This window comes from Cupressus sempervirens, chromosome 6, assembly GCF_028749045.1.
Source record: "Cupressus sempervirens isolate cs-2001-9-10 chromosome 6, ASM2874904v1, whole genome shotgun sequence".
NCBI classification, from domain to species: domain Eukaryota; kingdom Viridiplantae; phylum Streptophyta; class Pinopsida; order Cupressales; family Cupressaceae; genus Cupressus; species Cupressus sempervirens.
In genome coordinates this window covers 127,913,198-128,057,376 of record NC_143123.1, presented here as the reverse complement: position 1 = coordinate 128,057,376, position 144,179 = coordinate 127,913,198, and the positions used below count along the sequence as shown (strand labels likewise).

The 144,179-nt window shown below is 34.4% G+C and overlaps 1 protein-coding gene across 5 annotated transcripts; it reads left to right on the top strand.

Annotated features, from left to right (window-relative positions):
* Window positions 1-30,526: 30,526 nt before the first annotated feature.
* On the top strand, window positions 30,527-114,227 carry LOC149551559 (uncharacterized). Of its 5 annotated transcripts, none has more exons than XM_089787052.1 (5): window positions 30,527-30,728; window positions 81,292-81,502; window positions 81,608-81,695; window positions 109,513-110,624; window positions 111,116-114,227. In XM_089787052.1, the coding sequence occupies exons 4-5, from the start codon at window positions 109,554-109,556 to the stop codon at window positions 113,456-113,458; spliced, it is 3,414 nt and encodes a 1,137-aa protein (XP_089643178.1). In that variant the 5' UTR covers window positions 30,527-30,728; window positions 81,292-81,502; window positions 81,608-81,695; window positions 109,513-109,553; the 3' UTR covers window positions 113,459-114,227. The 5 variants fall into 5 exon arrangements, with proteins under 5 accessions (XP_089643178.1, XP_089643180.1, XP_089643181.1 ...); XM_089787054.1 differs by having other exon boundaries at window positions 30,563-30,728; window positions 81,298-81,502; XM_089787055.1 differs by lacking the exons at window positions 81,292-81,502; window positions 81,608-81,695 and having other exon boundaries at window positions 30,563-30,728.
* Window positions 114,228-144,179: the final 29,952 nt, after the last annotated feature.

Genomic DNA, 144,179 nt, shown 5'->3' with positions numbered 1-144,179 from the left:
ACCCATATACTTTTCAGGAAAATGAATCCAAATGAATTCATAGATTGGATAGATGCTTTGGATAATCATTTTGACTATGAAGAAGTACCCAAGCATCAGAAGGTGAAAATTGAAAAGTCCAAGATAAAGGGGTTTGCATTAACCTAGTGGAATTATGTGTAAGAGGAAAATTTTTAAGATGGGATAAATGTAATCTCATCATGGGAAATAATGGTCTCTATAATTAGGAAAGTTTTTGTACCAGAAGATTATGAGGTATAACTACACAAGAAGATATATCAATTAAGTAAAGAAGACACACATGTTAGTAGTTACACTAAAGAATTTCATAAACTTAGTTTGAGGTTTAGAGTTCATGAAGGAGAAAGGGAAAAGGTGGCAAGATATCTTAACGGGTTGAAATATAGTATACAAGATGAGTTCATCTTGATATCACTTGATATAGTCCATAAACTCTTCCAATTAGCAATCAGAGTGGAGGATAAATTGATGAGAAAGCATGATCAAGGAAATAAAGGAAGAGGTGGAGTAATTGGCCATTCAAAGGGATGAAAGCCATGTAGAAGAGTAAGATTCAAAGGGAAAACTAATGGTTCTTTAAGATGCTACAACTACAAAAAGGAATGCATCTAGCCTATAGATGCCTTGAGAAGACCAACTCTAATAATCAAGGCAAGAGAATGACACAATTGAGTTTAGCTCATCCATGGCAATATCATCTAGATGCCCAACATGGTGGGAAAAAAATGCCTATACTATAGTCAAGGATGGAATAAGAAACTCCATGAGACCCTTACCCAACAATAAGATAGAAAATTAGGGTGAAGCCACGATAATGTATGTAGGGGAAAGGAATTATTGCAGGTCATCAAGGAGAAAGAAACACCATGTTATACCTTAGTTCTCATCCCTAAGCAACCAAAGAAGAAGATCAAAGATAAAGTCAAAGAGGAGAAGAGTGAAGTAGGACCTAAAGAAGTTAGCAACCTAAAAGGAAATTTTTCCAAGGATATTCATACCACTTTACTTCCTATCAGAGAAATAAGTCATGAAATGGATTTTATTCATGGCCCCATCTTATACAAATAAGTTGCATATAAGCTAACACCAATTTAAAATGAGGAATTATCCAAACAAGTCCAAAATTTTCTTGACAAGGGGTTGAATAGAAATATCCTTATCCCTTGTGTTTTCCCTATAGTCCTAAACCCTTAGAAAGAAGGCACATGAAGGCCACATGTACAGACTCAAGAGCCATCAATAAATTGCTATGTAATATAGGTATCCTATGCCTAAAATTGAATACATTTAAACTTTTTGGGTGGACCAAGGTATAATTCCAAGATAGACCTTAAAAGTGGCTATCATAAAATAAGAATTATGATAGGAGATAAATGGAATCCAACTTTTAAGACAATGATGAATTATATGAATGGATGGTTATGCCCTTTGGACTCTCTAATTCCCCTAATACCTTCATGAGACTTATGAATGAATTATAAAAACCATACATTCACATATTTCTAGTTGTTTATTTGGATGACATGCTAGTGTTTAACATAACTAGAGAATAATATTTGATGCTTTTAGAGTCTAGAACAGGTCTTGAAAAGGCTACATGAAGAGTAGTTGATGATTAATTTGGAGAAGAATAACTAGTGTATCTTGGGTTTGTGATCTCAAAAGGAAATTTAAGGATGGATCTAGACAAGGTAAGAGCTATCCTAAGTTTTCCAACACATCAAAATGTGGGAGATGTCAGAAGCTTTCATGGACTAGCAACATTTTTTGGAAGTTTATCAAAAACTTTAGCCATAAATGTACCCCCATCTTAGATACAATCAAAGGAGGAAAAGATTGTAGATTTAGATTAACTCCTACAACAAATGAGTCATTTTATTTATAGGATAAAAAGGTACTAGAACAACCTATACTTGTGTTCCTTGATTTTAATAAAATTTTCACTTTTGAATGTGATGCATCTAATTTGGCTATAGGAGCCATAATTAGTCAAGAAGGAAGACCTATATAATTCTTTAATGAAACATTGAATTATTCCAAGAGGAACTAATCCTCTTATGATTTGAAATTATATACATTAGTCTAAACACTAAATAAATGGAGACACTACTTATTGCCAAAAGAATTTGTGGTCTTCATCTGAAAATCAGGGTTTGAGATATTTAAATAGTCAACATAAAATAAGTCATAGGCACATGAAATGGGTAGAATCCATCCAAGAATACACATTTAACATAAAACACAAGAAATGACAAGCTAATAAAGTAGTAGATTCCCTGAGTACAAGGGTAATGATTGTAGAAGAAGTTCAACTATAAAGTAAGGGAATTAATGTCCTCAAGGATATCTATCCTACTAATGAATAATTTGAAGAGGCCTAAAATTTTTTTTATAAATTATCTAATTCTTATCATATTGAATTCTATGAATATATATTTGATATAGGATGGATTGTTATTCAAAGAAGGACAACTCTATATTCATAAGTGCTCTATAAGGGGTAACATTTTAAAGGAGAAGCATTGTGGAAATCTTAGAGGATATTTTGGTCAGACAAGACCTTAGAATAGGTGAGAAGATTTTACTATTGGACCAAAATTCAAATTGATGTTAGAATATTTGTGGAATCATGCACCATTTGTCAAAAAGTAAAAGGAGTCACAAAAAATGTAGGCCTATACTCATCACTACTTCTTCCAATAATTCCTTGGGACAATGTTTCTATGGATTTTGTAATGGGTTTACCTAGACACAAAAAATATTTAATAGTATTTTTGTGGTGTTGGATAGGTTTAGAAAAATGACACATTTCTTGCCTTGTAAAACTGCTAGTACAGGTCAAGAAGGCATTACTACAGTCCACTAGCAAGTATAGGGAATAATATGGTAATTTAAGGAGAGAGGTACAATTCCAACTAGGTGACATGGTATTGAAAAATATTAAGAAGGAAAGACTACTTAAGGTTATAGACACTAAGCTACCCATGAGGAAGATAGGTCCATGCAAAATCCTACAAAAATTTGGAGTGAATGCCTAAAGATTGAATTAACCAAAGACAATGGGATCTCTCACATATTTAATGTTGAAGATTTGACCCTATGTAAAGGAGATAATACTAGTGAAGAAGAGATGCAAAAAGAAGAAAAAGTGGAACTAACTAAAAAAATTCCCTTACATACTCCTACAAATATTGAGAACACTTTAGATACTAAGGTTGTGAGGAAGATAATGAGGAAAATATATAAGAAATACTTGGTTAAATTCCATAGATTAGCTAATGAAGGATCAATTTGGATGGATGAGGCTGAGATCAAAAGGCATGGTAGCAATATTGATGAACTGATCTCAAGTGGACTTGAGACAAATTATACTAGGGAGTATGATGCATGGGAAACCCAAAAAGACACAAAATATAAACCAAAGAGACCTTAAGAAGTGACTTTTGTTGTTTCAAAACAAGCTTGTTTGCACAATTGCAAAATAGTGAAGCTTTCACCATTTTGTAACCTTCCTTTTTTCCTATCTATGAAAAAACAAAAATTCTTCAAAGATAATGTTACAGAGACATAGGAATATTAATGTTACAGAGACATAGGAATATTAATGTTACAGAGACATAGGAATATTTAGGAACACTTATGGTATGTTATGGAGTATAAAAGGTGTACAGTGTAGTCTCAACTTTGATTTGTGGATCTCTGATCCAAAATTTTGAAGTGTCATAGGATAGTCAAGGTGTGTATGTCCAAGTGGCAACTTGTTGTGGTTTCACAACACACACCCAATTCCAACTAGAAATGGGGACCCCCTACTTTCTTTTTTGGCTTTTTGGATCCCTATTCTAGGGTTCGAGTCTTTTTTAGGTTTTTTATCTTTTGGTTTTTGGTCAAGACTAGGTCCTGCCTAAGAAACCTAGTAGTCAAAAATCAAAGTTTTAGAGAGAGAAGTCATTTTGCAAAGAAAATGGCACACCAACACACCTCCCCAGGAGCACTAGTGCACCAAGGTGCTTAATACAAGGCATTTCCACTTTTGGTGATGCGCAGATGTGCAGCAGTGCAACTGCACACTTGCACAACACATAAGGTGTGTGCCCCTATATAATTTCCCCAGCCCCCTTCATTTCTCCACTTGTTTTTATCTTCTTCTTTAAGCTTGGACACTGTACTCATCATACAACTCCACACTTGAACTAGTGCACTCCCCTCCCTTCATTTCCCATTTCCTTTAACTTGTTTTCACTCTGACTTCCACGACCAAGCTTTGTACCTAAATTGGTGTGCTCTCCCCTGTTCATCTCCCCTAGCTACACATTAAAGCATAACACAAAAAAAATGTAAAAAATACCTAATTAAGGTGTGTAATAGTGCACCTAACTAGGTGTGCTACTATGCACCTTAGTCTACTCAACACAAAACATAAAAAACCTTAGAACAATAAACAAACAAACATCTAATTAAGGTGTGCAACAACACACCTAACTAGGTGCACTAATACACACATTAGACACTTCAAACCCTTTGAACCCAAGTCTAAACATGAGTTGTGCATCAACGCACCCCATGAGGTGTGTTGATGCACAACATAATAAAATTTTCTTATAAAAAAGGTACATCAGCCACATCTGTCAGGTGCGCCTGACGCTCCAATTTTTTTGATTTTTAATTTTAAGGTTTAAATTAGGTTTTTTGTGTTTTTAGATAGTCAGGTTTCCAATTTTTTTAGTGTTTTTGAATAATCTGGTTTTTAAGGTTTTGATCATGTCACCTTTTAGGGATTAAATTTATCATTTTTTCTTCAACTCCCCACTAATGGGCATCATTTTTTGTGCAGATTCGATGGCATCTTCATCAAGCTCCCTTGTCAATAAGATGGTTCCAAAGCCAGTGGTATTTAAGTTTCAAGGTGTGCAAATGAAATCATGATTTTAGGATGAGTACTCATAAATCTGGGACACCGAGTTAGGTCAAATAGATTTGGGTGCATTCTTGACACTGTGCAAAAAACCAAAAGAAAGGTCTCCCATGGTATCCACTCCGATTCACTCTAGCAAATATAGCATCACATATAGTTTCAATACAGTGCTCAAAATTAATTATGGCACTAGCAAAAAGATATGTTCCTAAAGAAAGGGTTGTCAAGAGCATAACTAGAGAGATTGTCCTAGATCTCTGACCCAACAATATAGAGAAGGTGTTCCACCTACCAAAGGCGGATCAATTTATTAGATTGAATTATCATCAAGTTGAGAGATGGTATAGGGGACATGTGGAGGAAGCTTCTAAAATTATATAGTCATCATACCTCAATAAGAAGACTCCTCTAGGGTAGAATGTAGGAAAGGTGGATATGGAACGGGGCTATATGAAGGAGGATATTGGATATTCAATCATTCTTTTGAGAAGAGTCATGGGTTTGCCCACTTGGGGACATTTAAACATATGGATGGTCAATTTCATTGAGACTATCAAGATGATGAAGATGCAAATTGGCTGGGCCTCCATTCTCAGTGAGAACTTGGGAGAGCAACTAGTGGCAGTCAAGAATAATAGGAAATTTTATATGACTTCATATTTAGTATACTTGTTAGCCATGAGGGTGAGGGATTACCCTAAGCTCTATAAGAAGGGTAGCATGCATGATACAAATGCATGGCCTTACATTGTATACCCTTAGCTGGTTAAAAAAGAAGCTTTTAGAGCAAAACAAGGAATATAGGATTGTAAATGATGTTTTCATATTCACAATAATCCAATTTATAGAAGGGGATTATGTGAAGAGGATGTCAGTAGAGGTAGTTGCAAAGATATCAGAAGTCAGAGCTTACTATATCTAGTTTTGAATATTTACATAATTGAGGGTAGCGAGATCAACTCTTAACCCTAAGAAGCTCCCGAGGTATCCCAGTGATAAACTTATTCTCCTGGAGATCTCTTGAAAAATCTTGTTTGGGTATGATAGAGTTAGAAAGCAACAAAAAATATGTTGGACATGGCCTATGGCTATAGGACCTTTTCGGGTGGATTAGAGGCAAGATATTCCATCTTTTGAGTATGAATGGGATCAATATCCCTTGGATGAGTATAACTCCCCTTGACCCTATTTTGATAACATTGGGAGAGTGCAATACTTAGCGGGTAAAACATTTTAGCATGAAGATGCCATTGAATATACTGGATGAATGCAACAAATGACTATGATGTCCACATAAGAGACTATTGTAGGATGAATTTGTATCTAGTAGAGAGTGCTTTAAAGATCAAGATTCCATTGGAGGTTGTACAAAAAGATACAAAGGATCTTCTTGACCCGTTGTTCAATAGGGATAAGATTGGTGATATGCCTATAATGAATGTTGAGATTGAAAAAGAAGAGAACTCAGACATTAATCATAGGGTGAGGCACATCATTAAATTGATAAACGATTGGATCAAGAGACCTTTCAAACTTGATCCAATCCCTGAAACAGTGATCTTCCATGCTCAAGCCTGCTCAGCTAAAGGTCAAGGGGTAAAGGTCACAGTACCTACATTTATAGCCTAGTCACCAGTAAGACTAGAAATGGTGTACCAAATTGATAGGCCAGTTGGGTATTATTGGGCTCAAAATGGTAAAGGTAAGGGCAAATACCTAGGCATAGCTTTGATATGAAGGGGAACAAAACCCAAAAGCCAAAATTTCAATTTTGACACTTAGGTACAATTTTGCATTTTTTGGAGCCTGCTTGTAAGGTGCACTACTATGCTAGGTACGTTGGTGCGCTTGGTCATTAGTATTTTGGAAGATTTTGAAGAATTAAGAGGTGCGTTGACAATTAATTGCTAGTTCTAAATTTAGAGCTTTCCATGCATTGGAAACACATTCTGACGGTAGTTCAACTCCTACGAATGCCTAGTAAAGATGGAGCCTCTATTTTTGCCACATCCAATCACTTCTACATCATCTAAAGGCTTTCTCTTTCTTATTTCTTCATGCTTTCTTTGTTTTATGACATGCAAAGGCTCATGCATCCAATTAATGATATAAAATGGATGGAGTCCTACTTAGCACTAGTTAGATAGTTAGTTTGTACATAAATATATTTGGTTTATTAGTTTAGAAGCATATGATTGCAAAAAGATATCTCTCACTCTCAACACAAATTGAGAAGATTTCTTATAAATACGGGAATGCAATATTTAATTAGGACCACTGTTATTTGGCAATAGTATATGCTTTTGGTGCTCACATTTGGAGTGTAGTGATTCTTGCCTAAATGTGTTATATTTTTTGGATGTATGTTCATGGAATGTAATTGAGCCAAAAATTTATTGTGTTATTTCTGGTTGTGCAATCTTTTAATTCTAGTATTTTCTATGGGTTTACAAATTTTTCTAACGTACTTAGTTTGAGAAGAGATCATCATATTGTTCCTGCATAGCTTTTTGTCTTGCATGAGCGCACTTTCTGTGGCCTTGCAATTTCATGAAAAGTGAAACATCTTACAATTATTGAATTCTCATTAATGATTGCATTAGTGGAATTAAGGAAGTGTTGCTCCTATTTTCATTGGTTACCCACTGATCTTTTCGAAAGCTTAACTCACAAATGTGTTGTTTCCATAGCTTATGTTTGTTAGGATTTACTTTCATGTTATTTGCTTAAAATTTCCTATCACCTTATCTTTGTTATCTTCTTTACTAACCCCTTGGTTAAATTAGGAATTCATATAGTTGCATTGTTAGATTGCATTCATCTCAAAAACTAAAAAATACAAAAATATATTCCTTTTTTGTGTGGTTATTATTTTTGAGACAACAAGCAGATCATATATCTTATCTAAATCATTTTAGAACCAGCAAAGACATCCTCATGAATATTCACATTTATCTTTAACTAATTGAATTCTAGTAGGTCACAAGATCACTCAAAACGTTGGAGTTGATCCTCAGATTGACTTTTCAAGAGAGGAGTTCGAAAGGATTCTTGTCATTAAGCAACGTGAAAAATGATAGATCAATAGAAGTGGCACTAGAAGGAGGACCCCTTAACATTCAGAATAGAAGAAAAAATTGCAAACTCCAAAATTCTGCATTTTTTCACAAGTTCAAATTTTTTTCTAAGTTTTCAAGTTTCAAGTTGTGCAAGTGAGCAGGTGTGCTAGGTGCGCAGCTGCACCAAATTCCAAGGTGCACCTTATTTGTGAGAAAGTGTACTTCTACTGAGGTGTGCTTTTTTCTAGAGTTGATGCAAACTAGATGATTTTGATCCAAAATCCCCATTTCAACAAGCTTTAAGATCTTCACCAAGTGCACATGAGTTCCTTGAGCTTAACCATTTTTGTAAGCTTCACAGTGACAAGGGAATCCCCTAAGTTCTACCACTTCCATTCAACATTTTGTCATCTTCTTCCATTCCACCTCCAAAAAAACCACCCAATATTCCACCTAACCTCCAATGGCCTTTTTTGTAAATGTTGTAGACTCGCTAATTAACTTGACAGGTGTACTAAATGATCTTCCTAAGAATCCTAAGAATTTTTGCCCAAGGTTTGTCTACAAAGAGATGTGAACTATTGAAGATCACATTAAGGTATTCAAGTAAATTTGCAACTAAAAGAAGATTGCTAATGAGAATGTGGTTCTTTGCTTATTCCCCTACTCTTTGAGGGAAGTTGCCTTTAATTGGTATGTTAATTTGCCACCTAGATGTATTGGAGACTGAGCAACTTTCAAAAAATTGTTCTTGGAACAATTTAAAACTTTCATCAATCTCGTCGTGATACATCAACAATTCATATCAATAAAAAAGGACCTAGTTGAGATGGTTTCACACTTCAACCATCACTTTCAAATGGCATACTGCAAGTTGGAAATGGCATATACTATACCAGTTGAAGCTGCTATTCAGATTTATCTGAATGCTATGGAGCATCTTATTGCTATTTTTCTAAGAAGACTTCCTACAAAAAATATCAACACATTGGAAAAAGTCTTTGTAGAAGCAATTACCTTCACTAAACAAGCCAATCCTAATGGAGGAGGATTGATGCTTCTAGCTGAAGCTATTACTACAATACAAACATACCATGTTGGAGTACCTATGATGTCTAGCCAATTCATACCTATCAATCCAGTTCCATTATAGTAGGCACCCACTTTGCAAAATCCCAATTTAACATATCTAGGGTATGAGCCTCCAAAAGTTGCTTTCTTTGAGCAACAGGTAGTAGCTTCCATTGAGGCAGACAATAGTTTTACCTCTAAATTTGGTCAAATGAAGAAGACCATGTCAGAAATGAACAATGAGCTAACTTGCTTAAGGTTTTCACAAGGATAGAATAACAACTTCCAAAGAAATAATGCTAGTCCTTACAACAATAATTACAATCAGAACTACAATAGATATTTTGTTGGAAACAACAATGCTGAGAATAACAATGGAGGAAACAATTCCAATCCTCTTGATTGTAACAATGGCTTCCAGAGATAAAATAGACAATGGAACACTTGTCCAAACAATGGGAGTATTCTTACAGACGACAATAATAATAATGTTTAGTAAATAGACATTAATCAGTATGATGATGGTCAAAACACATCTAACAATGATGGTTCATACTACAATGGAAATCAAGATATAACTTAGAATTTACAAGTTAATGACAACATGCCTCTTGTACAATTTAACGTTATGCTACTAGAATCTTATGATTCTGCACATAACACATAGGTGGAGTAGTTGGCCAATGAAGAATTCTCTTTTCCATTCAATTAGGAACTAGACATTCAATTAGAAGAGATGTTTGCCTTTCGCAATGACAATTGAAATACATATAATCTGTGAAGTCGAAAAGGACCTATGAAAGATGGAATTCTATCAACATTACAACCAACTCCTCCCTATCCAAGAGCGAGTAATAATTTGGTACTAACCATACCACCTTATGGAGGACAACAAAATTAGAATCAAGGAACTGTGCCAACAATCTTGAAAAATCCAGCTTGGTCCACTGAAAAGTATAATGTGGTTGAAGATTTGAAATAAACAAAAGTCAACATATCCATGTTTGACATGCTACAGAACTATCCTCATCAATTAGAAGCATTGATGAAGACTCTTGATCATACAAAGGCACCCCATAACACAAATACTATCTCTCAAAAGATAGTATCTCAACAAGTCAATATTTCAGAGGCAATGCCAATTGTGCTTAAAGACAAGGTTGAGGTACCCCTATTTTTACTTAGCATAAGGATATATGGGAAGAATCTTCACAATTTCCTAATTGATTCAGGAGCCTTTTGTAATGTTATGCGACTATTGATAACACAAAGGTTAGGAGTCAATCCTCAACCCTCCAACAGAATAGTGATCCAATTGGATAAAATAGAGGTGAAAGTCATCAATGTTTTGAAAGATGTTTAGATACAGTTGATGGTAGATCCCTGAATTCAAGACATCATCAATATACATGTGGTGGATATCCTAGAAACATATGGATTACTACTAAGCAAAGAATGGACCAAATGCCTAAGGGGATCATTTTATACAAATTTCACTCAGTTGTGGTTATCATGGAAAGGGTTGAAAAATCAAATCAAGATCAATGCAAAGCCAAAGTTAAAAATAATGATTACCAAATAAAATTCTCCAAATGAGGTTGCATTCCTGCAAACAGATTTGGGCTCGTACAAAGTGATGGCTTTTGATACAACTTCGATCAAAATATCAAATAATCAAGATGTAGAATCTAGGATTTCAATCCTAAAGGATGAGATCGTAACACAATTCATAGACAAAATGATAGCTAACTTATAATGTCTAGGAGAAGAATCTGACCCCAGTATCCTCCTTCTTCCAGGATTTTGTCAATTGCATAAAGTTAGTCATTCAAAGTTCGAATGTTCATCTTTTCGAGAAGCAGTCGCTAAGGTATTGACACAGATGATGAGACTAGAGAATAGTAATGGTCCAAAAGTTGAGCCCACAAAGAATCAAAATCCTATAAACATATATGAATCTGTGGAAAAGGTTGAAGATGAAATTTAAGATCTAAATGCATCATATAGTGATACCTCTTTAGATGGTGGGGACTTGTCTTCTCCTCTACTTGGAATGATCAAAGTTTAAAGAAGAAGATGGTATGTGAAAGGTCAAGGATGGACTTCGGTAGTTATCCATCCTGAACCCAAAAAGGATGAAATTGTAGAACTGATAGGGGAAATTCAAGATAAATAAGAAAAACATACACTTCTTGTGTCAAGGAACCATAGTGGAGAATCATCAAGTCCACCCCATGAAAGACTATAGTGGGTCCCAAAGAAAAACTCCTTCTAGGTCCAAGTGAAAGAAAAAATAAGGATGAATAAGCATAAGGTTAGGAAACCCAATAGGGATCTAATATGGATATTTCACTTTGATAGTTCCAAATGCAAATTAGGAGCCAGCGTAGGTATTGAGTTGGTCAACCCAAAATCATATTGATTACAATTTAGATGTACTAATAATGTTGTAGAGTATGAAGCATTGGTCCAAGGATTCCTTTTTGCTTTGGAGAAAGGAATCACAACTGTCATAGTCAAGGGAGATTCTCAATTGTTTATAAGACAAGTGAAGTCGGTATATTCTTGCAATGATAAGAGGTTGCTTGCATACAAGAAGAGAGTATGGGATTGGATGATTTTGAGGCTTTGAACATAAAGTCCATTCTAAGAAGGAAAAACATGGTAGCATATGCTCTCACTATTTCAGCAAGTGCATTACAACCAGTCGAGAGAACTAAATTGAAAAGTTTTTCAATCAAATTAGTTGTTGCTCCATCTATCCTTGATAACATTACAAACTTCCAAGTTTTTCAGGATGATCAACATATACTTGAATTTATCATGTGCAATGGCCACTTTAAAGGGTAAGAAATTGATGACACTCCTGACAACAAACCTAAAGATGATGAACTCGAAGATGAAGATGGGTTCCTGAACTTGAAAACCAATACCATTCCTAAAGGAATGATTGAATTGGAATGCATTTTTGATCATGATGAATCCACACTTAATAGAAGAACAGTTCAAGAAAAAGGGACCAAAGAATGCGATTTGTACAATTTGGGTATTGATGAAGATCCTAGAATGGTAAGGATTAGAAAGGCGTGCAATGCACAAGAAAGGGAGAATATGCTCAAATTACTTACAGAGTATAAAGATGTCATTACTTGGAGCTATGAGGAGCTGAAAACATATGATCCCAAGATTATTATGCATGATATTCCATTAATACTTGATGAAAAGCCTTTTCCACAAAGATAAAGGCCTATTAACCCTATCATTGAACCACTGATAATGAAAGAAGAAGTTTCTTGATGCCAAGATCATCTTCCCCATTTTCCATTCTATGTGGGTGGCTAATTTGGTTCCAATACGAAAAAAGACTGGGGAGATTAGTCTCTATGTGTATTTTTATAATTTGAACTTCACATCTAAAAAGGACAATTACCCTTTGCCTTCACTAGATGAAGTTCAACAAATTGTTAATGGTTCAAAGATGATGTCTTTCTTGGATGGATATTTAGGATATAATCAAATTATGGTCAATGAAGAAGATAGGTTGAAGACTTCCTTCACGAGTAAATGGGGGACTTTCACTTATAGAAGAATGCCTTTTGGACTAATTAATGCAGGGGCTACATTTCAATGAGCCATGGACGAAGATTTTAAAGGATTGATAAATAAGTCTATAATCATCTACATGGATGACTTAACTATATTTTCAAAGGACCAAAGCACTCATATTGCTGATCTAAGATAGGTGTTCAATAGATGTCATAAATACGACATATCTCTCAATCCCAAGAAATGTTCATTTGGGATTACCAAAGGGAAGCTCCTAGGTCACATCATCTTTGAAGCCAAAATCTCCATTGATCCTGATAGAGTTGAAGCCATTATGTAGTTATTGCCTCCCCACAATAGAAAAGAATTGAAATCTTTCTTTGGGAAGATAAATTTTGTGCGAAAATTCATAAGCGGATTTACAAAGATAGTTCATCCCCTTGATGATTTACTCAAAAAGGGAGCTGAAATAGAATGAGTACTAGAGATTAAGAAATCATTTGAAGATATTAAAGTGGCCATTTTTATGGCCCCAGTACTGGTAAGTCTGGACTATGGATTACCTTTCAAAATATACTCTTTTGCTTCAAAACATTCATGTGGTAGGATTCTTACATAGAAGAAGGAAAAAGAAGATGAAAGGCCCATTGCCTTTATGAGTTGCCCTCTAAAAAATATTGAGTTAAACTATTCCAACCTTGAAAAATAGTCGTTTGCTTTAATTAAAGTGGTGAAGAAGTTCCCTCATTATATATTAAGGAGTAAGGTATATGTAATTGTACTTGATCTAGCAGTTAAGACATTGTTGATGTAAAATGAACTTGGTGAAAGATGAGGGAAATGGATGGCAATCCTTCAAGAATTTGATTTGGAGATCCAACCCATGAAGTTAGTAAGAGACCAAGGATTATAAAAAATGATACCAAATAACCAAATAATAGATGAAAATAAATTCCTATTTGAAAGTGAGATAGATGTAGATGATCAGAAGAAGATTGTGGTATCTCAAGTTGATATTGATCAAGGTATAATGGCAGATGTCTAGTACCAGGATATTGTTTATTATCTTTTACAAAATTAGTATCCCAATTGGATGAATAGTTCATAGCATAGGGGACTCAAAATGAAGTGTGAATCCTACATGCTACATGATATAAAATTATACAAAAGGAACTATGAAGGGATTTAACTGAAATGCTTGGGGCACGAGGAAGTAAAATAAGTTTTGGAAAAATTTCATGATAAGTATGGTGTAGAGCATGGTTCAGTTGGAAGAACGACTCATATGATTTTGTGATCGAGTTATTTTTGGCCCACGATATTCAAAGATACTTTGAGCATGTGCGTACTTGTCATATTTGTCAGACTAGTGCTAATAGAGAAAGACATTCTACAATGCCATCACAACCAGTGTTTGAGATATGCCCCTTCGCAAAGTGGGGGCTGGATTTTATTGGTCTAGTGAATCCACCATCATCAATAGGGAACACTTTTATTCTCATAGCTACTGATTACTATACATGTTGGACAAAAGTAGAGACATTCAAAAACTATACGACCAAGGTGGTTACCGACTTCTTGGAGGAACACATTGTTACTAGATTTGGGATGTCATTCTCTCTAGTGTGTGATAATGGATTGGATTTTGGAACAATATTCTTGACTCAATGAGCACTGGAAAATTAGGTTATCATCAAGTTCTCTTCAAACAATTATCCACAAGTTAATGGTGTAGCTGAATCTATGAATAAGAACTTGATCATGGTAATAAGACATTTGTTGAAGGAGAATCCTAAAGATTGGCATACACAACTCAAATATGTGTTATGGACAGATCGAGTCAGGGTCAAGAATGATTTGGGGACATCTCCATATTAGCCTGTCTATAGAAAAGAGCCATTATTTCCACTTAACCTCAAAATTCTTGTTTTTAAATTCATAAGTGGGTATGCTGAAGATGTTGATAGAGTACAAATCAAATTAATGAGTCTTTTGGAAATGGATGAAAAATAGACAGCTACTTTGGAGCATATGGCAAAACATCAAGTTGTCATCAAGAGGTGGTTTGATAAGAGGACCATGATGAAATCTTTCAACAAATCTGACCTTGTTTTACTCTGGGACAAGGCCAAAGGAAAACCAGGCAAACACACAAAGTTTCAACGCTTGTGGATTGATATTATCAAATCGCATAAATTTTGGGAGAAAACACTTTTAGGCTAAGTTCCCTACAGGGGGAATTGGTTTCATTGCTAGTCAATAGGAAATTTCTAAAACAATACTTTGAAGCCTAGAAGATAGATTAAAAAAAAAATTCCATTTCTGCAAGTGTGTTTATTTCTACAAGTGTGTTTTTTTTAAATTACTATTTGCTTTTAGTTGTGTGTTTATTTTCAAGGTTGTGTCAATCCAAGGGGTATTTGCACTCAAGATTTTATCTTGACGTATCTTATTAACCATTCTTTTGGTTTTGATTTTTGGAAAGAGGTATTTCTTTGTCAAAATATTTTGATGATTTTGTTTCTTATACTGACTGAGAAATGGATGTTACTTGCAATAATAGGGGAGTTTTAGTCTTGAATTCAAAATTGAAGATCAACAAGTTCTCAACACTTTGCAAATTTTAAGATCAATTATCTCAAGTGTTTTCGAACTAAAGTTGAAGACAACAAGGGATAATCCAAACCCCACTGGTTCAAATAGAAGGGTCTTCTCAAAGGAATAGCTAATATCATTTTTTGGTGTGAGAGTTTCTAAGAATTCTTGAAAGAGGAATGCGAGGGATGTTCACAAAAGATCGAATTCAAGAAATGACACCAATGTCTTGGCCACACAGTCTAAGTGTGGTTAGGATATAGAAAGAAAATAAAAAAGAAGAAAGGTGTTAAGAATGAAGGATTCTACAAAGTATGAGAAAGGTAATCCTATTTTATGGATATGCTCTCTAAATGAGCTATCTAGTACCAAAACATTGCTTCATCAAAGAATCTAATAGCGACACTATGAGATAGAAGGAGAAAATATTTAAAAGATTACCAAGGAATTCAAAAGAAAAATGACAACCCTCCAAGAGCCCTCAGAACTGATTCTCTCATCTAGTCAGACAAAGAATTGATAAACATATTTCATGATGATTCTTGATGAATGGACTAGAAAGGGGTGGAAGATTGTTTCCAAATTGTTAGAAATTTTTGATAGACTACATCCTAAGATGTCAAAGGAAATAAATACACTGAGTACACACTAAACTTGAAGATTCAAGATTCTAAAGTCTTGACTACAAAGTGACTCAAAATATGCTTGGAATGTTCAGGATTCAGTTGGTATTGGATACATATGAGAGGAGTGTTTGCTGATGAAGAAATTCCTTTGTCATTTCTTCCTTTTGTTAGGGCTATTTGTTGCAATTTCATAATGCACACCCCATTTCAACTAGAAATGGGAACCCCCTACTTTCTTTTTTGGCTTTCCAGATCCCGAGTCTAAGGTCTGAGTCTTTTTTAAGTTTTTATCTTTTGGTTTCTGGTCAAGACTAGGTCCTATCTCGAAAACCCAGTTGTCATAAATCAAAGTTTTAGAGAGAGAAACCATTTTACAAAGAAAATGGTGCACCAATGCACCTCCCCAAGTGCGCTAGTATGCCAAAGTTCTTAATACAAGGCATTTCCACTTTTGGTGATGCACAGATGCGCAACAACATATTTACACACCTACACAACACCAAAGGTGCATGACCTTATATAATTTTCCCACCCCCTTCACTTCTCCACTTGTTTTTATCTTCTTCTCTAAGATTTTACATTGCACTCATCACATAGCTCCGCACCCAAACTAGTGTGCTCCCCTCCCTTCATTTCCCATTTCCTTTACCTTGTTTTCATTCTAGCTTCCACGGTGCAACTGCACATTTGAACTGGTGTGCTCTCGCCCATTAATCTCCCCCATCTACACATTAAAGCATAACACACAAAAATTTAAAAAACCACCTAATTAGGTGCGCTACTACGCACCTTAGTCCGCTCAACACAAAACATAAAAAACCTTAAAATAATAAACAAACACCAATTTAAGGTGTGCATCAACACAGCTAACCAGGTGCACTAATGTGACCTTAGACACTTTAAACCCTTCACATCTAAGTCTAAACATGAGTTACATATCAGCACACCCCATAAGGTGTGTTGATGCGCAACACATAATAAAATTTTCTTATAAAAAAAGGCGCATCAGTTGCACCTGGTGCGCCAATTTTTATATATTTTATTTTAGGGTTTAAATTAGGTTTTTCATGTTTTCAGATAGTTGGGTTTCCAAAATTTTTTAGTGTTTTTGTTGAATAATCTGGTTTTTAGGATTTTGATCATGTCACCTTTTAGGGATTGAATTTATCATTTTTTCTTCAACTCCCAACTAATGGGCATCATTTTTTGTGCAGATTCGATGGCATATTCATCAAGCTCCCATGCCGACAAGATGGTTCCAAAGTTAGTGGTATTTAAGTTTTAGGGTGTGCCAACAAAATCATGATTTTAGGATGAGTACTCAGAGATTTGAGACACCAAGTTAGGTCACATAGATTTGGGTGCATTCCTGAAACTATGCAACAAACCAACAGAAATGTCTCCCATGGTATCCACTCTGATTCGCTCTAGAATAGTAAGTGCAACATCACATCTAGTTTCAGTATAGCCCTCGAAATTAATTATGACACTAGCAAAAAGATATGTTTCTGAAGAAAGGATCATCAAGAGCATAACTAGAGAGATCATCCTAGATCTCTAACCTAATAATATAGAGAAGGTGTTCCATCTACCAAGAGTGAATCAATTTGTCAGTTTGACTTATCATCAAGCTAAGAGATGGTATAGCGAACATGTGGAGGAAGCCTCTAAAATTATACAATCATCATACCTCATTGAGAAGACTCCTCTAGAGCAGAAGGCAAGAAAGGTGTATATGACATGGGGCTATATGAAGGAGGATATTGGATATTCAATCATTCTTTTGAGAAGAGTCATGGGTTTGTCTACATCAGGACATTTGAACATATGGATGGTCAATTTCATTGAGATTATCAAGACAGTGAAGATGCCAATTAACTGGGCCTCCATTCTTAGTGAGAACTTGGGAGAGTAGCTGGTGGTAGTCAAGAATTATAGGAAATTTTATATGACTTCATATTTGGTATACCTGTTAGCCAAGAGGGTGATGGATTACCCTGGGCTCTATAAGAAGGGTAGCATGCAAGATGTAAATGCATGGCCTTACATTGTATACCCTCAACTGGTAAAAAAGAAGCTTTTAGAGCAAAGCAAGGAATATAAGATTGTAAATGATACTTTAATATTCATGATAATCCAATTTATAGAAGGGGATTATGCAAAGAGGATGTCAGTAGAGGCAGTTGCAAAGGTATCAGAAGTTGGAGCTTACTATATCCAATTTTGAACATTTACATATTTGAGGGTAGCGGGATCAACTCTCAACCCTATGAAGCTCTTGAGGTATCCCGGTGACAAAATTATTCTCCTGGAGATCTCTCAACAACTCTTATCTGTGTATGATAGAGTTAGAAAGTAACACAAAATATGTTGGAAATAGCCTATGGCTATAGGGCCTTTCAAGGTAGATCGGAGGCAAGATATTTCATCTTTTGAGTATGAATGGGATCAATATCCCCTAGATGAGTATAACTCCCCTTGACCCTATTTTGATAACATCGGGAGAGTGCAATACTTAGCAAGTAAAAAATTTCTGTATGAAGATGCCATTGAACATCACTGGATGAATGCAACAAATGACTATGATGTCCGTATAAAAGACTATTGTAGGATCACTTTGTATCTAGCCGAGAGTGCTTTGAAGATCAAGATTCCATTGAAGGTTGTGCAACAAGACACAAAGGATCTTCTTGACTCATTGTTCAATAGGGATAAGATCAATGATAGGCCCATAATGAATGTCAAGATTGATAAAGAAGAGAACTTAGACATTAATCATAGGGTAAGGCACGTCATTAAATTGACCAACGATTAGATCAAGAGACCTTTCAAACTTGATCCAATCCTTGAAATAGTGATCTTCCATGCTCAAGCCTGCCTAGCTAAAGGTCAAGGGGCAAAGGTCATAGTACTTACATTCACAGCCCAGTCACCAGTACGACCAAAAACAATGCACCAACTTGATAGGCCAATTGGGTATTATTAGGCTCAAAAAGGTAAAGGTAAGGGCAAATACCCAAACATAGCTCTAGTATGAAGGGGAATAAAACCCATAAGCCAGAATTTCAATTTTGACACTTAGTGTGAAATTTTGCATTTTTTGCAGCCTAATTTTGAGGTGCGCTATTGTGCTAGGTGCACAGGTGCGCTTGATCATTAGTGTTCTAGAAGATTTTGAAGAATTAAGAGGTGCAATGACAGTTAACTGCTAGTTCTAAATTTAATGCTTTCCATGCATCGGAAACACATTCTGACAACAGTTTAACTCCTAAAGATGCCTAGTAAAGATGGAGCTTCTATTTTTGCCACTTCCAATCACTTCTACATCATCTAAAGGCTTTCTCTTTCTTATTCCTTCATGTTTTCTTTTTTTTTTATGACATGTAAATGCTCATGCATCCAATCAATGATATAAAATGGATGGAGTCCTACTTCGCACCAGTTAGATATTTAGTTTGTATTTAAATAGATTTGTTTTATTAGTTTAGAAGCATATCATTGCAAAAATATATTGCTCACTCTCAACACAAATTGAGGAGAATATTTCTTATAAATATGGGAATGTAATATTTAATCAAGGTCGTCGTTATTTTGCAATAATATATGCTTTTGGTGCTCGCATTTGGAGTGTAGTGATTCTTGCCTAAATGTGTTATATTTTTTGGATGTATGTTTATGGAATGTAATTGAGCCAAAACTTTATTGCATTATTTCTGGTTGTGTAATCTTTTAATTCTGGTGTTTGCTATGGGTTTACAAATTCCACTAATGTACTTAGTTCGAGAAGAGATCATCATATTTTTCCTACATAGCTTTTTGTCTTGCATGAGTGCACTTTCTGTGGCCTTGCAATTTGATGAAAAGTAAAACATCTTATGATTATTGAATTCTCATCAATAATTGCATTAGTGGAATTAAGCAAGTGTTGCTCCTATTTTCATTGGTTACTCACCAATCTTTTTGAAAGCTTAACTCGTAGACATGTTGTTTCCATACCTTATGTCTGTTAGGATTTACTTTCATGTTATTTGCTTAAAATTTCTTGTCACCTTATCTTTGTTATTTTCTTTACTAACCCGTTGGTTAAATTAGGAATTCATATAGTTGCATTTTTAGATTAAATTCATCTTAAAAACCAAAAGTACAAAAATATATTCCTTTTTTGTGTGGTTATTCTTTTTTAGACAAGAAACAGATCATCTATCTTATCTGAATCATTTCAAAACTAGAAAAGGCCTCCTCATGAACATTCACATTTATCTTCAATTGAGTGGATTCTAGTAGGTCACAAGATCACCCAAAACCTTGGAGTTAATCCTCAAATTAGCTTTTCAAGAGAGGAGTTCGAAAGGATTCCTACTTTTAAGCATCCTGCAAAATAACAGCTCAACACAACTCAATGCTAATTTGGAGATAGAATATTTAGAACCTTAGATGTCATATATAGGTGAATTTAAAATTTTTAGTTGAGTTTTCTTTGAGTACAAGGAAATTAATCAAAAGATTCACAAAAAAAAAGAGAGGAATCAACACAAAGACAAAAACGTGTAATGCTGTCAAAAAAATTGCATTTTGACAACAATGTAAATGCTTAAGAATTTCTAACCTAAAAAATATAGAATAAAAAGATTCAATAGAAGAATGAATATGAACTACCTTAACTCATTCTATTATAGATTTGATTAGTTGTATGAGCAAGTGAAAAGGAAGAAAAGTAATACAGAGTTTTTGAGTTTTTCTGCAACTTTTCACTGTTTCAATTGGATTTTGAAGTGTTGATGAACTATTGAATTGGAAATTTTTGTGTTGTCTTTTAGATTAAAATTTTATCTTACATTTGAAACAAAAAATTGGTGAATTTGGATAATTCCTAGTTTTTTTTGTGTCCATTTTCCTAAGTCTAGCTCTAAAACCCTAGTGTAGTGAGGGTTTTGCAAAAAATGGTCTACTACTTGAAGATTCTCTAATATATTTTAATGACCTTTTGGGGACTTCAATAAGTAGATATTCCCTCTCAAACCAATTTTGTTTCATGTTCAAATTTGCAGGGAGTTGAGAGGAAACTAAAGCCCTAGTAGGGCATTTTAATGTGATCGACAAAGTGAAGTTACAGGTTTAGTGCTACAATAGATGCAAATGGGTGGTAGGATGGTTGGAGAATTGTGAAATAAACTTTTTTCAATAGAATAAACCTAGATTCTAGTTGGATTTTAATCTTTTTGTTTGACTGTTACTAGTTGTTTTACAATTGAGACCTAATTATGCTTATTGTCCTGATAGGTGGTTGTCTAGTCAAATGTTGGAGTTGGGTTTTGAAAGTATAAAATTTTTTAGTCATCCAAACAAGGTATCTAAATCTATGTTAATTTTTTTGGGTCCATTGATGTTTTTCCAAAATTTAATCCCTAAAAACTAGTTTAGGAGACTTAATTATCAACTAGGGTTGTCCCAGTCGTATTTGGTGCACAATTTTATTATGAAGGTCCATGTGATAATTGGTGAGACCTTAATAACCAGGAACAATCCATAAGTTTCCTTATTTGAGTATTAGTGATGATAATATAATTCTTGAGAGTGGGTTTACTATCTTCCAAAGCATCTTTGCATCAAGGTGGTTGAGATCAACTTGAAATTACAAGAAATATGTGCCAAGGGACATGAAAATGAATAGATAAAGAAAGAAGAGTAAAACCACGAAGAGGAAACTAAGGATCAAACCCCTGCTAAACTCTAGGCTATTTATGATATGATGGGGATAAATAGGAAAGAGGAAGGACAATATGACATTTTTAATGATATAGAAGTAGAAGAAGGGAAGCTCAAACTTATTAGAAATATAATTAACAATGATGAAGGGCCAAAAGAGGTAGAATAAGAATGATGCAATGGTTATATAGTCTAATGAAGTGAAGATGAGAATTCTAAAAAAATGGGTTTAACACTTACTTGTCGAGAGAAGGAGACTCTAGATTATGAAAAAATAACAAAAAGGGGGACAAAAAGTACTTAAACACGAGCTAAGAGAGAAATATGGTGAAGCCAAGGATTAGGTTAAAATAAATCCAATATTTTGTGCAACAAAGGGGAAGTACCTTCTCGAGGATAAATGAAGGTAACCCAATGGGATGTTAGGGGCTTAAATGCCCCTATTAAGAAACATTTATTCAAGTGTTGTTTATCTTCCTTTAATTACAAAATAATCATAATCCAAGAAACAAAAAAAAGTACAGATGAAATGGAGAAAGTGAATAGAAGGACCAGAGATAACTTTAAGAAACCCCTCCCGAGAAAAATTTGTAAAATGCAGGCAACTTCAACATTAAATATCCAGGAAAAATTTATAATCAAGGGCAATTTTTTCATTCGAGACAAGAGAGAAAATTATTTTCTATTGGCAAAATTTTCCTTTCTGTATCAAAATTTAATAATAACTGTACTGAATTAATTTTATTTTTTTGGTATGCAAATAAATGTAGGCAATTTTTTTTGTTGGTCATAAACCTTTTCGTAATGTAAGAGGCAAATTAATTATTTCATATAACACAAAATATTAATATAGTTGGCTAATATATGTCAGTATCCAAAGAGAGATTTTTTTTTTTTTTTTGGGTGAATTTATAGTCACAAGTGGTCCATGCCCCACATGCCAAGTGTACACTGTACAATGTACTTGTAGTATGCCAATCCATTAAGATTTAGTTAATAATGTGTCCTTTTTTATTGCCAACTTGGTCATCGTCACTTTTATGGTGAAAGGAATTAATTTGGATAATTGATGTAATATAGATCAATGGCTTCATCTTTGTTTCAGGCCTAATTTTAAAAGACATACCATAAAGTCTAAATCTTTCTAAAATTAGGACACGTGTCCCAAAGACCAAAACATAAAATAGTTGGCTAAACGGGAATAGCTGGAGACACATGTTAGTAAAATGGTAGGCGATGCTCAACTTGAGGGAAAATATTATTTTATTTTAAAGGTGAAATAACATTGTCCAATAAGAAAACATTAGGGAAAGGCTGGCAAAAATTGTAAAATAATTAAGTTCTAAATGTAGAATACATTGGAGATTGGACCTGGATTTGGGACCAATTATGTGTAAACTAATGAGCGATTAACCTAGGATTTGGACCCAAATTATTTAATATCTTGGCGACATGGTTGACCTCATATGTAGGTTTTATTCGCCAAATTGCAATTTCCCAAGAGACAGAATAGCTAATTGGTGAAGATTCGCTACTAAAATAATCACTGAAAAGGATTGGCTTGTGGAAACATGAAAGAGTTAAACTTGAAGGAATTGTGGGTGGGATGAAAATCTTTTGGGATTCCAAAATGCTAAATTTTGAAGTGGTGATAAAAAAGAATGTTGGATAGGGGTTGGGTTAGAAAAATTAGCAAATCAATTAAAAAAATTACTAACATATATTGTCCTATAAATATAAACAATAAAAAATTAGTTTGGACTAAAATAGTCTTCTATAAATCATAATAAAAATGGATCTTATATCATTTGAGGGGATTTTAATGCAATTAAGGATATAATTGAAATGAGTGGTGGTATCTAATGAAAGTCACAAACACTTGGGATTTTAGGGAATGGATCACAAACACCAACCTAATTGTTATCGAAACTACTAATTTGAATTTCACTTGGAACAAGAAATGCAAAGCATCAAAGTTCCTACAATGTGGATAGTTTAGGCAGATATAAGTTGAAACATAGATAATGGGAGGAGGGAAGGAGAGTAATAGAGAAGGGAGATGATATGTGATTAATAATTTGAGATAAAGATATAAGGGGAGATGGAAAAAGAAATATGGAAAAGTTGAAGAGAAGATATAGGGTGAGGGGGGAGAAAGAAATTTATAGAATGTTAGAGGTAGATGAAAAAAAAGAGATAAAAAGATATTAAGAGAAGTAGAGCTCAAAAAATAGAGAGGGGTAAATAAAAAGGGAGAAATAGGTAAAGATTTTAATTTCATAACCATGGCATATTTGAGGCATACATTATACACTTATCATTTAGTTAGTCTTCAATATCAATTAGAAACATTAATGGAATAATATTGCAATGCTATAAACCATCATTGATATCAATGAATTGAATATTCCATTATATTGATTACAATTTCTAAAATATGTTCTTATGTTGTTTGAGGAAAGCATGGTGTGATTTAAGTGCATTCCATTTATATGTATTTTAATTTGAATAGAGATGAGATTAAAACTATTATGACATAAAAATAAATATTATTGATTCTAACTCAACTATGGAAATGTCCTTTTTCTATACTGAATGTAAATTTTGATGATACTTTTTTACTTTCATAATAGTTTTTTTTGGTAAATTATTTGTCAGCTTACCAAAAAAAGCAAGCATACAGAAGAAAAAAAGGCTGACTATTCTTTAACTCCTCTAATTAACCCAATCACAATGAATCAAAACATTTATTGTCCATTTATTCTATATTATTTTATTGTATGCAATATTGTTTAATTAGTATAGTAAAATATATTTTAAAATTTAAATACAAATTCTTATATTATATTATTAATTTATATAATAATATTTTCAATTAAGTTACTAAGCTTTCCATTTACAAAATATAAATTGAAAGACTTAATTTTTGCAATATAAGAATGCAAAAATATAATAGATAATCTGGAAAACAATTAAAAGTTTGAACTATTTCATGATATATTAATTTTTAAACACAAGACTATTGATACAAACTAAACAACATAAATTTTAATTACATAAATAAACTTAGCTTTTGGTGCAAAGTGAAAATAAAAATAATGTAAAATTTTAATGAAAAAATATTAAAGAAAAATAATTGTTTTTGGGGGAGGTTTTTGTTGTTGTTGTGATGTCTCCTATCAAAAAGAGAATTACAACTTAAAAAATATTTTCTTATTATGTAGATACAATTAAAAATTCTAGGTGTTTTTCTAATATGAAGCCCTTTGAAATGTCTAAAATGACATTTTTTTTGTTTTTTTAATAGGTAATCAACCGAAACCTAAATTATCTATCATTCATTATTATTATTGTTAGATTAATTATTATTATGTGTTAATCTCGAGTAGATTTGAACCCAAGACCTCCCCGATGAGAGGCTCATAATTTACCAATACGTTGTAGGCTCTTGCTTGTAAAATGACAATTTGATTGAAGGTTATTTGATCATTCTTCATTCAACATGCATAATAACAAAAGCAACAATTTCTTTAATACTTAATGTCAAGTTTCATCAACTAAAGTAATTAATGAGTTCAATGAATAATACTTTAGTTATGATCCTTAGTTTGGTTAAAATAACTAAACAAGATTAGGGAGAGAAAGTATAACAAACAAAACAATATTTCCTTAGTGTGAAAGAGTCAACAAATTTATATTCTTTATTTGGTTCTTGTTGTGAGAAATTAGTTTCTCTAAATATAAAGATTTAATCCATCCAATGTTATTTAGTGTGTTTGGGAATTGAGGAAATGTATAGCTATATTGATTTTGATACAAACTAGTAATAATATATTAACATTATATATTTAAACCTTGCAAAAAAGTAACACACTTTACTTGCAATTCATGCATTCCAAATGTTACTTAAGCTAGTCGATTAAGTCAATCAATCCTTTTGATGTTACTATTATCCAATTTTACAATAATTTTTACTATTTGTGAAATTGATGAATTGAAATTGTATCGTCTTAAATTGGAAGCACTCCAATTTAATGAAGGTTTAGCACCCACTTAATCTGATTCTATCATTTATTTCCATTTATCTTCTATTTTTTCTCCATTTAAATAATTAATTTAATCTCATTGGACCTTTTGTTAATTTAGAATTAATATAAATGGATTGTACTTTTATTTTTTCTTCAATATTGTGTCCTCATTTATTAATTAATTTAAATTAATATTTAAATTTTTCCCTATCTTAAATTATATTTTATCCCCCCATAAATTAATATTATCTTTCTCTTCTTGTTTTATAATTTGGAGTAGACCTTTATTAATTAAAATTAATAATCCTTAATTTACTACCCTAGGAAATGTCATTTATTGTTCCACTTTAAGATGGATCTAACCTCATTTTGAAGTTTTAGGCATTGACCGCTTTGAGATCTCTATAAAATAGAGCCTTCTTATTTCATTTTCACATCATAACATATTACATATTCCCAAGATCAAGCACTCATACTCAAGCATTCAAGGATTCAAGCATCATTCAAGAGAATCCTCCATTAAAGATCAATGATTCGAGCATTCAAGCAATTATGGGAGCCATCTTCAAGATCTCCTACAATCCAATCAAGATCCTTTGTTGCATCTTCTACATTCATTCATCTTCATCTTCTTGATCCAAATTAGTTGGTGAAGTGAGCACACTACATTCAATTTGAGAGATCCAACTATTTTAAGGTGAATGTGTACATTTACCTTACATGCTATTTCAATTATTTCAATTCAAGGTTAATTCCTAAACTAGAGTTTGATTGAGGAAAACCCCCCATCAACAAAAAAAACCCCTTTTTTTAGTTTACAAATCTCAGATTGAAGAACAAGTTGCAGCTCTTAGTACTCTTTTTAGCTTTCGTCAGAAATGTGAAATCAGAATCAACATCAAACATTGTCATGAGGGAAAAAATTCACCCCTTATGAACAATTTTTCCCTTGAAGTTTTGCCCCTAAAGTTTCACCCCTGAATATTTCATCAGGGTCAAATTTTTCCCTTGGTTGAGGTCTCCCTTGATTTCTCACTAAACAAATTTTGGGCTTTGTCTGCAACATAGTTTTCAATCTATCTCATGAGAATAGACCCTTTTGAAAGTAATTTGACAACTCATTTTTCAGATTGTTCACAAGGTATGTCATTTCCCCTCTTTCATTTCAATACACTTTATCATTGCTTTATATATCATAGTTCTACATTGACATCTACTTAGCTTCTCTTCATAGCTCTTGTTACATTAGGGTTTCAAGGACTTTAGTATCCTTTCTCTAATCCTATAAACATTAGATCTTTGTTTGCAAATTAGTTCTCCTTTATCACTTGGTTGGCACTGCTCTTCCTAGATCTAGTCATCTTAGAGTTGGGATGGAAATGATCAATCTCCTTGACTCCCTCTTTGAGTTGTGTAAGCAAGATTTGTGATGAACTTAGGGTTTCATGTCCTTGATTCACATTTCCTCCTTAACATCTTTGGGGAACCTGAGGCACGACATATTGGCTTTTGATTTTGGTGATTGAATTTCCTCCTTGTTACAAATTCTTCATGCATCTAGACCTACTCTTGTTTGTATTTAGATCTTATTAGCTAGCTCTTTTTTTCATGGGCATTGCAACATTAGGTATGTATCTTTCATGCTTTATTATTCAATTTGGATCTTGCATACCTTCATATGAAAAAATGATTACTTGGGTCTGCTCTATAAGTGTTTCTCTTTCATTTATGTTGAACAAGTCACTTAAATCATGGTCCAAACATCACCCTCTTATCACCTTAGCCTTATCTTATGATCTTTGTGATAATGAGTGACGAAATAATTTAGGTCTTGATTATGGGGATACATTTGAGGATTTCCCTTCATCTCCTTTCCATCCTTCTTACTTTATGGAACTTCATCCCAGTCATGACTATTCCTCTTCTATGATCTCCTTTATTGATATAGATGTTTCTTCCATTGATAATGCTACTTTTTGGGATGAACATCTTGATGATAATTTTGACCATTGTCTCCCTCATGAGAAAGGAATCACGATGATTGCTACCTCTTATTTTACACACAGTGAGCTTAATGTTTCTTCTTCTCCCTACATATATCCTAGTGGTATTTTAGAGCAAGAAGAAAATATTATAAATACTTTCATCATTATGACCTTGCTTTCATTTGATGCTGTTAGTAAAGAGGAACCCTTGATGTAAATCTATAATCGTTCTTCTACAAATTCCTTAGAAAAATAGGATAATGGTTATCTCCTTATTGCCTTCCCTTCTAGTGAAGCATCTATAGAGAAGCAAGATCTTAATCAAGTTAATGTTTGTCAACCTGTCCTTAGTGTTAAAGGTTATACTCTTCTCACTTTTAAAGGTTGTCCTCCTCTAACTATTAAGGGAAATTCTAGTGATCCTTTAGATTATTATGCAGCATCTTGCGCCTATCATACAAGAAATAATCCTCAACCTACTACATCTCTTCCACCTTCTCAATCTATTCTTGCTCCTCCACCTCATCGTCCTCAAAATCTCGGGTTTATGTCAAACGAAGTGACTATTACTCTTTGAAAGTGTTTTTTTCATACAAATCACTTTTTGAAGGAGAAGGAAAAATGGGCAAATCAATTCCATTGTTTTTTCAAAAATATATATTTATAAACTAGAGATAAAATGCTAAAAGTCACTAGTTTATATCATCTTGAAATTCTTAATGGTTTTGTAGTAATACGTGTCCAAAAGTAATTTCTTTAAAATATTATTTTTCTTCAGAATGTTCATTTCAGCATCAAAATTGGCCAAACAGTGAAACACACTATTGTGGGTCACTGGGATATACTCTCATATGCGTACATATGCATTATCCTTTTGAGATCATCTCATCTTTAACACATTGTTTATTTAGTATTTTCAGTTGGTGATTCACATGATGACTCTCTCAAAGATGTTACTTTCATTATTCACATTACTATTACCTTAATTTTTTATTTCATAACATAGTATGTAATTAGCTATTGTTTTTTTTAATAACCAAGGGGGTGTCTCTGCTACTTTCCCAACAACCCATTTGGGGCAAGCGGGGAAAAACTAGTCCTCATTGGAGCACACATGCACACGTGCACACGTGCGTGTGCACACACTCACACACACCCGTAACACACATGCACTAGGAAAACCTGGGGTAGTCTCAAACCTAAGACCATGGGGGTAACCCACAATCTCAAGCTCAACCACTACACCAGACGGGCTAGGCTATTCGCCCTAAAATCTTTCCCCCATGTTGGAGGCAAAGTCCAATCCTATTACCCTGGGCCAAAAGAGAAGTACTTGGCACATAATTCCCATAAGGAAAACTGACCCACAACCCTTCTCCATTACGAATGTGAGTCAAACCTATAACCCTAAGGGAGAGAACCTTAAGGCACAACCAACTCACCTACAAGTGGCAACTTATAATTAGCTATTCTTACGATGTTAATTCTCATTATAGAAGTGTAAATGATTTGGCAAAGCTTCCCAACAATTTTCTTAATCTTACATTTTTAAGGGAGTAAAATTTAAAAAAGCTTTAAATTTGTTCTCATTTGATCTAACTAAACTATAAATGCCCATTTGCAAGAAAATAATGGAGAGGTGTTGGGTTCCATTTTTTTTTGGTTCCCGACTTGAAGAGACTATACACTAACAAAATTTACAAAAACCTATTAGTATAGTATCCTAGAACTAAACAATTTTGTCCTCAACCTTAAGGGCCATTATAGGAACACCATGAGTAAAATTAGAGATGAGGAATATATGAGACATTTTCTCCATTAGGGGAACTATATAAATATACTACCTTAGAGATATCATATGCAGATTTCCTTTTCACACTTCATGTTAGATATGCTTATATGTTGTATATTAGCATCATCATACTGCTATGTGGGCCCATCTCAATTTGGACATTCACAACCTACATTATCAATTATCCTTAGGATGCCCCAACCACCACTCTAGATCTATTTTCTAGTGTAAGATTAAGGTAGTTTACTTTTTCAACCATTGATCTAAGCCTTGAACTTTTAAATTTCAAAATTAAAATTTAGTCTTGTTGATTTTTTCTCACTAGCCATTGTAAGCTAATATATGCTATGTTTTACATTCCTTACACATTTAAAATTATAGACGAATGAAGGTTATGTGATCTTATCTATTTGCATGCCAATGTAGTATTTGTTCAAGATTTAAGTTACACCATTAGATTGTATAATCATCATCCCATACTATTTTCTACTTGTATATTTCCTTTGATCTCAATTTACAGTAGCTGAACTGGTTTGCCTAGGGGCTTGACTAAAGGAGCACAATTTCATGTATAACAAGTTCTATGATGTCTTTAGACATTGACTATTTTAGACATATGCATAATAAGTTGAGGTGTAACTACTATAATCATCAATTCTTCGCTAGTGCACTTTCATGCAAATATATTTAATTCTGCACGTGATATATTTTTATAGGTACAAAGATTAATTTTGGAAACATATATTCAAACTATACCAAAATATAATCAATTTGCATATTCTAATGTGTTTATTTAGACAAATTGTATTTCATTGAAATGATAGACCAATCCCTAACATCTTTAATAATCTATTACTCCACAAAAAAATCAAATAAATATTACATTTAACTTATTAAAATTCTATAAATCTAATTCGACATTTATTATTCCAATCCCAATTCTAAAAGAGCAGCAATCTTTGATCGATGAAACCAATATATTATTGAGTTACATTTTATATCCATGCAAAAATATACATAAAGAGCTAAGACAATTTGGAAAAAATACACATCAATCAATCTAATTCTAACAAACTAAGGAAAATGCCGTCTTATTGGACTAAACCCACAACTGCTGCAAATAAATAAGAATTAAAATTACTCCTCCAAATAGATTGGACAGAAATATTATTTCTCCACTTTGAATTTTATGTATTTAGTCATTCATTCTCCTTCCTTTGTATTTTTTTTCGAGATATCAGCTTTGCCTTACACTTTTGTTTCTATGAACATCCATTAAAGGAGGCCTCATAGATCCTGTGCAGAGCAAGCCAAACAAATACAATCATTCTCACATAATACACGTGAGCAGCATGGATAGGTCGTGAGCTTTAAGGAATACCAGGTTAGACCACGGCCCTTTTAATCTACATTTTTTTCACACATTGTTTGTTTTCATGTTTGTTCAGATCAATATTTGGTGCTCTGTATTCTTCTCATGTCTTTATCTACAATCCACGTGTGTTTTGTTATTATGTTTATGGATTAGTTATTTTAGTTTCGTGAAATGAAACCTGATAAATGAATTCAACTTTCAGATCTTTGACACATCATGTCTCTGTAATTTTATCCAATCTGTGATTGTAATATTGGGCTAAGATGCCAGACTTGGGGTAAAAGTATGCTGAATTTTTAGAAGCAAAATGGGGAAATCAAATTGTAGGTTGCTGCTACATTATATTAAATTGGTAAATAAATTACGAATCAGTTGCCAATCTATAGAATATGAGATGATATTCGTTTATTTGTTTTCTATTTTGCATTATGTACTCTCTGTGCTGGAATTGGCATTGATGTTGCAGTGATGCGTTTAATGATTATTTATCTGCTTATTATATTTGGTGTTTTCCCAAAGATACTTCATTCTACCCAACTTTGTGCACATTTCATATTTTGTTTAAGTACAAGTTGATCATGTCAAGTCTATATTTGTGGGCTTTTGCATTGCCAATATACTCGGCTATTGAGAGCTAGGTTCGGCTTATGCACGGGGTTTCATTCAGCCATAAATTTTGAGAAAATGTATTGTTTCTGATAGACTCCTTACAGAATTGGGGCATTAGTCTTTTTGGGTTTCTTTGATTATTTGGTTTATTTGCCGGACCGTTCTGTACCACAACTTTCATTGTCAAAACTCTTATAGTGAGTGATATTCAATGACTGCCAACTAGCTGACTCTTTTACGTGGGGCATTCTTTCAGTTGCACATATTGCTTTTGGCCAGGTTACTTAGCAGAAGGTTTCTCTTTCATTTAGTGTTTTGTAGTCTTGATTAGACTACCATTATGAATAATATTTGTATAGGATCGATTGCTATTGAGTCAATAGGTTTCAGAATGTCATCTTGTATTTGGCCTTTGCTCGGGGATCTTCTTGATAATAAATTAAAATGTTGTTTAGGAAAGGATAACTACTAATGTTATCTCTTCTTTTTTCCTGTTCATGGATATAGCTATCTGAAATACATTTGTCTATGTATTAGAAACAGTTGTTGCTTGACAAACCAGATTAGAAGACTGCTTTTATAGAAAAAATGATCACTGAAGCTTCTTATCTCAATTTCTTAATATCTAATTGTGTTCTGTTCTTAATTACCATCAAGGTGTTGCATTTTACTTTTCGGTCAACATTAATTTAAATAAATTTATGTCTCAGTCTTTTGAATCAAGAAAATAGGGAGGCTGTCATTCTCTGAAACAAGACTCTGCAACTTGGATTAATTTAAATTACAGAGCAGGCTTCAGAGCTAATACGTCCGCTCTTATCCTCATTGATTCTATAAAAGAAACACACACACATGATTTCTTGGTATCAAGTGTTGTATGAGTTATTATTTTAAGCTTTACATGTAAATAAACTTGATTCAATGGTACAACCTATTAACTGTGGGGAGTTTCATTAGCAAATAGTTAAATTGTGGAGGAAGTTGAAAGATCTACCCTTGAATTGATGGCAAATGTAAAGGCAAAGGTTTCTTTTCAGGTCAACACCAAATGAGAGATTAGTTTGATGTATGAGACCTGCCTCATTGAAGCCATATATATTGTTCAATGACATGTATACAATCTGAGTGAGGATAATAGTCAATGACTGTGTATTCCTTAGAGGAGACAGATTTGAATCTGACAGTAGATAGTTTATGTAGGTAAGGAAATAGATCTCTGAAACTGGGGAAAAGGAAATACTAACCTAAAATTTGATGGTTTCCAATTCCATGATTTTTTTTTGGATGTGAAAAATGAGGATGCTATAAAAATGAAGTGGTCAGACGTTGAATAAATGGACAAACAATTGATCATAGAATACTTCTTGGTATACAATGATGCCTTGGAAACAGGACATTACAGCTGTCAATTTTTGTCCAGTCAGAGCCTAGTGATATGCAGGCAAACAATAGGTAGCGTGGAATGAGGGAGTGTTGCATAAAGAACCAAGGGAAACAGTTTTTGTATGATGCAAATAGAAAGTAGAAATATGGGCCAAGACAGGTTTGTGAAGATACATATTGAAAGCAGACCTTTTTTGAGAGATCATAAAGGTTACTAAAATGTTAGGAAGTAGCTGGCCGACACTGGAAAACCATATGAATAAGGTCCCTGGTCATGAACTGGTTTTTGAGATTACTGCTAGGGTGTGCAAAATTGAATGAAACACAGGGACACCAAAGCAGTAGATTCTTTTAGGTGATCCATTGTTCATAAGAAAGAATGCGGCTCTTCCTTTAAACATGGAGACAAATGCTTGATCTTGCAAAGGAGTGGTCCAAAAGGATCCCTATTTGGCTCTTGTTTCCTGGCCAATTGTTGGAATACTGGAAAAACGAGATGGTTTTCAGTATGGCTAATTCCCTTGGGCAGCTCATTGCTGTCAATCCTGTGAATATTTCTAGGAATTGTTTGTTCTTTGCCACATTAATGTGAACATTGATGTCAACAAGAAGTTATCGTTTTCAATTACCTTGTCTTTGAAGTACAATGTTCAAGAGTAGAGAATAGCCTCAAATGCTTGCTAAATGTACCCTCTGGTTGTGCATTTGACTGCTTCTTGCATTAGCAATAGCCCGATGTAGAAGGATCAGAAGAGGAAAGAAGAAGATGAGCTTGGTGCTCATTAGGGTATTGATGAGCTGCCTTCCACATAATTGATGAAAGATTCACCACTTTGTTAGCATTTGTTTTATGAGTAAGTGTTTCTATGAATACTAATAAAAGAAAATTACACATTTTGGTTAAAAAAATGCTTCAGTGGAAGAAATTATTCCCCAAAGTCCAAACAGGGATAAAACCTAGAACAGAATTTGATAACAGGCTACCATGGGGCAGGAGCTAAGGTACTAGCAGGACAGTTCCAATCATCTGGTTTAGTGTAGAGATTAGTGGGGTCCGGAGTATCCACAGGATGCTCCCAATCGGCATTCCCATCCTCATCTTTTTTGTCTTCTTTAGGATGTTAAGTTTCACAAACAAGTGGCATGGCAAGATCAAGGCCAGTGAATTTGCTAAAATATGGCCACCTGCTGAACCCACAACTAGGAGCTTGGGGAGAGGCAGAGTGGTGGCAGGTGAGCTGAAACCATCCTCTGTGAGACTGGCTCCTGGCTTTTTTTGCAGGAGGATAAGAGGCACAAGAATGCGCATCCTATTCACCATGATCAGGGTGGCTATACCCACAATGACATCTACAAGGTGGAGAATGGACTCAGCTAGAGGAAAGAGTCAAAGGGACATTGGCAACAATGCATGGGGCATTACCCCTATGACATGCATAACCACATTAGAACATATCATTGTCTTAGTGTAAAGTGAGAAGCAAGAATCAACTAAACATTAGGACAATAAAGCAAAATTTCAACATTCCATATGTTGAAAATAATTTTCACATTAAAAGCATGCCAAGTTTGGGTATATGTGGAGGGGATTCTAGCAAAATCCTACCCAAAAAACAACGTGCCATGAGAAACAACTCAGGCCAAAATGTTTTGGAAGAATCATGAATCCAAGTCCATACAGCCTAAGCTTTGGGACAAAACCAAAAGAGGTGTATTTGATGTTATCTTTGTCTTCCAAAGGAGTGAGAGAAGAGTCATTAGAAAAACGTCTATTCACTAATTGAAATAAGGAGTTGGATAGAAATGTCGTTGACCAAATTTTATGAAACAAAATTGGCTAGAGATATCCAAAGTGCTTAGTAGTCAGCACATACATAAAGAGTAGGGGTTAAGGACATACTTGATGGGTGGACTTAAAAATCCCAAAGGCACTAGATTCATGACCATTGATAGGCAAACAAATGAAGACATCTAAAAAAGACATGCAAAAAGATTGCATAAAGTGAGGGCCAAATCCTATAACTTGAAGCATGGTGCATCATTGGCTTCAGCAAATTCAATTGTGATGAACATAATTTGCTATCAAGATCTTAACACCCATTCCATGCCTTCTTAGATTGCAATAATATTGTCCAAATTGTGTTTGGATTTCACAAAGCCAATTTGTTTAGGACACACAATCTATGACAGATATCCATTAGAGCTGTAGACTTAAGTATGAACCTTAACGTTTCCTTTATTTATAATTTTTCCTAAGGAACTAGAGTAAAAGATTTCAAGGTATACTTTATGCAGATCCTCACCAACCAACTCCGAGAGAGTCTTGTAAACTGACAAGGAAACAGATCTAGGAGCTTTGTCACTGGCCATGGAAAATACAGAGATTAGTAAGAGGGAGCAACTGATCACAAAAGACTCATTGACAATGATAAAGTTAGCAAGGGACAACCTTGAGACATTGTTGCAGAGCATGATCTTGTTTAGGAGAATTGTCTTGAGCTCTAAACACCTGTTCATAATGATAAACAAAAGCTAAATGACTTTAGGAAGTTTGATTAGGAGTTGATGATTATCTTTTAATTTTTTAATAGCCTAGGAAGTGTGGAATGCACAAAGAGTTTGGAATTTTTTTAGAGGTTTCATCCCCCACTTTGAGCTAATGCAAATGAGCTTTTATCTGAGTGCCTTTAGCTGTCTGACTATTAAGGATTCACTTCTATTAATGAAGCTCGACACTCGCAACTACAGAACAAGAGTAAAAGATGGGCTTCTAGCATGGTAGTGGCTTGATGGAGCTCTGAGGTGTTGACCCTGTATGAACAACAAGGGAATTGTGCTGATTGGCAGCCATGATTTCAAAGGAAGTAGAATTTGCATTTGGACATTCCACTAGTTAATCCATCCTGTTTATTAAGTAGGCCGAGGATCAAGGTTCTAGGTATGCTGGATGTGGGCCAACATGAGCTAAGAGTCAACAAGAATGTGTTGAGAAAAATCTAAGTCTTCTTAACGTTGGGTTTAGGAGGACAATATTCAACAAAGGCTCCATTGAAAAGAAAAACTATTGATGCTGTTTCTTATTATGCTTTCTATTTGTGCAATGATGGTACCGTCTCTGATCTGTAATGATAAGCTTGCAATGAGAATGCCAAAGGCAGATGCTCTATCTAGTGGATCCCAATATGGATAAGTAAAAAAGTTTCCAACAATGCCTTGAGTGACCACTGAGAATGTTTTCTTATAGTGTCTCTAACAAATAAAGAGATGAAATGAATGAGATGTGTCTTGTCTCTTCCTCCATGTCCCTTTGTTAATCACACCTTTCCATTATCAGACTAATTCAGTGAATAACTAACACAGATCCGTTTGTGCATGATATTATTTCATTATGTTATGATCATTGATTAACTCCCAGGTTGATTCAACATTGTATCTTGTTATGAAGGTAATCCTTCCATAATTGATAATGCAACCAATAGTTAACATCCACTGTGTTTGTAATAGTTTGGTTTAACTATCATTAGTATTTTATTCAACTGATATTAATTCTTGCCTTAGCCAATATATTATGATTATAACCGATCCTTCTACTTTGACATAAATTGATATCTTTTCCTAATAATTGTCCATTTATTAGTCGACTGCAGCTAACGGAGTTCAATGTTCAAATCTACTTTTCTTCCTATTAATACGTAGGTGTAACAAATGAATTTTCACAACCAATTTAAAACACCTAATAATCTGATTTAATAAGAATCTGATTCCATTTCACATGATAATGATTTCCATTAACTAAATATAACAATGATAAAGTAACTGTTTTCTATTCTAACTATATTTCATGTTCAGCTGATATAATGAGGTAGATGAATAAATACATTGCTAACATTTTAACCATTTCTAACTAATAACATATTCAGTTGAAAATAAAGAAATGACTAACTTCTATATCAACTAATATATTCATTCAAATTATGCTATTAGAGAACTAAACTATCTAATTATTCTTCTAAGGATTAAAGGTAAAAGTGCAAAAGAAACATACAAAAATAATAGAGGAATCCCTTTATCTTGTTGTTCAAGCCTCGACTTTGGTGAGAGAAGAAGCATTCACATAGGCTTAACTTCCCAACCTTGAACCATACTTATCCCCACACATCCTAACTTAATAGAACGACCCTCCCTACTTCGGGATCGGGCTTGGGATGTTCTTTAGTCCAGCCATCTGAGCTACCTGGTGGTTTGAGTGCCCCATCAGTTATACCTATATAATTGACGTCTATGGACAAACAAATGATCTCAAGATTGGCACATATGCCTATAACTATCTTGGCCAAGGATTTCAGTTGGGTTTGTGAACCCAATCACCACCACTCGACTTGTCAACAAATTCCATTACCGGGACATGCATGAGCTATTATTCATTATTCGAATCTAATTGCATTATTGCTTGTTTGGCAGGTTAAATTGCACCTCTTCACCATTCTATGGCCTCTATGCCAGGTGAATCCTAGGTGTCTGAAGATTATAATCATTTTGGTATTATTGATACACCTCTTCACCATTTCATGGCTTCTTGCTGGTGAATTCCTCGGTGATTATGAGATTTAGCATTCTGATAATATTGATACACCTCTTCACCATTTGATGGCTTCTTGCCGGTGAATTCCTCAGTGTTCTGAATCCATGAGGATTCTGATCATTATGACAGCAGGTTTATGAGAAACTGTTTTCAACACTCTTTACAGTTACAATTCGATTTCAAAAGATACTACGAATATATAGAGATAGAATTAATGATCTTAATAAATTCATGGATTTGCAGAAGACCATCGGCAACATAGATTATATGTTGGTGCATTTGGTTTATTACTTTTGAAAACAAATTATATCAAGGTTCTCTTCAAAGTCCTAATGATATATGAACGGTTTCACTCCAGTAAAGAAGACAAATTATATCAAGGTTCTCTTCAAAGTCCTAATGATATATGAACGGTTTCACTCCAGTAATGATATATCGATTACTTTCACACATAACATTGCATATGCCGACTATAGTTGGTCCAATATTCAGGGATAATGGCATACTAACATGGAATGCAACATTTAAACATGACTTGTGATTTTGCCGGATATCTGTTGGAATGTGGCTTCTTCCATCCTTGGCCGGAACTCCTGTCGGCTAATTGTCTCTCTTGCTCGTTTGAGACTTGATTCGCGGATTGCAAAATGCTGGCGGAATAGAACAGTATACTTTTGGTTGTGCAGAGGGATGAATGGTTTGGCTGGAAATGAATACATGGCTTGAAGGAAAACATATCAGTCAAGGAGAGAGTGATGCCGTCTTGGTTGGCTCATGGCTTGTATTAAAGACCAGCTGAGACTCTTCGGCTTCTATCGATTTCCAAGATAATCCATCGAATTCAAAACTTAATTCGATTTGAAAAGAGGAGGAATAAGGAGGGAAAAGAAATAAGGTGAAGTTGAAGGGTTATAAACTTTATTTTATTTTTATATTATGCTCTTATATACGTTCACGTATGTATATTGATGAGGTGACATCATTAGATTATATTATTATAATTTATTGGTGCCATTTCATTTTTATATTTATGTGTTCGTATTTAAGTGTTTATTATAATGATAAAATAAGAAAATTCGATAATAAATTTCTAAAGGTATGAATTATATTTTAATTTAGATTATTTTATGTTTTTATTATATTGTTTTCCTAATAGCTCATGCGGTCCCATAATGTAACCTGTGGTCAAGTCTTCGTATCCTTTCCAAGGGAGTCGTAAGTCATACCTATTGATCCTGATGACTGAATCAAATGACCATCCCATTCTGATGATCCTGTTTAGCAATGCTTCCCCTCTCTTTAGTCTTCTCTTGCAATCACCTAAGCAAAACATTCTTGCCAACACATTAATTCAAAAATATATTGATCATTAATTCAAATCAAACAACCACTGATCATCTAATAACAGTTCTAGGTTACTGGTTATTTCATCAATGTCTATATTAACTAACTCATTTTACATGATCATGAAAATAAATAATTCGTTATCAGTTGGTACAATGTATATAAATAACTAACTCATTTTCACATGATCAAGAAGAGAAATAATCTGTTAACAGTTGATACAACATATATAAATAACTAACTCATTTCACATGATCAGGAAAAGAAATGATTCGTTAAACCAACAATTATGATCAAATTAAAAAAATTAGGGCAAAATTTGGGATGTAACATTAGGGATATTTTGTACTTATCTACCGCTGATTCCTCATTCATCAATAGCTTGTGATATAATCAATGATACTTTTGTCAATTTTTGCAAGATGTGATTTGTCTCAGCCAATCGATAATCTTTCAATCCTTTTGTCGATATCCTTCTTGATGGTGTATATTGATATAGATAGTAGAGTTCGATCTAGTTGCTGTTATTGTCATGATAATATAGGAAATGGTAGTGCATATTTTCTAACAGGTTTTCTTGTTTGGATATGCTTTATCAAATATGCGACTGTCTAAACTTTTGTAATTAATAATTATTACAATATATGAATGTCTATCCTTCTTGGAACATCTTTTGAGCTGCATAGCGACCTATCCCTTATTTATATCATGTCGATCTTGACTTTGTAGTATTTGGTTCATTAATCATCCTCTCATGATATTGATGTGTAATGACTAGTGATCGTTGTATTCACTTTTTCTTTCCTCATTGTGATGGATAAAATAGATTATAATTGATCTTGTTTGATGGTAGTTCTATCTCCCTCTCTTGATATGTTTACCTTTCTTTATATGTGGTGTTGATTGATCATTACTAGTTTTCATGCTTGAAAATCCATTATCATTTGATCTTGTTATGGCTATTGCTTTTCTTGATGGTGAACTTGTGGATGTTATGCTGGCTGCTCTTTTCAGTGGTTGATCAATAAAACATGGAATGCTTGATGATAATGAATATATATATATATATATATATATATATATATATATATATATATATATATATATATATATATATATATATATATATATATATATATTATAACATAATGTTCATCATTCTTCATGATTGTGATCATAAACTTGAACTAACTATTATTTATCTAAGAAACATTCTTAATACTTCATGGTTTCCCAATATCTTATTGTCCTAATAACATATTAGCTCAGCTATTTCTTACTGTTTTTCATAACTTCAATTAGTTATTAGTGCTCAAGTACTGTCACTCCTTGATCACGTAAGTAGTTAGCTTCTTTATTTTGACTGGTTCAAGAATGGGGACAGTACAATCTCCCCTTGTTGAAAATGCTTGCCCACAAGCATTCTTATATTGTCATGATGATTCCTGTTTTCCGAACTTGGTAGTGCCCTCTATGCATAACATAGTTTTGTTGAGTAGTCTTCAAGGTATACATCCTTTGGAAGGTTGCCCTCTAAGAACCTCAAGCCTTACAAGAGCACCTTCACTATCCTCTTCAGAGGCCACCTTGATTCCTAGTTTGCAAATTAATTTTGGGAAAAATCCACCACTCTAATGTTGTGCTACTATGATTTAGTAATTGGATTCACTTGCCCAACTTCGAGTTGCCTCTTTGAACATTCTTGGTAGTGTCCATTATCCTTCTTCCACCTGAAATGGAAGTGATGAATGGTCTTATTCTTGATTAATGAATAGATTTAGTTCAATCATAGAGTCAAACTCTTAACACTTTTGCTCAAGAACTCAAGAGAAAAATTGCCATTGTTCCAACTTCTTGTAATTATGAATGACTTTAACTGTTGGCAGGTTTTATTGTAACTTGTGATGGAGTAGAAATCTGAATCATTAACCTCTTTGAACTTAGAGATGTTACAATTTCAAATTGTCCTTCCATTTTTGTCACCTTAATCAAAACATAATGGTAGTCATAACTGTATCTCATAAGATATATGTGGTAATGGTAGTCATAATTGTATGCCATAAGATATATGTGGGTAGTGTAACTTCTCTTTGCTATCAAACTCAAACATTCACTTGTCGATTTTTTCTCTAAGAAAGAATCCTTTTTTGAACTGTAGTTTGAATGGAGGGTATTTAGCAATAACATTGTTAGGGTTTGTCATATCTTTCCGAACTAGTCTCGGTACTTCCTTGATTGACGATGCATTGGGATCCCAAAAATTGTTTTCATCTTTGCCTCTGTGTCTTCAAAATAACTTCTTCATTATTTCAAAGAGTGGGTTGTCATAAGTTTTGTCTACTTCAACTTCAAACAAGGGGTTATGAATAAGTTGAAGTTTGTCTTTGCTTCTAAACTCAAACTTATCTTCTTCCAAAATTCCTTAATCTAGTTCCTTCGAACAACCTTCCAAGACATCATCATCCCTCTCGTTGTCATTAGGTTCCGTGAACTTGAAGTGTTTTGATACCACACCTTGTCTTCTTGATGGTGAGGTCTCTTTCATAATTCTTGATTTGTAGTGTTTTCGGATTCCATTACCTTTAGATGTTCTTCTATCCTTGTCTATTATTCTTTGCATTTCATCTCCCCATACCTTAAATGTTACATTTCCTTGTCCATCCATCTCAAAGGGATTGAGTTGGATACAAGAAGTAACTTTTGATTTCTTTCCATTAGATGCATTATTCGTCTTTTTCATGTTCATGGCTGCTATGTTTCCTTTGGGACGCAAAAGAGAATTCTAGTTGATTCTAATATCTGCAATCAACTTCTTAAAACTTGAACTATGGTTCCAAGATTCAACATCTATTGGTCATCCCTTGTGTACAATTCTTGCAATGATGTGAGGTCAACCTCACCAGTCTTATGGATCCATATAATTGACTCATTTGTGATACAAATGGAGTCAATAGCCTCTTTTCATTTCCTTATATTTATGGCCCCTTTAAATATTTGGTGACTACAATATGAGTTCCTTGTGTTGCTCGATGGTCATCTCTTGCTTTGTCTTTTCCTAGGGTTTCATGTCTTGCAATTGCACTTTCTTCTATAGTTGTTATCATCTCCAATGTCTTCAACAACACTTGTGAAGAGTATATGGGTGAATCTTTTGATGCAACTTTTGGATCATGATCATCCATTCTTTGTCATTTGAAGTGTTTATGCTTTCCATTTATGAAGAGTATATGGGTGAATCTCTTGATGCAACTTTTGGATCATGATCATCCATCCTTTGTCCATTGAATTGTTTATGCTTTCCATTTACCCTTCTTAGGTCCAAGTGACAACTTCTTCGTCAACTAGGGGAGTACTTAATCCTTAACTCTATGTAGTCTTCTAGGGTCATATCATGATGTAATCCACCTTTACCTAATCTTGTCAAATCTTCTCATGCAGATAGTTTTGTGACCTTTTCACACATTGCCCCATTGCAAATGAGGAGTCCCTCTTTTTGGTAAATAAGCCAAGTCTTTTTGCAGTTAGTGTCCTCTCCCACCCATTGAAATACATTGGTGATTTGTGCTTAGTCTTGAATCCAATGTCATTTTCCTTTGGTGTTTTTGTCTCGCAAACTCTAAGTGGGGAATTTTTTTTAATAAGGGGATAGTGAAATTTGAGTACATGTGGGAAAAGAAACAAATCTTTCAAAATGGATTACTAGTGAACTTTCAAGTGTTTGGATGAACTTGCCTTTTAGTAATTTCTACTTTTATTAAATTTTACTATGTTTCCATTTGGCCTAATTTTGATTCTAGGCAAACTTACTATTTATAGTAAATCTTTCTTTTTGGCAATAGGTGAGCATTGATTGTGAAGGAAACAAAGAATATCCAAATTCAAGTTACTTAAAGTGAAAGATTAAAACGATTTTTTTTGGCCAAGGCAAGGAAAAATCCTCCACCCTTAAAGTACACTAAAGCATTGAAGTGGCATGAAAAATGAAAAATAAAAATAGCCAAGGAGTGGAAAAATACTCCTTCACCTCCAAAGTGTGGCCAAGCATTCAAATGGAATGAAAATTAAACATTTGGCTAAGGCAAGGAAAAATCCTCCTTTACCTCCAAAGTGCGCCCAAGAATTCAAATTGCATGCAAAATAAAAAAATTGGCGAAGGCAAGGAAAAATCCTTGTTCACCTCTAAAGTGTGCCAAGAAATTCTAGAAGGGGAGGAAAAATCACAATCTGTCTTAGGCAAGGAAAAACCCCCTTGCACCTCCAAAGTGTGCCCAAGTATTCAAATGACATGAAAAATAATTAAAATGGCCAAGGATGGAGAAATTCTGACCTTTCCTTCGATATGTTTTCAACATGGATCCCGTTGAAATTTGACTAAGGCAGTGAAGCGGAAATTTCCTCTCCAGATCTCAAACAAATAGAGACATAAAACTGATGTTCCTAAGGAGATACTTAGATAAATCATGGAACATGGTATTCTTGACAAGTCAGAAAATGATAAAACATTAATATTCAACTATCCAATCCAAAGACAACTCCAGGACATCTAGAAACATGGAGATCTAGGGTGAAAGTCATCCAAGTTCCAAATAATCTAGTTAGAGGCTTTCAAGGTTCAAGACTTCAAAGATCAAAGTTCAAGTTCAAATGTAGAAGGAAGAATGTAAAATCTTGAATTTCCTCTAGAAATCCAAGACCATAGCTAGGTAGTTCTGTGTGAGAAATTCTAGAATGACAAAATTGTCAACAAGGGAGTCCAATCTATTTCAGGAAGAGGAATTCCCAAGCAAGTACATGAAAGGAAGAAAATGATCAAGGAGAGATAGTCACAAGATAGTTCATCAAAGCTAGAACCTTGGTCATACAATGATGCAGTTAGGAAATGTTGCCCGTGATGAGTATTTAGTTTACATGGCACTCAATACGTTGACATGACAATGTTGTGTTATAAAACACACACTTCATTGGGAATGGGGAACCCCTCTTTTGTGTGATAGTAGTAGTAGTTGCCTCAAGTAGCTTTAGTTTAGTGGCAATGTTAGAATCTACATGCCAGTGAGATGATTTTGAGCAACTTTGGGTTGGAGAGTAGTGGAATCATTAGCAAGACATTAATGCTTGGCCTATATTTGAAGGCATATAATCTGATATGACAACAGCAAGATGATTTCAAGTCCCTGTCATTGGAATGAAATGAAAGCAAGGGGGAGACAACCACTTGGAGAAGAAACATGAAATCAAGCGAAGGGCAAAGTAAAAATGATTGAGCAAATCCAATGTGAAAAACATGAAATTTTAAGATCTTTTTGATCAGATTGAGCATGAATGAAGTGAAACTCGTGAAGAAACTTGAATTTGGGAAATAGAATCCACAAAATTGCAAGGAAAACAATTTTCTTAGGTGTGAAGGAACAAGACAACATGGGCGTGGAGTGGTCGGAGTCTGACCACCTCATGTCCAAGCTTGGACATGAGCAGGTCCACTTCTGACCACCTCATGTCCAAATTTGTTGACTACAACTCCCTAATTTTCATCCATAAAACTTGGATAAATTTCAACTCCTTGGATATTATGGCATTGAAGGATAAAGGTTTCAAGGTGAAAACTAGGATTATCTCCCTAGATAAAGACTGATTTAAGTATGAAAAAATGGAGATCGTATCTGTGATGGAAGAATATCCGGGATCAAGACTTGAAAGTTAAACTAAAACCATTGCAATTTGATAAAAAAGAAGAGTTTCATATGAAACTGAAGCTGAAAACTAAGAAGGGAAATTTAATGTGGAAGTCATTGTTGGAGACAAAGAAGTGCAAGTCCATGGAAAGGGCAAAAGGAGGTTGGACATGGAGTGGTTGGATTCCGACCACCCTATGTCTAAGGCTGGACATGGAGGGGTCAGAATCAGACCTCCTCATGTCCATGTGGATGAAGGACCCCAGATTTCCTCCAGCCTATTGTAGCCAAACAATTCCACTTTGTTAATTGAGCTGCCCAAATTTGATCAAAACATGACTTAGCTAGGTCAGCCTAGGAAAAAGAGTGTCATCTCTTCACCATGGATGCCTATATAAAGAGCTAAGATTCATTTCATTTCATAAAAAATGCAAGCAATTCAAACTTTAAGAAGAGCATATCAACTCAAAATATTCAGAAAATTTCATATCAGCAGTTTGCATTTGGGAAAGTCTTAAGAATTGCTGAATATCAGACCTTAACAATAAATTCAATCAAACCAAGGGTGTGAAGCTTGTAATCGTCAAGAAAATCAGATTAGGGGTTCAAGGAGCAGCTCTTGGCAAAACATGATGAAACCCAAGTATGTGAAGTCTGGTTTGAACTAAGCAAGGTGACTAGATGTGGTGATGAAGTAGTGGAAATGAACAAGTCTGAAATTGGAGCTAAGTATCAAACTTAAATCCACAAGAAGGAAGGAGATTTTTTTTTTTTGAGAAATGTTATAGACGAGACTTTATTGTGCCTTGGACAGCTTATGTCCAAGACACTTCAAATCTTCACCACCCTTCAAACCTCCAGCTTAACCTTGAAATCATTTTATCCCTTTCCAAATTCAACTGATATATCTGATTAAGTTGGTTGATAAAGGAAAAGTTGATTTATTTTAAATACAATTTTATTTGAGCTTTCAAATTACCTTAATATCATTTATACTTAACATTTTATGAGCTTAATGGAGGCTTTTCTTTTGTGGAAGTGGTTTGAGATGGCTTCACTTCAAAGATTTGAGACAAGCCTAGGTAGCTGAATTCAAGATTAAGAACAAGAGGGAGATCAAAGAACTAGGAGGGTAAACAAATTTACAAGTGAAGGAAAATCATCAACTTGAATTTCCTTTGGAAATCCAAGTTCAATTGGAAAATCCAACATCATGGAACAGTTATATCACTTCTAAAGATCAAGACCAAGGAATCAAAATTTCAAATACAAGTATATTCAAAGCTATGCCAATGAGAAGGTTCAAGATGAAAAGGATAGAGAAAGTCCATGAAGATGAAACAATTTTGAAATATGAGGCATCACCATCACCAAGGCTTGATAATGTTGATTATCAAGAGACATTTATTCATCTCCAAGAATTAGTCAAATTTATAAGTATGTTAACGTGACACCCACTCATCTTCAATCACTCAAAAGGCTCTAGTTGTACATGTCCAAGATTATACAATCAAATCATGCCAAGAATACATGTGGAGTCCACTTGATGCTTCGATCTCACCAATTTTCTAATTGGTCAATTAAAGAAATGTAATATTCTCATTGGCCCACAAGGTTATGTAATTGATCAAGCATTTGATGCTTGTAGTTGCTTGTTAAACTAGGGCTGTGTTGGCATGATCTGGTCCTCGATCTTGAGTCGTTCATGGCTCTTCATTGTTTTTGAACATCTATAAAAGGCACGGGACGCATCATTTGTAAAGAGAGGGATTTGTAGAGATTGTTGCTATAATGCTACCAAAATTATTCCTTCTTCATTATGTAACGTTATCATGGTGAATGTGAAATTTTGGCATATTGCATGGTTTTTACATTTCTTCACTTAGATTAGGATTTTCATTCATGTTGAGTAGAAGTAGAAGTAAATGAATCATAGATATTGTTGTTGGTGAATCATGGTGAAACTAGTGTCCATACCTTATGATGCTTGTTACTGCAAGTACTAGTGTAAGGTTATTCCCGGCCTTATCGGAAGCATCTAACTTCAAGTGGAATTGTTTATTTGGATTGTGCTAGTATTGAGCATTTGAATGAGTATTAACAATGTAAAAATCATTCTTGCATCTTTAGAATTCCTAAACCCTTTATCGTATTTGTACTTTGTTTGGTTAGAAGTAGTTGAAGAGCTCTAATCGCCATTTCATTCACATTAGTAAAGTTGACTAATCATTAAACAAATAATGTAAATCAATGATTACCAACTAATCACGTTACAAAACTGAGTGAAGTTCGCAATAAGAAGGAACCTTGAGGTTATCTTATTTGATCACACAACGATATACATTGTTTAGCATCTAAGCTTCCTTATTTCAAACAAGATTTGATATTTGGTATTTCATCCTTGAATACTAAGTGTTTCATCCTACATGTTGAAGTGGTCACAAAACTCGCATCAATAGGAGCCTAGTCATCTTCACTAGCTAATCAAAGGTCTTCAAGCCAATGTGTCTAGATTCACAACAATTAGAGATAGGAATGACGAATAGGCTATTTCAAGCAATGAGTTATTAAATGCGTAGTGGGCATGCTGTTTCCTCATTGGTCTACATGACTCACTTTCTTGCTAGTGGGTGTATTGTTTTATCATCGGTTCACTTGGTGCACCTTTTTTGTGCCATAGAAGCTATTGTTGGTAAAATCTCTAATTAGGGTTCCATCTTGTAATCTTGGTCCTTAATTTCAAATCAATCTTGGCCTTACATTTGTGGAACTCTATAAAAAGCCATGCCTTCTCATTTTAAATTCATGGTTAGTTCATTAGAAGTGAAGAGCTCTTGCTCCTTAGAGTAGAGTAGGATAAGAGAAGGAGTAGACGTTGTAAGACTTGGAGAAATTTTATTTTATTTTATTGAAGATATGGTGGATTCATGTTTATTTCACCTTCTTGTGTGGTGTTCTTTTGATTTCTCAATTGTTAGATGAAATGCTTTGATTTCCATTGAGAATGTAACTATGTTTGATGAACTTTCTTGGCTCATACTTTTTGCATCTTGTTGATTATGAGTTGCAAAGTAAAGTTAGCTCGAGCCGTTTCTAATTGATGCTTAACTTTGATCATCGAATGCATTGTTCGTTATGATGGTGTTCATAATGATATGAAAATTCTTTGCATAACCCTTGGAAGACTGCACTAGTTCTTGTGGAGGAGTTGTTGAGCTTGACAATGTAGAACTTGGTTAATTTGAAATTCGTCCATTAGAGCATTATTGATTGATGTTATTGCCCTTAGGGGTAGATTTAGATCCTTCCAAACCCCTACCCTTTAATTTTAGTTCATTTTAGTTAAGTTCGTTCAAAGAGAGAAGCATCACAAGATCGCTACGTCCAATCATGAAGCTTCATCTGCAATGTTAAAGAAGTGTAGAATGATATTAAACATAAGTTGCCCTTGGATTACCATCATACATCAAGCCAAATGAGATCATATTCAACATAAAGTCATAAGTTCGTAGTAGAAACCTTGGAGTCACCTCTGTGATCTTGATTCTTCATAATGGGGTCTTTGCTCAATATAGAGTGCCCTTTGGCGCATTATTCTATGATAGTGTGGACATAAACACCCTTCAAAAGATAGATTGTGGGTTCATTTCTTCCTTAGATGGACATGTGAGTGTCATTAATCTGGAACTCGTTCTCGCCATACCTTCATTTGGAGTTTGAATGAATTGATTTCTATTACCTCCTTTTTGCCATTATTATATATTGGTGTTAGTTTGCTCAACAATTGATTCAATATTTATTGAATGTCACTATTTTGTGCTTATGAGTTCTTTATATCATTAAGTGTGTATTAATCCTTGAATGATTTTCATTTTTAGGTTCGTTAGCTATACAATTTGTAATATCCCCTTTTTGGCTAACTTGGCAAATAAAAACAATTACTCCACTTGTCACACTTAATTTGTTAGATACTTGCAATCAAACTAAGTAATGGAGGCTATGTGAGATATCAACTACTATTTTAGATTCAATCACAATATATGTGTGAAAGATGATATTGATATCAATATGTTTGATAGCACTGTTTGATATAATGATATATTATATGCTATGAATATGATGTTCCCTATCACTTATAGTGATAATATAATGGCGATATGTTTGATATAAACAATATAGAAACATAGTTGATAAGTATTGCTTGCCGTGATGTTCCCAAATTTTATTGTAATAATTAAATTAAATTAATTAATTAATTGGTCCCAGAATTTAAATCATATAATAGAAAAAAGAGGACCTTTAATTAATTACTAAACTAATAAATGTGGGGCCCAAATAAATAAAATAAAAGTTTAATTTGGGGTTCTAATTGATTTATGTATATCTTCGGCCCATCTTTATTTTGGTCATAGGTGTTTGTTGCCATGTCAACACTTGTGTACCTGAGGAGTTTTCCTCTGATGGGCATTTAAGACCAGCGGGTACGATATTTGTGGCATGCAATTTGGATAATTTCTTTGTACTACGAATTCCTGTTGGAGTTCTGTATTGTTTGTCATTCTGGAAGTGAAAGATCTTCCCTAGTTGGCTATTTGCGGTTTCGGTGGAATTCAACCCTCACCCTATTCCGTTCATTGCATTACTTTGCTTTGGATTTGGCACATCGGCATTCCCATCTTTGTCTGCTATTACATTTCATGATTGGAATTGCATCTATATTTGTTGCTCAGTGATTACGGCTTAATCAAATCAATATTATTTGGCATTAGTTCTATTTGTGTTATCTTGCCTCTGTAAGGCCTCCGACATAAACTAATTGTATAGACTAATCAGGCACAACACAATCTCTCACCGTATTGCACTCCTCATAGTACAACCTTTCAAGATCACCATAAACCCTCTATTCACCACACAACATCTAGAACCACTATACAACAATCTCACCACACATCCTCTTCACCGTATGACAACTATTGTCCCACCATACGGAAACCTCTATCTCCCATTGTACGGTCACTACCATACTCCAACCAGCCTACTGTACAGTCATACCTACTCTGTACACCAACTCACACTTCCCTCCGGTTGACTTCCTCTTCCAATCCGTAGATCCAACACCATACAAAGCCTCCTACAGACGTACACCAGTCCCCCTACTTGATTACTTTCCATACAGCTTTCCCATTTTGCACCATACAGACCCCATTCTGTTGGCACCATATGCCATTGGATTGGCTTCCCGCTTGTGTAACGAACGTAAGAAGAGCAGATTTACAGAAGCTTTTGAGGTGGGGACATTACACTTGCAGCAGTGTATTTGACGTCTGATATGATGACATAATTATGCAAATGTGTTATATCACTATGAGTGATATGTTGCTGTTTCAGATTCTGAATTATATGCTTCAACTTCAAGTATTAATGCTGTTTCTGATTGTCCTTTCTGTACATGAAATCATGGTTCCGTCTCTGATCTGGAATGATAAACTTGCAAACAAAATGCTAAAGGCAGATTCCTATCGAGCAGAGCCAAATACGGAGAAGTAATTAAAGTTCCAATGATGCCATGAGTGCCTGATGATAATGCATTCTTATATTGTTTTTAAGAAAAGAAGAGATGCAATGAATGAGATGTGTCATGTCGCTTTCTCCATGCTCCTTTGTTAATCACACCTTTCCATAATCAGACTAATTCACTGCATAATTAAGACAGATCTGTTTGTGCATATTATTATTTCATTATCTTACGATCATCAATTAATTCCCAGGTTGACTCAATATCGTATCTCTTTATGACGGTAATCCCTCCTTAATCTATAGTGCAACCAATTGTTAACATCCACTGTGTTTGTAGTAGTTTCGTTTACCTATCATTTGTATTTAGCCAACTGATATTAATTCTTGCCCTAGCCCATATTGTTATGATTATATCTGACCTTTCTACTTTGACATAAATGGATTTTTTTTTATAATTGTCCACTTATTAGTTGATTTCTGGTTTAGGAGTTTGATCTTCAAGCTGAGTTCCATTCTTGTTAATACTTAGGGATATATCATACTTATTATCCACCACTGATTCTTCATTAATTGATAGCTAGTGATATAATGGCTGATGCTTTTGTGATTGTCTAGGCTTTTCTGATTATTGATTCATCTTCTTCTGAACTACATAGTGACCTATCCCTTGTTCACATCTTGTTGATCTTGACTTCATAGTATTTGGTTCATTAATCATCCTCTCATGGTATTGATGTGTAATGACTAGTGATGGTTGTGTTACTTCTTCATTCCTCATTGTGGTATATTTTGCAGATTATAATCGAACTTATCTGATGATAGTTCTATCTCCCTCTCTTGATATGCTTGCCTTTCTTTATATGTGGTGTTGATTGATCAATACAAGTTTTCATGCTTGAATTCCTTCGTCATTTGATCTTGTTATGGTCATTGCTTTGCTTGATGGCTAACTTGTGGATGTCATGCTGACTGCTCATTCAGTGGTTTATCAATACAACATGGAGTGCTTGATAATAATGTGCGTGTATATATATATATATATATATAAATATATATATATATCATAATGTTCATCATTCTTCTTGATGGTGGTCATCAGCTGGGAACTAACCCTTATTTACCTAGGAAACCATCTTATTTATAAGACTTCAGGGTCTCCTAATATCTTGTTCTCCTACAAACATATGAGCTCAGCTACTTCTAACTATTTCTACTAATGTCTATTAGTTAGTGGTGCTCAAGGAGTAGAGTGCTACTCCTTGATCACAAAAGAAGTTAAGTGTGTCTGGTTCAAGAATTGGGACAGTACACCATCCATTCATATAATCCCCGTTGATTCTTCAAAGTTGTATCCCAAATACCTTCAGTTTGAATTTTTATTTGATGATATCATTATTTGAGGTGATCTTGATACTGTGCACGTCAAAGCTGGTCTAGCAAGTCATTGATGCATGACAAGGGATATCTTTATTCTTTTGCAATCCTTTTTGGCATTTGATAATTTTTGTAATGGCTCCAGGTGCCACCCTTCTTAGGTAGAGTACTATTGGGATATTACATGACAAAGTGCTAGCTTGCATTTTGCCTTGATTGAGTAGTTATTAGATTTTGGCACCAAACTTCATCGTTACCCAAGCAGCTTTATGATCCATGGAGCTGTTTCGGGGAATAATTTTGAGAACCAAATAGATTGTGTTAGGCCCCATATTGTGTTGGAAAGCCTTTACATTCTTAAAAAATTTCTTTGTACTATTATAGTACCCTTTCAAGCTTTTGTTGTTGTAAGGGAGTTGTTGCATTCAAGTGCATTGCTAGCAATTTAATTTCTGCCTATGCAAGTACCTCTATGTAGATCTTGAGAAGCGTAGACTTGTGTGTGTGGGAAATGATCTCTTGGCATTGTTTAGCAAGGGTCAAAGCAAGTTTAGTATGTGATGTTGCCTCGCAAAATTTGAAGTGTAATTGTCGACAAGTACTATCCATTGGTGTGGCTTCAAATGATAAATGTCATCTTGATCATACATGTTTGGTCTTCTAACTAGAATTTTGTAGGCTTCTGAGGTACATCATAGGCGAGGATGTCTTACAATGGTTTGATTTCATACTTAAAAGTGCATTGTCAATTTACTTGGATGTCCTTATGACGTAGTGCAAGGCAGGAGAATCCCCAAAGGAGATGTCCAAACCCCCAGCAAATAACTACACAGCAGAAACTAAACAACAAAACAACAATAATGCAAGATCTGATACCAGATCACAACTCTTTATTCATAGATATAACTGATTGCATGCAATATGCCCGACTGTAAGGCCTTCCGGGTTAGGGCCAACTACAAATAGAAATTACAAAATTAGTTCTGCAAGATTTAGAAGATCCAACTTACAAATCCAATCCCAGCTAGTCTAGATAAACAACTGGATAAGAACACCAAGAAAATCCATACTTGTACCCTCAGGTCCACCAAGCGATCCTCTAGTTCTCAAGTCACAGCCCTAGCTCTTCAAAATTCGCATCTACACTTCATCCCCTTCTCCAAGATGGAATGATAACTCTCCTCTAAAGATTCCACAAAACCCCTTACTTATACCCAACTAAGCCACAAGTTGGCCTAGCTCATTACAAACTAAATTAAATCCCTTACATTAAATATATGTCGAGCCACAAGTCAGCCACAACATAAATTAAATACCCATACATAAATTAAATGCTCAAAGTCGGTTCACAAACAACTCAGCACGAATAGAACCAAGACCAATACTGGCACTCGGCACATACAGGAACACTTGGCATCCACAGGAAAACTCGGCACCAACAGGTTCACTCAACATCCACTAAGAGCTATAGTAACTCAACATCCACTGGATGCTATAGTAAGTCGGCATCCATTAGAGCTACAGTAACTCAACATCCACTAGAGCTATAGTAACTTGGCATGCACTAAAGCTACAGTAACTCAACATCCACTAGATGCTACAATAACTTGACATCCATTAGAGCTATAGTAACTCGGCATCCACTAGAGCTATAGTAACTCGGCATGCACTAAAGCTATAGTAACTCGACATACACTAACTAGCTCGGTAGTAATAGAAAATTGGAAACCACTGGCACTCGGCTCCAACATGCAAGATTGCAAGAAAACCTAGGATGCTCCTGCATCAGACACCCCAGGTTCAAAAAGATGTTCTAGTAACTGGAAGAACATCTTTTGGGATTCATCATATAAATCCCAAACTGGTTCTTCACATACATATCCTCCAAATCTTCAACTTGTACACTCTTTCCCTTGTTCTTCTTCTACTTCTTCACATCCATATGAGGTGTGCTACAAGTCTTCTTTCCACGCTGATCTTCAACCTTCTTAGAATCTGCCAACTCAACTCGGTTGCCAATACTCAGGTTCCTCCTACCGAGCTCTTCATTTTGCAAAGGAATCAGGGAAAACTTCCTGCCACCTTTCTCAACAGTAAACACATTCTTGACACGATCATGCACAACCCTACAATCATATTGCCAAGGTCTACCAAGCAACACATGACAATTGTTCATGTCCACAATATCACACAACACTTGTTCCTTATACTACCCAACCTAGAAATCAACAAGGCATTGCTCCCTCACTTCCAAAGCGTGTTCACCTTGTAACCAGCCAATCCTATGAGGATAAGGATGTCTTACTCTCTTCAAACCAATTTTCTGTACCATTTGCTCAACAACAAGGTTATCAATCCTACCACTATCCACAATCATCTTGCAAACTTTACCACTAGACTTACAACAAGTCCTGAACAAACTAATCCTCTGACAAGGATCCAATGTCCTCTCACCAACCAACACTCGTCGAGCCAACAAACTTTCTCCTTGCTTTGGTTCACTGTCTTGAATTACAACCTCATTCACAACAACAATTGTCCTGCTAAGTGGACACTCAAAAGATCTATGCCCTTTCCCACATCTGAAACAATTACCTCTGAATCCACCTCCACCTATCCTCCTTTTCTGATCAACGGGTTTTGGTTCACTTTCAACACTCGGTTTAGCTTTTGCCAAGCTATTCTGCTTCTCTTTCCCTCTAGCGTTACCTTGACTTTTTCTTTTCAACTTATCTCTGCCTTCAGGGCATATTGATAAGCATCCTCAACTAAAGAAATATTCAACATACCAACCTTATCTTGAATATTGAATCTCAAACCATTAATGTACCGAGCTACCTTTTCCTTTGACAATTCTCTATGACCAGACCAAATAGTCAACTTGTAGAACTCCTCGGTATAATCCTTCACAAACATATCCTTTTGTTTCAAATTCTGCAACCTCTTAAACAACTCAAGTTCATAATCAGCAAGGATGAACTTAGCCTTCAACTTAGTTACCATCAATCCCCATCTAGAGATCTTCATTTCACCTTCCTCTTCTCTGTCTCTTTGCAATTCTTTCCACCAAAGTGCAGCATGTCCTTTCGACTTAGTTTGTGCCAACCTCACTCTGAGTGGATCCTCAATATCCTCAAGCTCAATGTAGTCTTCCAATTCACCAATCCAATCAATCAGGTCTTCAGGATTCAAAGTACTTGAGAAATTAGAAACCTCCATCTAATGCTTCAGCTTCAGCTAAGATCTAGGTCTAGCAAATTGACCAGCCCTAGTTCCAATAGGTCTCTCCACATGATTAGTCCTATCCTCACCACTAGATCCAGTAGCATCAAAGTCTTCAGCAACTTCCTCATAACTACCTTTAGTACCCACATGCCTAGGCATGCAACCTAAAGCACTTACAATTTCAGCAATCATATCACTCTTCATTAATGCAAGCTCAAATCTGAACTTTGCTCTTATCTTCTCTGAGATTCTTTCTTCCACAACATCACTAAGATCATCAACTGCCCTAGGGTCCAGTCTTCTTGGAGGCATTTTCCAAAATTTTAGCAAACCCTAAGCAATAGATCCACCAATCCAAAAGATCAATTAGCCACAAGATCAACCTTCTCTGCAAGTCCTGGTGTAAACTGGCTCAGCTTTGGCAATCTGTCTACACACTCAAGAACAACCTTCGCTCTGATACCATCTGACCCAGTGCAAGGCAGGAGAATCCCCAAAGGAGATATCCAAACCCCCAACAAATAACTACACAACGGAAACTCAACAACAAAACAATAATAATGCAAGATCTGATACCAAATCATAACTCTTTATTCATAGATATAACTGATTACATACAATATGCCTGACTATAAGGCCTTCTGAGTTAGGGCCAACTACAAATAGCAATTACAAAATCAGTTCTGCAAGATCCACAAGATCCAACTTACAAATCCAATCCTAGCTAGTCCAGATACACAACTGGATAAGAACACCAAGAAAATCCACACTTGTACCCTCAGGTCCACTAAGCGATCCTCTGGTTCTCAAAGCCACAGCCCTAGCTCTTCAAAATTCGCATCTACACTTCATCCCCTTCTCCAAGCTGGAATGATAACTCTTCTCTAAAGATTCCACAAAACCCCTTACTTATACCCAACTAAGCCACAAGTCAGCCTAGCTCATTACAAACTTAATTAAATCCCTTACATTAAATATATGTCGAGCCACAAGTTGGCCACAACACAAATTAAATACCCATACATAAATTAAATGCCAAAAGTTGGCTCACAGACAACTCAGCACGAACAAAACCAAGACCAATACTAGCACTTGGCACATACAGGAACACTCGACATCCACAGGAAAACTCGGCACCAATAGGTTCACTCGGCATCCACTTAGAGCTATAGTAACTCGGCATCCACTGGATGCTACAATAAGTCGGCATCCATTAGAGCTACAGTAACTTGGCATCCACTAGAGCTACAGTAACTTGGCATGCACTAAAGCTATAGTAACTCGACATCCACTAGATGCTACAGTAACTTGACATCCATTAGAGCTACAATAACTCGACATCCACTAGAACTACAGTAACTTGGCATACACTAACTAGCTCGACAGTAACAGAAAATTGGAAACCACTGGCACTCAGCTCCAACATGCAGGATTGCAAGAAAGCCTAGGATGCTCTTGGATCACCTTATTGTGTCATAATCATCCTAGAGAATATGGATTTGGATGCTTGGTGGTAGAATGACCTAGGTATTTAATTGCATCATGTTGATGATGACATGGCTATCCTATTTGTTGACCTAACTTTGTGTGCAAAAGGCACTTACATTCTTTTGAAGTGTTAGCTACCTTAGTGTTCGTCTTAAGAACTTATGACATTGTTTCTCCTAATTGCTATCCTCAACTGAGTCAAAATTGGATGTAGCTTGCATAGGTAAGGACTAATGTATAGGGCATCAACATTATTGTGGGAGCGGATGAAGTGATGATGACACCATATATGTTGGAATTTCTCACCTTTGTCATTTCTTCATGAAGACAGTGAGGATACTGGAAACTTTAGGATTGGTTTGGACTCTTGGAGTATAATAACTAACTACTTTAGTGTAAGGGAATTTTTTTTTTGCACGGAAGGCTCGAAGCTAGTCTCTTGTGTAAGATTGCCCTTGCATGGGAAAACATATTGCTTAATCTTAGGATTGGTGTCAATCTTGAATGCATTGCAAACTTTTTGACCCAAGTTGTTCGACATTAGGAACTCCAATCCTAGCATGGGCAGAAGATGATAGTTTAGAAATGCATTTGAGCACTTGATGGTACTGAGAAAGGTTCTTATGCAAGTGGATAGAATTATTCGTAGTGCTTATTGATGATGAAGTCTTCCAATGGATGCTTGTTAAACTAGTGTAATTGCTCTAACTTAATGTATTTATCCTCCTAATGTTCAAGGGAGTAAAATCTTGTCATAGAGTGTTGAAAAAAAAGCATCCTAAGCCAAAATCGGTTGGTGATCTTTGTCGCATTGTGCACTATGTGCTTGCCATTGATGGGGCTCATGTGAGCATTTTGAATGCTATGATGAAAATCTTCTCATCATTTTTGAGATCATTCAAATGGAAGTATGCTTCAGATGTAGGAATATGTCATGCCCGCAATCTCATATGAGGGAACATGCTACAGAACGACTTGAACTTTTCTTTTATATATCAAATTAGATGTGAATGAGAACTTACTTATGTAAGCAAAGTTAGTTGGGTCACTACGAGAAGTGCAAATATTTCACACCAAACTCACATTCCAACCTTGCTATAGGAAGAGTGAATGAATTAACATATCGTAGTGGAATGTGCTTTCCAACCCGCACATCTTGCATGATGATGTCTCATAAAAGAAGTTCCATTCTTTTTTTGATCATGTAAATCTTTTGCTTAAAATGTAGCATCACTTCCTTGTTTAAATTTTCTTTCTAATGCATCTCTAATTGCCTTTTTCAAGTATTTTCTTATTTATCTATGATTCATTTCAAAATTTAAAGCTAAGATTGACCAAATATATAGAGAATATAATGATCCATTACATAGTGGTTATACTTGATGATGAATCCATTTATGATATAAAATTATATTTTGCTTCTAATTCTAGACATATGTAGACTAGAATGTCTATTATATTTTATTATTATATATAGCTAGAACTCTCTTAACAATTTACAATGATCAAGAATAATCTAATTGTTATTGCTTTTTATCCAGATCAAGAATGATTTATACTGTTCATGTTTGTAGCTATGGTCGGCTTCCTTCAGATGGACATAGATTACATATAGTTTGTGATAATATAATTATTGTGATATAATAATTATATTGATGAAATTATTGTGATTTACTAATTATATTGGCAATATAATCCTTATTTTATTATTGTGATAATATAATTATATTGATTATATAATTATTAAATTTATGGAGCCACATGTAAAGATTGGCAACCCTTGGTGAAGGGGCACCACTGAGAATTATAAAGGAAGAATAAATCTTCCTCTTTCATTATCCAATATCCACATTACTACCAAATTGTTTGGAAATAGAACACTTTAAAGAGTTTGGATATAGGGATATCTAGGATTGTAGACAACTCATTGGCATTGAGAGATTCGGTATATTCGTGACTTGCAAACTGCAGACTCAAACGTACAATCCATAATTGCACAAAGAGTGTGAATTTGAATGAATGACCATCATGATTGTTAAGCAATCTACTTCTATTGTTGAAGTTGTAGATTTTCCCTATTTAATGCTGTTGACGTCCTTTGTATTCTTGCCACAAAGAGAGAGAAATGTCAAGAAGTGCTTAGAGTGAAGCATAAGTTTTTGGTTGGTGAATGTTCTAGAGGCATGATACTCGACTTGGCTCTTTGATGAATTTGTTAATGGGAATAGATGTTGGAATTTATGTTTTTAATAATATCAAAGCAACCCATTCAACATAAGAATCCTCTATTGGTGATAGAAAGGATTTCTTTGAGCAGTAGTATTATTGCTTAGCAATTCCCAGAGCGAAGTTAGATATCACAAAAGCCTTTGTGTAAATAGTAAATACCAAAGGGAACAACATATGAAAAAACTTTTAGATAATTGTTGGGCATGTCAGGCATAGTTGCAACTTGTGAGTATAGACTCAAGACACCGATAGAATCCATATGGAGATTGGGTTGTAAATAAATATGGAGACTATAATGATGGCCTAAGGTCTACGGATGATATTATGGAAATTAGAATATGAGGTGTTTGTGTTTGTTGGACAATGAAACTTTGGTTGGGCATGAAACATTTGTGGACTCCATAATTTATGTTTGGGCGTGAAGCTACTTTCAGTTATTGATTCACACCTCTTATTTTGCGCAGTGTATTCTTCATTTGTAGAAAGAAATACCAAGTTTGGATGCAGAATTAACTTGTTTTTTAATAAAATTTTGTCCTTTACGACATCGTTTCAATCTTCCTACGTGAGTTTTATTTCACTAGCTGTAAGGTTTGAATGTTGGTGTAGGGCAATTTGGAGCAATAAATTAATTTGCTTTGACAACATGCTCTTACCAACAAGTACATTGACAATCTTGTATGGGAGTTTGCTTCGTGACGACACTCTTATCCTTTTCATGGAGTTAACTTCTGGATGTATCAACTAAAGGCTTGAAACTAGTCGGTCACCACACAGTTTATAAGATGGAAATATGCTTTTGTAATTGCATGTTGATGTCAGAGATAATTGCAAAAGGTATTCTCAAAGGGAAGAGGAGTGTATTCTTACAGGTAGTATTAGGCAATTAAGTATATAATGTATACACCAAATTAAAAGAGAATATGCAATGAAGATCTAAAACGATGTGTATGAAGAGTTTTTAACAAACATTTTAAAGGTGAATGTGGTTCAACCACTGCTAGATCACTGATGGAAATGACTCTGATTATGATATTGATGTGATTGTTGACCAAAGTTGAAATCTTGGCATGATCGCTCGTATCGTGCCCCTCTCTTAGTGGAAGTAGACTAAAGACAGACCAAGAAGCATAAGAGATTATGTACAAGGAAGGAAGAACTTGATAATTACTATGAGATTGAGTTGGTAGCTAGGGACGCTTCTTCAAAAGAGGGAGTTTGATAGTCCATTAGAGGCAACCTTGGATGAAGATTTCAGGAGATTGATGCAAGAACTTGAGCTTGAAAGGGAGTAGCTAGAGGATGTTCTTCATTTGATTTTCAAGGATCTTGATCATATTGGTTTAGGGGGAGTAGATCATGTCGAAATGGCTTCTCTAGTGATTAGGAAATGGTAGTAGAGGACTATATTTAATGGGATATAGTCCCATGTATATAGGCTAGAATGCCTTTATGTGGACATTTAGGTCATGATATCACCAGATAGATGGATACTTGGTGACCTTGAGATTCACCAAAGAGTGATGCAGATTCCAACCTTGTATTTCATGACAAGTCAAAGTGTGTGGAGATAAATATAACTATATTAGTGATATGGTGCAAACAAATGCTATTTAATTGGGGACATTAGCACTGAAGAACAAATGGTCGATATTCTCACCAAAGCCTCTTGCCAATGTGAAGTTTGTGCATTTTCAAGACAAGCTTGGAGTTGTGGAGAATGAAGTCCTTGCTGAAAGGGAGTCTTAGCATCAATGATTTCTTGAGATGTACTGTAATGCATTCTTCTCTATGAGGGAAAAGTTTGAGGTGAAAGCCTTGTTAATGCATTTTTCTTTGAGATAGATAAATTTAAGGTGAAAGCCTTTGTACTGCATTTTTCTTTGAGATGGAGAAATTTGAGGTGTCAACCCTTGTAATGCATTTTCCTTTGAGACGGAGAAATTTGAGGTGTTATCCCTCGTAATGCATTTTACTCTGAGATAAAGAAATTTGAGGTGAAGGCCCTTGTAATGCATTTTTCTCCGAGATGGAGGATTTGAGGTGTCCGCCCTTGTAATGCATTTTTCTTTGAGACAAAAAAATTTGAGGCAAAAACCATTGTTTCTCTTTCCACTCATAGGAAAAGCCACAATGGATATCATGTTGAGAAATTCCATGATGACATCATGTTGAGAGATTCTATGATGACATCACATTGAGAGATTCTATTATGACATCACGTTGAGCGATTCGTGATGAGAGTGTTTGTATATATTTCTTTCCATACATGGGAGTACCCATAGTGGATGTCATGTTGATACTCCATTCATGTGAGCTGGTGTTTAATTCACCCATGGGAGTAGCCATGGTGGATGTGAGAGACTCCATGACTCATCACTTGTGTTTACTCACCACCTGAGAGTAGTCTTGGTGGATGTCACCACCTAACTCAATTATTGAGAAGGATTCCTTTCTAGCTAAGAGGGAGCGTTAATGTTATTGTACCTATGGTTGGATTCCTTAAGGCCGACATAGATAACATAAAGGTTCTGATAATATAATTATTGTGATATAATAATTATATTGATAATATAACTATTATATTATTATTTCGAGATAATATAATTATATTATAATTTTATAGCCACATGTGTAGAGTGGTGACCCTTGGTGAAGGGGCACCACCAATAAGTATAAAGGAAGAATAAGTCTTTCTCTGTCATCATCCAATATACATACAATACATTGCAGGTCGAATATAGAGCAGATTGAAAATACACACAAAAAACAACGCATGCCACCAGCCTAAGTTTAATCTTAGTTGCTTCATAAAGTAAATCCTCATAATTAGTGTTTGAATTGGAACTCAAAATCACCAATTTTCTTCGAGTCTTAATTGGCTGACATTGTGTTGTTCCTCGTTGCCCTCCTTGGGACAATGAGGATCTAATGCTTGCAATTGATGTGGTGTTGGGTGATTCGGACTGGTATGATGAGGATTTTTTGGATGAAGATGAGATTGAAATCGTGAAGGCCAAGCATCTTAGTCAATCAGCTTATAAGATATCAAAGCCAAATTTGAAATCAGGGAAAAGGATGGGAAGGGAAACTAATAAGTAGGAAATAGAAGAAGATGCAGCCAAATGGGTGCAGACTTCAACTAGCAAATACTTCTGTCATATTCCTCCCTTAGAATGCCATGAAGAGCATTACATGGAATGTTAGGGGCTTAATCATCTCTAACAAAAGGTATTTGATCAAAAGCCACCTTAAAACTTTTAATACTAGCATTCTTCTAATTCAAAAAACAAAGGTTAATGTGGATTCTTGCACTTGATGTGGTGTTGGGTGATTCGGACTGGTATGATGAGGATTTTGTGGATGAAAATGAGATTGAAATCGTGAAGGCCAAGCATCTTAGTCAATCAGCTTATAAGATATCAAAGCCAAATTCGAAATCAGGGAAAAAGATGGGAAGGGAAAATAATAAGTAGGAAATAGAGGAAGATGCAGCCATTTGGGTGCAGACTTCAACTAGCAAATACTTTTGTCATCTTCCTCCCTTAGAATGCCATGAAGAGCATTACATGGAATGTTAGGGGCTTAATCATCTCTAACAAAAGGTGTTTGATCAAAAGCCACCTTAAAACTTTTAATACTAGCATTCTTTTAATTCAAAAAACAAAGCTTAATGTGGATGGTGCTAAGGTTTTCATTTCTCATTGCAAAGGCTGGAAGGGTTCTTTTGTTCAATCAAATGGTGCATTTGGACGTGTTGGATCATTATGACATCCAATTTTTTTTTTGGTGGAAGTTACATACGAGAATCTTCATTGGTTGTTGGTGAGGGTGAAATGTTTGCACTCAAACCTCTCCTTCCTCCTCAATATATGAGCTTGTCAACATTGAAGACAATATTGTGTTACATCTCAAATACCAAATCCTATTTCCGCCTTCAATCTCGATTTTGTTATTCATGCAAATGACTTCTACTTTTTACATGATCCTCTCCCCTTTGGAGAAATGTGGAGGCCTCACTTGGGTTTTCCAAGCTTAGAAAGAATTTCAAAACTTTGTCAAAGATACTTGGACCAACTTGAGATTGGGCTTTTTTGCTATCACAAAAAAGGACATTTTTTTTTACTCCAATTCGCTCCAATTTTCACACTGTTGAATTTTGTCATTCTTTCATTACCAAGTTTGGATTATTTTTTAATTCTTGTGTCCATTATGAGTGATAGATCACCTCCGAGATGCCCTCTCAAGTAAACACGATGAGGAGCCTTCACTAACAAGTTGCTTCTCTTCTCGGTTTTTGAACTGCAAACTAGTCAAGCAACACCTTGGAATGACACTTTAAAACCAAATTATGATAGGAAACCATTGCCAAATTTTGTTTGAAAGCACCCTACTGGAAAGGTTGATGAATCATGATGTTAGGAAAAATATTGATGGTTTAAGCAATTTTATTTGTTGTCCTCATCTATTTGCTATCAAGCACTCACATTACTACTAAGGTGTACACTCTATTGTGGGGCATAATGAAATTTTTTCTTTGGGATGGATTAAATGAAACTAAATGCATACCTTTGATTAGTTGGGAGACATTAAGGAAAAGGATGACAATCTATGTTTTAGGAAAATAAAAAAGAAAAATATTATGCCTAGGGCAAAACTCATTTGGAATTTGTTTAAAAATGTTTGATGGTTTCAGTTTTTTTAGAACAAATACTTGGATTTAACTATCTCGACTTAGATCTTGATAAGCCTCATTCCTACTAGGGGTTTCCAAATCTAAATTTTATGCTATAGTGTCAAAGTTCGGTTATGAACCATCTCTCTTGGGTTGTCAATTATGGTTAATGGGCCCTTTTTGATCAAATTCATGGAATGGTTACTCCTTGATAGACAATCCTAATTTTTTAGCTTGCATGGACATATTAATTGAAGCTTGGGATCCCTTTCTCAATTGTTTATCCCCTAATGAGCCATCATATAGACGATCATGGACTTGGGAATGCATGGACAGTTCCTCTCTTTCATTTAAGAAAATATATATTTTACAAAAAAATGGCAAATAGGAAGGTTTTTATCAACTTGAAGGAAGATATGGTAATTTAGAGTATTGCAAAATTAGGGTTCTATATAGTTAAAATTGGTTATAAGTTACAAAATATTATAGAATCCCATAGCGACTGGCCCACAGATCTAAGTTGGATTCAACTGTCTACCTAAGGTTGGTGCCTTTGCTTGGACAATTTTGTACAAATGGATCATTGGGAATTACTTGAGATCATTGGGTGTTTTTGGACCATCTTATGTATTTTGCAAAATAGAGGAAGAATCAAGGAACTGCATACTTGTTAACTGCCCCTTTTGCGATTCTTGTCAACATTACTTGAGTGGTTGTCTGGAGTGGAACTATGTTCTCCCTTGTGATCTCTTGGAATTATTTAAATGTTGGCTGATGATGTGTGATTCCTTTGGGTAGACTATTTGGCCTATAGGGCCCTTAATGGTCATGTGGTGTTACGATGGGAGGGTATCAATCAAACTTTTGATCAATAAGAATTGGGAGTAGAGGTCATTAAATAAATTGAAGTTGGGCTATGCAACGTGGTGATAAAAATCCCAAACATTTCACAAGTTGGAATAGCGTGATATTGAAGAAAACAAGCAGCAACTTAAAAGCCTCTTTCACTTATAAAACTGGTGGAACATACCAATCCAAAAAGATGATACATACAAAAATAAAGTGGGTGACATAAACTTCGACAACATTGCTTATGGCAATTTAACGTCGAGTGCATCATTGGAGATGATGGACGTGTCCTTGGTTGGGCCATCTCTAAGAAACTTCATGATGAAATTATCAACAAAGTGAGGTTTCAAGCCCTTCTTGCTAGGCTTAAACTTTTTCAAAAAAAAGGCTTTTCAAATTTGACATGGAGGTGACTCATAGCTATGTATAAATGCAATTTTTAACTGATAGATCACCAATCACAAATTGAGGAACTCACTACAACTACTTGGCCAGTATTCCATAGTCTAGAAAATATCTCCATTAAACATTGCTATCAGGAGGCTAATTGCATGATAGGTCTTTTAGAAAATTTGGCCTGAAATCAAACGGCAGGGGAGGTCATCTTATGTGATCCAAAGATTTGGAGAAATTAGTCTCTTTAATCACGTCTTTTCACCTTCCAACACAAGCTCAAATATCTAGCATTACATGATACAGCTGAATCCTCTCATGGGTTTGTCCCTTAAGGGTGTCCCTTAAGGTTTGTCTCTACCTTCACTGCACATCTTTGGGTCATTCAATTTTAGATGTGTCACAATTCATATCCATGGACACATTTGGGAGTTGCATAAGACTTTCTCTATTAATGGTACATGTCGATATGTTGGGCACACAAAATGAAAAGCCACTTGTTGGTTCTGAGTTGTATTTTCTTATGCCTCATGGATATGCGTTATACTAGTTTTGTAGGTTCATTTGTGTTGATTTAGAAGAAATGGAAGCAACTATTAGAAATGCCATTGATTTTTTAAAATTCTTTTTGACTCCCAAACACATGAGGGTCTTCTTTGGGAAATGTTTTTGACAACCTTCATGATGGTTATGTGGCATAGACATTGCCATGTGTTATAAGTGTATGGTGCTAAATGTCATACCATTATGGTGTCATGTCATATGACATAAGGGCTGCTAGAGGTTGCATGTATGTGGTGGCCTATCATGTGGATATGATCTAGAGGCTGCACAAATATGGTCTAAATTGGCACAAGCACATATGGCCATGTGCAAGGCTGCACAATGCAAGGTGATGGAGCATTGCAAATTGTGACATGTGCTGCTGATCCTAATGAAATCAACACTTGAGGCTGCACTTGGATTACCTAATATCTGTTATATGGCTAACTTGGCACAAGCATTTGTAGCCATGTGAAGGGATGCACGATACACTCTTTGCAAGGTAATTTGAATATACAAAGCTAATGAAATTGACACATGAGACTGTCCTCAAATTACCAAATATCCATTGCATTTGGTAACTATGCTACGAGGCAAAGTTATTGAAAGGCATAGTCAAGGATTTGAACTATTCAAAGAGTATACATAAATAAGATATATATTTCTTATAAATGTCAAGCATATTGGTCAGCTGGGACATGATTTATTCCATGTACCCCAAAAATATGTCCCCTATGTTTTCACACCCCTTCACCTATTAGGAAATTTTCAACTTTCAAGAACATAAGGAGAGGTCAAAAACATCTCCTAGCTGTCCTTGATCTGCAACAATAATGGGAAAATTCAAAATCCTCAAGACATCTAGATGTTGGCCCCAGAATTGGAACTTTTTTGGCTAAGGAGTTGGAACAATTGAATCATCCATGAACTAGGCCACAAAAATAAATGAAAAAACACAAGAAATAAAAGGTAGGTAGGCCCACAAGAACCCCCACAACCCTTTACAACAACCCTAGACTTGAAAACATAGATGAAAAGCTCGACGAGCGCTCTTGAGTCAAAATGCTAGGAGAGTTACTCAGCTCAAAATTCCTCAATGATCTTTTGAAAAATTCGCAGCAATTTTCTTGTATAAAATGTGTGAGTAAATGCAAAAATCATCCAAATCTTTATAAACTATTTTTTTCTTTGTAGTAAAAAAATTGCAATTCTTTTTTGGTCGTAATGTTTCAAAGGCTTGGGAGAGTGATAGGGAATGCGCTAGGGGCACTACCTCTCGACCCTTTTGGGGGTGGTGTCCCCAAACCCCCATAAGGAGCATTGCCCCTTGATCCGGTTAGGGTGTTGCCCACAAATCCCCAAAAGGAGGGCTGCACCTTGATCACCCTGGGTGTGGCCCCCAAATCCTATTAGGGGCACTACCTATCAACTTCGTTAGGGTCTTCATACCCAAATCCCCATTAGTTATTGGAATATGTCAAATAAAAAACTTGATTACAATGAAAGGGTGATAGGGAATAGGGATAGAACTCTTGAGTGTGCCTGCTTAGATTTTATTATTGCACAAATTGCTGAAACTTTCTTGAGATGAGGCAACTTCTACTTATGATATGGCTAGTGGAAGTGGCATTATAACATATTTAGAGTTGAACTTGTTTCTTGGTCTATAGTATGTATTAAATTCGAAGTTTGATTTATATATGATGGAAATTAGTAGTATAGTCAACAAATTTAGTTATATTTGTGTTTTTGAAGAGTTTTATAATTCATTTATCTATATAAAATGTTGATAAAATTACTGATTTTCTTGAGTTTTTGTTGAGTCCCAAGTTTTTAGTTTGTTTGGGCCTATCGAGTTATTTTACAAGTCGAGTTTTCCAACTATGCCCAAAACAACCGCTTTAAGAACTAAAAATAAAACCTCATTTTTCCATTTTACATTTTGTAAAGAAGAGGACAAAAACAGAACACCTATGATAAAAGAAGACAATGATAGTGATGAGAAGCCATGAAAGCATCAAAAGGACATGAGTTGAGCTAAGTTTACTATCCATTGTTCCTTTGCACAAATTCTTTTGCACTCTTTTTTTTGTTTTTTTTTTCACAGTTTCAAACAACCAGGAAGGATTTTTTGTTTAATGCTTGCAGTTGCAGCTGTGTTTTAATTTTTCTACCAAAACAAAGGGAGCAACAACAAGTATATTGAGGGTGAAGAGGTTTATATTTAACAAAGAGACTATAGAGAAGTTACCATGTTTCAAGGGGGTTTTCTAGTAGTGGATTGTTGTGAGGATTGAGAGTATAATTAACCCATTTGATTGCCCTATTGAACTACTCAAAATTTATGTGAATGATTGGAAGCCCATCACTCCAACGGTACCAAAAATCGAACAAAGAGTTATTATTTTAGTGGGGAACAACCATCAAACTGAGTTACGCGTTGTAAACATCCTCATGGCAATCTTTTGTTTTTTTGTTCAATCTTAATATTACCCCTTTAACAATTCACAACAACCATATACAAAGACAAAAAACTGTTTTTTTGGGAGAGTAGAGTATGGTGATGTTATTTGTGTATCAAGCATTATAGGAACATCTATAAAATTGTTTTCTCTCATTTTTGTATGCAAGTGGATGACAGGTAAAAAGTTGTGAAAAAAAGAACTTGGTGGAGAAGGTTGAATGACTAGGCTGTGGATTAAGGGTGAAGCAAGAAATAAGGGAATGCCAATAGACACAATGCAAGCTAGTATGACCATGGATTTTGAGAGGGTTCTACCAAGGGAAAGAGAAGAGTAAGTATTATTGTAGGGATGTTTAGATTTTAGTCATAGGAAATGGTTAAGTATTATATTGCCAAAACTTTATTTTCCTATGCCACACCATTTCATATGGCACAATTCTCTGATTACAAACGAATGCCCAAAGATGCAATTATTGTTGGTCCCTTGCTTTCCTCCTTGGAGAATATAAATTACACACCAAACTCCTTGATACAAAGTACTTTAAGGTGTGGTGATGGAGGAAATGAAGCCAACTTGAATAAAGTTAGGCCACTCTATCATCATGAACCAGTTGACAAATATTACACATCGATCACTATCATTATCACTTGTTCAACTATGATTTTTTTGGAACAATTGCTTTTTTAGGGAAGAGAAAAGATACAAACTTTTAAGTTCAATTTTAAAGGATTCTAGAGAGGATGTTGGACTCTCAAATGTTGTGCAAGTGGTGATCAATTCTGCTTGTCTACCTAAGTAAGCTGACTTGATGGTGAAGGGTGCTTGCAAGAATATTTTTTGAACTCCATGTATTCATGAGTTGAAAAATGCATCGAAAGGCATTAGAAAGATAAAGAAATATTGACAAAATATCAAGACAAATATTTTCTTCTCTATTTTGGATTTTTCGTGATATATGCCTTACCAATTTTATTGCATGAAAATATTTGAAATTTGTAATATTTTTAAAATTTCCTTTTTTCAATTAGCATTCCTTGTTGTCCCCTAAAAAATGATATTCGATAAAATCTATCTTGAAAGCGTATCTCCCCATCTACTTCCTAGAAACTCTTGTAATGTGAGGTTTCTTTATGTAGAAAAAATGATCTCATAGAAATCCTTATTATTAAGACAAACAAACATGTAGAAATTACCTATTGTGAAAAATAGTGACGAAGGCGATTGTTTTTTTAGTGTGCTAACCTTCATAAATTGTGTGACATTGCGGAGTAACTAGTGTGAAATTTTTTCTTTGTACCCATGGATGGTAATGATCAATGCTTGACTGGTTATGTTTAACCATAATTGTTGTCCAACTCATCCTATCATCACACACCTTATTTTAAAAGAAAGGTTTATCGATGGAGGGCACATACAACAGATATTTGGATTGATAAATGGACTGACCCTTGGGATATGTAACTATTTTTATACTAGGTATAATTTTTACTAGTATGAATCAGAAAACTTGAAAGAATGTTTATACTCCTTTGGGTCGCTTCTTTTGTTATAATTAAATTGCTACTTCCATTAGGAGGGAGGAGGCTAGAAAAATTGTGCTTAGAAAAAAATCATAATTAATGTCCAAAATGACCAAAGATTGGTCAATAGACTAAAATGACTTTGTCACTTGGAATAGAGAAATACTATGTAAAAAGACCATGGATCAATAAAAATACTTTAATCTATGAAAAGTAACCAAAGAGAAGCAATAAAGAAGATTAAACATGGCAAAAATGGTAGTTAAACGATGAAGTTCCAAGCCTTAAGAGTTAAGTCTGCATATAAAAAGCTCTATGATGCAAGAACCTTGGATAAGAATCTAGCTAGTGAAGTTGAAAGTTGGAGATTGGGATGGAAGACCGAGCTGTGACAAGATTGCAGCAAGGATTCTGCCAAGAAGTTAGAAAACCAAAAACATCATCATCTATTGCTATAAATTTATAGATGTGCTCATGTAGGCTTTGATGATTTTCATAGTAGAATGTGTGGAATTGAGGAGGCTAGTTTGCATAATACTCACTACTTAGAGGAAGTTAAGCACTCCTAGAACCTCTCTTAACATTTATTGTGAATGAACATTTGGTTTATAGAGAAAATCCTAGTGATTTGTGTTGCCTTTGTAATCTTAGGTATAATGAAGGGAAGACTCCTGACATCAAAAGAAGCAGGTTTTCTCATTGATTGTCTTCATCTATGAGCTAATCACCCATATCCAGAAAATGTCTATCACCTAGAATGCTCATAATGAAGCAAATAACTTATAAGTTTGACAACTATAGTGGTCTCCTATAAGAATCCATATATGACTGAGATTCAATGTTGCTCAATGATGCTGAACCATTCAGCAAATACCTAAAGGGTCACGTTGAATAACTTATGTAATGATTAGGAGGAGGCTGTAGAAGAGAGACACCTCTCTGAATACATGAACTTGACAATAAAAGCACTCTTAATCCTTTACAAACCGCTTTATGAAATCATAATGAATGCACTATATAGGAGAACAGTCTTCAAAAGAAGTACTACTGGATAACTTTAAAGTTAAGACCAAGCATGACTGGTCATTAATTCATTGATTTCCATATGGCAAGAGATTCTGCACATCGTTTATGAGGATTGGCAATCAGTGGGATTTTTTAAGAAATCAATTGCATCATTCCAAATATCTATACAACTGGATTGGTTGCTCTACTGACCATTGAACACCAAACAGGTGTAGAGTTGGTTAATACAATATCATTTTTGTTTCATCAATTGTTGTCCTTACCCTCGGTCATCTCATCACTGTAATGAATTTCATTCCATTATTAATGGATGGTGATGAATTTGCACAGAGTTTATAGTTATACTCAATAGAGCTGAAGTTTGAAAGCTGGGAATAAAACTATAATGTGACAACTTGAACATCATATATGTCATCCAACCAGTGAACTCTAGTGATGATTGCCTCTTTACCTTTTGACATTTGGTAGAAGAGTGATGTTTCTTATTTTTATTTATCTTCACATTCATTGAATTTCATCCACTATAGTTGATACTTGGACTTGGTGAGACAATTGCATATATTAACAACATTACATTTAGACATATCAAATTCTTTACAAGTAATTAAAACTAATTACTAGCGGCAAATCTACCATATGTAGTGAACTGGCATTCCCCACGTCCGACATTGTTTCTAGCCACCAAATTCCTCTGGAAGCCTCAGTGTGCACACTGTTTTGGTATAACCTGATCTGTGAAACCTCCTGGGACATACCAAACAGTTAACATGTTTGAACTAGTGCATGCTAAGAATGAAAAATGGCTTGTCTTGATAACCAGCAATTTGTTTCACAATCAGACAGCATCTGAAAAATGAAAATGATGTGTTTTCTTTCTTCTCTTTCTCTTGGTTAGGGTAAGGCTATTCCTTTTGTCAATTGGGCTCAATTTACTCTGTTATTCTCAACATGAGAGCCGTACCTACAAAATTATACATACTAAATTGAAAGTCTACGAATTCAAAGATTTCTTGTATGTTAGGTGCATCATTTCTCAGATACACGCAGGTTATCCTTTGCATCTTGATCTGTGCTGTTCTACCTACCATTGAGTTCTGCAAACTTGGAGGAAGTCTCAGACAGATTACTTTTGTCTTCTTTGATGTATTCAAGAACTATTCAACTAGGAATAAATGAGACCTGATCAATAGTATTATCCATGCACTAGGAATTACTGCAATGCAGTCAATAGTGTTATACATGCAACTTAATTTCTTCAAATCCCTGCTAGAAAATGTTCCTTGTTTCTGTTTTTGAATAAGGCAAAAGCAGGCTTTGAGAAGACTGAAACCCTGTAAATGTTCATCATTTCTCTTAAGCTAATGAGGTCAATAGAATTATGCTTGCACTTGATGTTCCTTGTTTTTGTAAAGTTGATAACAAAGCTTAAAATACTTATTAGATTTGTTGAGTTCTAAAACATGATTTGGAACGTTTGAAGTCTGGATGGCTATACAACTACAATATCTATTTAGCAAGAGTAATTATGGTACACTTTCTCTTGCATTAGAACGATGAATATCATGGCCTGGTCACTGCCATTCATTTCTAGCACCACTACCATGAGTGATATTGTTAACCAATCCTCAACAAAGATTTTGCAGAATAGGAATGTAAGTTTGCTACATACATGAATAGATTATATGTTAAGCTTCACAAGATTTCAACATCCATAAATTCCCACCTTTATAATGCAAAATATACAATGACAACAAATGAACTGATATTTAAAACCTCCTACTTCAGTAAAACTCAAAACCAATGTTATCAACCTAATGTATAGAGTCCCATAGTAGAAAATGTTTGGAAGAGATTGAGGTTCGGACTCTATACAGTTTAATAACCAATTTTTTGCAGACGCAGTTACAAATCTCAACATGCAAGAGAAGTGTAATTTTATCAAAAATTGCAATTCCATGCCAATTCTCTGTTGATTTTATTTTGTTTTGGTTTGAAATTAAAAAGAAAAAAAACAAACAATCTTTCTCTATTTCTTTGAATTTGTTGACTCTATTAACCTCCCTATTTTTCCCAGATTAGATTTCGTTAATTGAAAAAAATCTGTCTTGGTTTTTTAAATCAATCCTAAGAAAAAATTTTGCTACTAAGGTATAAGCTTTATCATATTTCAGTATTTTATTGACTTGTTAGCATTACATTACAGGCAAAGATTTGAAAGCATATATTACATACATTGCATTATTTGTACGAGTTTATATTATATTATAAACTTGTAGAACCAAATACCAGCATCTGGTTTAGTGAGTCCTAAAAATGCTTGAGAATGTTGTGAAGCATGTGATCATGTAGCTTATCTATCCCTTCACACCTATAGATTCTCAAATTTGCAGCAACAATTATGCTGATCACAAACCAAATGATAATTGTTAGGAGCTATTGGTGGAGCATGTGTGCTTATACTGAAATGCAAACAAAGAGGTAATCATTACTCTTCAACAAAATAAACCCTAGCATTTAGGTGCAACTTTATGTCCTTTTGAGTTTTGGCCACTTGGAATATGTGAATGGTGTTCTAGTAAGAATAACACCTTATGACATTTTAAAAATTGTAGTGAATTCTGGACAAATTGAAGAGTCCATAATTTTCCTGTTTAGAGAGAAAATTCATTTCTGCTTCTATGATTTGTACCAAAGTATTCGAATACCCACTACTGAGAATCAATTTTGAACTTGGCTTGGACTTGTTAGACAATTGGGTTTGGAATTGGATTCAGTCAAAGCCAATGTTCCAGAGGGATGCATGCCTCAACCGAAAAACCCAGAGTTTGATTTGACCTCCCCTGAATGCCTCTCCATCACCATCAATAGGTATCCACTTACAGGAGGTGGCTAGGGGGCTCCCTTTTATCCACTGGAAAGCCAAGGGACTCCTTGCCATTCCCTGAAACAGCTAGGGAATGCTTGGGCATTCCTTGCCAAGGAGTCCTTGCATTGTCCTGGAGATGGTTGGGTAATGCCTGGGCATCCCATGACCATTTGGGGATGACAGAGAGGGTTGCAGTACCCAAAACATTCCCTTTTAAAAATTAAAAATAAATAATTTTTTTTTTAGTATAACAAGCCAAGTTGGAAGACATTAAGAATTGTGGTTGTTTCAATGGACATACTCAAGCTGGGTTTCAAGTTTATACAAGATTTGCTATATTTAGGCTGGGTTTCAAGTTTATACAAGATTTGCTATGTTTGGCTAGGACTTCTTGATAGAAGAGGCGTATTCTCACTTTACAATAAAAAATGCTTTTGTTTTTCAATTTTCTTCTATGTTTTCTGCTTTCTGTTTTAAGTTTTTAACCAATGCATTGTTGGGTATGGTTCGGGCATTCACTGTTCTCGAGCTGGGCAATTCCTGCTGCAATTAATTGCAAAACTAAACTTGAACTCAGGATCCTAGTAAGTATGGTCCGCAGTTTGATCCCTGTGCCTCCCCAAATCACAAAATAGCATAGCAATTTTCACTCTCTATTGGATGTTTGTTTTTCCATAGATAAATCGGAATTTAGCTATCTATATTAATGGCATACTCACAAAACCTTAGAGTTTGTGATAACTACCAAAATGGGGAAGTCAATCATAAATTGATCCATAAACCACAAGTCTATGTGGCTGGGTATATAGAAAAAGATGAAGCGAAAGCTAATGTATAATATTTTTCTTTTAATAGTACACATGCCAAGAAAATTATGATGTGCAAAGGCTCCCACGATATGAAAAGCCTGGAATTTCTACGAAAAACCAAATCAAACTAGTATTTGCTAATTTGCAACAATATTCTACTTTCTATCTGTTTGACACATAAAAAAAAGTGGGTCAAGGCATCATTGCCATTCTTTTAAGAGATGTATACTTATATAATTCCAAATAAGAAATCATGACTTTCTTCTCTCAACTTTCTACTTTGATTCTTCCACAAGGTTGATGCTCAACTTCAATATTAGTGGTTCTCAATTTCATAGTCTGTTGGAGTTTAAGCTCCTTCAATGATTCTTCAAAGTTTATTTCAACAATAGCATTAGAAACTCGGTTTTTAAAACTATTGACCATTTTATGTTGCTTATCATATATTCCCTTGTTCCTTTCAAAAGGTGCCACATCATGAACAAAATATATGAATTAAAATGTCTCACGTGTGAGACAAAGCTTTATGCTTCAGCCTTGATATTGTGACATTTTTGGTGTTCTTGAGTTGCTATCTTGTGCTGCATGTAACTCATTTATACTCATTTTTAGAAGAATGGTGCATGTATGACATATTTAGGTAGAATGGGCTTATTAATAATATTTATAATGGGTCATAGTGAGATAAGATATATTTTATTAAAAGTCAACTTAATGGGTAAAGCATTTTCTTATTATCTAATAAAAGTGACATGTGTGAATTATTTTTTCCTTTGTTATAGTTTAGTGTATTGGATGTGTGGTTCACAATAAGTGGTATTAAAGCAATAATTTGACTGAAGTGGGAGAAGTTTGTTTTTAAAACATAGATTACTTCTGCATACTTTAAATCAGTTAAAACTTTTTTTTGAAATTTGTTCTTTTAGTAGTGATTATATTAATGTAACTTGTACGTTATTAGAAGGAATTCTTCTAGAGAGTTTTGAAAAGCATTCATGATTAAAATTCTTGGCATTTATGAGGAATCAATGCCATACATTTGTTGTTTTGGGTAGTTGGATTATTGTTCTTTTTCTTCTATGGTAGGGATCCTAAGGAAGAATATTCTTGTATTGCAATTGAAGTAAGCAATTCAAGTGCCAATTTTGCACTATAAAGGAAAATCTTAGATGTAGTTGTGCACTTGTTAAGGCATGTTTATATTTTTGTCAGGGATCAAGTACATTGAGGGCATGTTTATTATAATTTAGCCTAGGGGAAACAACCTAGTAGCCACCTAGGCTAACTTTGTGCACCTATAGTTCCTCATCCATATATCGAAATTTGCCATTTTTTTCCAGTGAACCTTTGTACGTGTATAAAGAGCTTAAAGCTAACATTTTGGCTTTCCTGCATTTATGGAACTCTTTGAAGAACTCATAGAGTGCAAGGTGGTCTAAAAGTGCCATTTTAAATATTTGCTTGATACCCACCACTAAGACCCCGCAATCGCTGCTCACCCAAAAAATAGTACTTTTTGCACAAATAGACCAATCAACAATCTAGAAAATTAAAAAATGACAACTATTAGTACACGTGTGATCGGCTATTAGTTCACGTGCGATCATTTTTTGGAGCTTTTTGTGGCGGTAATTGGGGGTAAAGGCAGCGGTAATTAGGGGTTTGGACATGGTGGCAATGCATACATGGGCGATAAATGACTCGTTTCCCCTAGTTTCTATATAAATTGTAAGATATGGAAATCAAATTTTCCAGGGATAATAATACATGATAGCAATAGAGATCTATTTTTTTTAAAATGATACAATTCCATAACACTATATGGATGAAGTTTAAAATAGATGTATATTTTGCAAGGGTCGTTTATTTAGATGAACATATATAAGAAGCACTTAAAAGTGTGAGAAAGATAAGGGGGGATCCAAAAATCGTAGATAGACAAAAGAAAGAAAAGTGTAACAATGTGTTGTATTGTACCAAAAAAATCTTCAATATTGTAGACTTAATGATGAATTCCAAGGGGGAGTCATCATGTGATGAGTCATCATTAGCTTGTAAATGGTCACTAGAGGAAGAATAAAAAACCAGGATAGGCAAATGATCACCATTAGCATCGTTCGATCAAGTGGCAACATTTTATGGCACGAGACAAAACACTGTGTGGCCAGTAGAGATGCACCAACTTATATTTCTACCTTATTCTTGAAAATGGGTTAGATATTATTTTGGATCTCCTAGGCTATTTATAATTTGTTAGCATTAATGTGTAAAGAAGTTAATTACATTTGCATGGGAAACCTAAGTTGTCATTGTAGGATTTTCTTATCACAACATGAGGAGGAGGATGTAGAAAAGCATTAAAAAGAATTATGAAGAAGAAAATGAAGAGTTTGAGGACCACTAAGACTATAGAAAGTAAGATAAGCATATAACAATTTATCTAAAAAATATGAGAGTTAATATACATAATATCATAGTAGGACAAGGACAATTAGTGGAGCATAATGGGGAATGGTCTAATGAAGGGCATACAAGGGAACAATAAATAATTTGATGAGAGCACTAGGAAGATGTTGAAAAGATCGCCGACGACTTAGATACTTGCGAAGGAAGCTCATGCCCTTTGTTTATTCAAGATCCAAAGGAATGAGTGGACAATAATGTTAAAAAGTCTGGAAAAGCAAAAAGAAAATCTAAGAAGCTTGTAGTATATAGTCATTGGTTTTGCATGAGGACATCAATCACAAAGGATCATAGTAGAATTGACTATGTATACACATAGAATCAAAGAAACAAACACCAAGTTTTTGCTTGTCATTTAAAGAGTAATGGCTATGGACATACTTAGAATCAAAAGACTAGCAATTTTAGTTAGGCATAATATTTGAGGAACAATAATTATCGACGAGTTTTGAATTCATGAAATGCAAAGGGAGGATGTAATCATCAAGGACTATTACCTAGCTAGGTCACATATTGATGTATGGATTATTGAAGCTTTGCAAATTCTTATGCTTGGTCTCTTCTCATGTTTTAAGGGAGAAAACTCCTTAATAGGGGTGGAATTCTATGCACCTACATCCATGTTATTCTAATGTTCATGAGAGTATGGAGTATTTGGCTTGTCACACATAACTTGCATTTCAAGTAGCATGCATTTAATGCATGGCTTTTATAATGGGTCACTTGCACAAGTTATATTTGGGGCTTAAGTAGTCATACTTATAAAAGGTTTGCATGTTAATATTATTTGATAAGTGGCTATAAATAAAAGACATTTACAATTGTAGATGAATTATAGACCCTGGATAATAGATAATTTCTTATGAGTAACAAAGGTAGTGTGGGCTATCAAGTTTGAAGCACATACCATGATATTCCTTGTACTGATTATGTCTTGAGGAATATTTTATGATATAACTCTAATATTAAGGGTATTTTTATTTTGGTGTAAAACTATGTTAATTTGTTTAGAGATATTTATTTATAGATTTGGTCAAATCACAATAAATTTTCACTACGACATTGTACCCATGTACCGACATTATTCTTTGAGGGTTTTTTTAACACAATTTTGGTGAATATATGACAAATTATTGCTAGTTTGTGTGTTCACACTATAAGCTATTTTTTTCGGCATGATTCAATGCACATTTGATCAAGCAACTTAATTGAATACACAATACTACAAAAAATAGTAAGCTTGTGACAAACATTATATTAGTAATTTATGCTAGGTAGCTTCCAAGTGATGTAGTAAATTTGTTTCTTAATATGCTATTTATTGGTCAATGCAATGTAAGTGTATTCTTACAATAGGCGTTTATAACCTCAAAGACTCATTGGATGGAGTCCCAACAAAGAATCTCTATATAGGCCATTTTAGTGCCCAAAAATATTAAACAAAACATTATTGAAGATAGATTTTCATTATGTAAATCAAGTAGTGGATCACTTCCCATTATATTAATCTCCAAATTAAAATTTCATTTCAAGTATGAAGACATTAAACTTGTCTTTGCAGCTAGAATAGCTAAAAAGATTGATTATGGAGGTCTTACTTGAAACTTGAGAAGGTCCAACCTTGAATATTCCAAAGATGATAAAAGGAATCAGAAGCATCAATTAAAATGGAAGAATCTACTAGCCTAAAGATAGTCAAACACATAGTTTAAATACCTATAACTTTATGCTTGCATTGATGCTCTTATGTCATCATCCTCACTTCTCCGATCAACCCCATTAACAATTTCTACCATGTTTATTACCACTTGATGGGATCTATTGCTATTGTATTGCTTTAATGAGGAAATATGGTTCTAAAAGGTTGTGACATGTTGATTAATTTAAACTTTGGATAGTTGCCTTCATTGCCATTTTCTAGAATAAATGATTGTATCCTCTTTGCCTCCTTAGATAAAGATAAGAATTTTAGCTTTTGGTTGTTTAATTTGACCAAATAGACCATGTTGTAAAATTCCCCCCCGACAACAAGAAAAGTGTAGACATCTTTGCCTCAATTTAGTCCAAACCAACATCTAATGTTGCCAAAATCTCTACTCACAATGTTCCAGGTGACAAGTTTCACCACTTCTTTTACTCTTACAAAATTTTGAAATACTTAAAATAAACATAGAGGCAACTTTAAAATTCACTACATAAAAAATTGTTCCCTTCAAACAGTTAGAGTCTAGTGCTAAATTTGTTACCTACCATACAAAGCCACACTTGATGACCAATTTAATGACCAACTTGTACATAGGATACCAACCCTCTAAATTCCATCTACCTTATCTCTAAAGAAAAAGAAGAAAGAAAGAAAAACTTAGGCTCTATTGATCATACTCACCAAGGCTCTTCAAGGATTCTTTGCTTCCACTTGCTTCTATAAGCAAGGCATGATATTTTTAATGCATCACCTTTCATCATCATCCTTCAATATATACATTTCAAATGTGTACTCATGGCATCACAATTGATAATTCAATGGTTGTCCAAATGAACCTTTTAAAAAAAAAAATGATTATCCCGGAAGGAGAATAAAGAAAACAACATTGTTATGTCAATTGGATTGGGATCTTAAACCCATTTATTTCTCGAAGCTTCTCGATGATCAATGATGCTCTAATGTATCCCATAGAACCAATCTCAAAATTTGCTGATAAATTCACAATAGGTTTCCTTTCTTGTAACAATGTCCAACAATTAGTTCCCTTCCTGTAGCAACCAAGTTAGTTTGAGAATGTTTTCTAGTTTCTCAATTAGGCCAAGTTTTATTGTAGATTACATTTAAAATTACTAATAATCTTTAGTTATGTGAATTATTAAAGAATCCGCGAGTTCCTAATTGAAGGCCCACCACTGAAGAATGCACTTCCACTTGGTTAATTGTCTCTTTCACCACATTCTTTTAGATATTATAATGGGAGACCTAATGCAATTTCAAGCAATACATCCAACTTTTGAAGCTCTAGAATTGCCCATCGACCTAATATAAATATTTAAGGAAATGTGAACCTTACATCTAGAGGTTGTGAAGGTTAACATTGTCGCTCTTTATTAAACATTGGAATAAACATAGTTTGCTTGTAGAGTGTGAGACACTAGAGAGACAACTTGAGAATGAGTTAGGGTTGCCAATGATTTGACTAAGAAGATTTTCCAAATGTCTTTCTTTTAATCGAAAGCCCTTAGCGGTCCAATAATGATGCTTGTTAGAGGCATGCTTTGTCATTATCCATAGTGGGTTTCAAAATTGAAAGTATGTTTTCCACCAATGGGGAATCCCTTATCGTATGTTTAATGGATCGCTGTAGAAAGAATATAGTAATAAAATGATTGTAAAGTGCATGTTAAGACAAACATATTTATCCTATTTGAATCTTAATTATTTCTTTACAATTTTGGTCAAAGTTGATCTTGACACAACCGTATTTTGTTGGTAAGAAAATTACTTATTTTGTTAATGACATACAATGATTTAAAGGCTTTAAAAGGGTGCTGAAGAAATCCCCTAAGTGGTAAAGGCATAAATAAATTCAATCTAAACTAGGGTTTTGAGCTTGGCTCTCATTAAACAAAAATATTCTAATACCAATAATGGACAACTAGGTTATCGTAGATATAGTAGGGTCCATGTTTGACAGTGGCAAGGCAAGGTACTAGGTTGGAAACCCTAAGAGGAAATCGATTGAGCCTAGTTTCATTTTATAGCATATTTTTAAATAGAAGTTGACAAGGGAATATTGATGAAAGCAAGCACACACATCATGAAATGTAGGGATCTCTAAGCTAAAATCAAGGAACCCTTTAGGGTAGATCCATTGCCTCAAAATATCTCGGGTGAATTTGTGAGCTTTTGTATAAGCTAAGCTATTATCATCATTATCAACTTTGGTTGCCAAAGCATATATATATATATATATATATATTACAAATTTAAAGGTTAGAAGACATATTTGATTTAACAAAATAAAAGCAAACAAGAGGATCTATCATATAATGATTCAAAAAGTGATTTGTGGTCTACTCAAGCATTTTCAAAACCTTTAACAAATCTTGAGCAAATATTTTCCTACCCAAACTTTAACCTTGATTTTTTTTTATATCAAATATAGAAAGAAGATTAAAACCATACTTTATTATGGACACTTTCCCTCTCGTGTTTCTTTAAGAATTTAACTTTTTTGATTTCATGCGATCTATTAAATTAAGGAATAAATATAATATAATATTTTTATTTTTCATTTTGTACATTATACAATTAAACATTTCATGCTTTAATAAATAATGATGATATCAAGATTTTAGGATTTATGTGCTATAAAATAAAATAAAATACTATTAATATTTCAGATTAAGTGGGCCATTACTCTATGAAAGGAAACACCATCATATAAATCATGCTAATCGACAATTCTAGTTACATCTCTTGAACTTCTTATATTCCTTAAATAATTAATTTAAAAATAGAATGCATCCTTTGAAAGGTGGAAACAATTGTATGAATATTTTGAAATGAACATTTCTAATCATGTCTAAATTGTCTCCAATACTATATTACCTCTAACTCTTATTAGAACTACCTCCAAACCACGGAATACCCTTAAATATGTCTTTATTCTCCCCCTCACATTCTTATACCTCTTAAATTCAAAGGAATGCCTATTGAATACAATTAATTATTAATAAATAAAATATTTTTATAAAACTAATATATAAAATAAATTAGTAATGGTATGTCCTTTTAGAAACTCTTATTTTCACACTTCTTAAAATCTTCTAGAACCTTTTGAAATCTACTTGAAATATCAACTATCTATAAATTTGATGAATTAATCTCTAATTTTTTTTTTAAAGATTTATGAAAGGCCCTCTACCTGTACAAGATTCCTTATCTTTAAAATGATATTTATGTTGCATAATCAAAACATTGTGGATATCTTTATCAAAGATTTCTTTGAACTATAATATCTATGCATGGCCCCGGTTCCCTTATAGGAGGATTCTTGGAATATAGCAAAGAAATTCCACCATTGTTGATGGTTTTTGATTTTGTATATTAGTTTATATTTTTGAGAATTTATTTGTTGAAGATAATGATTTTATGACTTAATGAATACAATTTATCTTTACAATGTTCCACCTTTCAAACTAAGGTGCAGATTTGAATAGGAAATACCCACAACCTCAAAGCAACTTTGCTCCCTAGAAGTATTATAAAAATAAAATTATTACAAATTAGAAATCATTTTAATTTGTACACATAAGGGACAAAGTCTGGGTTCTATCGGCTAAAACATAAGTTTGCAACAATTGATCACAGAGGTCCAATCCCTTCCGTCCATGTGGTAATAGTTTGAAAGAGTGTGTCCCACTATAAATTTTTTAGTTTAAACCAAATTTCTAATCGAAAGCAACACAAAAATAATAATAAAAGTAAAAATTTGAAAAACAAAAGGATACCCATATTCTAAATTCAGTCTGTTTTCGTACGATATAAGGTGCAGATTCATTCCGGAGAGCTTGGAGTGCGCTTAGACCGTTGCGTGCAAGAGTAATTTGAGGCATTTGTCTACTGTATAGCTTTCAAGTCAACTTAATAAAAATGGTCGAAGGCAAGGTCATTCATCAAACTTAGAAGAATTCCTGTTCATGCAAAATAAATAAACTGACAGCAGCACACAGTTTAAAAACTAATCGTTTTCTTCAAAGGTTGGTATTCTTACTTTTTGAGTCTTAAACATATAAATTTCCCAAGCAGATCATTTTTGCAGTCATCACTGTCTGTTCTCATACTGTTTGTGTTGGTCATATCAGCTTTGCTTTCTCAGCCAAAAAATGCTGTTCGAGTAATGTTAATGCTGCTACAACAATTGAGAAGCTTCTCAGCCGTAAACTGTAGCAGGTGAGACCGTGGGCCTTTTTATTTTTTTTGTTGTCATGAACATCCAGATCATCCATGGTACTCTTTCTACTTTTCTCTCCGTTTATTTAATAATTCAGGATTTGTTTTCGTGTATGTTGTGTTATACGTTAATTTTTGCTTGCGGCGAGAAACCCAATAAATAAATTCAACGACCAGTAGGAGACGAAATTAGATACTAATCTGGGTAATCCAATCATGAGCTCCTCCTCTAGAAAAATTAAGATAATAAATGAAATTGGGAATTTGTTTCTGATGAACAGAACACAACGTAACAGTTTTTCTTTCCTCTTTTTTCTTTTTCTTTTTCTTTTTCTTCTGAGCTATGTGCCCCTGTGGTGCAATGAAGATTGGGTTAACATTTTTCTTCCCTCCCTTTGTCATTTTTATCTTCTTGAGCATTCTATTGTAATTCTTTCATTCAATCTCAAAGTGCGAATATTGATTACAAAAATTCTCGATACAATTAAATCCAGAAACAACTGTATTGTTCATTATAAATTGTAAAAACCTGATATCAATAGCATTAACTTCTTATTACACTTGATGGTTGCTCCAAGCCTATAGTTTTCTCCCTGAGTATATGCATATTCCGTTTTATGTATTATGTATACAATTTAGATTTGTAGGTTTTCTAAATTATAATCCCCTTCTGTTGAGAACAAACTTTTCGGTTTTGGATTTTGATTTTTTTTCCAAACCAGCTAGAACATGAACCTAAAGACGCTCATTACATCATCGGTGGTAGGTGTTCTATCACAAAGATACCAGGTCCTTAGTTGTCTGAAATGGGGATTTTTGTTCCAACATTTGGATGTGTTTTCATTCTACCATGGATTTTGAGAAAGAGGTTGAGTTTAATAGACTCAATAGTCTATACCCCACTTGGAACCTCATTTTGTTTTTGTGTCCTTTTGACCATGACAGAATATAGGATGTTATATATATGCCAATGAATTCTGGGGCATCTGTCTCCTCGTCAAAGTCCTCATAGTGAGTGTGACACAGGCCAGCAACTAGGTATCATCGCAAATACAAAAAATCACATATGGAATTCATGCGTTTTGAGGCATGATTCTTTTTTCAGATGTTTCTTTTTGATAAGTTTTCCCTTTGATTTGGCGTTGTTCAGTGTAAGTCTTACTTTCATCTTTAGCATCAACTAGTGGGATCAGCTGCCATCAGACCAGTCAGTTCCAGATTTCCAATTTGCATTTATGTTGTCTTGAAAGGATAATATCTTGGTCGAGTTGTCACATGTTTTCTTATATATGTTCATGATTCCTGCAAGTAGCTATTTTGAATAAGTTTTGTTCGTATCGTTGATCATTAGTTGATAAATCAAACAGAGAAGCAATCTCATGTTATTCATGGTACTATCAGCAGATCAATCATCAAGATTTTGTTAGAGTCAAAAGATTCTTTTGATAAGCTGATCATTTTTCATTTTCCATATCTCATTTATTTTGATTGGCAAAGGTGGGCTGTATTTATGGGCCCTGACCCAAATAAAGGCGACATCTATCCAAATACAAAAAGCATTCGTTTGCCATAATTCAACTAAACTAAGTCCTAAAACATTCTATTAGGACTACATAGTTAGTGATAAGAGAAAATATTTTTAATATTTCTATGTCACATTGGTTAAGAATGTCACTGGTCACTCCAAAGCGTGTTGTCTTCAGTTCCCCAAAATCTACTGTATTACATAGACTAGGAATGCCCCCACAAGCCTCCAGAATATCATTTGCACCAGACTATGGCACATTGGTGCAAACCAGACTAGCCATGAGTCTATGTCCATACAGCCACCAATTCATGTGATTTGACTGTAGATCACAGCTTCAGGGCTCACCAGGTTCACAGGATTGTTGGCATGCCTCTATGTTGGGATGTTTGAGCTTGCAGAAGGCCAATTCTCCACTCTTCCGCTAAGCTAAATCTCACACTAGGCTTTATTTGTAGAGAAAAGAAGTCTAATAAACTTGTACTAGAAACAGCACAGATACAATCTGAAACAATTATAGGATAAATGGAAAGCAAAGACATTATATGATATTTTCTCTTAAGAAAACCCTTTTATGATACAAACCTAGCACCATAAAAAATGTCAGCTCTGCAAACACTCAACTGTTCTCCAATATAATTATAAAATTCACTTTCTTCACACTTAAGCATGCACTGTGTCATGCATTCTATAATTCTTGCAAAATATGAGTGCTTTAAAACATGGGTAAAAATAGAGAATCTCAAAACCACTTAAATATTTAAGAAAAACATTCTAATCACTAGCGAGGTTCATCCGCTCATTAATCATGAAAATTATACAATACTTTTCCAACACTACCAACCTGATCTCATGCTAGGGTCTAACACACGTCCTCTCAGTAGCGTTGAAAAGCTAATTCCATCTATCTCAATCCTAGGAATTGTTAGAGCACTTGCTAACCCCAGTACTCCATCCTGGTGAACCTGACAAAACTCTTCATTATACTCTGGTAAGTCCAGCAATAGCTGCTTCGTCTCTTAGACCCCATTGTCCATTATTAATGAGCCACTGCTTTCATTTAAAAGTTTATGCAAAACCTTAATATTAATATCTTACGTCATAATTCTTTGAATCAGGCAAAGGGGTATACTTTCATTAATTTGTCCTCATTGTACGAGGCTCATAGTTTGTGAAACAATCCTCTGTCACTGGGATCACATTCAAAGTTCAATAATAGAGCGGCTTCACAGCTTATACTTTCATTATAGTGCTCACTGCTGTCTACAATAGAAACCTATGTTCCATCAAGTTTATGGGACATGGGGACGCATTTAGGGGACAGGATTTTTTGAGGCTATTTTTGGGGATGACAGGGTGGCAACAAAGTGGATGGTATATAAAAATACATATACACTATAGAATCATTCATGATTTTCACATATACATTATAGAACTTTTAAAACACAACAATCTTCATGTTTATCAAGCATTTGATGCATTCTTGTAGATAATTAGTCTATAAACTGTCATGGAAACCCCAATAAATTGTTCAAAGCTCATATTGTTTGTGGTATCGGACCTAAGCAAGCACTCCCAGACTGTCCCCGTCCTCGGGACATCCCCGGTATGGGGATATGGGCAAAAAACCCAAGAATGTATCCCCATGTATCATAGAAAGAAACAGTACACAAGTTTTTTAACCGTAAGTTATGATTGCATGGAAAATTATGTAAAATAGGCAGAATCCAATATGATACAGCTTTTTAAATGGGAAGAGTTTCATCAATAGGTAATTGAATCCTGTAGCTCGTACAAAATCTCTACTTAGACTGGATGCAAATGTGAGGAGGTTGACTTGTGAGATTGGGTAAGGGGAAATTACATGCTAAAATAATAATAATACCCATGAAATTTAATGGGTGTGAAAAATGAAGTTGTTATGCCATTAAAACAAGAAGACTCAAAAAAGTACAAAAACAGTTAGATGTAAAATAATTCGCAGCATGTACTTATTAAAATGTGTCAATACGAGTGTCAAGTTGCATCCATCAGAGGATAGTAGGAGGCAAGCAGAGAACCATATAGTTAAGGCACATTACAACCCCTGGTTGGGAAGGATAGTTTCTTAAGGAAACTATGTTAAACAGCTCATTTAGTTTGGCACCAAAAAGGTTGGTTAAAACAAGGCAGCAAGTAGTTTGCTGAACATAGGAAAATTGTATGAATAGGCTGTTTAATTGATTTAGGAATGTTGGACAGATTGTATCACACAATGTAATTGGAGACTTATAACGTTTTTGTTAGGACATGGAATTAAGTGAAAAATATGTATACCAAAAGTATTTTTCTGATTTAACTGTGATGTTTGGTGATGCTTAATAGTAATACACATCAACTGAGATGTGAATGAATTGAAAAGTTTACCCCAGGGATTATTACATGCAAAGAATGTAATTAAATAACACATTCTTTTGTAACGTCAAGGGATTATGACATGCAAAGAGTGTAATCAAATAACAAATTCTTTTTGAATGTCAAGAATATGTGGGTCAATTGGGGCTTGATTTCTGGCTTTAGTTAAATGAGACAATCTCATTTAAGTATCTTTGTCTTTGTAACACAACAGGCAACCAAAAAACTATCTTGAAGAGTGTAGACTTTAAACCCTAGCTACTGAATTCAAGCATCCAGGCCCCAAACTGGATCCGGGTCTGTACTGGGTCCAGATTCGCAAATCGGTTAGTGCCCGATTCGCGCAGGGTCCGGATTTGACCCTGTGGATTTGTGGTCTGCAAATCCAGACAAACCCATAGGGTCAAATCCGGACCCTGCATGAATTTGTCACGAATCCACGTGAATCCGCACAAATCCAGGACCCATAGGCCAAACTTGGAATATATATGTATGTATGTATGTATGTATGTACTCATGAATCCTCACAGATCATAATGGGAAAAATAAAAAATCACGAATCCATGTATCCGATTCTCAAACCCAAATTCGACCCTGAACTCGAATGGCAACTAAGATTTATACTAAACAATAAAAATTTTTCAAAAGAAGAAAAACTTAGCCATATCATGCAATGGAGGTTTGAAAGTATTTCTGGGCCCGTAGTTTTCCTTGATTTTTGCTCAGGCAATGATCTGAGTTTTATTCTTTCTATTGATGGATGGTCATGCCAAATGCCTGATTGGTGATTTGCACTTATGAACTGCTCTTAAGTTCTTCCAAGCACCACAAAGTCTAAAATGGAAACTTTGAAACAAAGAGCAGGTTGATTAGGTGTTCAGGATTTATAAATTGGCTTGCTTTTGAGATATGCTACTATTTTTTTGTGGGTAAACGATATGGATATAAATCACTAGTCTGAAAAGTATCTTATTGACATAGCTCATATTATTAATCTAAGTTCTATATACTATTTTTAATTAGGAAAAGGGTAAAGGTTATGTTAATGAATAAGAGGAATAGCAGTATAGTCCATGACAGATAAGTCATAGATCTGGAAGATTTCCTGTTTGAGAAAGCATTTTTGAGTCTTAAAATGGTCGTAAATCTAGATAAGCAGTAAGATTCCCCAATGAAGGCCATAATTTGGGTGTATGGTCACTGTTTTGAGCAAGTAACAGAAAACGGACTAGGTCTAAACATAGGCCACTATTTCCCACATAGGAATTAGTTCCAGCACTGTCAGACAGATTACCATACCACAAAATTTGTAAAATCAGACCAGGAGAACAACAGATCTATTTGCATTAGAATTTCCAGCAAAACATCTGCCAACTTAAGTTCTGGCGATGGAGGAACCATTACCGTAGCTCTTAATAATATCTATTTTCCATGTCTTATTTAGGTTATCTTCCAACAGCAAGTGCCATGCAATTAGCCTTCACCTACAGTTCCTCCTTGTTGACACAATCACTTCCCCCAATTATCATCTGTTTAATTCTATTGAATATGTCAGACATAGACTGCATAGACCAAATCATCAAAATCCAGTTTCCTCCTTTGAAGATTGCATAGCTCAAGTTTCTGCCAATTCCCCTCTCAAGGCCAATGACTAGTTTTGAGGGTTTGAATTTTCAGCTCTTTAGTTGCATAGTGTCTTCCAAGTAAAAAACCATCTTCTCCTAGGCATTCTTTGCTTCCATTAAGACCATAAATTGGCCCTTCAAAGAATTTTAGATATTGATTTTTAGACTATCTAGTATCTACTCAAGTGATACCATACATTTTCTCCAAGGTCGACCTCCTAGACCTCCTTCCTTACCCTAGATTCCTCTTAGGATTAAGATAATAAACTAAAAAGGTTCGACCTATTCTAACAAACTCACTCAAAGCACTAAACACTACCAGCAGTTTTCTGAGTAGGGTAGGAGGTAAAAGAGAGGGTTCTCATCTTTAGGCACTATATGGCTGAGAGCAAGTTCATCCAGCTTCTCACTTAAATACTTATTAGTTCCAACAACATTGTACTTGGTGGGTTGTTGATGACTTTGTCCTCGGTGAAGATGCTATTTTGACCTCAAGTGGTGCCATCTTCTTTGTTGTCTTATTCATCCCTTCATGAGATGTCACAATTCTTGTATTAATGTTTTTAGGTTTGATGCATTTTCAGCCACAACATGGTGATTATAGAAATTCTTCAATACCTTTCCAGAGTGTGTGTTTGTTTTCTATCTCAGCATCCTCCATTAGTATCTGACTTTTTTTTGTTCCCATTATTAGAGCTTAGGAAAAAAGGAGTTATCTCTGAATCTCAATCTTCTTTTGTGATCAGTGTATTAGTCTGCCTGCCCTAATTAAATGATCTTTTAGATCTCCTTCATGATCATGACATATCTATTGTACCAAACATGATTCTGAAAATTTAGTGACAGTTCAAAAAAGTTCACCTAAGTAATAGTTCTCTTGTTCAAAAAAAATTTATTGACAACCTTAGCCATCTATTTGCCTCCATTTGCTCAAATTTTCCAGGTATCAGAAGAGCTGAACCATATCCACTACCTCAGCAAGGAAGGTTCTTGCTTTTACTAAAGCAACACATAAGAAAGTATTGCTTTTATTTTGAATTTGCTCGTAATCAGATGCTTCAGAGTTATTTCTATCTATATCTATTTTATTTTCAGTGTGCTGCTAGCCCACATTTCACTCCCATAAAGCTCCATCAAAATCATTAATAGCCAATAAAACTCTCACAGTTTTTCAATCACATAACTCAGCTTATACTCTTAATTTCAATGCAAAAAATGCTATCTAACCCTCCATAATTATCTTCCTTAATGAATATCTCATGATTAAGCCTGTACTTAATGTCTATCCCAAGATATTTGTTACATATTACTTCTACCCCTTATAAAAAGAAAAAGGTGGAAGCTAATTTCTTTTGGTTTGGAGAAGATCAAGATTTTGATCTTGTTGATGGTTGCATGCTCTTCTTCTTTCAAATGTGCTCTAGTATTTTGAGTGCTCTTTTAACTCATGAGTAAACCTTGTAATCAAAGTTTGTATACAAAAGAAGACTCGCGACATGTTAGAAGCCACACAACATGTCTTTCCAAAAGAATACACAATCACTTTAGCCACTCCTTTAATTTGTCAATATATACATTAAATAGGGTATGGCATAAAGGACATCTTTTCTTAATCCCTACGTCACTCCCAAACCTTTCATTGAGATGTGTTCATTTTTTTTCTCGAGCCTCCTCATTAAGCCTTTGATATGTTGCTTTATATTGTTTTCATATGACTAGATCCTGCATTCTAGTTCGTAACTGACTTCTAGGAACCATTTCAAAAGATTTTTTGAAGTCCATAAAATGACAACAAGCTCTTCATTTTGTGTTCCATATTTTCCAATGATATGACCAATGTCATGATCTACGCTAGATTATTTTGGTCTAAAACCTGCTTGTCCTTTTGCCATTTTCTTCTATCCATATGATGATTTATGCTTAATCATGCTTCCAAACATCTTTGCAAATAAAGAGTTGATTGTGATGATTTGAAAGTTAGAAGGGTTATAACATCTCTATGCTTGAAGAGAGGTGACACTAGGCTAGTTTTCCAATTTTTGGAGAATCCACATGGATTTGTGTTTTTGAATATCTTTATAATGAGAGTTGCAAGGTTCTTTATTCCCCATTTTAGGTGTTCTACTTGTCGCCCATCCATATCACATGTCTTGCTTTTGCCCCTTCTTAATACCTTTCTTAACATTCAATAAAGCGAATAAATGTATTGTTGCATTGATTGTGGGAGAGGGCTCTTCTATTGACTCATGTTCATGCAATCGCTTTTGCGAAGGGAAATCAATTGGAGTAGATTACCCGTAACTTTTAAATGCACATTATAGTGTTTAGAAATTGAGCACGTGTAAAGAACTTACACTTCCTAAAAAGCTACCATATTAAGGGGAAGTGATTAGCTCAAAGGTACTATGTCTCAAATTGCCACCTAGCTCACTTATAATGTTAGCATCTTATGTCGCAACTTATGGTGCCCATTAGATGTAGTATGTGCCATTTTCCATTTCTTGTCATAGGTTCACTTAATAATTTTTGACCTCATCATTTTCATAACTTCTAATTTTATTAAAAGCAAATGCTTCCACTGCAATGTACCTGGGGCAAATAATTAACCAATAATTTTAAAAAAACCTTAGTAAATGTGGATTTAAATTCACAAAATTCAAATAAATTAAATGGGATATCTAGCTTGAAATCCAAACAAATGAATGTATAGTTGAAGAATGAATTGATTAACCAATATGCATAAAAGTAAGGCTTTATTAGTGAATGTCTTTTATATTGTAAAATGATTCTATCATACTTAGGCCAAGATCCTTGCTTGCAAAAGTGATTTTGACATGCAAAAATGATTTTAACTCACATGAGTAAACTTACAAAACATTGATGATTGTTGAAGGTGTCCCTCCACTTTTTGTACTCATGTTTAAAGTGGGGTGAAGCTGAGATACACTTTTTTGGGAACTTGCTCGAGAAGGATTTGTCCTCCTTTAGTTAAAATCTTAACCGCATCAATTTAACAAAAATGAACCAATATTGAAGACATCAAGTAAGCATGCAATAAACATATAATAATAATGTACACTAGTGATGAAATTCAAATTCTCTATGATGTGATGATGCTCTCATGTGATTGTTCCTCTTTTGCATGATTCAAAATGGACAAGGAATGTCCTCAAGTACATGAACATAACACCCAAATTTAAATATGTCCTCTAGGTTGTTTCACAATGACTTGTTGGAAAAGGATAACAAGGTTCAATATGAAATTTAAGTTTTGAAACATCAATGTTTTGATTTTTGTGTGAATTCCACGCCTACAAATTTGAACAGTCATGATAAACTGAAGGTTTAAAGGTTATAACTTATTCATGGGAATAGGTGATGATGGCAATAGATTGGAATTAGGCTATGAATCAATTTAATCATAGAAATATGCCACTTTTAGACTCCTTATTTCTAATGGATATTCTAATTGAAGTGGGTATTTTATTTAATTTATGTAAAAATATTTATGAAAGATCAAAATTGGTGCTTAAGATTGAAAGAGATACTATCTCGAGAGGACAAAGGGAGTGAAAGTGCATTTCCCAATACAGGAAAGGATGAACTAAAGAGTATTAGAGCTTAGCAAACATTTCAAAAATTGAAGGCCACAAAATATTGTGTTATGGGTGTAAAACCATGTGGTCATGAGGTTTGTGAGACATTATAGATCTAGAACATGAATTTGGAAGCAAGCTAGGGTACACCTTTGTATTGAAATAAATGGGTTGAAAGTAAGAGTTAATAAATGTAATTTGAGTTCCTTATGATGCGCCTTTAGAAGGTCAAACATCTCCCCTACACAAAGAGAGTAAGACATCTCTAGTCCTCATAAGCCATGAAAACTTAGAAAGAATAGAGAGAATCACTAAGAGGTTGAAAAATAACCCTCCTCTGATATGATAATGGGAGAGCATCTAAATAATAAATGTTCCTCAATCTTTGGTACCAAAGAGCATATTTAGTAAATATGACACTTAAGGAATATCGTGGTTTTGCTTAATGTGAAATTAATGGAATTAAACTCTAAGTTGTACAAGACTAACCCATAGGTTGCAAGGTGATTGAAGTCTAGTATATCTCTTGAAGGTGGGGTAGGGACTAGGGGGATGCGTCCACCATTGAACTTGAGATATGGATATGTGTATTGATGGAATTTTTAAAAGAGTGGTCTTCCATGCGTATCCATATAGATTGGAGGATACTACATAAATATTAATACTAACACAATTATTTTAAACCCCTTAAAATATTTAATGAATAAGTTGAAAAACTATTTATTGGTGATCTAACGATATAAATGTTAGTGAGGCATAATAAGGAATAAGCTATTGCAGTAATAAAAGTTTACTTTGGAAAGTTAGAAACCCCAATTCCAATGAACTTAAAATGTTTCTTAGGGCCCGTTTGGTTGCGGGAATACAACTGGAATAGTCATTGAGAATTAGAATATCAGATTGTATTCTTTGTTTGCTGTGTGGAATGGGAATGGGGAATAGGAATACATATTCCATTTTACCCCCAAAATGAGCATAGATCCATTCCCAAATCTACTTGTTATTGGAATGGAGAATAGGAACGAGAAGGGTTTCCACACACAAATCACTCTCTTCGGCATAGTGGAGTTTGTACAGCCATAAGACATTTTCACCCAGCATTCGAAACTTCAATCCGATCGTATTATATGTTTGCGGACATCATATGGCAATTCGAATTCAAAATACTTTATCAAAATACCAATCAACTCTGCAAAAACATTATCAGGAGGCCAAGCCATATAACCATGTCCGCCAAAGTACAAAAAATAGATGAAGTGATGTGGGGTCAAAGTATGACGTTGTGAGCTTTGAAGACGTGGTCTCCTCCTCCGCAGATGAGAATCTCTCACGCTCTTGAAATTGTTAACGATGTCAAGTGGGAGTATGACAGAGGAACTTGATGAAGGGGAATTCGATGCCTTGTTTTTGCTGCAACTCTTTCAACTTCCTCTCTTCAATGGCCACTTGCTTTTGGTGAGATATCACATCATGCGATACTAGACATTGGGTGGGTGACTATTGAATAGGTCATGAAAATTTGACCCAAAAACTGCTACCTCTTGTATGAATTCCCAATTAAATTTTAAATGAACCAAACACGAATGGAATTTCCATTTTCCATTCCCATTCCCCATTCCTATTCTCAATCTCATTTTCTATTCCTATGCTTGTAACCAAAAGGACCCTAATTGAAATGTGATATAATTACTTTAAAAATATATATATTAGATAAATTTATTTATTAAAAAAAAAAAAAAAAAAAAAACTACTCTATACTAAACTCTCAAGAGACAAGCTACAAACTTTACAATGATATTAAATTTGACATATTCATAATTAGATCATAATGAGTTGTACCACAAACTTTACAATGATAATAAATTTGACATATTCATAATGAGTTGTACCTTAAAGAAAATATGAACTCACCGAAAAAGAATTATGACTTAAAAAATCAATTCCAAGAATTTGACACTACACGAATTCCATATTGTCTTTTTTCCTTTTTCATGATAAATATTTGCCTATATATAAACGGCTATCCCAAACTTCAACTATTATGACACATGTAATGCGACAAACCCATAATAAAAGAATAACATCTTATTACATTAATTAATACAACCTAGTGGCCTTTTAAGGAACTACTTACAGTTTTGGCTTTAGGACGACTTTTCCCTTTAGTCTTTAATCGAGAGTAATTATAAAAGGGTCTTAAAAATAAATATTCTTCCACAAAAATGTTTTTGGGTGAGTAGCTATAAAAATAGAATATCATATGAGGAGACTTTACTCTATAAAAGATAAATAAAATATTATATTGAATTGACTTTCTTAAACTTAAATTATATTTGAGTTGTGGAAATAAGTAGATTCTATTGATATAATTGAAGGACAACGTATTATATTTTCCCCCTCACGTGATCTTCCTACTTGTCTATTGTAGGGAATAAAGCCGTCCATAAAAAAATTACAAGTTATATTGAATTATATGTTACATTTATAAATGAGTGTTAATATTTATTAAAAAGAATTGTTGAAGATTTTTTTATTATAAATGATGTTTAAAGATATGTTTATAGTTTTAGTAGTTTAATTTATATCAAATAAAGTAGCGTGTCCCTTTGATTTTTGTTAATGGATTGAATCATTTTAAGCGATATCTTATTATATTATATTTAACAAATTTATTCTACGTACATCTTAATGACCAATGACCTCTTTAATGGATAAGATTGTGTTTCATAACTTTTGGAATTCGTATATGTATTTGTTTTATATAATTTTTTTCGATGACAAACATCTTTAACACACACCCACACACATTTTCGGTGTCTAACTATTAGAATTCATTCACCCTTTGTTAAAATATTTCCAATTGTACAATGCATGTCATCTGCTGGTATTATTTTTTTCATTTTATTTCTAGTCTTTATTTTAGTTGTGATGTTGCTTTGAAATAACTATGATTTATCACAAATTGATTGTTGCATCTTGATACTGGATCATGTAGTATGATCTAAAATAGTGATGATGAAAAACCTTACACAATTTAATCCAAAAATGCAAGAATCTAGAAAATAAGTTGGGTTGAGTACCATTTTCTTTGCACCCTTTAGTGTTAGGATTTCAAACCACAACATATTGTGTGATGGGTGTGAGCCCATGGGGTCATGAAGCTTTTGATTCATTATAGATCTATAATATGAGTTTGGAAGCAAGGTAGGGGACACCTTTGTATTGAATAAAAGGTCAAAAATAGGAAGTAATAAGTGCAATATGATCCCTTTTGGTGTGCCTTTAGAAGGTCAACGATCTCTGACAAGAAGAAAGCATGACATCTCTAGTCCTCATAAGCCACAATAGTTTAGAAAGAGTCAACAAAATTTCAAAGAGGCCAATGTTACTCCAAGTTTTTGGGGGTGGAGATGACAAGGGATGGGGAGACAAGTTTATTGGATGAAAATGTTTTTGCTAATTTGGGGAGGACAAGGGACTATATAAAATATTGGGAAAATTTAAAATATATAGGGAAGTTTGCATATATACATTACATCTATACGAGAATACAATTAAAACATGTCATTTGAACATTATAGAATCTTAACATTCAACATTTAACTACTTCAATACTAAATAGTTGATTGATTCAATACTCAATATGCATTCATAATTCAGAATTCATTCTCAATATGCATGTGATATTAAAAAAAACATACAAAATGCCCAAAAGATAAAGTGCTACCATATAGTTTCAATATAAAAATCAAAATACAGAAAAATAAAGAATATTGTTGCTTCTATACAAATCTTTGCAGGTCATTTTGACAATTTTGGTTTTTATGCATACAACACATACAATCCAAAGTAATGGATTCCTACTTTTGTATACAAAAGAATGGAGTTCCTACTTTATTGTATGCATATATGCTAAGGAAACCTATTGATGTAAAATAAACTCATGCTTAGAGACATATTACACTAACTTGGGAATAATGATTTATCTTTCTAGTAGCATCTAAATGTAGTTTCTTTATTTGTATTGAGATGTTATCTCAATACACATGCTTTAACTTCCAGTTGTCAAAAAATTGGGTCAAATCGTAGTCTAACTTTCTTACATAAATAGGTGGATAAGGTTTTTCAATTTAAATCATGGAAATTCTGCAATTTACCTATTATTGTACCTTGAAGTAGCTACCTATTATTGTACCTTGAAGTAGCTACCTATTATTGCAAATTAAGGATCTATATACTCCTCTGTAATGTTCAACATAGTAGACAACTAACAACATGGGAAAAAAAAACATCCAAGCAAGTATTTGAATTTTCAACAAAAAAAAAAATATTTTAGGGCAAATTTAGGTGGAGGGGCCCACATAATAATAATAAAATGTGCATTTCAAAACTTTTTTTTTTGGTTGATCCCACTCTTTTCCGCCAAGAGCGACTATTTGCTCTTAGGATGATTGAGGGTATAGACAAGCCATCCACAGTTGTCCCTAGGATGTATGATAATCCTAAAAAAATTGTTAAGTCCCTAAGTTTGTGGCATTTACCCTATGATTTTTTGAAAAATGGGGATGAGGTGGGGACCCCTTGTTGTCCCCCCTATCCTAGAAACATCTCTGGTTCGAGTACGAGGGATTTTAGGTCAAGGAAACGTCCTCAAGTGACACTAAAAGAGACTAAAAGAACATCCTTTAATATGATATTAGGGAGACATTTAAATGCAAAATGCTCTTCAATCTTTGGCATCCAAGAGCATATTTGGTATATATGGTACTCCTAATTTATATGGCAGTTTCCTCAATTTGAAATTGGTGAGAGAAAACTCTATGTTGTAAAAGAGGAACCCTTAGGTTGCAAGGTAATACAAGTCTAGTGTATGTCTTGAACGTAGGATGGGGGTAAGGGGGATAAGTCGGCCTTTGGATTAGAGATATAGATATGAGTAGTCATGAAGGTTTGAAGATTGTGGCTATCATCTAGGTGCATCCATATGAATTGGAGAATGTTCGCTAATTATCAGTACTAAGAGAAATGTTTGTATGTCTCTTAGATTAGAAGAGTTAGTTGAAAAATTGTGTGTCAATGATCTAGCACTATCAAATCAATTTCAATGAAATATAGCAAGAAAAAGGCTTTTCTAATTATAAAAACACTTTAGCAAAGTTGGAAAACGCAACCCCAATAAACTTTAAAAGTTTCTTAATTGAAGCTTAACTTGATTATTTCAAAATGATGCTAGCAAATCAAGAAACACGGTAGAAACTTTAGGACCACAGAAAATTTGACATGCCTAAAAATACAATTATAACATGACTTTCTTAAGATGTCTCTCTATATATACATCCATGAGAAAAAAATGTGACTTTAAGAAATACTTTTCTATATAAAACCATCTATGTCCATAATTCCAACTATTATGATACACAAAATGCTAGGAAACCCATAATTATAAAACTTAATCCGTGTTAGAGTAGTTAATACAAACTAATGGCCTTCCAGGAAGCAAATCGAAAACCCATGAAAGTTTTGGTCATGGGAATATTTCTTACTTTAGTCTTTAATCCATAGTTAAAAGAGACTTTCAAAATTAATTCTTGCCATAGAAATGTTTTTGGGTGAGTAGTTATGAAAATAAAATATTTATATTTGGAGACTTTTAGTCTAGTATAAAATATAAATATAATATAATATTGAATTGACTTTATAAAACTTAAAATTATAAAATTTCATTTGAGTCGTGGAAATAGTTTGTATTGAAATGATTAACGACATTAAATGATATATGTTCCCACTCACGTGGTGTTTGTACTTTCTATGGTAGGGAATCAAGCCATCTATATTATATTGAAGCTAAATTAATGCAAATAAGTAATGAATGTATAGTTAAATTAGTAAATAGAATTGTTGAAAGTAATGCGACTTCCCAAATCCACTTCATTTTGATGTTTCACTTGCATAAATATTATGCAAACATCACATAATTTTTTTAAATTGCTTATTTTAACGGAAAACATTTTTTTATGAAGCACTGTCTATAAAAAAATCATAATATATTGAAAAAACTCAACTCAAAATATACATTTGGTTTTTATTTAAACATCACATAGATTAATCACACGTTAAAATGAAAACACATATTTAATGATCTCACAATTAAACGTAAACACGTAATATAAATTAAAATTATATTAAAAAATGTGACCGTGCACATAGCGTAATGTAATTGTACTTAAAAAAAAATATGTTGCTAGAAAAATACATTCCTATAATACTTTTAATGGTAGAAAATTACATTCCTTACGTATGCGTAAACGTATACGCGTATGGAGTAAACTCCCGTATGGTATTTCCCTCCGTATTTCGCTGCTCATGATTGGCTACGTAAGCCTTAAGAATGATACGTGTAAAAATGGAACCCTTATGAAACCAATTAATAATTTTTATATAAAAGTAGAATATTGACACTCATGTGATTTGAGGCTATAAGTAGCATATGAAGATTACCTATGTAATTTCAAATGTATTTTCGCATTAGATAAATATAGGATAAGGGTCCAATTATTTTATACATAGATGGATGGCGTAGTGGGAAGTTGTAGGATGTGAGGAATTTAATATAATAATTTTTTAATAAAATATTATATCAATTATATCTTTTATTTAGTAAGACAAATGATTATAACAATGGGTAATTTTTCAAGAGAATTTATATATAATTAATATTGTATTAAAAGTTTTGTATACATTTATTTAATTTTTTTTAAAAAAATCATGGTATATTAAACAATCAAAATATAGTGATATTGTTATGTAGTGTGTTGTGATATAGAAATATTGTTTATTAATAATTTATTAAGATTGTTGTAAGAAAATGACAATTAAAAGTATATATTAAAATCATTAATCAATAGATTAAAAATATTGTGTAATATAAATATATTTGTAATCTAGTAGAGAATTTTATATTGTGGCTTTACCACTAACTAAAAGGTACTACATAAACTAAATACATTAGTGATCTAGTATCAAAATTGATATTGTGATTTCATCAATAGTAAAAAGTATTATAAACTAGACGCATTGGTGATTTAGTAGAGAATTTGGTACATAAGGGTAGATTATACCACAAACTCCTTGAAAACTAGACATCAAGGTGGCATCTTGGTATCTAAAGTGTCTTGTTTGATATGATAGAGTTAAGTTTGCAAACTATATGCCTACTTACTAAAGTTTTCGTACACTTGGAATCAATCTCTCAAAACAATAGAGAGATTGACATGTTGAAGAGCCAAGTTAGTGTAGAATGATTGTAGTTAACTTTCATGAGGAGAGCAAGAGGTAAAGAATGCAGCCATACAATGGAAATTTCAAAGAAGCGATATAAGTTGCTTGCAAATTCAATCACCACATTCTCTAAAATTTTGAAGATTAAGATTGCGATCTTCCATAACTAGGTGTGAACAAAGATAATTGAAAGTGAGGATTGGAGGGCACTCAAATTTTTTTTTGCACCCAAGCAAGTCTAGAAAACATTTCGAGTGGACTTGAAAGCATGATTATAGTAGGAAAGCATAAGTATGATTAACGAATCAAAGATAAGACCCAACAATTAACCTTGACATCCACACATGAAGGCTATGTGTTTTTTTCAGCCTTAAATAGAAAAATTGTATTCCTAATTAACACATAGGTTGTAACGAATTTTTTAGGGATAATTCTTTTGTTTATTACATTTAGAGGGAAAAGTATAATACTTGGATAAGAGGCTAGTCTAAGTCCTTAAGAAATTACAATAAAAAACACATTAATCTCGAGGGGGAGGGAGTGGTGAACTAGACCTTGAATCTCAACAATATTTTGTTGGTCAACTTGATTGAGTCTAAACACTGCTTGAGATCTAACCATAACCTTTATTAGAAATGAGATGTCCAAAGATCATTGAAAGTATGATAAATACCCCTTTTAAATAGTCACTTATCTAAGGGTGATGCATATGATTGAATAAGAGAATTTCTCCAAATGGAGGTCGAGGAGAAACTTAACCCATACTAGAGGGATTGATCATACTAGATGAGGTGCAAATAGATATCTTGTCAAAACCTACAACTACTATTAACATGAGTACAACCATTAGTTTTAAAGTAATGGATTAATTGGATCCTCCTTCCAAGGATTGTTTGTAATAGCAATTTGGGTAACCTATTAAACCTAATGTTGCCATGTTGCATTACTTTTCAAGGTGTGGTGTTATGTTTTCAAACGAGCCATATGTCTTGTGAATGTGGATAAATGATTCTTCAACCACCTTTGCCCTTTAGATGGATGTAGTGAGTCAAAGAAGTGGTGGGCATGCCCTTCTTGCCACCTCGCTTGGCCTGAAGGGGACTTTACATAAGATGAGCATGTTGGTTATAATAGGCTTTAAATGACAACCAAGACACCAAGATATAAATAGGCTAGCCAAGGAGATTTAGTTCATTGCTATGATTCTCCTAGTCATGAACAAAAATTGAATCTTCCAATTTAGAGGTTTGAATTTATTTTTTAATAAACTAGTTCCATATGTCATAGAGACGCTTCTTTTTTTGTATCTTCTTAGCCTAATAATTCTTTTCTTTTTATTTATAAAATTATCAATTTATAAAATTGTTTGGTAAAATTATATATAAATTGAAGATACCATTTTAAAATAATCAAATTAGTTGATTGATTTTTTTTATTTAAAAATTTGTAAAAATTTTCTTTATAATATGAATTGTGTTGCAAGCTTTGTTCCCCGGGGACACGTCCCCCCCAAAAAAACCAGTGTTTCGGGGACGGGGACGTCCCCGTCCCGGAAACTTCATTGGGGATTTGCATCCGTCCCCAATTTTTGAACACACAAAAAATTAAAAAAACTAAAAAAAATGTCACTTTTGCTGTCCCCATTTGCCGTCCCCCGCCGTCCCCAAAATTGGCAAAAAAAAATGCTGTCCCGAAAACCCGTCCCGCTGTCCTCTGCCGTCCCCGTCCCGGAAACTCGGGGGAACATAGGTTGCAAGGGACTACTTATTTCTATAATATAAAATGAATTTCTGAAAAATTAAAATTAAATATTCATATTAAGGAAATTGATTTCCAAATTTCCAAAGTTTAAATGAATATAGTTAACACATTAATATATACAATATTTCAATTAATAACTATGCTCCACGGGGACGCGTCCCCTGCCTCTGTACCCTAGTACCCGTACCGGGTACGAAACGGGGACGCGGGTACGGATTTTGGCCGTACCCTGCGACGTCCCTTTTTTGAAAAATTTAGAAACGTCCCCGAAATGGCCAATTTTTTTGGGTAGGAAACTTGGGGACGGCCAGCAGTATCGGGGACAGTTTTGCCGTCCCTTATCCGTCCCCGAAACTGCTGGCCGTCCCCTTTTTTCCAGTCAATCTGGTAAAGGCAAACCATCCCCAAAAAAACATTTTTTCCTAATTTTTGTTGTTCGTGTGGCCCCTAGTCATCTTAAAGACATAATAACAATATGCAACCCATATTTGGTCCATTAAAACACTAACTCTTCTACTCATTTTTCGATTTAACATACTTGCTAAGAGGAAGGAGAAAAACATAAGAGCAGTAGCAGCAATGAGCAAAGATTGTGTTTAGTGAGGCAAGACTGCGTTCGGTATTTACTATTTACTAACTATTTTAGTTGGACTTCTCTTTATTTCATTCTGATTTCAGCATGATACTTGAAGCCTTTAGGCATTTTAATTTTTGCTATATATGTATGTGATATTGTTATAATGGAAGCACTAAGTATTTGCCATTTGATAATATTCCATGTATTTATCTTCTAAAATGTCTATGGTGAATGGTTTATCAATGTTATGATATACATATTTGAATTTTGTCTCTATATTAAAAAAAATCCCCTATGTTTTTAATCGCCGTCCCCTAATGTCCCGTCCCCTAAATTTTGGCTTCGACCCGTACCCGTACCGGAAACACGTCCCCGTCCCCTAAAACGTCCCCGTCCCAGAAACTCCGTGGAACATAGATTAATAATAATAATTACTAAGCATTATATCGCTTAATAAACTGACTTAATTGATCCAACTATAATGATAAACTAACCCATTTATTATTCGACTATATAGATTAAAACAGTAACTTGAAGATTACTCGAGAAGAAAAGCATTTAAAATTCGAAGCAAGGATAAATAAAGAAAATTTATTTTAAAAAGACAGGGTAAATACAGGAAAAGTAATACACTTTACACCTGTGTATATGTACAAACATAATTCCCATGTAAGTCATGCGAGACAATTCCTATGAAATGAAGCATAAACATTCTTTGTAAACGAGACTTTGATAAAGGAAGCTGCAAGGATGCTCTAATATTTTTCATTTCCATCACTTTGTGGGAAATATTCAAAAATATCAGTCTCCATGGAAATCCTTGACCTTGGTGAGCCACCATCGTCATAGCTAACGATAAAACAAATACCATACAATATAACAAAATAAATGTTTGCACTCTTGGCATGTTGAACATAAATTGAGACATTCACTTCATTGATTAAAGCTCTCAATCTCCTTCGATTGTTTGACGACATCAGCTTTGAGTTCTCCTCCGTCTTCAGTTTTTCTTCTTTCGATTGGAGCCTTCATAGATCCTGTTACATGATTGATTGTGGGCAACTGGGACACTGTTCATCGTTATACCTATGTTGCTTGTACTACGCGAGCTATGAAGGAGTAGCTGGTAAGACGTACATTTTTTTCACTCGGTTTTTTTTCATACATTTTGTTGTTGTGGTAGACTAATACATGGTGCTTTGGTGCGATTGTTATGTTAAAGTTATATGTTTGGGTATGTATATTGTGTTTGTGGAGTGAAACCCAACAGAGGAATTCAATTTATACGGTGAACTGATCTTTCACGCGTAATGGCTTTGTAATTTATCAATTTTTGGTAATAATATTGGCATGCCATCTGAGACATTGGATATATCTTGCAATGTTTTTTTCGAAACGAATCTGAGAAATCCAATTGTGGGTACACTAAATTTGACGAGTAAACAAATTGGGAACTGGGTTTGGTGTACAGAGTTGGATATAACATTATAGTTCTTTGATTTATTTTTGAGATTTTTGAAGAGCCTGTGCCCTTTCTGCTGGACTGGTCGTTAGTGATGTTCGTGCGATGCATTTAATGTTTTAACTTGTTTTTGTTTGCTGTAAGTTGCTGCATTTCTCACCATGTTATTTAATTCCATGTCTTGTTTTTGGTGTTGACTATATAAAGCTTTAATTTATGGGTGTCTTCAATTCCAATTCCATCCTTGTTGAGAACAAGCTTTTTGTTTTGGCTTTTGAATGGATTTTCATTTCACCTTGTCACGAATTTTGAGAACGGGGGTGGATTTGGATAAGATGGTTTACTGATTTGGGACCTCAATGTATTTGGGTTTCTTCAATCATGACAAAGGTTATAGTGTTGTATTTGTCAAAAGCTTTCTCGGAAACTGTTCTTCTTGGCACAATTTTTACTGCGGTTAAGACAGAGAACTTAGCAATCAGCTGGCATAACAAGGAACTCTTTTCACTCAGGGAATCTATATATCTGTCGGAAACTTCATGCTTCACATGTTGCCTTATATTAGGTTGTGTTTTTCTCTGTTTAGTGTTCTGCAATGTGGTACTAAATTTTATCATCAATATTATGCTGTTATTGGATTAATTTCCATTAGATCAATGGATAATTTTAAAAAAAGTATGCTTCACGTAATTTAAATTTGTGTACCTGAAAGGTGTTTCAGATTTTATCCTTCACTTAATTGGAAATTCGAATTTATGTTCCTGAAAGGATAATGGAAAATAAACATAAGAGAAGACCAAAAGTCTGATTTTATTCATGCTACTGTCAGCAACTTGATTATCAAGGTTTCTATTTGAACTGCAGTAGTTTTTTAATAAGCTGGTTCTATTCCATTATCCAGTAAAGACAAATATTTTAAGTCTTCTTGAAACATTGGCAGAATGTTTTTTTCTTCGAGAAGACTCCTACATTAATGCATGGTGAACAAGCCAAGCTTAAAACAATGATCAATTCATTGTTTTGGTTGTTAAGAAGATTCTGCAATGGTAATGCCAAAATCTATGAAAAAATGCAGCTATTTAATCCATTGTAAGGCTAGAGAAGTGGAGGAAAATTAGCAGCAACATTTGGCAATACAGTTCTTTTCACAGCTATGGAATTCAAAATTTTGTACAATGCATATAGAAAATAGCAAAATGAACCATGGTAGTTTTCCTAAGAATATTAACAAAAGCAGCTGGCTTAATTGTGTGATAAAAAAGGCTACATAGAACTGGCAGCAAGTAATTGGCTGAGCATTGGAAAAACTATATGGACAATGTTAGAGTGACCTGCAAGTATTGGATACACTTCTCTGTGCCAAGTTATTGAAGGCTTAGGAGATTATTGCCTGGGAATTTAACAAAAATCATGGATACCAACAATTTTTTCTGATTTAGTTTGAAGTTTGGTGATGCTTTGTAGACAAGTTCAACAACTGAGATAGTGAATGAGCTGAAAGGTGTACCCATCTTACCAAGAATTGGTCTGGATAATGCATTGCTAGTTGCCTATTGTATCACAGCAATGAGGATCTCTACAAAAGGATCACCTAGGCAGAAAATAAGTCTCAATTGAATTTGCTTCTATGCATCTTGAGATGGCATTGCTCCTAGCCTGGTGGGTGATGTGCTCTTGTTAACCATTCTCAACTTGCTCCAAGCATTACATATCCTCTAAAACATGGACCCTTTATTTACAAAGAATAGGTGCAGCAATTTTCTAGATTAATAGACAAATTTACCTTTTGGACTTTAGAGTAGTGACTAGCTTTTATTATGTTGCATTTTTACTGGTATAACTCAGGATGCTCTAAAGTATCTTCTAGTTTTAATCCCTTCTGGGCATTTCTTTTAATAGAATATTCAATATTGTTTAGAAATTCCATTAGGAAAGTAAAAATCATTAGACATCCTTTTCATAAATCAGGCCAATTAAAAGATGTTGATAATTTGACTGTATTTATTTTCCTTCACTTATAATAGTGTTATTCAACTTCAGTTTTCCTTTTTTCGGAAAACCATGTCTCTACTACTTTTATCTTGCTCTCTACTACTTTTATGTTACCCTATATATTGTTAAATTTTGTCCTCATCAGTTTTGACTTGACCAAGCATGGGAGTACACCTAAATCTGCAAATCTACGTACAACTGGAATATGCTTGAATAGCATAGACATCACAGGAGCACTATTTTGAAGAATACGAACAAGCATGCTCAATCAAGGACAGGGAATTTTCTTATGCTCTTCTGACAATTGTGTTAAGCAAGTTTGGCAAGCTAATTTTGGACTTGGATGACTTAGTGGGAAACTCAGCCAACACCTGGCAATTAAAAGAAAAAAATAATATATACAAATTTAAAAAATCATTTAAATTTATATATGAAAAAAGTTTTAATAGTTAAAATATATATATTGAGTTGATTATAAGAGTTTTTGGGGATCGGCATTTGAAACTTTGATGATATTATGTATATGTCTATGGAACTGCTTACTGATATTTTGTCAGTCATTAATTTTCATATTTAATCTATGCTATATATTTATTTTGATGTGTACGCATTACACTTGGCATGAAACATATCATTTTTTTCTATTTTTTGGGAATATTACAGTGCTTTTTTAATTTTCCTTTTTTTTTCATTTTGATGCACCCATCTGATTGCCATGCAAATAGAATTCTACTGCGATGGGAATTGACTTAGCATGCCAATTCTTAATGCTGGTAGGCAATTGGATTCGGGCTTATTGTTATATGCTTAATTCTCTTGGTCATCCTTTATAGTGTGCAGTTTTGTTTTGTTTTTGTTTAGTTGTCAAGATATTCATTGTGGGGATACAATGTCTGAATTAATAGAACTCTTGACTTTGTTTTGTTTCCATTAAAGTACACATTACAATGCATGTGTTGAGTTTATAAGTTATGTATTCAGAATTTACTTGTGAACCTCAACTAAAAGCGATGTTGGAATAAAAGATTTCAGAGGATTAAATGCAGGATTAATGAATGGGGCTCTTCACATTTTGGCATCTGTTTCTGGAGGTTTAAGTTTTATTCCCTTAAAAATTTGAGGGACAAGTTTCAAATTCTTCATTTGGTTTTATTCATATGATTCACTGGGTTAGTTTCTTTAGATATGTTGAGGTATGTTTTACTGAAGTTAAATAGACTTAACAAATAATGTGTTAAGTTGAATAGGTAAATGTAATAAACTTTTTATGAGAACTAACCATATCAAGTGAATCCAATTTAAAAGACCATGTTAAAACAGATCTGGACAGATCTTAGATATTGGATATTTCTCTGGATTTCAAATATGATCCTGTTACTCTGTACAATTTTGACACTATAAAGCGTAAAATTGACAAAATTATGATTTTTACATATTGTAAGACTTGACCATTCTTGTAAAATTGGATCCTTTACAGATCTTTCATAAAGGGTGCTCTTGAGAAAACGGTAGGTGTCAAGGTCCATAAAATAGATGACTAAATTAATATGGAACCCAATGGTTCACCGACACTTTTCTAGCAGGGACATATTTAAACAGGTTTGAATATTTTGTGCTGGCTGATGGTGCTGTATCCATGCAATTGGTTATCCAATTTTCAGATTTGATAGACAATGAATGAGTCTTTTGATGATTTTCTTTGTGGGGTATCTCAACCAGTTTCCAGTACTTGTGAAATTTGGATATATGCAAAAATATTATTTGTGTGTTAACCTTTACAATTTACCTTCAAGAATTGTTTGAAGTATTATCTTACACAGTGTTTGGATGGAAGGGTTTTACCCTTTCAATTGGCCATGTTTGAATTATATTCAACTGAGTAATTCAAACAGCAATCATAGAGTTGAGTGTCAAATGAGAAGATTTCTTTCTGGAAGTGCAGTTTCAGATTTCAGTGGATTGATAAATATATGGCAGTTATTATCGTTTAACAAAAAGGAGCTAGAGGGGTCAAAGGTGGATCATAAAGACTAAACTAGATGAAGTTGTTCACAAAGTGGTCCTGGCAAATTGAGTTCAAGTGATTCAAGTTGGAGCATCAGGGATATTCAAGTCTTGGTGTGCAGATGGGAACAAATAGATCTTTCTTTGGAAAAGAAATAAGTTCCTAACACTAAAGCACAGCATGTACATGCATGGGTGAATCTTAAATAGAGGATAAGATCTTTTTGTGAATAACTCACCTCACATGGTGCACATTTTCTAGAAGAATATGCCATGCCAGCCATTTTAGTCTCTAGATGATTAAGCCAATGAGAACTCATTACAATATTTAAAAAACTAAAAATAGAAGTTATTTTAGTACAAAATGATAATATTATCACATCATGGAAGTAATATGATATTTTGTTGACGCTGTCCATTGTTTTACTCTTATGTTAGAAGGAGACATAATCGAATTTTCTGGATATAGATGCCAAAATATTGTTGAAAAGTAGAATGGTTAATTTACTTGGATTAAGAGGGAAATTATCTCTTATTGACATAAGGGATGGTCTAGTGTTCTTTTGTTTGGCATTGCATGCCCCAGTTTGAAGAAGGGCAGCTAAAGGAATTGGTAGTTGCAAATCTGGAATTTGTACAGATTTTCAACGTGCAGCTCTTCTTCCAAATTCATTTGCTCTTAAGATTGCCCAAGTTTTCTAAATCATGAATATACCTATAAGGTTTCAACTTTCAAGAACAAATTACTATCTTTTGAAAAATTGTTGTTCAGGTGTGGCCAAACTTTCTTACCCATTTGCTTATCGGTTGGACCAATTGTTTTCCATTTAAAGCTTTATATTTGGTGGATATTTGTTATGAATATTTCTAAATTTAAAGTGTATACATGAAGTTAACTTTAAAAAAAGAGATTAATGAAGTCGGTACCTTAGTGGTATTCTAATTCATTTTCTGCAACATTTCTACACAAGTAGAAGAATAAGATACTCAAATATAAACGATGTTTTATGAAACTTTAAATGCTCGAGAGAATTAAATTTGTTATTTGACTTCAATTAGTCTCACAAATGAAAAATTGGTCCAACTTCTGTTTCAAATATGAGGTCTTCCAATCTTATTAAATATAACTCTGCAAACTACTTCATGGCTCCAAATGCCTACAGGACCAACAAAATTCTTTGCTTTATCAGTGATTACATTTTTTCTATTTGCTCAGTAAATGGAAGTGCTGCATGCATGTACATCGGTGCAAGTTTAAAGTGATAATGCTACTGAATTTTAGATTGAAAGCTCAGGCATTACAACTTTTTGGTGATAAATATGGATAATTGTATCCATAACAAGACTATTTTTTCCATTGATTTAGTGCTTGAACCAATAGATAGATTTTTTTTATCAGGTGTCGCAGACCTTGTGTGGACAAAATATTTTGAAAAGTGTGATGTACTGTTTAAAAGTAATCATTGCATCATATGAAGCATTTGTTTTCATTTTTTCCTCTCATAAATTACAAGCACCTTTCTGAGCACTAGGCATCTTTGAGTTATTCCGAAGCTCTCTTTTCTCATTTCCTCATTTGAGCAGGAGCAAGGAAGTTCTCTACTTTGTCAGGAAGTCCTGTTTTACATTTGACCAATAAATGGAATTGCTGTATGTATGGTGTCTACTTCATGCGATGATGCTCCTGGATTTTTTTATCGTGGATCAGGCATTACCTTTGTTGATGATAAATGTGGAAAATCATTTCCATGCCAAGACAAAGCTTGGCCACTGCTTTAGTGCTTGAACCATTGCATAGATTTCTCTATTAGAGTAGTTGACCCTGGCTGGAGAAAATACTGTGACTGATGTTATGTAATATATATCATAAAACAAATATTACTGTAGATAATGAATCAGTTGTCTTAATCTTTGTCTATTGTAGAGTATATCAACAGTTTGAGCAGAAGGCATCTTTGAGTTATTTGGAAACTTTACTTTCTCATGTCCACTTTTTGGATACATGGTTAACCATTTGTAAGGTCACAAAGGGACATTCAATTGTGGAATATGGCATATGAAGTTTTTGTTGTACATACTTCTTGGAAAGCCTTCTCAATTGAGTAAGTTGTAATTTCATTACTAAGCATAGTCCATTCCATTATTGTTACATTCCAAAGATCCACATGGATTCCTTGAACATTAATTTCAATTCAAGATGCATGATATTTTTGTGGGATTGGGATCTTTTGTAAATTTTGTGTGGAAATGATCCTTCTCAATATTATTGAAGGGTAGACTATATCCACAAAAGTGATTACATACCTAATAAAGGTACCAGAAGCATTAGCAAATAGGAATGGCAAGGCATTTTAGAGCTTGAATCTAGTTCTGAAGGCTATCTTGCAGTAAAATGTGAACCAGTGAAGGGCATCATTTCACACTTAGTTGCAGTTTCATTTATGAATCAATGCTAGAATCAAAGATGTTTTTCCAAAGATTCTAAATTTTCAGAAATATTTCTACCGTAAAGAGAAAGTTTCTAGAAACCTGGAATTGCATAACATGTGATTTGGTAAACAAGAAATGCTTTCGAACAGTTATAATAACATTATTAACAGTAACATAACAGAGTTCTACAGAAAAATCTAGATCTGGTTCCTCTTCTCATGAGTATCATTACGTTGCTATTGATGTAAATGGTGTGAAATTCGATCAAGTAGAAGGTAGACAGTATGATTATGAGTGGTGTTTTGTGGTTTGTTTTGCTCTTCTTAGTTCTACTGTTTTTCTTTATTTCGAATAAAATAATTTTTATATACTTGAATTCCAGATTCTCATTTTGTCTTGTGATTTGAAATTTTAGTGAAGGGATATTCCTACTCGATGCAATTCAGAGGTAGGCTTCACTTAGTGTGGTGCCTTGAATTTGGTCCAATAAATACTTGTTTTTTATGGGAGCTGCATTTTTTTTTGTATTTACTAATGATTTTGTGAACATTTACATAGCCTCATTATCTGTCTTTTCTTAGATTTAAGGGAAGTGGAGACCTTTGTGCAGAAGTCTTGATCTGGATACTTAATTCATAATTGATTAAGCAAGTTATTTTTCATTTTTTCATCCCAATAATGAACGTCCAGTAAACAGAAGGGCTTATTAACTGAGATCGCAAAATCAGATTGATGGAAAAATGCCACCCATGGGTAGAAGGCCTATTGATTCTTAATCAACACCTTTAAACGCAACTAGAACATCATGCATTTCTTTTGAATTTAAATGGTACAAACGGTGATGGGTTGTAAATTCTTAATATTGAACTTCTTCGATGATAAAAGTAGTTGACAGCTTAGTTACATTAGCAAGTTAAACAATTTTCTTTTCCAAACAAAGGTATGTTGCAATATCTATTAAGAATTGACTTGCAATCTTGCTGGTAGTCCTTCCAAGTGGAATATCATAATAGTCCATTGAACTGATGGTGCTTGTTCTTGTAGTTTTAACTTTATGCCACATTTGTGTATTTTCTCTTGTGAATGCAATTTCTGTGAGTGCAGCATTTAGCATAAGTTTTGTAAATTGCATATCATGCTGTTTAACAGTTGTTTGCTTGTATGGGGCTGCAGACACAAGAGATTAGACTTTTTGAGTCCCTTAAGACTTCAATATGCAGCCTCTTGAAAATGGTGATGGAATAGTGGAAATGGAGGAAAAAATAGCACTTCCATCTCTAGCATGGGACCCTACTTGTGATGATAGCTCTGATCCTGTACAAGTATTTCCCAGAATTGGAGATCAATACCAAGTCAAAATACCACCTTTCGATCCCTCCAGGTTTTGCTACTGGAATGATGAAAATGAAAGTAAGGGTAGCAATGTACAGAATGATGACTATGAAGAGCTGTTTGCAGAAGCACTGTCTGTGCCTATAATGCAGATAACGATCTCTTCACCCAAGGGTTCACTAGCTGAGTCTGAGAAGGATTGCATAAATGAACCGTCTGTGGAGAGCCCAGATGTTACAAAGGAGTTGATTAAACCAGAGGTAAAGTTGGAACATGGATTTGAGCGGGATTCATCTGAAGAGAGAGATGAAAAGTGTGCTCCTGTGAACAACTTTGGTGATAACATGCCCAACATTCAGGACCATGTAGATTCTTCTATGGTATATACAAACATAGAAATCCCAGTAACTAAAGGAGATCCAGATGATGTTGGTATTGAATCTGCAGATACAGTTAATAATAATAATGCACCTGATGCACTTTCCTCAGGTAAAGGGCGGCGAAAACGCAAGGGAAAAGGAGGCTGGAAGAGAGTGAAAAAGGCAAAGGTAGAATTGTCAAAAGCTAGCAAACAGAAATTTGAGCCTAGTGGTCCTAATGATCACGGAGAAAAGCATTTGAACTCACGAAGCTTTATAATGGTTCCTGGTAGCCCACCAGAAGCCTGGACAAAGACTGAGGAGGATGTTTTTCTCCTTGCATTGTACATATTTGGCAAAAACTTCACCTCAGTGCAAAGTTTCATGGAGACGAAAAAAATGAAAGATATCCTAGATTACTATTATACCAAATTTTATGGAACAGAGTCCTATTGCAGGTGGGCAGAGTCTAGAAAAATTAAAAGTAGAAAGTGCTTTCAAGGACAGCGAATTTTCTCTGGATGGCGCCAGCAGGAGTTGTCAACGCGCTTGCTTCCTCATGTACCTGACCATTTGAAAGATAAGATACCAGATGTAAGCCTGTTTTTCCAATGGAAAATTCTGTATTATAGTTGTTGCAAAAGAGTAAAACAGAACATATTAGTCCACTAACATTTTCAGAAAACTTCTTAAGCTTTGGATTTAAAGTTTAAACTTATTAAATGCCAAATGCAGGTTTGACTGCAGAAAATGTCAACCTGGTTAGCATGTTAGGATGATCATCAAGCTGTGTCAAAGTGAAAAGCTATAGCATGGTTTCTTTAATCAGTGTTTATTTGTCTAGTTAAACTTCAATTTTAAGTTGTCGCTGTCATATTTTCTTCTTTGTGAATTTACTGCCATACAACTATAATTTGGTTAAGGATAAATATATTTGACATGGAATGTGGGGATCATTTGGAATGCATAATAACACCATGATTTGGTAGTATGCATCTGTGTTGCTACGGAACTTATTTTAAACTTCAATGGTGGATGATGAGCTAAAACAACTAATGTTGTTGTTAATATTGTGCTTATGACAGGCAATGAAAGGATTCACTGAAGGGCGGATTACTATTGAAGAATTTGCAAACGAACTGAAAACACTAGTGGGGTTAAACACATTTGTTCAAGCAATTGGAATTGGTAAAGGAAGCCATGACCTAACAGCACCTCTTATGGACCCCACGAAAACTAATCAGGTTGTTTCTGCTCGTTGTGAAATCCCAATGGGCAGAGCATGCTCTTCACTTTCTGCTGAAGAGATTGTCAAATTCTTGACTGGAGATTATCGTCTTAGCAAAGCACGATCTAATGACTTGTTTTGGGAAGCGGTATGGCCTCGTCTCTTGGCCAGAGGGTGGCATTCTGAGCAACCTGATGATCAGACATGTTTAGGTTCTAAACAATCTTTAGTATTCCTCATCCCTGGTGTACAAAAGTTTTCAAGAAGAATCTTGGTGAAAGGTGTTCATTATTTCGATTCCCTGAGTGAGGTTTTGAGTCGGGTAGCTTCAGAACCAAGGTTGCTTGATCCCCCAAAGCCAGAAATGGGTGAAATGATGGGAAGCAAATTGAAGCCAGAATGTCTCTGGACTGCAGAGATTGTAGAGGAACAAAGTGATCGAATGCGAGAATCTCCATGCTATCTTCAACCAAGATATCACAAAAGTGATATAGAGTCTTACGTGTTTACAATAATTGACACAAGTTTGGTCTCTGAAGGAGAGAATACAGGTTGTGTTCGACAAAACAGAATGTTACCCACAGAAGATCTATCAGCCTGTCTTCAATATGATTCTGGGGAAACAGAAGACCTGAATTCAGAGTTACTTGTGAGTATGGAAGCTAATGTTTGTAAACCTTCAATCCTGGACCCTTTGAGTACCTATCCATCTGAGTCCATACCAGCTTTAACACACAATGAGAACTCAGCAGAGCTTGATGAGGTACTCACAGCATCACCATCACCTAGCAGTGCTCCTCCATCATCACAATCTGAACAGAATGGTAATTATAGCACTGGTCTAATGCTGCAAACTGGTGCTTCAGCACCCACTTCAGAAGAAGGCACAGTTTACTCATCCTATAGTGGCAGAGGTAGAACCTGGGAACCAAATGACGAAGGATGCAGTTATCCTACTCAGGACACTTGTGATGCGGTTTCACACAATGAACTGCCATTTTCATGCAATAATCTTTCCTCTATCTCAAAACAGAGGAGATTAAATATATCCAGTTGTGGTGACTGTGAGGAAGCAGTTTCTAGATTGATAGGATCCAATGCTTGCACAGACCATAAACTTATTGCATCTGGCAAAGAAGTGAAGTTTGAAACCAGGAAAGAAATCCCTTCATCTGTTGTAGAAACTGGCAAACCAGAAAAAGGCAAATGCATAATAGCTTCAACTCAATCAGACGACATGAAAAGTGATAAAGATCTTTCAACTCTTCAAGGTGGATGTTGGTCTTCTTTCAGTAGGACTAGTAATAATGCACTATATTCTAAGCTTTACAGGTTCAAATCTCAGAAGTCACCTGATTTAGCCTCTTCTCAAGATCCCTCAGAAAGTGTAATGTTGAGTACTGTCTCAGGAGTGGGAACTGCACACATGGAATCTACAACGAAATCGGAAGACATTTCTTTTTCTCAACATGATAATGAGCACTCTCAAGAAAAAGCAACAAATATGCAACAGCAATCCTCAAGTCCAACATATGGAGATACTTGGAAATCACTATACTCTCAGTCGGAGCAAGAATCTAGGCATTACCAAGAGCAACTAAATGACTTACAAGCAGGACTTGGGGGCAGCCCTTTTGTTGAAGGTGTGAATTTTCAAAATTCAAACACTCAGAAGATTCCTACACATTCTCAGGAGCATCCCAAACAATCAGGGAAAGCAGAGTCTGTAAGTCATGTTCCAGGTGATGGCCAGACTCACGAAATGCTTGAAAATAATGCACAAGGGTCTCAAGTGGAAGGACGAAGGCAAAGTACTAGGAATCGCCCACTGACTGCAAAGGCTTTGGAAGCATTTGCATCCGGTTTCTACACTGCAAAGCGGCGAAAAGGTGTGAAGAATACTGCTAACACAGATACTTCTCATACCGCAACCATACCTAGGAAGTGTATATATGACCCTGGCTTTTTGCCTAATGGATCTAGCTTAGATAATAGTGATATCACCATAGTAGATACAAGTATGGAATCTGTAGATGGCGAAGGAAACAATGATTATCAGGTAGGACATAAAGCTCGAAATGGTCACAAGAGGAGAAGAACCCATGCAGTGATGAAAGTTCCAAAGACCAGCTTTTACACAGAAATTTTAGAACGGGATGGGAAGGAAGATGTGGTTAGTGGAATAATGGTTTCTGAATAGAAGGCAAAAGTATAGCAGCAGCAGTAGCCTGAACTTTCAAAAAACGCAGAACCTGTCAAGTCAAATTTGTAGATTTCAAGCAACTTGTATGTAAAAATCAGTACAGATACGCTTTCTAGTTTCTATTGATGGTTTTAAGGATATGTGGATAGGAGAAATAAAATTAAAATTTATTTGTTTCCAAAAGTCATATTGGCTGGATAAGAATGGTACTCACCATCAGCTAGGCACATCAAGTAATCTGGCAGCCACTGCAAGGCCACTTCTTTCTGGTCTATGTTTACATGGGCTATAATCCTCATAATTGAAGATCTGATAGACACATTGTCATCATAGTCATCTTTGCAGAGCTGAATTACAAATTACCGGGATCATAAAACTTTTTAGCGAAAACTTTCGAAATAGTGATGAGCAACTGACTTTTCTGCTGTAATGAGGATTAACCACTTTAAGCCATATTTTGAATTTCTTCTCATTCTTCCACGGATAAAAGTCAAACAATAGTATTTTGGTAAGCTTTTTCTGTCTAGGTTCTCTTTGATGTAGAGACACCAATTATTACGTGTCCGTAACCTTCAAATAATCCATATTTCTTTTTCTTTTCCATGTCTAGTTTGATGGTGAATTGACACATACTGGGCTTCAAACTGGAAATAGCTCGCTAACTTGTCCAGTACCCTTTTTTTCCTTACAGAGGCTAAGTGATTGTTGGAAAATGCCTTGCCAGCTCAGTGTGTTAATAAATTGTACTTTTTTGTACTAAGAAAAATGGTCTATGAAAATGTGATTTTTTCGTGAAAAACAGATTAAACTGTATGCAGCACTGAAATTTTTCTCAGCTGATCAATAAATAGAATAATATTCTGATGGGTCTGTTTGAATTTTCTTGAAAATGTATATATAATTCACAATTAAGTCGGGATTAGAATTCTGTAGCTATGGATTTTAATGCCACATTCTTTTAAAAGGATAACCTTGTAACTGAATGCTAATTGGTGGCATTAGCAAGAAATTTACTCTGGTCCAAAGCTTCCCCACATAATAGGATAGCATGATAATGGGGGCACAGAAAACATGCATCGATTAATGGTGTCATGATTATGGGGGCACATTAAACCCATGTTTACAAGTTTTTTAAGGGGAAAAATAAAATATTTAAAGAATACCAAGATAATTAATGACAGCTAAATATATGCTACTAGGAGGTTTAGCCTTCTGGGTAATGTTTACAAATGTAAGTTTTGAACATGAATTTATGTGATTTTTGTCTTGCAGAAGAGGTTCGTAACACTAGAGTAGCTCTACTGTTGGAACTTTTGAAGGGTGCCTGGTTATCCTTCCACTATGTTCAAATCCTAAGTTGCCGGTTCGGATTCTGGTTCGGATGCGGGTTTGACATTTGGGTTCGAAATTCGATCAAATTTTTTTGGGGCTGGGTTTGGGTTTGTCCGTACAAGATTTTTTAATTTTATATATATATATATGTATGTATGTAAAATTATGCAGCAGCAAATAAGTTCATACACTACTATATGAAGTGCGGACGTGTTTTAGGGTTGGGTCTGTTGGATAATAAATCAGATTATATTTAAACCAAAAAGACGCCTCTTTTTTGGTAGCATGCCCAAACTCACTCCGAATTCCTCCTGGGTTCTTCAGTCAACTACAAAATTCGCTCAATATTCACCCGAATTCGTCCAGGGTCCGAAAAAGAGAATCCGCAGGGAATTTGTCAGACAAATGACAAATTTGACAAGAACCAGAACCGACTTCGAATTATCTATGAATCGAATGTTGAATTTGCATGCTGGGGTGAATATGGTAACTTAGTTCAAATCCATCAGTGGAAACACTGCTTGAAAATACTGACCATACTTGAGAAGCTTGATGTGCAAGTGTGGTGAGGCTTCACTTCCGAATTTCAAAAGCTTTCTGGTAAGGCCAGTGTATGGGGGAAAACATAAATTTGTAAGTCATTGAGAAAATTTGATAATATGCAACAAGTTAATTCCTAAAAAATGAAATTGAAAGAGCTATAATTTAGATTTCATATCACATTTTGATATTCTTTACAGTTACTTGACAATCATTTGCTCCCATGGAAGGACAAGAAAGAAATATTAATTCAATAGAATTGATTTTTCTTTTCACGTTGCTTTATATTTATATATCTTTCCTCTTTATATTTATATATATTTCACACCTATATTTGATCATGTTGGGTTCAATCCATCTAAAAGTTTGGAGGCTTAAAATTTCTCTCCCATGTTCACATGAATGCTATATTCCATTGGGACATGTCCAGATCCCATGATTCACAATCCCAGTTCCTATCCCTTTCTGCAATGCTACTTTTAGGTACCATCCTTGCATTTCCATTTGTGCCCATTCCATATTTCAGTTATTATAACTTCATTAACATATAATGACAAAATTGGCTGATACATTTTTCAGCATCTTCCTTCTTTCTGTTGGTTGCATGATAGGATAGGCCTAATAATCCTAGCATTCCAGTAGATGCCGTTGGTTTGATATAGGTTGGTGCAAAAATGATAAGCTTCTTCCTTCTTTCTGTTGGTTGCATGATAGGATAGGCCTAATAATCTTAGCATTCCAGTAGATGCCTTTGGTTTGATATAGGTTGGTGCAAAAATGATAAGCTATAAACAGTTGAATATAATCACGCCAACCCCTATACATTGTGCTTGTTTAATAAGCCATTTGAGAAATTTTATCATAATTTAAATTTCAGCCTATTGATTAACCTTATGTTATATTCATGTTTTCGAAGGAAGCATGACTAAGCCATTCCAACTGTAGAGAGCCAGTTGTCATCTCCTATATCTGTAGATTGACCAAAGCGAAGCTTTTTCTAATCTGATCAATCATTACTGTCGAATGGGTTCTACATAAAGTGTGTATGGCTTAAATACTGTATTATCACTGAATATAGATTATAAATAGTGTCACCAGTCTGCTCAAGCAAAGACTATGTTGTCACCCCTATTTAAAGATAAAGCTTCGGTATTGGATATACATAAACAGTTTGATGATCACTTTTGGATCGTACATGTTTGGAATCTTTTTTATTATTCAGACAATACTTAACAATGACATAATGCTTTGTTCCTGTTACTTTTATGTTGGTTTCTCAGACAATGTCCAATTATTCGATTTGATTTCATTAGATTGTGAAAGGTTTCAGAAGAGTTTATCTTTCGGCCATTATTGAACTTGGCTTATAGATTTATTTTAGGAATTAAGCTTAGAACACCAAAGAATTTGAATTGAAAGGGCGTTTGACCTCACAAAAATTATAGGGTTGATTGAGTTGACCATAAATGATGGGAGTTATTGTCTAATCTTGAGAGGACTTTGATTGACATTGTTCATCCAATACCCAATACCTGCTCTATCGACTTTAGAACCTTAATGAAGTTTACAACAAGGTAGTTGATTCAATTTTTTCCTTTGGCTCTTTTCAATTGTAATGGTGAAAATTATATATTTATGTTCATTTTTCTTTTGTTTTAGATATACTGCAATTATGTTGCCTCTAATGCACTGAGTTGCATATAAAATAGTTCAATTCACATAGAAAATAGAAAATAAGGAACTACTTGTTCTTGAATCTCACTATTACATATTTGTGAATTTCAACCCATTTGTAAATTGAGAATGCCTCATCAAAGACTTTATACCACATTCATACAAAATACATTCAAATCTTATATTTTGGAGGATAAAATGAATCTAAATTTTTTTACATAATAACACATCTTAGGTCTATTATATACCTTGCCAAAGCTAGCCTGTTTGGGGGTTTAACTTAGGAGAACTTGTTACTTGACCCTTGTGATCTAGCAAATTCTCAAATGTATTTGTAAATGGCATCAATCTTTACAAGAATTCATGTATCAAGAAAGTGAGGTGATCAAGTAAGCAAACTACGAACTTAAATCTAAACCATTTTCAAGTTCTAAGCATACAAGGATCACCTTTGTAATCACAAATTTAATCCCAAACAATAAATACTTGGCATGAAGAACAACAATATGTCACCTTGCAAACACCACTTTCCATAAACATAAAGAGATACAATGCACATGTTTAATAAAGAAAGAAAATCTAGGGGTCTCAAACACACCTACACATCCAAAGTTTTTCAATATCTAAATCTTATGTGGTTTGACTGTGTTGGTATAATGATGAATTTTGGAGAGATTGTTGGCATCAGAGATAATGACTTATCATAGTAACATCATCGTTGCTGGCAAAAACATATTTTGAAGTTGATGGATTGACCATATTGGTAGAAGAATGGACCAAATAGTTAGAATTGTTAAGTGTTCAATGTACTGGTGACTAGATAGCCAACTATAGTATTTGTGATGTGTGATGAGGAGTTCGATGTTTTAGAGTGTGTAGTTGATACAAAAACATCATCAAAGTCATATTAGTTTATATCCATAATCACATCACCCAAAGTATAGTTTAGACAAAGATTTTGACGAGTTGAATTAGTGACAATAGTTAGAACAAAACAATTGATAGGTTAAAGTTATCTAGATTTGGGCATTCGTTAAAATCAATGTCAAAAGTTGATTTGTTTGATTGGTGAAATGTTTTGGCCAACATCAAGGCACATAAATTGATGGATTGACGAACACTCATGAAATTTAAATTAGTTGTGGGGCTGACTCATGGTAACATGTTTATGGTTTTTTACCACAGACTTAAAACAAGTATAAAGGAGGGGTTGTAAATCGAATTGGGTGGCATTGTGAAGTGTTGCAGTAAATTGATGCATGGAGGTATTGGGGCAAAAGCATTGAAGTGTGTAAGAGCAATTGAGAAGAAGTGCATTGGATCTGTCAAGCACTGAGTGCTATTATTAGACCACTTTCATTTGTTGATTCAAATAAATTGACAACCTGAATTCTTTAATCGGGTCACTCTTAATAGGGTGAGTAGGATCCTAATAGGTCTAAAGATAAAATCCTCTAATAAGGTGACTCTCAGGAGTTTAAAATCCCTTGATTGGGTAGATCCTATTAGGTCTTTGTAATAGCTTTTAACCGAATTATATGCACTCTTAACTGTGTATGCCCCTAATAGGTTGATGTAATGCTCCTAATAAGGAAAACTAATTAATGCAATAATGAGATTTGTGGGTACTAATTCCCACCGTAGTTTTCCCCTCTGACCAAAGGTTTCCATGTGAGAAATCTTGGTGTTCTCTTGTTGCATGTAAGGATATTTTATTTACTTTATTGTCTTGCTTTAGTTTTTATTGCATGTTTGGTATTGTGGAAGTTAATTGGAAAAGTTTATAGATGCATGATTGCACTGATTCACCCTCCTCCCCCCAGCGCCTTATATCATTAAATAGACTCTACCATTACCAGATTGATGTTTCCATTTTTAGACTTTGTTGAATTTGTAATTTTATATTTGAAATAATAAACTATAACCATCAGAGCTCACTTGGAGTTGTGTGCAAAAAATGATGTGAATTGCCCTTTTACCTATTTTGTGCCATTTTCAATATCTTTATTGTTCATCTGGGTTTTGAGCTAAATTTGTTGAAGATATGACCAAACCTTTTGTCAAGATCATTTAAAACCCTCTCAAATGTTTAGCACGAAAACCCTATTATGTAATAAAGGATCTGTGTTTTGTTTGCTTGATTTGGTTTCATTGATATGCTTTAATAATGCTCACATGAGGTTGTTTGTCAAAACATGTTAAATACATGTTGAAAGTCCTTATTAGGCTTTATTGTTGTCCCAATGTCAATTGGTTGTTATTCTAGAGGTAAGCAACGATTTTTTTAGTGGTGAATTTTTGGCAATTGGCGATTTGCGAGGGTTGGCCACATCGGTAAATTGGTGAATGTAATCATTATGAGAGTTGGTCGGATCACCTCATTTTCATGCAATGTTTCTCCAATGGCTAGTTTATTTGCCACCTTTTGGTCAAACAATATTTCCTAAATACAATTTATTCACCACCAACTCTTACACGGTTTGAATATTGCTTAATTGTAAATTTGCCTTGAATTTTTAGAAGAATGCAAGAAACCATTGATGGACATGCATGTATTCACCACTATCAACACACAATTCTTTTAGTTTCAAAGCACCATATCGACAACAACATTTATTATTATTTTATTTAGGCTTGCCTTAATTCACCCTAGTGAAGGCTATTGAAAGATAATGCTAGATCCAGAATTTGCCTTCAAATTTAGAACTGCACTGCCACAATCCTGCCTAGATTCACCAAATTTATATCTCCAAAATGGTAGAATGGTGCGCAATTTGCCAAATTTGATTTGATATAAGTACATGAGAAGGTGAGCTCTAATTGTTTATATCTTGTTCAGACCAGTCTCAACTTCCACAAGCTATGGACACAATTTGTTAAAGAATTCCTTAGACATCGAGTCGCTAAAAGACCCTATCACTATGAAAACTTATAGATAAATTAAGGAGGATATAAGATCGATGTTAGTGTTTTCCATTTTGAGTTGTTAGATATTTTATAGTTTACACCTTGTTTAGATTGGTCTGCAATTTGGACAAAAGTTATTACGAGATTATTTGGATGCGGATTCGGAGACGGACCATGTCATTGTGAAAATTTAAGGCTAAATGACAAAGGATATAAGATTGATGTTTGTGTTTTCCATCTTGGTTTGTTATTGTATGTAATTTTAATTTCAAGATTTCTTGCAACTTAGTTGTTACGATTGGGTTCTTTAAATATTTTAATTTGTTATTGTTCACATGAGTTGCATTGTTATAAGAAAATTTGTTTGCTTATTTTATATCTTTTTATTTGCTACTATATTTCACAGGACTTATATTTTTTCTTGTCATTTCTATTAGTAAGAGATGTTGAGCAATAAGACACTTGGACCTGTCAAAGGAAGCATAAAATGCAAAAATAATAATATAATGTCATATTTTTGCGGTCCATTAGATGGAGCTACAACATCAACATTTTCACTTGATGCCTTTGTTGCAAAGAAAGTTCAAATGGGTACTTAGTATAGCTAGACTAAAACAATTGACTTGGTTGTCAATGCCAGTGATGCTAGTGCTAACAATGTTGATGTTGGTGGCAATATCAGTGATGTTGTTGGTGAGGATGTCACATATGCTTGTGTAAATGTTGGTGATGTTGTTGCTAATGGTGGCAATGTTGCTACTAACAATGCATCAAAGAAAAGAAAAGAAAAGAAATTGTTGGCAATGCCACAAATGTTCGTGTAAATATCATTAATGTTGTTGCTAATAGTAGTGAGAATGTTGTTGTTGACAATGTCAAAAATGCTATTGCTCAAAATGCATAGAAGAAAAGAGGAAAAACAAAAACAAAAATTAGGCACAGGTGAGATTTTACAAGGTCATTTCAGATGGCTTGGGCTTTTGAGTACACATTCATTGTTGGGGTACCAAATCCAAATGCAAACAAGCCTCTAGTAGAATGCACATGTGCTATATTTACCTGTAAACTTGATAAGGATAAAAAAATGTAGCTGAAGTTGGACACAATAAAAAAGCATATTTGTAAAGTGTATGAGAAATAAACTGTAGATAAAGTGGAACAATCATTGGTTAAATGGATAATAGAGGAAGAATGTAAGCATGCCAGAAATGCAAAGGGATTTAATGTGAAAAAAGTAAGATAAGATAATCTAAAATGCATGGGTTCACTTGAAGCTCAACTCAAAAAGGTAATGAATGATACATTAATGGCCAGAACTATTAAGCTAGCTACTCTTTTTAATCTTTTGAGAAGAGTTCATCCCATGATAGAGTACTTTGATATCACTAGATTATTAGAAGTGTTTCAAGATATCTTGTAACTCATTGGTCAATAAACAATGGATGGGATTTGGCAAGTTCAATTGCTAAAGTGGAAATAATTAATCTACAGGAAAAGTAAAGGAGTCAAACTATATTGCATTATATTTAGATAAAGTTACAATGGTGGACAATACTATTAGCATGAATGTTTATGATACTACATTGGGGGAGTATCCTAAGCATTGGAGAGTATTGACATGTTGCATTCATATTTGTGTGTGTCATTGATGTCAACATAACAGTAAGTTTGTGAAGCTTGGCAGATCAGCAAAGAGAGATCTTAGTTGTACAGACAAAGTTTTTCTTATCCGCTGATGCGTAGTCATGGACATGTTCAGTACAATGTCTAGATGACATGGTTTAATGTGCAGCACCTAAGTTGAAGATGTACATGATTTATATAGAGTGATTCAGAGACAAAGTTCTTGGAAAGAAGTTTCTGATGTTTGTATTATATCTTTCATCTGAGATGTAATAAGAAGATGCGTAGTCAAACAGTGATAGAGGATAGTCAGATGATGACATCAATGGATGCACAAGCCCTAGTATCGAATGTGTGAAGTTTTGTATAAACTGTGAGCTGACAATGCTATTGTAATTGTAATTAATTAATTATCTTATTATAATTAATTGGGAAAGCCTCAAGGCCAACTCAAGGAATTATTTTGAAGATATGGTATAAAGGAAAGATGTTTTCCTTGTTTATAATGTGTTGTGATCGTTATATGAAGTGTGAAGTGCAAAAAGGAGCAGAGTGCTTACTGAATGCGAGTAAGCGATCCAAGGGATTATTGGATGCGAGATATGTTATGTGGTTACAAGATTAGAAGGAGCAGAGGTCTGGTTGACAGGACAGAGGAAGGAAGTACTATTCATTTCTATTATTCTGCAAGGAATAATACAAAGATTATTTGGATAGTGGGTTCATTGGTCTTGCCCTTGAAGCTATTTGGGCAGTGGGTCTAGCTTTCTTCCACAGCTCCTAATAGGGTTGGAATCTCCTAACAAGGATTCAAAGTCTCTTAATAGGGACTGATATGTACTGAATGTTGTTATAGACTCTTAACAGGGTCCATCCTCTAACAAGGAATATTTATATTAGTACATCATCTCGTGGGTACCATCCCCACCAGAGTTTTCCCTCTGATCAAGGATTTCCCTAGTTAACATATATGGTGTTATTGTGTATGAGTATCTTGTTGTGATTTATGATTATATTGTTCATATGGTTAAAGTTTAATAAGGTTGATAATTGTGATATTAGTTGTATAAATGATTCACTCCCCCCTCTCAATTATATCGGTGGAATATATATTGTAACAAATACTACTTGAATGTGTATGCATGTTTATACTATACAAAACTATGTTTTCCACTACTACTTGAATGTGTATGCATGTGTATATTGTACATAACTATGTCCACCACCCTCATCTTCTTTGTGTTGTTAAGATTGAAAATACCACAGTGCAAAGTATGTACGACCTAGCTAAGTAATCTTTAAAAAAAAATCAGTATCGATGACTTTATAATTGCCAAAAAAAATAGTCTGTCTAGGAGCAAATAGAGCTATAATGATACAAGCTGATAGGAATGGTCTATGTGCAAATATACAAATGAGCATTTCACCATAAATGATTCACATTCATTACATGGTGCATAGACTTATTTATCATGTAAAATCATGCACAAGTATGCACATGTAGCCAGAGTCACACAACTAATTCATGAGCTCTACACATACTTTTTGTCGAAGTCCCAAACGATTTTTAGAATTTCAAAATTTTGTTGAGTGATAACCAATGGGAACAAGCTACTTAATGATGTTGAGACCATATGAATCTTCATTTGTGGACCTGGGAAATGAGTTTTCTCAGTATATAAATCCTTGGATGGTCTAATGGAAAGATAGACATCCAATGTGCTAAGATTTTACATAGGTTTTTTTATGTAGAGACATTAATGACCTTGGTTGGTTTTCTCCCCAAAATGGACAAAATGAACTCACTTATTGAACAAGTCCAAGAGAGAACAATGTATGTCCAATAATTTGTTGCATTGCATAGAATGATTATCATGGCCATTGATAATCAATATCCAAATGATTTTCCAATCAATGATCAAACATTTAGTAGATGGAATCAAATTATAAATTTGGGCCATGTTGACAATTATCTATAATTTAACAGTCAAGGTGAGTTGCGTCCTTGTTCGTGGAAAGAAGATATCTATATTTTACAATGGAAATTGTTTTGTCATGTGGTCTAGTCAAATGAGAGATGGACGTGTTACACTAGAATATTTTGACAACACTGTGAGTTCCATGAAAATCAATTTATAGAAGATTGAAAAATATGTTTCAATAGATATTTTAACTTGATTCCCTCAGGAGGAATGATTAGAATTCATGTCTATGGTGTATTCTAATTTTTGGAGAACACTTGACCTACAAGATTTTCATAGGAGGTTGCTATGATTGGTGAATTATTTTGGTAACAATCAAAGTCAATGGAGAGCAAGTAGGTAGAACTAAGTGTGTAGAGAAATTAACCCATTTTGCAACAACAATGCATGACTGAGGTAAGGTTTTGGATAGTCCATGTCCATCGAGTTCAATAACATGGCTATGGGAAAAAACTAGTTAGAGCCCAATGTTGCATGAAGAAGTCTCAAAGTACTTCAAACTTGCTGACTTGTGTTAAATAATGATATTGGGTTCTTTTGAGGATGTGAGAGTTTTCAAGGCATTGGGGCTCTTGAAATCAAAATCAAGGACATATTAGAAAGTGAAGTCTACAAATACAACTAATGGCAGGGGGTGGGGGGAGGGAGTGAATTAGTTGTATGCCAAATATAACTTAAAACCAATTTATTAAATCTAACTTCAATAGCCAAAATAGTGAACAATGCCAAGAGATAAAACATGCACAATGACACAATGATTTGTTAACTAGGGAAACCCTTTATCAAAGGGGAAACCCCAGTGGCAAAGGAACCCACAAAATGATGTATTAATATAAAAGTTCTTGGTGAAAGGATGTGAACCTGTTAGGATCCAAATACATTAGCCTCTATTAGGAGACTTTGAATCCCTATCAAAAGATTCTAGCCCTATTAGGAGCACAAAGAAAATAGCTAAACCCATATTCCAAATTGCTTCAATAGCTATCATATAAACAAATCTTTAGGATAAAAAATCCAAGTAGTGAACTAACCAAATTTGCAACTCAATTTCTAATACAGTTCTTTTGAAGTTCTCAAACCAACATCAACATAGTCCTTTGCTCTTCTCTTATCAAGTTTGCATCCTCTAACCACATCCACATCAATATAATACAATGTGATACTTACAACTAAGGAAAACATCTTTCCTTGATACCTTATCCTAACAACTAATTGACATGGTCTTTTGAGCTTCCCCAGTGTACAATTAATTACATAGGACCTTGTTAAGACATTACATTAAAGTTCCACATGCTACATTACACTTTACAACTTCCAAAATAATTCTCAATAGAAGAGCCAACCTGACAATGAGCATATCATGTGTTACAATTTAAAGACCTTCCCAGAATGATCTCTAGCATCTACTAACATGAACATACCATCATAAACCTATCTTCAACCATGATATGAGTTCACTTACCTTAATTCTATATCACTTATCAGATACAATCAAAATATTAACAACCTATTTCCAGCACATTGGTCTGCTACCAATCTTCATAAAATCAACTATAGCTCATCCAATCCTTCATACCAACATACACAAACACAGAGGTAGTATCAAAATGCATCCATGCTAATAAAGATGGAGAACATTCTAATACGATGGTGATTTCCTAAAATTATATAGAGATTTCAAAATAAAGGCTTTAGTCTAATAGAGACAAGTTGCAGTTCATAATACTTTGTCAGAGATGTTGAGGGCAACATTATTCTCTTCTTCATTGCAATTAGGTGGAAAATTTATTATTTCTTTTTAATTTGTAATGGTGGCTTTTTCACTTTTGAGTTAATTTTGTAAAGATTAATTAACCTATTATTTTTTCTCAAAATTTTGAGGCTAATTAACCTCTACAAAACATGTAAAAAGAAGTTAGTTATTAGTCATGAGAAGAAGTAAATTGTGTGAGAATGCCTATAAATACAAGGCTAATTTTAATGAATAAGGGGAGATTATTATGATGGGGAAATGTTGCAGATTTTTTAAAAGAACTTTTTGGTTTACACTATGCAATAAGTGAAACTTGTATAATTCTTAGGAAATAATGATGAATGCACTGAGTCACATGTCTTGAATGTATTCACTAATTATTGTTATCCACTTCTCGTATGTTAAGTTAGTGATCTTTATGCATGTGTAAGACATTGATATCTATGTAGTTGATATAATGATGCACTATCAAGCTCTGGTATCTCGATTTGAATGTGATGAACTAACATGTCTCTTTGTAGGTTGAGACATGTGATTCTTTGCTCATTTCCATCGCATGGATGAAATAATTGTTAATAAATCCCCCTTTGTATTTTTTATCTATTATGATATCCTATTGGATATTTATTTTCCTATCATTGGGATTTTATTATTTTTCTATTTTAGTTTTATCCTTTATGTACTTTTTGGTTAAAAGTACACAACAATCATAATTACCCACATCATATGAGGGAACCTTTCTTCTCAAATGCAGAGGAAGATTACAATTAAATAGTGTAACGCCCTGCCAAGGGATCCAAAAGAATTAACCTAAAGTTTACTTAGTTTGCCAAATATTTTTTTATTTTATTTAAAATAAAGAATAACATACACATCAAACATAAAGTAGCAGAAGCAATAACATAGAATCATACAGAAGCAAACATAAAAAATTACATTTCTTAAGGATCCCAAGACATTGAATCACATTTAAGCTTAAATAATACTAAGTCTAATAAATACCACATCCACATGAAAGAATAATTATAAGTCCAAGTCCATTTAAATCATATACATTTGTTCTGAATGACAGTTGGCAGCAGAATGCTCAATCATCCATTGCACATGTCATAGGGTATGAAAGGCTAAAAGAATATACATTTAAAATAGGTTACATCATCCCTTTTAGATCCATGAAACAAAGTACAATACAAAAAGTAAAGAGCATCCACCATAAAGATATAACCATCCATCATAATGCACAAAGATAGAATGAAAGGAAAAGCAAACAAGAAACTCCAGCCACGACATCAACAGACGGATCTCAATGGTAAGAGTAAAAAGCACCACCACCCAATTGCATGGTAACCAAAAAAGGCCCACTCCCATCGTTCTAAGGAGATAGTCTCAAGTCCCAAACAATATATCAATCCAAAAGTCAAAAGTAATCTCTAAGTCCAGGAAACCCTAAAAGTAATCTAACTCAAAGGTTCCAAGATAAATTGACATCTAGACCCAGAGGCAAACACAGACATGTAGGAAACCTATTATGTAAGCAGACAAGTGTCATCGCACGAATCAATGCTAGAGTTACCTTGGCATTCTAACTTGACCTTGAACCCCTAATGACTCTATGCGGCACTAGTATCCTCTCGTACTGACAAGGCATACTAACAATGCATGGTTGCAACCAAGCGTTCTCTCTACTCCCATCCTAGTCTGTACTAGCACTCGAGGCATGGGCGAGAACATACAAAGACTCTTATTAGGTTCATTTTACTCTCATTTAGTGTAATGTTTTCACTTATAAAACAACTTACAATGGGTTACCCTGGCAACCACTTAGGGCCTCGGTCTCCATTGTAAGTCACTTCCTGACATTACATATAGATAACCTACCCTAAGCTCATAAAAGCACAAATAAAATAATCATAATATTTCACCTCAGTTCTATAGAAGTGACTGGAAAGCGTCAAAAGATAATTCACAATAGCACATCAATTTTCTACAAGCAACTAGAAAGCGTCCCAAAAATAACTAATCGAAGACTCAAAATGGTTAAGTCAAATATAACATAGCATCCATCTCGCTATCCCACAATGAAAATGAAGGCAATAACAACAATATAATCAAACTCATCATAGAGCATGCCAACACATTACCATGGTTGAGTTTAAAAGATTAAGATCAAATCAACATAATACCACAATCACAAAACTCCTAAGCCTCTGGTAGATGTCCTAAAACTGGTCAACACTCTAGTTAACCCAAACCTAAACATAGACAACATACAAATAACATAGTAGTTTCATAGTTTGGTTTGATTTTGAAAGCACATAGTGTCATCGCACAAATCAACGCTAGAGTTACCCTAGCAGTCTAACTTGACCCTGGCCCCCTAGTGACTCTATGCGGCACTAGTATCCTCTCGTACTAACAAGGCATACTAACGACGCATGGTCGAAACCAAGCATTCTCTCTACTCCCATCCTAGTATGTACTAGCACTTGAGGCATGGCCGAGAACATACAAAGACTCTTATTAGGTTCATTTTACTCTCATTTAGTGTAATATTTTCACTTATTTAAACAACTTACAATGGGTTACCCAGGCAGCCACTTAGGGCCCCGACCTCCATTGTAAGCCACTTCCCAACATTACATATAGATAATCTACCTAAGCTCACAAAAGTACAAATCAAATAATCATAATATTTCACCTCAGTCCTATACAAGTGACTGGAAAGTGTTAAAGGATAATTCACAATGACACATCAGTTCTCTATGAGCAACTAGAAAGCATCCCAAAAATAATTAATCGAAGACTCAAAATGGTTAAGTCAAATATATCATAGCATTCATCTTGCTATCCCATAATGACAATGAAAACAATAACCAACAATATAATCTAACTCATCATAGAGCATACCAACACATTACCATGGTTGAGTTTAAAAGATCAAGATCAAATCAGCATAAGACCACAATCAAAAAACTCCTAAGCCTCTGGTAGACATCCTAAAATTGGTCAACACTCTAGTCAACCCAAACCCAAAACATAGACAACATACAAATAACATAGTAGTTTCATAGTTTGGTTTGATTTTGAAAGCACATAGTTGAGTTAATAGTAAGGTTTCAGTTTTCTTCAATGTAAGTTTTCAAGTAGACGAGATTCATAGTTTACCCTTACAATTTAACTCATTCTTATATTTGAATAAAATACAGAATCACCCCTATTTGATTTTAAGTCATTTTTCTAAAATACTCTAAGGGTAATTGTTTATTTAAATTATTAAAATAATAACTATTGATCTTCAAATAAAATAATTTTAATTCTACTAAGTTCAATATCGTTATTAATAAAATAAATCTAAAATCCATTAAATACTTCCATTTATTAATTAACCTTAATTAAATTAATTAATAATTATATAAAACAAATAACTATATTAACATTTTATTAATAATCAACAAATTTATTAATAAAAAAAACTAAATTTAAATATATATAAAAATTTATTAATATTTAATTTAACTTATTAATAAAATTTATTAATTAAAATAATAATAAAATAAAGTTTATAATAAAAAGCAAGTGTTTATTTTTACAAGGCTCGTCAACCTTTTAAATTACGACCACCCTGTTGTTGCAAGGCCTGCGGTCGCAATGGTACTTTGTACCACTGCTGTCGTAGTACCTTGTGATCAACAGAGGTACCACCGCTTTAAAAGCAGTGAGGGGAGGAGGTGGGTAAAACCCGCCACTCCCTAAATTATATTATATTATTATTTTTAATTATTTTTAAAAAAATTGTTTTAATAAAATTTTATAAATAGAAACCCCCACGTGAATAATTTTTTTAATAATAATAATTTTTTTTTATAAAAGTTCTAGCAATACTCTGATAGGTAAAATACGACCAACCAGTCGAATTTTCAAGTTAAATTTTTTTATTTTCAATTCAAAACCCTTCCCAGTTTAAATCTAATTTGTAAAATTACTGAAGAAGGATTCTAAGATATTTTAATCTCTACGTATGCAGAAGAAATCAACATGCATACCAGTAATTCCAAATTGAAATATTCATCACAAAGAAAATCAGATAAACATTTCACAGTCATGAAGAAGATAGGAATAATAAATAACGTATTTAACTATGCAAATCAAAACACAAGAATCTACCTAGATTCTGATGCTAAAATTGCAAACACCCAAAAAATTTGTGAGAGAAATTTCTTCTCTCAAAACCTTCTCTCTGAAAAAACCCCTTCTCCAAAATTCGCAGTCCCTCAAAAATGAACCCTCAATTGGTGATAAAGAGTTCTCTCCTAAATTCGGGGCACTAATTGTGTGATCACCTGAGAGGACTCCTTACTTACCAGTCTTTAACTCTTTATTATCTTTCTTTTATGTTTTCATGCACCTTTATTGCAATATAAAATATCTTTATTTAATTTCACTTGACTTCTCTTTTTAATTAATTTATTAAATTTTAATCTCATGCATACTTTATACAATCTTAAAACTCTTTAATTAATTAATATCTTTTCCATTCTTTAATTTATTTTCGAAATGTTAATAGACAAAATATTTATTAACTTAAGTAATAATAATATTTAGCATTTACTTAAAAATGGACTCCTAAATATATTATTATTATATTAAATAAATATTATCATGTTCTAAAATTAAACTTATAATTTTATCTTTGAATTTAATTCTTTTTATTTAATTAATTTCTAAATTAATTAAATATGATTAAATATTAAAAATATCATAATAATTTTTCATTAAATTAAATCATTAATTTAATAATTTAATTTGACTTAATTAATAGAAAAATCATCAAAGATTTAAAGGACGAAATACGAAAACCCATCATAGAAAAACACATACAAGATCAAACTAAAGGGTTATAATCTTGAATTTATGTCATACGACGCATTTGGAAGGTAACCATCTCAGATACTTGTCTTAATTTTTTAGGAAAAATGGGTTTAAAGGTTAGGATTTGGACTTAAGAATTTATCTCCCCTCTCTTACCATTGAGAATATGTGATAGGGTATGCTCATCCTGGCAATTCAAGGAAGTCAATACCTGGTACCTACAATCTGCATAAAATCCACCCATGTACAAACACATATATACTAAGCTAAATATGCAATGGTAGGAAGTGGTGCATCATGTATATCCCGACTAGTAGGTGACTATGACTCCCTTCCTTAACCACATTAGAAACGTCACACATAAAGAAAATATACACGCACACCATACACATGTAGTATGGGGTAAGTATCCATAAGAAAACACATATGATAATCCATCTAACTAATCATCATTAATATTTGAAATCACTGTAATAATCATCATGCATACATGAAGTATAGAGTATCAAGTAGTCTCATCATAAAATCAACTGAATATGAAACAATATCTGATAATCTCAAAATAATGCTACTAATCATCAAGCATAAAACTGGCCTAAAAGAGTTCAACAATAATAACAATATGTAAACTAGGGGCAGGCACTACAGATAGTGTGCACAGGGAAATGTGAATCAAGGGCATAAAACCTAAGTTCATCACATAGCCCTAAACATAAATTTTGTTTTGTTTATTTTTGTATTGTGAGAGTGTTGTTGTCTTGCATTTTGTCACCAGAAAATGTAGGTAATAGTACGGAAATTTTTCAACTTAGTTTCATTCTATGAGTTAGTTCATTATTTAATTGGATAACATTGATCAACCAATTGATATAATGAATCCTTTTACTAAAGGCTTTCATCAAGTCTTCTTAGTTTTTCAATTTGTTGAGCCAATGTTTGATTTTTGAAGCCTTTAACGTCCTTTTTCACATTTTTTAGTGTGTGTTTATTAGCTTTTGGTCTTTTGGTTTTGCTCAAATCATTGCTTTCATTTTTTCTTTCGATTTGGTTTGTCTTGGGGCTTAATCAGAGGTTGCAATCAAAGGATATGATCATTTTAGTGCCCAAAAAGTGGACTCTCTAGGTGCAACTTCATGAGTTAAAAAAATGAGGTTATATTTTAATATTAACATTCATTTTTTGAAAATTACAACTTAAAAGCACTTCATGATATGATTTTAAGTTACTTTATAATTCAAATTTATCACTTAAAGTAACTATAGAACACTTTATGTTATATTTTAAGGTTGAGTTGCTTTTTAATTTTTCACTTAAGTGGCTATATTAACTATATAGCTTGATTTATTTTTTAGTAGCTTTATGATTTATTTAAAATATATAAGTTAAATATTACTTTTATAATGATATTTTCTCATAATATGTTAATTCTATTATGCAAATGCTATTTTTGACCCAATTACGTGATATTTCCTCAAAAATCTATTAGACATGTGCTTAATTGATCACTTAAGTTGTTCAATTACATGTCTTTCAACCCATTTACATGTAAACATGAAAATGCCTATAGAAACGATGATTTTGCACTAAAAAGACATGTTAAAGCACTTTAAACATGTAAATGCTTGCATTTTAAAATGTGCAATGACCTTCCAAGAATGTGATTTGCATCTTGGAACCTTTTGAAAACATGCAATGGCCCTTGGAGAGTACAATTTTGCACTATACACTTATTTGGGCAAGTTTTTAAAACATGTAATGCTCCTCCAAGAGTACAATTTGCACTTAGAAGCCAAAGACAAGTGTTTCTGAAACATGTAATGCTCTTCCTAGAATGTGATTTGCATCTAGATTCAAGTACATGCTTTTTAAAACACACCAATACACTCGTAGAGTGTGTTTTGCATAAGGAGTCCAATTCATGTTATTTATAATATGAAAACTCCTTCCTATAGTGTGTTTTGCATCTCTTTTCATGCATTGGCAAAGATAGAACCCAAATTTGAAGATTGAAGGGTAAAACACTTCTTGTTTTTCCTCTCCAAGAACACGTATTTCTTCAAAAATGTCCAAATATGCCCATGAAATAGTCTAAAATCTCGAAGATCAAGGTCATTTTTGCATTTTTTTGGAATTCTCATGCCCTTGGTGTTGAATCTCATGCAAAAAATGTTGAATTTTATAGTTTCTAGAGACCACGTTTATGCAAAAATATTCATCTCTTGGTAGTTTTTTTAGCATGTTTTGGCTATAAGATGAATCTTTTTGGCCTTTTAATCCTTGTTATTGGTTTCTATGATCATTTTTTTGCCCTCAAATGACAAAAACAACTCATATCATGGTATCTTAAGAACAAGTTGTTTCCTGAAAAAGTCGAAGGGTTAAGTTTTGAGAAAAAAAAATGGTTTGTGTTTTTGTGATCTTTGACCACATTTTGGGGTTTCTCATGCCAAAAGCAACCCTTGAATGCTCATCAATCATCCATTACTTGCAAGTGCAGAAGAAGTCAAATAGTTGTTTGTAAATTTGAATTTGGAGGATAAATGGTCTTCAAACCTATCAATCTTCCTATTTTGGCTCTTTGATCTCCAAGTAAGTAGACATTTTCAAAATTTCTCATTAAATATTTCTTATCTTGTTATTTTGTTGCATATTTTGGCTTGTTTTTGCATATTTGTCCAAATATATACCATGAAAACTGAAAATTCTGTTTAAATAAGATGAAAAACTTTATTTTTACATGTTTGGATTCTTCCCAAAATCCAAATTCGAATTTGCATAAAAGAGAAACTTGCTTGTTGACATGTTTGAGTCTAAGACCAAAGGTATGTTGGTTGTTTGCTTATTTTTTCAATTTTTTTTTCTTTTTGAAGAAGTTGCAAGTCCTTTCCCAAGGATTTAAATGCATTTCACTTTGCTCCATATCCATCGTTACATGCCAAGGCACATTGCATCCATTCATTTTATATGCAATTACATTCCAACAGAAATTACATGAAATTCCATCCTCCACTTGCATTTAAATGTAATCTCACTCTCTATATGGGTTTATACGTAATCTCATTCTTCAAACCTCATTGCATGATTGCATCAAGTCATGATTACATGTAAATCACTTAAAATGAAATTCCATCTAGAAAACCCAATTTTGAGTAAAGGTCACTCTTTAAAAGTAAAAAGTCATCATTTGCACACATTCCCATGTGCCTAGTCTTCATTCCATACTCTGAGTATTTTGACCTTCATAGATCCTTTGTTGTTGATCCAAAATCAATATCTTTATGGAATCAATATCCTCTGATGATGTGTTTACATTTTGGAATTTTCATGTTGCAGCACAAGATATGCCGTCATCCTCAAAATCCAAAGGAAAGATGAAGTACCAATATGATAAAGAGTTAGTTCACGTGACTATATCTCGAGTTTCATCACCTCTTGATAATGTTTCTATTAGAGAAAAAGGTTAATTTAATTTCATTTATTAAACTACCTTTTCTCCCTTCTTAAGATTTCACCTTATGCACTTTTGCATTCACATTTAATAATTAATTAGTAATTATTAAATGGCTTTTACCTTTTAGGTTACCCTTTTCGGGCTTCGATCTCCTTCTATAAGGATAGATCGTTTGTAAGTATCTTGTATCTTTTCTTTTCCTGAGAATACATTTGTATATTTTTTAGAGAAAACCCTTGCCTCCTATTGTTCTGTTCTTCTGTGTGACAAGTTTTTTTACATGTAGGTATTCGAGGACTTCGTGGATTTGTTTTGCATATTACTCAAATCCTTCATGGTATTAGGGTCAGATATATCGTAGCTTATTTAGTATTTGGAGAAAAGGGAGAATGAGGGTTTGATAGATCAGATCAAGAGTTGTTTCAGGTATTTTTTTGTGAAAATAGGGGGTCTCTAAAATCCATAGCACTTTGAGGCTAAACTGACCTCACAGGTGGATTGAGAAGGTGTCAAAACCCCTATTTTCATATAGAGTTCATCCATTTTGGACAACGTTGATTCGAGAGGCAAAAAAATTGCCTAGAAGGTCATATGGCCTCCTACATGCAGAATGAGGTGATATTTTTTATAAAAAAAATTTAAAAAGGAAATCTGGCTCACTTAACCATTTTTCAGCCCGCTACCATTTTTCCAACACCACAAGCAATTTTTCTCGCCAAAACAAGCTCTTTTCTGGCACCTCAAGTCCTTTTCTAGCCCACAAGCCCTTTCTTAGCACCAGAAACCTCTTTTTTGGCACCGCTACCAACATCGGCCATTAGGTTTTAAAAATCTACTCACCACTGCCAGAAGATTCTCACCACCATCGGGCTCTATCACGTCATTGCCAGACTCCGCTCCACCCTTGCTACTGCCTCCGTCACACCACTACGGCCCCACCACTAGTGGCTCCAATTCCTCCTAGCCCACCACTACCCATGTGGTGCCTTCAACACCTTCTACATGGCACTGACATCAGCACTGCATCATACCTCATGCATGCCCTTCAAGTCCCCTTTTAGACTAGTTGGTTTTTTGGTCGTATCTTGAGCATACAAAGGTCTTTTTCTGATTTGAAAGAAGCACTAGAAAGATGGTTCCAAGACAGAGACAATGGAATATGAATTTTTTAGTTTTGATGCATTTTGGTTACCTATTTGGATAGTTAAATCTAGGTGTTCTATTTTTTACTCCTAAGGGCATATCTTGAGCATCCCAACTCTGTTTTTCGAAAACGTTATATTTTTGGAAATCTCATTTAGTTGTCTTTCTAGAAATGCTAGTTTGTCTTCCAAATTATGATCCAAGCTCTATCTATTATGGTTTTTTCTTTATTGTACTATGGTGGATATCTTGGGTGTTTCAAGTTCAGGGATCATTTTTGTAGCATGGGATTTCTTCTTTTGGGTTGTACTATCTGTTGTAACAGCTCTTTTCCCTTTCTAATCATTGTTGATATCATTTGTAAGAAAGTTTATGCAACCACACTGAGATAAAGTGTCACTCCTTGTATTTTTGGGATCTTTTTCATCATTGTGACTTATTGTACTCGCACTACATTATAAAGTGTCATGGGGGGATAATTGTTTACCTTTTAGTGCCATCTTCCTTTGTCAAGTGAGTGTCCCTTCCATGACATTAGCCCCATGATGTGTTGATGACACGTGCCTTTATAGGTGTATGTACCTCTTCCTCACTCTTGATGTTCTTGGTTCTTCCTTTTTGCAGGAGTTATTGGCCCAATTTCTATTAAGATTAAACCACAGACATAAATAATAATTGCATGCAAATATAACCAATAACAAAAAATAATAGATCACACAGAAAAGAACACAAGGCACCAAGATTTGACATGGTTCACCCAATCCTTGGGCTACATCCACCAAACAGCAAGTCCAATATTTTTATGATCTAGTGATTACAACTTGATTACAATCTGTAATCCCTTACAGCTCAATACCGCCACAAGAACCAATTTTGCATCACACCTTATGAAACAATCCCTAACCCTAAGTGTTAGGATAAACCACAGACAGAAATATAAACTACATGCAAATATAACCAATAAAAAAAATAATAGAACACACAGAAATGAACACAAGGCACCAAGATTTAACGTGGTTCACCCAATCCCTGGGCTACGTCCACCAAACAACAAGTCCGATCTTATTACAATGTAGTGATTACAACCTGATTACAATCCGTAATCCCTTACAGCTCAATACTGCCACAAGAACCAATTTCGTATCACCACATATGAAAAATACCCAACCCTAAGCCCTTTTTATACAAGTATTAAACCGCTTTAGGGTTATAACATGTCGGCCATATGTCGGCCATAATATGTCGGCTACTTCCAAAAAATTTTTTTTTTGGGGCGATGCCCCGAACCCCACTATTTATGAAGTATGTACAGTACTTTCCTGATCAGTCACCACAATCTAACAATCTCCCACTTGGGGACTGATCAGGCTCCACACTAAACAACAATCTCCCACTTGGAGACTGATCCTGTAGCAATACAACTACCGCATGGGGCTCCCACTAGATCAAACCACCCTGGACTCTGCTGTTCTTTTAGTCACATTTAGTCTAAAAGACCAACTGAAGCTGAAGAGGAGTTTAGCTTCTCCCTTGTGACAACCTTTGTCAACATATTTGCTGGATTTTCATTGGTATGTATCTTCTCCAGCTTTAACTGTCCATCCTCCAAAACTGACCGAATGAAATGGTACCGCAACTGTATGTGTTTGGTCTTAGAATGCAGAGCTGAATTCTTAGCAAGATGAATGGCACTCTGACTATCTGTGAACAAATAATTATCCTTCTGAGGATGTCCCAATTCTTCCAAGAAGAACTGAAGCCATATCATCTCTTTGGCTGCCTCTATAGCAGCAACATACTCTGCTTCTGTAGTGGAGAGAGCATTAATCTTCTGTAGCCTAGAAACCCAGCTCACGGCTGCCCCACCAACAGTAAAGACATAACCTGTAGTACTCCGCCTGGTATCAATATCCCCAGCCAAATCTGAGTCAACATAGCCCTATAAATCAGTAGTAGAGCCCCCAAAGTGTAAACACTTATTGGATGTTCCTCTCAAATATCTGAGAATCCACTTGACAGCATTCCAATGCTCAAAACCTGGATGACTCATATACCTGCTAACGACTCCCACTGCATGTGCAATATCTGGCCTAGTGCATACCATAGCATACGTCAAACTTCCTACAGCTGAAGCATAGGGTACCTTGGACATCTTATCCTCCTCTTCTTGTGTCTTGGGACACATCTCCTTAGTCAATTTCAAATGACCAGGTAAAGGTGTGCTAACAGCTTTAGCATTCTCCATAGAGAAACGTTGCAACACCTTCTCAACATAATCATCTTGAGATAGCGTCAATGTTCTGTTCTTCCTATCTCTGCAAATCTTCATACCAAGGATTTGTTTTGCTGCCCCCAAATCCTTCATAGCAAATGCATGTGCTAACTGGCATTTTAGCCCCTTAATATGATGCATGTTAGACCCAGCTATAAGCATATCATCAACATATAGAAATAAAATAATGTAGCTATCATCATCCAACCTCTTAAAATAAACAAAGTAATTTGAATGACACCTGTTATATCCATGCTCATGCATAAAACTATCAAATTTTAGATACCATTGCCGAGGTGCTTGCTTCAGGCCATATAAACTTTTCTTCAATTTGCACACTCAGTTCTCCTTACCTTTGACCTCAAAACCCTGTGACTGAGCCATATATATTTCTTCATCCAAATCACCATGAAGAAAGGCTGTTTTAACATCCATTTGCTCTAAATGCAAATCTTCAGTAGCCACAAGACTTAAAACAGTACGAATAGAAGTCATTTTAACAACAGGAGAAAATATCTCATCAAAATCAATTCCCTTTTTCTGTGCAAATCCTTTTACAACTAACCTGGCCTTAAATCTTGTCTTACCTCCTTCCTCTTCTTTCAACCTGTAAACCCATTTATTCTGTAAAGCCTTTTTACCTGTAGGCAACTTGCACAAATCCCATGTCTTATTTTTCAGCAAAGAGTCCATTTCATCTTTCATTGCAGACTCCCACTGAATCTTAGTATCCACCTGCACAACTTCATCATAACTTTCAGGTTCACCAGCATCAGTAAGTAAAATAGAATACAAAGAGGGAGAAAACCTTTGTGGAGGTCTAATTGGCCTTGTTGACCGTCTAACATTCACTGGTGTGTGTGGTATTTGTTGTTGCAGTTGTTGCACATCATGAGGAATGGCTGGAACATCAGCTTTTGGAGTATCATCCAGCACTACATAATCATCTTCTTTCTTCTCATGTTGCTGCAACAGATCTTTGTACAACACTTTTTCATTGAATATGACATCTCGGCTTCTTATAATTTTATGATTTTCAAAATCCCAAAGCCTATAGCCAAATTCATTAATGCCATATCCAACAAAGACACATTTCTTTGATTTAGCTTCTAGCTTGGTTCTATTTTCAGAGTCTATATGAGCAAAAGCTTCACAACCGAAGGTCTTGAGAAAAGAATAACTCACCTTCTTACCAGTCCATGCTTCCTCTGGAATACCACAGCCCAAAGGAGTAGAGGGACCTCTATTAATCAAATATACTGCAGTATTGACAGCCTCCGCCCACATAAGGGCAACCCAGCATGCAACCTCATGCTCCTTGCGCGCTCCATTATAGTCCTGTTCATGCGTTCAGCAACTCCATTTTCCTGTGGAGTCCTTGGAACATTTTTTTGTCTACGAATACCATTAGTGGAGCAATAATCTTCAAATTCATGACTGCAATACTCACCACCATTATCAGATCTGAGACATTTTAATTTCTTACCAGTCTCATTTTCAACCAAGCATTTCCATTTCTTAAAAGTTTGAAATACATCAAATTTCTGTCTAAGGAAATAAATCCATACTTTTCTAGTTGCATCATCAATAAATGTAACATAATAGTGAGAGCCACCAAGGGAAGATACCTGAGTCGGTCCCCATACATCTGTATGCACAAGCTCTAATTTCTCCTTTTTGTTTTCCTTCCCTGTCTTTACAAAACTCACTCTCTTTTGTTTTCCATACACACAACTTTCACAAAAATCCATATTCACACATTTTAGACCTGGTAAAACTTTCCTTGAATGAAGTACTTTCATACCTTTCTCACTCATGTGCCCAAGTCTATTGTGCCACAGCGCTGTATCAAAATCTACAACAACTATTTGTTCTCCCTGCTCAACTGCAGTAATTGTTCCTGAATATTCATTTTTCTCTGAAACAATCAAAGTAGAAGGAACAATATGACCTGTACAAAGATATAAGGTGCCTACTTTCACACCTTTTGCTACTACAAGGGAACCTTTTGAAACCTTCCAATTTTTATCATTAAAAGTAATTACACAACCCTCATCACCGAGTTGCCCTGCTGAAATTAAATTCCTACTCAGCTTTGGAACATGTCTTACCTCATGTAGTAGCCAATGATTCCCATTCTACAAATTAATCTTAATTTTTCCCTTTCCAACAATCTGACAGGGTTCATTATCCCCCAAATAAACAACCCCAAAATCCCCTTGGACATAATCAATGAAATAACCTCTGTGAGGTGTAGCATGAAAAGAAGCACCAGAATCTAAAACCCATGAATCATCAACACTCTCTAAAGATAGAAGAAAAGCATCCTCTTCGGATTTATTACTTACCACATTTGCCTCTTTGTCTCCATCTGATTTATCTCCTTCATTTTTCTTTCGAGTCCAGCAATCTTTCTTTTTGTGCCTTGGTTTCCCACAGTACCAACAATCATTTGGTCCTCTCGATTGAGACCTCCTCCCCTTTGACTTTCCTCTTGATTTCCCACGATTTCCAGAGTTACTTCCTCTTTCATTCGTTCTGCCCCTGCTTTGTGCATTTAAAGCACTTCCTGATGTAGATCCACTTGAGGATTTTCTACGAGTTTCCTCACTTAAAATAACACCGATCACATCATCATATTTTAGGGTACTTGATCCAGGAGCAGAATTACTCACCGCCATTACCAAGCCATTCCAGCTTTCAGGCAAAGAACACAAAATCAAGAGAGCCCTAATTTCTTCATCAAAATTGATACCCACAGAAGATAATTGACTAGTAATAGTATTAAACTCATTTAAATGATCTGCAACAGATCCACCTTCTGCCATTTTCATATTAAATAAACGCTTCATGAGAAATACCTTATTTGAAGCGGAGGGCTTTTCATACAGTGTTGCTAGGGTTTTCATCAAATCTTCTGTCGTCTTTGCTTTTGTAATATTAAATGCCACCGATGATGCCAAGCATAACCGAATGCTTCCGAGTGCCTTTCTGTCCAAAAGATCCCATTAAGCCTCTGACATAGTTCCCTGATTCTTGGCTTTTCCTTCCAACGGCTTTCATAAATCCTTCTGATATAAATAGTCTTCCATTTGCATCTTCCATAACTGGAAGTTCTGCCCATTAAACCTATCAACCCTCAGCTTACCATCATCTGCCATTTCTCCCACTCAACCGTGAGACTCCCACTTAACCGTGAGACTTTCCTGCAGAGGATAACTGAAAAACAACTAGGCTCTGATACCACTTGTTAGGATAAACCACAGACAGAAATATAAACTACATGCAAATATAACCAATAATAAAAATAATAGAACACACAGAAATGAACACAAGGCACCAAGATTTAACGTGGTTCACCCAATCCCTGGACTACGTCCACCAAACAGCAAGTCCGATCTTATTACAATCTAGTGATTACAACCTAATTACAATCCGTAATCCCTTACAGCTCAATACCGCTGCAAGAACCAATTTCGTATCACCACATATGAAAAATACCCAACCCTAAGCCCTTTTTTTATAGAAGTATTTTAATCGCTTTAGAGTTATAGTTCATAATTAAATGTCGGCCCAAAATCCCAATAAAATAAGGCTCAAATTTATTTTTTTCGGGGCAATGCCCTAAACCCCAAAGAATTTATGAAGTATGTACAGTACTTTCCTGATCAGTCACCACAATCTAACAATCTCCCACTTCGAGACTGATCCTGTAGCAATACTGCTACCACATGGGGCTCCCACTGGATCAAAACCACACTGGACTCTACAGTTCTTTTATTCATATTCAGTCTAGAAGACCAACCGAAGTTGAAGAGGAGTTCAACTTCTCCCTTATTACTACCTTTGTCAACATATCTACTGGATTGTCATTGGTTTTTATCTTCTCCAACTTTAACTATCCATCCTCCAAAACTGACCAAATGAAATGGTACTGCAATTGTATATGTTTGATCTTTGAATGCAGAGCTGAATTCTTTGCAAGATGAATGGCACTCTGACTATCTGTGAACAAATAATTATCCTTCTAAGGATGTCCCAATTCTTGCAAGAAGAAATAAAGCCATATCATCTCCTTGGCTACCTTTGTAGCAGCTACATACTCTGCCTTTGTAGTGGATAAAGCATTAACCTTTTGTAACCTAGAAACCTAGCTCACAGCTGCACCACCAATAGTAAAGACATAACCTGTAGTACTCCACCTGGTATCAATATTCCCTGCCAAATCTGAGTCAACATAGCCCTATAAATCAATAGTAGAGCCCCCAAAGTGTAAACACTTATTGGTTGTTCCTCTCAAATATCTGAGAATCCATTTGATTCACTAATACATTAGGGGTCAATTTGCGACGACAAGAAAAGGTAATGTGTTTTTGGCCTTTTTTTTTTTCAATTTGAGCTCGATTCCATCGCAATTACGACATAAGGCATCGCAATTGTGACGCCATTGGGATATAAGAGAAAAAAAAACCGAAAAACCTCATTTGAAAGAAATTGACACAGGGTTCTTCGAAAAGGAAAGGCGCGCGGGAGACTTCAGCAGCATTGAGAGGGGCATTGAGGTGAACTCGAGGCATTGAGAGGGCTAGGTAGAGACCCACATTGACTAACTCGATGCATTGAGAGGGGCAGAGACCCGCAATGGCTAACTCGACACATTGAGCTTGTTTGACCTACTATATTGTATGGGGATCTCTGGCGAAAGGTCCAAGCTTATTTTATTTTGCATAGCCTTGGGCGGTAAGATCTCACTCCCGAAGCCCATTATGGTAGGATGGTAGCAACAGATTTACTACTATATATTAAAATTTTGGGATACAAGTTAGAAAATTGTTACAAGTATCCCATTACATGAGATCAAGATTCAAGTTTAAACGTTCATATAATGAATAAAATTCAAAAATCCTTGCTTAATATTCATTAATTCAAGTATAAAAGTAATAATAGAACATTATTTTCATTAGAAATGAAAGGCCCTAAGTCCACAAAATGGCCAGTAATAAAAAGTACATTTGGTTGCATGTATCTTACACAGAAATGCAGTGGTATTATATATCTGGCATAGTTATGAAAGTATGGCCCTCATTGCCAAGGTCTATAGTATCTACCATAGTAGTAAAAATCTTCTTAGTAAAAAAAAGGCAAACCAAAAGATTCAAAAATTATCAAACTATCATGAATCAATCAAGAAAAAATCATATTTTCAACACACGTAAAATAAAGATGAAAAATTTAACAAAACATGGTTTTATAGAATAGAGATACAAAAATAAAATAAAATGAAAGCTTATTCCATAAATTATGAGATACATTTTTTCTTATTTATGTTCATATTGTATTTGATTAAATTGTATTGCGCAACACATACTACACACTGCATAAATGATAACTAATTGTTGATAGTTTTCAATTACAATTTCCTTTGTATGAAGTCAACCTAAAAACTAAGTACAAAGTTGCAAAAAATTCTATGTTCCTTTAGAGTCTTGGGAAGGGTGGGACCTAGGATCTTGATTTGGGGATGGTGGTTAGCAAGGGTTGATTTGGGGACAATCGTTGGCACAGGTTTAGGGATGGAGCACCTAAAAGGGTCAAGAGGCAATGTCCCTTATAGGGATTTGGGGTTAGTACCCTCAGCAAGATTGACAAGCAACATCCCTTTTGTAATACAAGCAACATCACACTACCATTTTTCACAGTGATAGGATGAAAATTGATTGTAAATCAGAGTAGATACAATTCAAAAATGTCCTTCACAATTACATAATCATGAACGTTGGCAATTAGTGATTAGTCAAAAAATCACATTTTTTGGCTTCATCAACACATTCCTCGCAACATTATATGAAGTTCCTTACACAGTTGGAAAATGTGGGCTTAGCAAAAAATTTGGTAAATTAAAAATTGCTTAAGTTTATTTTAAAACAACTTTTTGTTATACATAACAATTTTTCTGCTATCCAAGATTTTACTTGATGTTGTTTCTAGAAGAGATTGTATATGTTTTTTGAATCACAATGTTTCAAATCTCACTCTATGATCTATCATCTAGATGTTAGAGAGCAGAAGGGATAGAAAAATATATTTTTTACAAAATTAAATGATAAAATATATCCAATGAGTCCAAAAATGAGTACAAAAGTGTTTTCTATCAAGGTTGACTCATTTGAATTTAATTGAGAAGACTAAATCCAAAAATGCATCAATGCATTCCTTGCAGCATCATACAAAGTTCCTTGCATGGTTGGCATACTTAGGACTCAACCAAAATTAGGATTGTCTTTACAGTGATTATCTTTAAAAATCATCATCATGATTCATAAATTGCATTACAACATTTTAAATCTTCATCTTCCCTAGTCTACTAAAAACTTGGGGAGAGGTTCTAATCCTTGCACTCTATTGCAGCTCCTCACTTCACATTAAAGGTTGTATTTTTGGCACTGAGTTGGCCAAATAATATGTGACAACTAATCATGCTCTTTTCTCTTTCTTGTTTAACTCAGTACCAAAAACATAATATAGAGCACTTGTGCTAATTTAGAAGCATTAGCAGTGATGGCAGTGAGTTGATTGGCATCCTTGTATTGAGTTGATATTGTCATTATTAAACTAAGTATGAAAATATGAACAATCACATTATATCTATCTCTTGGATCAGGTAGTATATCCCTAATCAAGATGGATTGAATGACAATCATATAGGATCGAGTTATGATCCTCTATATTCATATTAGAGGCTTTGATGTTGAAATTGGCTTAGCAAATAATCATGATGATGACCATAGGGTCTCTTGATAATTTGTTTGGTGACTAATCATAATCGATAACCTTTGGATTTGTTGGCTAATCGATAACAGTTACAACTACCCCTCATATGCCTCTTGATTGCACTAAATAAGATGACCGATCACGAGAGATGGATTATCAAGATTCATAAATGATTCTATCTCTTCAGATTGGGAATTCTAATAAGTGATCTAATTATATATTCAGACCTGGCAAACATTTTTCAATATTGAATTAATTCATATCCATTCTATATTGATTATCACCTAGAGAGATCCATTACATTTACAAAGATCCTTCATTATTTAACATGGTATCAGAGCCAAGTTAATAAAGGTATCACTTTAAGAGAGGAAGGCTTCCAGCTATGAAATCAATACCAT

Excerpts from the sequence above, each read along its gene's own strand:
- LOC149551559 (XM_089787052.1), top strand. The coding sequence starts at position 109,554 with ATGCAGCCTCTTGAAAATGGTGATGGAATAGTGGAAATGGAGGAAAAA. Across the intron at positions 110,625-111,115 it reads TGAAAGATAAGATACCAGAT|GCAATGAAAGGATTCACTGA; the intron begins GTAAGCCTGTTT and ends TGCTTATGACAG.